At 43.8% G+C, this 130,109-nt stretch overlaps 2 protein-coding genes across 4 annotated transcripts in view; one reads left to right on the top strand and one right to left on the bottom strand.

Annotated features, from left to right (window-relative positions):
• The window catches only part of WDR91 (WD repeat domain 91), an 86,212-nt gene extending 58,301 nt beyond the window's left edge, over positions 1-27,911 (bottom strand). The window contains exons 1-4 of the mRNA XM_077469188.1: positions 27,729-27,911; positions 12,048-12,199; positions 4,069-4,248; positions 2,456-2,663 (exon numbers count right to left, since the gene is read on the bottom strand). Of these exons, the coding sequence (XP_077325314.1) occupies positions 2,456-2,663; positions 4,069-4,248; positions 12,048-12,170 (511 nt within the window). The 5' untranslated portion in view covers positions 12,171-12,199; positions 27,729-27,911. The remainder of the gene's footprint in view (positions 1-2,455; positions 2,664-4,068; positions 4,249-12,047; positions 12,200-27,728) is intronic.
• An 18,470-nt stretch (positions 27,912-46,381) lies between these two features.
• STRA8 (stimulated by retinoic acid 8) lies at positions 46,382-112,619 on the top strand. 3 transcript variants are annotated; one of them, XM_077469189.1, is made up of 8 exons: positions 46,382-46,519; positions 72,206-72,281; positions 82,908-82,995; positions 87,971-88,135; positions 90,563-90,851; positions 95,816-95,895; positions 98,908-99,010; positions 111,125-112,619. In XM_077469189.1, exons 2-8 carry the CDS (start codon positions 72,275-72,277, stop codon positions 111,200-111,202), a joined length of 810 nt encoding a protein of 269 aa, XP_077325315.1. In that variant the 5' UTR covers positions 46,382-46,519; positions 72,206-72,274; the 3' UTR covers positions 111,203-112,619. The 3 variants fall into 3 exon arrangements, with proteins under 3 accessions (XP_077325315.1, XP_077325316.1, XP_077325317.1); XM_077469190.1 differs by having other exon boundaries at positions 95,819-95,895; XM_077469191.1 differs by lacking the exon at positions 46,382-46,519 and adding an exon at positions 49,973-50,156 and having other exon boundaries at positions 95,819-95,895.
• Positions 112,620-130,109: the final 17,490 nt, after the last annotated feature.

Here is a 130,109-nt window from a genome sequence, read left to right on the forward strand (position 1 = left end):
ATTGGACACGCCGATCACGCTGTAAACGGCCGCTGTGATTGGCCGTTTACAGCGATCTGTGTTTGCCTGTCCCCGGGGGACACGGCAAACACAGAACTTCCGCGATGCGCGCCCGCGGCGGCGCGCATTGCGGAAGTAAACACCAGGCCGTCCAGGGACGGCCAGGCACGGGAAGCCGCCCGCCCTAAGGCCGGCATTCGGCTATAGGGCGGGCAGGAAGCGGTTAATTAGAAACAGCAGCAGATAACCTTGAACTCAATTGAAGTTCTTATCTATTACACAAAGCAGCATCTTGAAGCCATCCAAAAAGATCTTGGCCTCCCCCAGCACAGCATCATTCAGCATGTTCCCACCTGCTGGAACTCCACATTATATATGTTGCAGAGGATGCTGGAGCAGAATCTTGAATATCTATGTAGCAGAACATGGCAAGTTTACCACACCTCCAGCAGAAAAATGGGATATCATCTCAAATTTGATAGATACACTGGGCCCTATTGAGGAAGAAATTTGGATATCAGCAAGGCAGAGGCCTCCATCTCCTGCATCATCCCATGCATTGCTGTGCTGAAGATGGTGCTTCAGGCAGAGGGTCACACCACAACGGGGATCAAACCATGAGGCAATGCTTGGAGAGACGATTTGCAAAGATGGAGGATACATAATGTTTGGTGCCGGCAACACTGCTTGATCCCCAGTACAAGGGTAATGTTTTTGAAGGGGACACACTGAACAAAGCAAAAAAACTTTGCTGCAAGAAGAGCACGCTATTGTGTTCGAGCAACAAAAAAAGAGCCACCAATGGAGACGAAGGGCCAAAATGAACAAGGACTGGGGTAGAAGGGGGGGGGGGGGGGGGGGAGAGGAGGAGAAATCTAGTCTCTCTGGTCTTCTTGAGAAAATGTATGCAAACATTTTGGGGGCTCATGGAACTCCTGCTGAAGAGAGTGATGAGCACTCCATCTGAGCAGTTGGAAAAGTATCTTCATGAGCCACTGATAGACAGACGGACTGGTCTGCCACTGGAATGGTGGAAACAGAATGTATCCCACCTGTGCCACCTGGCACAACAATTACTCTGTCCACCTGCCTCTTCTGTTCCCAGTGAAAGTATTCAGTGAGATTGGGGTCATCTATGACAAGAAGAGGAGCAGACTCACATGAGAAAATGCAGAGAGACAGTTTCCTGAAGAGAATTTAAGTGATGGATGCGGGTGAAGAAGAGAATCAGGCAATGGAAATGAAGCGAAAAGCCTAAAACCAAAAGATAATATGCAATTGTTTATTGTTTACAAATTTACCTCAGTAACGGCCATTATCTATTATGTGGATTTCTTTCAAAAGTTGATTACCTCACCTGTTTTTGTGTATTTTTAAGTTTTTTTTTTATCTAAAAATGACATACAAGTGCACTGATTGGAGGCTTGTTGTGTACTTCTGTTTAATAAATGCTTAAAGTGGTTGTAAACCCTTACAAACCACTTTGACCTACAGGTAAGCCTAGATTAAGGCTTACCTGTAGGTCCAAGCAATATCTCCTAAACCTATATGGTTTAGGAGATATTTGCCCGAAAACGGGCACCGCTGTCTACGGCGCATGCACCGTAGACAGCGCCGCGCAGGCGCACTGAGCGCGGCAGTTCCAAGAATGGAGCTGCCGCATTTGTCGACTCCCACGCACGGGAGTGACGTCATCGCGGCTTCGCCGAATGACAGCGGCGGAGCTGCGAGACGCCACCAGCAAGATGGATGCGGCGGACTACAGGGGACAGCGGCGACTTCGCTGGCTCCTGTGTCAGGTAAGTGACACATAATGGGCTACTATGCGATGCATAGTAGTCCATTATGCTTTACCTTTGCAGGGAAAAAAAGAGGAAGTAAACTCATCAGGGTTTACTTCCTCTTTAAATTTAAGCAATTTTCTGTATCCCTTCTTTATTATTTAACTTAACTGTTAGATTTTATGGAGATCGGGGGGGGCCTAAAATATCAGCGTCATATAATCAGACGCCCCCATTTCTAACTATTGCATCGGCCAGAGAAAAACACATATTAGTCGACCTCTAGTTAAAACCCAAGTTAGGTTTTTATCACGGTCTGCGTGCTTATTTAAAAGCTTGTCATTTTCTGTACCATTAACAATACAGTAACAGAGGTACAATGTGATGGAAAATCTCCCCAAAAATTCCCTCTCACTTCCATTTAGACAGATCAGATGGCAGACGCTGTCCATTTACAAATGACCGCCCATAGAGCAGAGAGAGCTCTGTCCATTTCTGCTCTGCAGAAACTTGTTGGACACGGATACATTATCCGCCCCCTCTGCTTAGCAGGGGATCAGCTTAGATACCTATTGGAAAACCTGGATTATATTAAAAATAAATAAATAAAAAAAGAGGAGTTGTGAGCAGCACTCATGACTCATCTTGCTTGTCAATTTCCTGACAAAGGATATGCATGCACTGGAAGAGGACGCTCAGAAAATTGTGCAGCGATACAGTGAAGGTGTCCGCCCACTGCCGGGAAAAGTAAGTGGAGAAGGTTGGATTGGCATCCGGTGCTGGAAGGAAAGGGAGAGCGAACCATTCTTTCCACTCAGCCTGGTTCTGCAGCTCTGGTGCTTGTTTTTGGAAGAAGTCTTGGGCCTTGTCTGTCCGACTGCTCTGCAATGCAACCATAGCACAGAGATACAGTTATAGTGGGGTTTTATAAGATAAACCTATCACTATTACCATCTGTTACTATAACAAAAGTGTGCCTATTCCAGAACATACAAGATGCAAGGTTAGAGATATTACAAACAATGCTAAACAGCGTCTTTACCTGCTTGTACCAAGTTGAAATCTAGAATTGTGGTCTCTGATGCACATATGTAAAAAAGACTGCAAGAATATATGAAATGCGGCTTTTGGCATATAAATGGAATAAATGAAATGCAACAACCCTGGCAGGGTCATCTGGCTCCTCAGTTCCTAAGGCAGCAAAAGCTTGGCTCTGGCCCAAAGCTGAACGCAACCCTTCCCTTCAGTCTTGCACGGGTATACAGGCTCTGCTCCTGTACTAGTATTTCAATTTCACTGCACAATGTCACCTTCTCACAGTGTGCATTAGAAGATGCCTCAAAATTAGATAGTGCCCATCACTTTTCTGGGCTTGCAGGACATCCAGCATAATTTCCTCTCCATCCTGGCCCACCCCTTTTATTCACTGTATTTCAGTCATTAGCTCAGCATCAGATGTGGGTGTTAGTTGAGGCAGCCTGCCTATGAAATGCCTGCTCACCCAGATGGATTTCCTCCCATTGCAGCATATTTGCACAACTCATCCCAAGAACCAGCCAACTGCTTGTATCAGAGGGCTCTGGGGAGAGGTACTGAGACAGGATGCTGTGAGGTTTTCTGGGAGCCCTGCCAGACCCTCCCACCGGTCATGATCTGCCTGTAATGCATAGAGAAGCACAGAGACTCAGTGGTGACATTGGTGGGTATGTACTGAAAGGCTTCATTTTAGATTTGTATTACTATATTGATAAGCAGTGAAAGGAGGAACCAGGGAAGGCAAAATACTTAGCTTTAGACTCTCTAGCTTTAACTAAAAATAAGTTGCTGACAGTCTTATAAAGCAGGCACCTAGAGCTACTCGCGCATCCCTGCAACAGCTTTCAGTGTCTCACTCACTTCACTCAAAACTTAAGCTGTTCTGACTTAGACAAAGCTAAAAGTTTTTTTTTTTTAGTCTAATGCATGCTCTGCATTAGGGTAAATAAAAAAAAAAAAAACACAAATCGTGTCAGCAACCCCCAGCACTGGTGCCAGCGGACGCACTATTAACCCCCAGCACTGGTGCCAGCGGACGCACTATTAACCCCCAGCACTGGTGTCAGCGGACGCACTATTAACCCCCAGCACTGGTGTCAGCGGACGCACTATTAACCCCCAGCACTAGTAAATCAGGGAGACTGTTGCACAATGTCACAAATTAGAATGTGCAATCTTGTCCAATGGCTAGTTACCTTATCACAACAATCATAAATGTAATTTTTCTGTGCAGAAAATAAAAAATGGCTACCTGTACTGTGCAGACAAGGTAATAGCGGAATAGGCTAGTCTTCAGCTTGTTGACAGTTGGCCGATACACATCCTCCAATCTGCTGAAAAGGCGTCGCTCCAGATATCCCCAGTATTCCAGAAGTCCATTAAGGTCATAACTCTGGATAAACTGCAGCAGCTGCTCCACAATCCTGTCCACCTACAGCGAGAAAACAGCAGACATTGGGCACACAAAAATGTTTGAATTTTTTTTAATTTTTAATTTTTTTGCATTAAAAATAAAAAACATTAAACACAGTAGAAATTAAAGAAGAACTGCAGTTTGCTCACATAATTTGTAATAAAAACATCTTTGCCATTCTGTAGCATACCTCCAACCACTTTGCATATTTTATATGTACGGTGTTTCTTTACTTGCCAAATATGCTGCAGAAATCTCCCAGAGTCTGGCTGAATCCATTTTTAACTGTGGGCAGCTGCTGCCTGTTCACTTGGATTTACACAGAGGCACACCTCCAGCTCTGCAGCTCTCATTGGCCCCCTTATGACTCATCTCCCCTCCATTCCAGGCAAACAGAGAGCTGTGCATGATGGCATAATCCTAGGCTCATTACCAGACAAGAAACAGGAAGTGGGCTGTATAAGGCATTTACTGGCAGAAAAATAGTTTTACTGTCCAAAGTTAAATACAAAGGGCAGAAGATTTAATAGATGGAAAGATGAAAAAAAAATGACTGAAGTTCTGCATTAAAGTAGATGTAAACCCTAAAATGCTTATGTTTATTTCAGACTGGCTGCTATGGGTTACTAACCTATTATATTAGCCACACGTTTTAATGCTACAGCTTGGTTTACTATAAAAATCAATTATACAGTAAAACCTTGGACTGTGAGCATAATTCGTTCATGTAAGTACTGAGCATCAATTTCAAAAGGTTTTATTTTACAGGTTATCTTCTACATCTAAATTACTAAAAGGACAGCGCTGTCCTAAGTGTGAACTTAGGTCGTGTGTAATCCCAATATAAAAATCAAATATTATCACAATGCCACAAATCGTAAAAGAAAAAAGTGCCAGTGAGTACTACTACAAAAAATGAAAACAAAAAATCTAGTAATAGAAAGAAGAAATGATACATATATGTATAGTAACGTCTGTAACCACAACTCAATAGGTGCAAATGAATACCTTATAAATTTAGCTAACAGACGGTAATGAACAAAATCTTAATTCAAGTGAAAAGACATATTAGATTATTGACAAATTTAATAATGTAATCACATAAAATTGCCCAATTGATTAAAATCAGTCCATAAAGGTAAAAGTAAAACACCACGTGTCAAAATGTAATATTAGCGTATTTCCAAGATCTTGTTCAAAAAAAATTCCAGCAGCTCAGCGACTGTAAACGTGCACCACCACCATAAGTGAGAATTGGCTCCTTACCAGATGCTCTAATATTGTATGCTCTAAAAGTCAGACCAGGCTGTATGCACTCCTCAAGCGTCCATAGGCTCCACCCATAAGTCAAATCGTTGAACAGTCAGATTCCAATATTTGACAATAACCGGTCAGCCATAAAGAGGAGGAAAAAAACTCCAAATGGTGTAAAAACGTTTTATTAAAATAATAAAAAACAGAAAATGCACTTACAAAAAGTCAAGCACAATGGGGCATGTCACAGTAGGTAGCGCCGGCCGGACGCAGATCCTCTACTCCAGTACCCTTTCACCAGTTATTCGTTTAGAGGCAATAATTAGCGTGTCACACGCTATTTATTGCCTCTAAACGAATAACTGGTGAAAGGGTACTGGAGTAGAGGATCTGCGTCCGGCCGGCGCTACCTACTGTGACATGCCCCATTGTGCTTGACTTTTTGTAAGTGCATTTTCTGTTTTTTATTATTTTAATAAAACGTTTTTACACCATTTGGAGTTTTTTTCCTCCTCTTTATGGCTGACCGGTTATTGTCAAATATTGGAATCTGACTGTTCAACGATTTGACTTATGGGTGGAGCCTATGGACGCTTGAGGAGTGCATACAGCCTGGTCTGACTTTTAGAGCATACAATCTTAGAGCATCTGGTAAGGAGCCAATTCTCACTTATGGTGGTGGTGCACGTTTACAGTCGCTGAGCTGCTGGAATTTTTTTGAACAAGATCTTGGAAATACGCTAATATTACATTTTGACACGTGGTGTTTTACTTTTACCTTTATGGACTGATTTTAATCAATTGGGCAATTTTATGTGATTACATTATTAATTTGTCAATAATCTAATATGTCTTTTCACTTGAATTAAGATTTTGTTCATTACCGTCTGTTAGCTAAATTTATAAGGTATTCATTTGCACCTATTGAGTTGTGGTTACAGACGTTACTATACATATATGTATCATTTCTTCTATTACTAGATTTTTTGTTTTCATTTTTTGTAGTAGTACTCACTGGCACTTTTTTCTTTTACGATTTGTGGCATTGTGATAATATTTGATTTTTATATTGGGATTACACACGACCTAAGTTCACACTTAGGACAGCGCTGTCCTTTTTAGTAATTTATGTGAGCAGATATATTTTTTGGGTATATAGCAGGACGGCAGCAGTATTGATGTGTGCACAAAGACACGTTCTTTTCGTTTCTTTTTTCTGAATAGTAGATGGTAGCGCGATTTTTTCACTTATTTTCCTCTTTATCTTCTACATCTCCATACTACTTATCTCCTTCGGCCTCTTTCAGTCATTTTTTGCTTTAGCGTCGGCTGCACATCAGCTTCAGACTGACTGCTAGGGGTTTGTGACCCTTGCGCTGGCCTATTTTATAAGCCTCGTGTTTTAATTCTACAGCTTGGTTTATTATAAACCAGTACACATGATGGTTTAACTAGAAGAAAATATTTGGTATAAAGCGATTACCTTTTGTACCACCACCCCCTCCCTTCAGAATGTAAGCGCTACGAGCAGGGCCCTCCCGTACCTTTTGTATTAAATTGTACTGCAATTGTGTTGTTCCCCCCATACATTGTAAAGCACCACGTAAACTGCTGGGACTATATGAATTGCGTATAATAACAATAAATAATAATTTGGTATAGTCATTATCACGTCTAGTTATAGTTATAAGTCTGGAATGGAAGGTGCCACCCACAAATTTACCAGCTACTTGCAGAGTATTGATTTTAGGGCCAAAACAACTAGAGGTCTACCGATATATCGGCCGATATTTGCCGTTTTTTAAATAATCGGCATCGGCCGATAAAAAGCCGATTTAGAACTACAGCGGGACTTTGAAATGACTTCTGTAAGAAGTCAGTGTGAGTTGCCCGAGTCTTCATAGCAACACTTTCCTCCTCTCTGGGCAGACTGCCAAGAAAAGAACTAAATGATACAATGTTTACACTGAATGAATGAAATCATCTCAGTGTGTACAAGTTCTCAGTTTAACCATTTAAAGACTAAATCTTTTCTGACACTTGTTGCTTACAAGTAAAAATCCTGTATTTTCTGCCAGAAAATCACTTAGACCCCCCCAAAAATTATATATATTTTTTTAGCAGAGATCCTAGGGAATAAAATAGCGGTTGTTGCAATATTTTATGTCACACGGCATTTGCACAGAGGTCTTTCAAATGCATTTTTTTGGGAAAAAAATACACTATTTAAAAATAAAATAAAAACAGTAAAAGGTAGCCCATTTTTTTTTTCGTCCAAAAGTTTTGACTACCTGTTTTTATTTAATACATAGGTTTTTTTTTTTTTTTTTTTTTATCTAAATCATACATACAAGTAAACTGATTGGAGGTTTGTTTTGTTTAATAAATGTTTAAATGTAAGAAATTTTCTGTATCACTTATGAAGACTGCTTTCACACTGGAGCGGGCAGGCGTTGATGGTAAAACGCAAGTTTTAGCGGCTCTTTACTATCATTTTAGCGGTGCTATTTGGCTGCTAGTGGGGCACATATAACCCAGCTAGCGGCCAAGGAAGAGGTTAAATGCGCCCATGAAGCACTGCTGCCAAATCGCATTGCATGCGCTTCGGCAGTGGTGCCCATTCATATCAATGGGTAGGAGTGGTGGAGGAGCGGTATACACCACTCCAAACGTGCTGCTTGCAGGACTTTTTTTTTTAAGATCCTGCCAGCGCATCGCCTCAGTGTGAAAGCACTCAGTCTTTCACACAGACTGCAGGGGAGCCATTTTGCAGGCACTTTACAGGCGCTATTTTAGCCCAAAAGCGCCTGAAAAACACCCCAGTGGGAAAGGTGTGTTAGATCAAGGGGGATTAAAAAAATAAAAATAAAAAAGGAAAAAAATAAATAAATAAAATAAAATCGGCCTAACAAATCGGCCCAAAAAAAATAAATAAAAAAAAAAAAAATAAAATCGGCATCATATATCGGCTATCGGCCGCCATGATTTCTAAATATCGGCATCGGCCAGAGAAAAACCCATATCGGTCGACCTCTAAAAACAACTAATCGCTTCGAAGTTGTCGACTATTTTCATAATCAATTAAATCGGTCAGCTGATTAGTTGTTTTGTTTACATATCAGGAAATACAGTGCAGCACACATACAGCTCAGTACACCATCCATACATGAAAGTGTCTGAGAAAATGTGAATGTGTGAGTAGCTATGCATCATGGGACATGTAGTCCTGGGCAGGAAGTGAGGGGTTATAAAGCAGAAGTTTTTTTTATCTTGCTATTGGGGCACTCTGAAAGCAGGAGGACCACCTGAGAGGAGGGGGGAATCAAGGCTGCTCTGTGCAAAACCATTATATAGAGCAGGTAAGTATAACACTTTTTTTTTTTTTTAAACAAACACTTTAAAGACTGTGTGCAGGAAGATCAGCATCTGAACCCAGAGAAGGTGGAGGCTGATAGACAGGGGGTAGTATAAAGGCATTACAATTACATTTAAAGTAAACTTTTACCAGTATTGTAAATTACATTTAAAATGATCATATCCATGAAAAAAAAAAAAAAAAAATGCAAATCGCAGCAAAATTGCAAATGAAAGAATGTAGTTTGAAAATTTCACTTGTTAACATTCAGTTTTAGAATGAATGTAATTTCTGAAGGAAAACCACATACACTGCCTGAAAATTCCTTTGACCAAGAAATTCTCTATTCTGCTCCTTTGAATTTTCCCATCACTGTGGTCAAAAACGACCATCGATTTGACTCCACCAACAATTAGAAAATTGAACGGACGTTCTTAAAAATAAAAATAAATAATATTAACCACTTGCCGACCAAGCCATAGCCAAAAGACGGCTACAGCGTGGTCGTGTTTTTCTGAGAGGGCGTCCATGGACGTCCTCCCAGAATCTTGCAAGCCCCCTGGGGCGTGCTCCCGCAAAGATCTGTGACCGTCGGGTCCAGAAGAACCGGTACATCACGGATAGCGGTAAACGGCCGCTGGTAGCCGCCGTTTACCACGTGATCACTCCGTCAAATGATGGAGCAATCGCTTGTAAACAAGCCGGCGTCATGTCATGATACCAGTTTCTCCATCCCTCCCCTCTCTGTACTGATTGATACAGTACGGGGGGAGAGGGGGAGAGATTGCAGCAGCGCTGTGAGCTGGATTTGTAGTGCCCACAGCCCAACACTCTGCAATACATTTTAACAGAAACAAAGATTTTTTTTTTATCAAATTTTCAGTCTTTGATTTATAGCGCAAAAAATTTAAAACCCAGCGGTGATTAAATACCACCAAAAGAATGCTCTATTTGTGTGAAAAAAAGGACAAACATTTCCTATGGGTACAGTGTTGCATGACTGAGTAATTGTCATTCAAAATGTGAGAGCACCGAAAGCTGAAAATGTGTCTGGTTAGGAAGGGCGCCCAGTGGTCAAAAAGAAGACATTGTTTTTGTATGGCCAGCACACATGACAACACCTGCCTATGACAAGGTAGTCTGTCATACATAAGATTCTGTCTGAAAATTGGCAAAAGTCTTTTTTTTCCCCCCCTTCAATAAAAAATTTGCTCCGAGTCTGATATTTATCAGATTCACCCTCTAATAGTATATACAGTATATCTCTTCTATCTGTTATTCTCAGAGTGGATTAGAGATGTTGCTCCCTAACCATATATTAGTCGATTATGTATATTTTACCACTGCATATAGGATATTTAAGAATTGCCTTTTTTTGTTAAATTTACATATTTGTTAAAATTATATGCCACACTTTTAAGGTAATCCTCCGATTAATTGAAATAATAAATTGGCCAACTAATCGATTGTGAAAATAATCGTTAGTCGCAGCCATAATTGATTCAATATTTTAGTTGGTATTGCAGTGCATGGTTACTGTGGAAAGCATCGATCTAGCTAAAGTATCTAAACCCGAGAACAAAGCCTGATTTTTTTTTGATTTTTTTACAGAACAAGCTGTCCTGCAGATGTACCAGTTAGAAGGTTAAAGCATTTGTTACCCCAACACTTCATGTGGCTGCTGTACCATGTACTTGTATGAGAAGGTCTCCTGTTCTCTTTGTATTGCTTCCTTTGTGTAAAATCACGGTTTTACCAATCACTCTGCTTCCCCATTAAAATTGACCACACCAAGCAGGAGAGCACACCATGGTCAGCTCTCTAGCTCTACTGGGAACTCAGCCTGCTCTCCTCCAATGATCAGACTTATCCCAACACACCCCCAAAACTGCACAGCCATTCACTGGCAAGCTCAGTGTGCTGCTGCTTTTCCTCCTCCAGCTCTTATGCAGCTGAGAACAGAGGGAATGTGATCACGTATAAAAAAAAAAAAAATGTAAAGGGTATTTTTATATATATATATATATATATATATATATATATATATATATATATATATATATATATATATATATATATATATTTTTTTTTTTTTTTTTATAGCTATACAAAAATGTTTTGCCTTTAATTTCTATTTTAAACTGAATCGGTTGTTTTACACAGCGATAGTTTACAATCACTTTAGGACAAACCATTTACATACTGACAGGGGTGCTTACAATGATTCGTTTTTATTTCGCTTCCTGTAACTGCTGATAAAAGTTTTAGCTGCAGTTGACCTGAAAATGTGTTTAGTGTATTTAAAATCTGTCTGTTTCTCCTTCATCTAGAATGGTGACACTAATACAGGAAGTGTGTTACTGGCCAGATCACAAGGTGAAAACAGATGAAAAGGCCTAAAAAAGGAAAACTAAAGCAGCCAACATATCTAAGAATTGGTAAACAGCAATAGATCACATTTTTGGTTTTGGGCTTAAAAGGGGTTGTAAAGCTTTGTTTATTATTTTCTAAATAGGTTCCTTTAAGCTAGTGCATTGTTGGTTCACTTACCTTTTCCTTAGAATTCCCTTCTAAATGTTTTTTTTTCTTTGCCTGAATTTCTCACTTCCTGTTTCTCCTCAGTAAACTTCACACCATCATCCGAGCGGTGTTTAGTCAGCCAGAACAGTTTACTGAGGAACAGGAAGTAAGAAATTCAGACAAAGAAAAAAAAAAAAAAAAAAGACATTTACAATGGAAATTGAAGGAAAAAGGTAAGCGAACCAACAATGCACTAGATTAAAAGGAACCTATTTAGAAAATAAAAAACACTTTAATCCCACCATTACTGTAAACACGAAGTCGGCACTACACAGTCATGTGACTAGCCTGCAGAAGGATAGTGCTGCAGAAACTTCAATAAGGATACCCTATACTTTTATTTCAGCCTGTCATGTCCAACATTTATAAAATGTAGCCAAATCAGCACATAGAAAGAATTTTTTTTTATTGGATATAGTGACACTACTGACAATGGGCATGGAAGGATTAAGCAGTCATCACAGCAACACGACCTACATTATGCAACAAAACAAACCCGCTTGCCCTGAGCTGCTACTATAATTTTTTGATGGATATCAATGCATGGCTAAAAAAAAAAAAATCTGGAAGGGAACTGAGGTGTAACGGAAAAACAAAACCAAACAAGGAGTGCCACATTCTTACTTACCCGGAAACCTTTCTCCTTGTCAGTTTTAATATCTGCTTCAAAGTGTTTCAAGGTGCTGGTAAACCCTCGGAAAGTGAGGTACTCTCTCACCAGGTCATCCGTACGCTCCACGGCCGACGTCATCCCAGGGGCTGTGCAGGTTATTCTGGAGACTACAACAGAAAAAAAAAAAAAGTTTTAACTAAAAAAAATAAAAAACCCACACAAACACAGTTATGTACCTGTTAACTGATTTTCCAGGAATCTGGAAGAAAAAATTAAATAAAAGGGGGGGGGGTATCTGCACCCCTTCTGTCTCCTCAGTACTGGAATATAACAGAAGGTCTAAAAAAAATAAAAATAAAAAAAAAAAAAAATAAATACAAAAATAAAACATCATACAATAAGACAGTAGCAAGCAACATAATCAACAAAGGTGACCGTAAAATATCCCAAAAATACATAATTATCAGGGAAACTGTGCTGTCCTGTAAGATTCCTGGAAATTCAGTTAACCACTTGCCGACCGCCGCACGCCGATGTACGTCGGCAGAATGGCACGGGCAGGCATAAGCACATACATGTACGTGATTTGCCTCCCGCGGGTCGGGGGCCCGATCGGGCCCCCGCCCGGTGCCTGCGGCGGTCGGTTTTCGTTCGGGAGCGATCCCGGACGAGGGGACGGCCATTCATTCATGGCCACCCCCTCGCGATCGCTCCCGACGAATGGAAATCCCCGGTGACATCACTTCCTCTCCTGTAATGTAAACACAGGAGAGGAAGTGATGTATTCTCTCCTCCGTGTCGGTATTTTTCGTTCCGACACGGAGGAGAGCGGATCAGTGAGTTGCACCAACACATCCCACACACAGTAGAACATGCCAGGCACACTCACACCCCCCCTTTACCCCCCGATCACCCCCCCAATTACCCCTGCCCCCCAGTCACAGTGACACCAATGTCATTTTTTTTTTATTTTTATTTTTTTTTGCATTGGTGTCATTTGTGACTGTAATAACTGTTAGGGCAGTTAGGGTTAGCCCCCTTTAGTTCTAATGTACCCCCCTAACCCCCCCAATAAAGGTTTAACCCCGTGATCACCCCCCGTCGCCAGTGTCACTAAGGCTGGGTTCACATTGCAGCGGTTTATGAGAACGAATGTGATTCGCACCGCACTGCAGTGCAAATCACATCCGATCTCTGTGCGATTCGAGTTCAGCCATTCGCCGCACCCGCCGCACCCGCCACACCCGCCGCACCCGCCGCAAATTCGCACGGGACCCTTTTTTTGGCCCGCAGCAGAATCGGATCGCATGGGTGTTCACACCATGCGATCCGAGTTTGCAGATCGCACTGCGATATGCGAACTGATCTGGGGGTGTCAGTAACATTTCACTGACACTCCCAGCAGTTCGCATAGGGCAGTGTGAACTGCCGCCGGGAGGCATGCGATGCGGGAACCCGCCGCGGATTCGCGGCGTTTCCGCATCGCTCCAGTGTGAACCCAGCCTAATAAGCGATCATTTTTCTGATCGCCGTATTAGTGTCACAGGTGACGCTAGTTAGGCAGGTAGGTATTTAGGTTCGCCGCAGCTTTTTATAGCGCTAGGGACCCCCATATACTACCGCATAAAGCCCCCTGATTGCCCCCTAGTTAACCCTTTCACCAGTGATCACCATATAACTGTTACAGGTGACGCTGGTTGGTTAGTTATTTTTTTATAGTTTCAGGGCACCCGCCATTTATTACCTAATAAAGGTTTAACCCCCTGATCACCCGGCAGGTGTCATTTGTGACTAATAACTGTTAGGGCAGTTAGGGTTAGCCCCCTTTAGTTCTAAGGTACCCCCCTAACCCCCCCAATAAAGGTTTAACCCCGTGATCACCCCCCGTCGCCAGTGTCACTAAGGCTGGGTTCACATTGCAGCGGTTTATGAGAACGGATGTGATTCGCACCGCACTGCAGTGCAAATCACATCCGATCTCTGTGCGATTCGAGTTCAGCTATACAGATAGTATGGCTGAATTCGTGTCGCACCCGCCGCAAACTCGCACGGGACCCTTTTTTTGGTCCGCAGCAGAATCGGATCGCATGGGTGTTCACACCATGCGATCCAAGTTTGCAGATCGCACTGCGATATGCGAACTGATCTGGGGGTGTCATTAACATTTCACTGACACTCCCAGCAGTTCGCATAGGGCAGTGTGAACTGCCGCCGGGAGGCATGCGATGCGGGAACCCGCCGCGCATTCGTGGCGTTCCCGCATCGCTCCAGTGTGAACCCAGCCTAATAAGCGATCGTTTTTCTGATCGCTGTATTAGTGTCACAGGTGACGCTAGTTAGGCAGGTAGGTATTTAGGTTCGCCGCAGCTTTTTATAGCGCCAGGGACCCCCATATACTACCGCATAAAGCCCCCTGATTGCCCCCTAGTTAACCCTTTCACCAGTGATCACCATATAACTGTTACAGGTGACGCTGGTTGGTTAGTTATTTTTTTATAGTTTCAGGGCACCCGCCATTTATTACCTAGTCTCACTAGTGTACCCCTAAATTTAGGGGTGTCTACTTTCTAAAATGGGGTCATTTGGGGGGGGGGGGTTTGTGCCATCTTGGCATTTTATGGCCTTCAAAACTGTAACGCCCTTAGAAAGCCTGAAGGCGGTGCTTGGTTTTTGGGGCCCCGTACGCGGCTAGGCTCCCAAAAAGTCCCACATATGTGGTATCCCCGTACTCAGGAGAAGCAGCAGAATTTATTTTGGGGTGTCATTTCACATATGCCCATGGCATGTGTGAGCAATATATCATTTAGTGACAACTTTGTGAAAAAAAAAAAAAGTTTGTAATTTTCCCGCAACTTGTGGCAAAATATAAAATATTCCATGGACTCAACATGCCTCTCAGCAAATAGCTTGGGGTGTCTACTTTCTAAAATGGGGTCATTTGTGGGGGTTTTGTGCCATCTTGGCATTTTATGGCCTTCAAAACTGTAATAGGTAGTGAGAAGTGAACTCAAAAAATTACGCCCTTAGAAAGCCTGAAGGCGGTGCTTGGTTTTCGGGGCCCCGTACGCGGCTAGGCTCCCAAAAAGTCCCACATATGTGGTATCCCCGTACTCAGGAGAAGCAGCAGAATTTATTTTGGGGTGTCATTTCACATATGCCCATGGCATGCATGAGCAATATATCATTTAGTGACAACTTTGTGAAAAAAAAAAAAAAAAAAAAAAAGTTTGTAATTTTCCCGCAACTTGTGGCAAAATATAAAATATTCCATGGACTCAACATGCCTCTCAGCAAATAGCTTGGGGTGTCTACTTTCTAAAATGGGGTCATTTGTGGGGGTTTTGTGCCATCTTGGCATTTTATGGCCTTCAAAACTGTAATAGGTAGTGAGGCGTGAAATCAAAAATTTACGCCCTTAGAAAGCCTGAAGGCGGTGCTTGGTTTTCGGGGCCCTGTACGCGGCTAGGCTCCCAAAAAGTCCCACATATGTGGTATCCCCGTACTCAGGAGAAGCAGCAGAATTTATTTTGGGGTGTCATTTCACATACGCCCATAGCATGTGTGAGCAATATATCATTTAGTGACAACTTTGTGTAAAAAAAAAAAAAAAATTTTTTTTTTGTCATTATTCAATCGCTTGAGGCAAAAAAATAAAATATTCAATGGGCTCAACATGCCTCTTATCAATTTCCTTAGGGGGTCTACTTTCCAAAATGGGGTCATTTGGGGGGGTTTTGTACTGCCCTGTCATTTTAGCACCTCAAGAAATGAGATAGGCAGTCGTAAACTAAAAGCTGCGTAAATTCCAGAAAACGTACCTTAGTTTGTAGATGTGACAACTTTTGCGCAAACCAATAAATATACAATTATTGACTTTTTTTTTACCAAAGACATGTGGCTGAATACATTTTGGCCTAAATGTATGACTAAAATTGAGTTTATTGGATTTTTCTAATAACAAAAAGTAGAAAATATCATTTTTTTTCAAAATTTGCGGTCTTTTTACGTTTATATCGCAAAAAATAAAAATCGCAGAGGCAATCAAATACCATCAAAAGAAAGCTCTATTTGTGGGAAGAAAAGGACGCAAATTTTGTTTGGGTACAACATTGCATGACCGCGCAATTACCAGTTAAAGCAGCGCAGTGCCAAAGTGTAAAAAGACCTCTGGTCATTTACCAGCAAAATGGTCCGGTCTGAAAGTGGTTAATAGGTACATAACTGTTTTCCCCAAGTTATCTTCCAGGACTTAACATGAGAGAATTGAATAGAAATACCTACATTGGTGTGGTACTGCTGCTTGCAAGACCTTCCTGCGAAACACCTGATCATTAATGGAGGCTAGGTCTAACCAGTAGCGTTTGGTGAAAGTACTAGGCTCCATTCACACTTGTGCAACTTTTCATGCAACTTTGGACATCAAAGTTGCATGACAAGTCGTTCCCAGCATTTTCCAATGATAACCATTCATATACGCGTGACTTAAAAGTTGCAGCAACATCAAAAGTAGTTCATGCACTACTTTGGTCTGACTTTCATGCAACTTAAAGGGTTATTAAACCTTTTTTTTTTTTTTTTTTTTTTTAAAACACAAGCTTATACTTATAATAAATATACAGTGATCAAGGAAGATCAAAAAAAGAAGAAGAGTCCACTTGTGCAGTGTGTCTTCAATCAGTATATCCAGTGACGATGTGATCCCTTCACCAATGAGCTAGTTGGACTCTCACCTCATCATATGGACCCCTGATAAATCAGATAGGTCAAAAACGCATGTTCCCATCAAGGGTGAAGTGTAGGGCTACAGCAGACCAAACGGAAGCGTTTCCAGATACAATTTCCTCAATGTCATCGAATCAACGTGATATCATGTATGAAAAAGAACAGGCAAATCTAGTGCTCTCCGTTTATGCCAATTTATTAAAACAGACGAATAAAAAACAAATTTCCACTCACATTTTCAAGCACTGATCTCCAGTGCTGAGTGTAAAGCAGGAAGTAACATGCATGGATCAGTGTGTCAGCTGGCGGATGACGTCACGACGCGAGTCACGTGGTCCGTACGCGTTGCGTCCCAGGGAGTAGGCGGGACTTCATCAGCGGTGACGGAATAACGTCGGACGGCCGCTTTATACCAACACACTAAATTTAAACCAATAAAAAACGGAGTTGTGCGCAAGACAAGTACCGCTAACAGCACGTAACGAACGTGACACCGGAACATACATCTGCGCTCACTCCAGACACAGAGAAAAGAGAGAGAATATATAAAATATATTATATGCGCTACAAAGAGCTAAAAAAAGGATAAAAATCAAACCAGGGGGAAGTATACATTAAGTCTGCTAATTGGCAAAGAAATAAATCCCGGTAATTTTCGCATAAAATATGCAAAGAAAGAACGGGATATTGCCTATGAGAGCAGTACATAATAATGAAACTAAATGAATCTCCCGGTAAGTCAAATATGACCAACATTAAAAACTAACAAATATACCCGCAAATGCCGCTGACGTCATCAGAAAGCTAAACTGATCCACACATGAAATAATAATAATAAACAAACAAAAATAAGTACATACAAATAAAAAATAGAGGCTTAAAATTCGCCCCGGTTAGGAATTTGAGTAAATTCCATACATATGTTAATATCCAAAAGTTTATTAGGAATCTGAACATGAAAAAGTATTTTTTATCTAACCCTGTTAGACAGGTGAAAACATTTGAAGATCAACACTCAAATCTCCGCAATAAATCTACGTTTAACCCTTTAAACACCGATAATAAGTTTTTGGAGGTTTTTAAGAATGTTGTTATAAATGATCTGGATAATCTTAAAGTACGTAAAGTAAAGGACCCTCAGTTTATTAAATTGGGAATGGAATCCCTTAGGAGCAGGGATGACATTGTCATACGCCCCGCAGATAAAGGGGGGGGATTGGTGATTTTAAATAAAATTAATTATATGTCTGAAATGAACAAACTTGTCAGTGATACTGACACTTACCATATTTTGAATAAAGACCCTATGTTACAGTATAAGGATGAATTACATTGGCTAATAGAAGAAGGGAAAAATAAAAATATTCTAAATAAAAAAGAGGGATCTTACCTTGACCCATTTTTCTGCCGAACCCCTATTATATATAGCCTGCCAAAAATCCACAAGGATTGTGTGAATCCACCTGGCAGGCCTATTGTCAATGGTATTGACTCTATCTCCTCGAGAGTGGGTCAGTACATTGACACTTTTCTACAATCCCTGGTATTTAAAACCAAAGCATTTCTTAAAGATACTAAACACATTATTCAAATTCTTGAGTCATTGGAAATTACGGCTTCCTGTTTTCTTGTGACAGCCGATGTCGGCTCACTGTATACTATCATAGGACACAGTGATGCGCGAGCTTCAGTACAGTGGGCTATGTCCACTTACTCCGATTTATCGGAGTGCCACAAAAAATATATCCTCAAATGTTTAGATTTCTGTTTATCTAGGAACTATTTTTGGTTTAATCATCAGTTTTATCTACAAGTAAGGGGGGTTGCTATGGGGGCTAAGTTTGCTCCCAGTGTGGCCAATTTATTTATGGCCCACTGGGAGGAGGATGTTGTCTTTCGGAATCGCCCCAGGGAATTAATTTGCTACAATAGATTCATTGATGACCTCATCTTTATATGGGATGGTGACCGACGAGGATTGGATGAATTTGTCAGCACTATGAACACTAATGACAAAAACATCCAGCTATCATGGAATATTAGCCAAGAACGGATGGTGTTTCTTGACCTAGAGATCATTAAAGCAAATAATGGGCTAGTATTGAAAAACCATTTCAAGCCAACTGATCGGAATTCGTACATTCCCCTGGGGAGTTGCCACCATAAGTCTTGGTTATGCAACATCCCCAGGGGACAGTATGTCAGATTGAGGCGGAACTGTTCCCATATGGATGACTTTGTGCATCAAGCCCATACTTTGTCTTCTAAGTTCCAAGAAAAGGGATATGATCCATCTGCTCTTGAACATGAAATATCTATGGTCCAGCAGATGGATAGGTCCCTTTTGATTAGAGATAAGGTAAAAGAATCAGGAGTGGAAGGGGTTAATTTTCGAATGGTCCTTGACTATAACGTACAATATAAAAAATTTGAAAAAGTTGTGGCCAAAAATTGGTTTATACTGAAACAAGACCGAGTGTTGGGTCCATTATTACCTGCTCGGCCCTCTTTCATATATAAGAAGGCTCCATCATTACGTGACCAATTAGCACCGAGTGTCATAGATCCCCCTGTACAAATTGAAAGCAGACTTTTTTCTTTCCTATCCGGCTTTTATGCATGTGGTAGGTGTACAGCATGTAGACACTCCAGATGCAATATGAAAAGAAGAAAATCTTTTACAGCCACTAGTAACAATAAGGAATATAAGATCGATAAACTCATTACCTGTTCTACCACAGGGGTGGTTTATATGTTACAATGTGGATGTGGTCTTCAGTATATTGGCAGAACCTCCAGACCCCTACATGTGAGGTTGGGTGAACACGTAAACAATATTAAAAAGGGTCTGAAGACACATAATGTGTCTCGCCATTTTAAATTGGTGCATTCTCAGAATCCCGGGAGTTTGAGCTTCTGGGGGATTGAGAAGGTCACCAAGCATTGGCGTGGAGGTAACTTCATACGCCAACTTAGCAAACGCGAATCATATTGGATCCATGAAACACGGGTTCTTGTCCCGGGAGGTTTAAACGTGGATTTTGATTTAAATTGTTTCATTTCGGACAGATAATTATTATTTTATAGCATTTGATTTTTGTTCTTCTTGTAATTTATTTATTATTATTTTCATTATTATTATTTTTATTTTCATATATATTTTTTATATTTTATATTTTTTATTTGTATGTACTTATTTTTGTTTGTTTATTATTATTATTTCATGTGTGGATCAGTTTAGCTTTCTGATGACGTCAGCGGCATTTGCGGGTATATTTGTTAGTTTTTAATGTTGGTCATATTTGACTTACCGGGAGATTCATTTAGTTTCATTATTATGTACTGCTCTCATAGGCAATATCCCGTTCTTTCTTTGCATATTTTATGCGAAAATTACCGGGATTTATTTCTTTGCCAATTAGCAGACTTAATGTATACTTCCCCCTGGTTTGATTTTTATCCTTTTTTTAGCTCTTTGTAGCGCATATAATATATTTTATATATTCTCTCTCTTTTCTCTGTGTCTGGAGTGAGCGCAGATGTATGTTCCGGTGTCACGTTCGTTACGTGCTGTTAGCGGTACTTGTCTTGCGCACAACTCCGTTTTTTATTGGTTTAAATTTAGTGTGTTGGTATAAAGCGGCCGTCCGACGTTATTCCGTCACCGCTGATGAAGTCCCGCCTACTCCCTGGGACGCAACGCGTACGGACCACGTGACTCGCGTCGTGACGTCATCCGCCAGCTGACACACTGATCCATGCATGTTACTTCCTGCTTTACACTCAGCACTGGAGATCAGTGCTTGAAAATGTGAGTGGAAATTTGTTTTTTATTCGTCTGTTTTAATAAATTGGCATAAACGGAGAGCACTAGATTTGCCTGTTCTTTTTCATACATGATATCACGTTGATTCGATGACATTGAGGAAATTGTATCTGGAAACGCTTCCGTTTGGTCTGCTGTAGCCCTACACTTCACCCTTGATGGGAACATGCGTTTTTGACCTATCTGATTTATCAGGGGTCCATATGATGAGGTGAGAGTCCAACTAGCTCATTGGTGAAGGGATCACATCGTCACTGGATATACTGATTGAAGACACACTGCACAAGTGGACTCTTCTTCTTTTTTTGATCTTCCTTGATCACTGTATATTCTATTATTTAATATTTGGACTTTCCATTTATTTATTTATTTAGTATTGCACAAGCTTATACTTGCCTCCACTGTGCAGTTCGTTTTGCACAGAGTGGCCCCGAACCTCGTCTTCCGGGTCCCCCAGCGGCGCTCGCAGCTCCTCCTGGCATCTGGAAGCCCCCTAGGAGAAGTGCTTACCGTGCGGGCACACTCCTGAGTCCAGCATTTGCATCCACAGACACAGAATACCGGACTCAGCCCAGCGTCATTGGATTTGATTGACAGTAACGGGAGCCAAATGGCTGTGCTACTATCAGTCTATCCAATCAAGAGGCGAGAACCCGGCCAGAGAGAAAAAGTGTATAGGATGCAGTAAAGGTGAAAAAAATAAATAAATAAATAAAAAGCGAGGGTTTACAACCCCTTAAAAAAAAAAAGACCGTCGATTTCAACGTTAACCCTCAGAAGTTGCATGAAAGTCATAACTTAATGTTACACAATGCAACTTGTGCGCAACAGTTGTCCATTATCACCGATCAAAGTTGTATCCAAGTTACACACCAAAGTCATTGTAAAAGTCGTAAAAGTGTGAATGGAGCCTTAAAGCTGAACCATGTTGCGGATCTTTAGTTCAGGGAGGTAAAAGCTTTCTCTGCCTAGGAGGTTGCAGTAGCTAGTTGACAGAGCTTTGAAAGCTTTTGAAATGGCTTCTTTTAATCATCTTGCAATTGTGCTCTTAGAAACTATAGAGCCTTTCCTGTAACCTTTGAACAAAATGAAAAGGCTAGAGGAATTCCTCCCCTCCTTCATACAGTCAATATAGGAGATAAGATATTGCCTTACATCAATCTTATTATAATATTTTTGCCCTGTTGTTCCTAGTTTTTCAGAAATGGAAGGGATAATCATTTTTTCGGATCTGCAGAAGTCCGATGTGACCTTTAGTAAAAATGCTGCGTCTAATGCGAGTATAGTTTGGTCTCTGCAAGCTGAAACCAAGGCTACTAGAAGTGCAGACTTGAGTGTTATAAATCTCACTGAACATTCATCTAGAGGTTCAAAGGGTTCTTGTTGAAAACGTCTTAGGACTGTACCTAAATCACAACCAGGAAACTTGGGTCTGCACAGGGATTTGCTCCTCGCGACTTCCTTAAGAAACCTGCAAACTTTATCGCCAAGAAATTAGATAGGGCAGCTATCTGTACTATCTGTTTTAGATCTGCCCCGCCAGTAAAAAAATTATAGGACAGGCAGTAAGGGTTGGCGCTCTGAAGCAATACGTTTTCTACCTTCCGGTGGGAGAACCTCTTCCAATTTTTATTGTAAATGCTGTCTGTGAGTTTTTACGGCCAATTAAGATGGTGGAGACAACATTAGCCAACAAGCCTATCCCACTCAGAAGCCACGCTGCCAAGGAGAGCCTTTCTGGATGAGGACGATGTATCCTCCTTTGGGACAAAAGGTCCAAGTAGGTAGCAGAATCCAGGGGACTGTTCCCTCAGGACAGAGAAACATATCTTTAGCTAAAGTGGCACAATCAGAATGATTTTGGCCTGTGACGTCTGTAGCTTTGGCAGTAACCGCAGGATCAGCTGAAAGGGCGGAAAGGCATAGAGGAGATCTCCCCACGGTTGTGCAACAGCATCGGTGCCTGCTCTTTGGGGATCTTTTTGCAGTTACAAATATTTCCTCAGTTTCGCATTCTGTTGGTAAACTTTGCTTCTGCCCAGCCAAAAAAATGCTCTGGCTACTACCATTAACCTTGCTGATTTGGTACCCCCTTGCCTGTTTAAACTGTGGTTACGTTGTCTGACAGAACTTGTACCTCTTTCCCTTTGATCCTTTGTTGAAAGGCCAAGAGGGCTTTGGACACTGCCATTCGCTCCATCAGATTTGAGGAGTTCCTCGCCGTTGCCAGATCCTATTATCCCTGGGCTAGGGGGTTTTCCCAAATGGCCGACCATCCCTAAGCACTTGAATCTGGGGTAATTTTGGTTGGACTGAGTTGTTCCACTTCAGCCCATGCACCAGAGTCTGCTTGTTGGTCCACTAGCTGAGGGATTACTTCACTTCACAGGTGAGGGGGATTCTCGCATCCAGCGAACTTTGATGACCATGGAGTGCAACTGAACACATTGGACCAACTGGCGTCATGCGTCCAACGAGTTTCACGGCTGAACTTTGATGCTGCTAGATGATTTGCTATGCCTTGTTGGAGATTGTGCACCTTCTCTGGGTTAAGTACAGACAGGTGTTTGCTGAATCTATAGTGTACCCCAAGTATAGCTTGTTGAAAGGAGTTAGTTGCAACTTTTCTAGATCAACCAGCTCAACTTCCTCAAGAAAGATATCGTATCTGCCACGTTTAACAATATTTTTTCTGAGTACGCAAAGGGCAGTAGGTAGTTTTTTATTTCCCTTAATCTCAGGGCTTGCAGAGTTTCTGCCAGTACATTCATAAAGGTTCTGGGGGCCGATGAAAGACAAAGGGAAGGGCGTTAAATTTAAAATTTCTTTTTTTCCCCAGGTCCCGAATCTCAGAAATTTTTTTGATGCTCCTCTGACCATAATGTGACAGGCATGCATCTTTCAAGTCTATTGAAGCCATGAACACTCCTGGGGATAGGAATTCCTTTATCGTGTAGAGTGATTCCATGCAAAAACTTTAAACTTCAAACTCTTTCACCTTTTTCAAGTTCAGGATCATCAAGCCGGCAGGCTTTTTTCTTAGGAAGAAATGAGAGTAAAAAATCTCTCTCTCTCCTTCCAACAGAAGACTGAGCACATTATGTTGAAGCATATCTTCTAAAAGAGCTAGGAGTGTACCTGCCTTCTGATCTCTGGGCAGAAGGGTGGCAAAAAAATTCTTTGCATTCTTGATGCAAATATTCTATCCTGTAACCATTTTTAACAATATTTAGGATGAAAGGATTTTGCATAGTCTCCAGCCACTGTGGGCGGATATCCTTTAGTCTTCCTAACATCCATACGATTCACAAAGCCGGATTTGTCTTAGGTTGAAGAGTAAACCATTTTTTTTCTTTACTTTTTTGGTGAACCAACCTTTCTTTTGACCCTGAAACTCAGTTTCTTTGGCTGTCTGTTCAGACTGCAAAATTTTCTTCCCGACTGCTTATTTGGAGTAGGAAAACCTCATTTTGTCAGCAGATCTTTCGCTTAATTCTGAACCGAACAAAAGCTTACCCCTTGAATGGCCGCCCATATAATTTGGATGTTGTGTCCCCTTGCAAAATCATTCTTAAGAAAAAAGTCTAAACAATCGATCATTTGCACAAAAAAAATTAAAAAAGGACAGTTGGTTTGCTGCAGCTTTAAATGGTATACAACACATGTACCATCAAAGTGTAAAACGTTATTAAACCTGCGCTACCCTTTCCATGTGCCAATGAAAATCCTAGATCATATATACAATACAGATAATGTGCAATAGTGCTATATAATCGATCAAAAATAAAATGCATGAAAGTCCATCCAGAAACTAAAGTGCATAAAAATCCATTCAAAAAAAAAAAATGATGGTCTCAATAATATCTGTGCAACTACAAGGTAATCTTCAAATACATGATCCATGCATACACTAACGCTCCACTGCAATACACCTTCTGTGCACGCACCAGCGTATGTACTCACCCACCAGTATGGACCCCCTAAGTGTACACCAAGGAAAAATGGTGAAAGCCCACTTCGTCCCAGCCATGGCGCCTGGAAGTGACGCAAGACTGCTTTGCAGCACTCCATATGGGTGGGATCAGCCATGCACCGAGCAAAACTTGCAAATGAAAGCATAAAAGAAAAGGCAAACCAAGCTCTTAATGAATCCAGCAAAGGCCCTGCCTTGCTGTAAAGGGTGGCCGAATTCAGGCAGCCTCTGTACCCACCCCCCCCCCCCCATTGGCCTGAAATAAAACAACAAATGGGGAATGTGTCACTGGCCAGAGGAAATACAAAAACTGAGGACCTGAAGGGATGCAGAGACCTTTATGCGTTTCCTGATGGGAGAAGCCCATCTCATGTTAAGCTGTCCTGGAAGATAACTTGGGGAAAAAACTTGCTCGGATTTTTTTTTCTGTACAAGATTAACTGCAATTATGTTCACTTGCCAATCATTATAGTGGCTTTGTCATATATAAATTGATAATATTGCTATAGAACTTTTGAAAAAATTCAGGTACTTTTTATTATTATATTCAGTGTCAGTTCAGACAATGCATGCATTTTTTGTGCCTTGGGACAGTCCATACAGATGAAACATGCTGGCAATGCACCTCAATGCATGAGAACGATTTGTTCCCTGTACTGTGCACAGATAGTTCAAACAATCATTGTGATGTTCTGTCTGGATGTATTAAATGCAGAGAAATGGCACTGCAATGCACTTTGTTCCATGTGTAAAAACAAGCATTTTTGTGTTTGTTTATAGCAAAACGCAAACATTTAAAATAGGCCACTATTAAAAGCAAAGTAAATTCATAATTATCTGGGTAGATGCAGCATCGGTCCTCCGGCGCCTCTACACTGAGAGCCGAGTGATCGAACTCTGCCGATCACTCGGTTTTCAGAGCTCCGTGAGCAGAGAGCTGCAGACTTGTCAGTCACAGCTCTCTACTCTGCCCCCTCTTGGCTCATGCTGGGCTGTGGAGGGGGCGCCCCGACTGACTCAGACTCTCAGCAGCTCGCTGAGAGCCTGAGCCAGATGTCAGTCCAGGCACCTGGCAGATCCAGACTTTATTGTTGCAATGACGCACTGCCTGGACTGACATCAGCAGAGAGTGGACTTCAGTCCATCTCAATGTAGATCTTAAAGAGGAGGGCCAGTTAAAAAAAAAAAAAAAAAAAAAATTTAAAAAGTCAGCAGCTGCAAACACTGCAGCTGCTGACTTAATAAGCCGACTTACCTGTCCAGGGCGCCCGCGATGTCGGACGCCCGAGGCCGACCAGTCCCTCGGCTCTCGGGTCCCAGCGCCGCCATTCTTTCTAAGGGAAACAGGCAGTGGAGCCTTGCGGCTTCACTGCCCGTTTCCTAATGCGCATGCGCGAGTCGCGCAGCGCTTTGTGAATGGGACGTGCTGTGTTCTGGGACACACAGTTCCCAGAACACAGCACGACCCATTACCCAGAAGACAAGCTCATGTTAAACAGACCTTAGGCTGGGTTCACACTGAAGCGATGCGGGAACGCCGCGAATCCGTGGCGGGTTCCCGCATCGCATGCCTCCTGGCGGCAGTTCACACTGCCATATCCGAACTGCTGGGAGTGTCAGTGAAACGTTAATGACACCCCCAGATCAGTTCGCATATCGCAGTGCGATCTGCAAACTCGGACAGGAATCGGATCGCATGGTGTGAACACCCATGCGATCAGATTCTGCTGCGGACCAAAAAAAAGGGTCCTGTGCGAGTTTGTGGCGGGTGCGATGCGAATTCAGCCATACTATCTGTATGGCTGAACTCGCATCGCACAGAGATCGGATGTGATTTGCACTGCAGTGCGAATCACATCCGGGTCTCCTAGCCGCAGCAGTGTGAACCCAGCCTTAAAGCTGTAGGAAAGAAAAAAAAAATTAACCCCTGCCCCCCTGCAAGTTAACAGCCTAATGTGCTAGTATGCATTGCATACTAGCATAGTATGAAAGACTTACTTTTAAAACAAAGACCTCCAGCAGTGCTCTGTCACCGCTGACAGGGCTTCCAGCTTCACCTAATCTTTCTTCTGGGATCGTGGGCTCCAGCCGTTTGAATGGCCGAGCAGCGATTACATCGCTCCCCCACACAGGAGCCGCAACCATGGCACAGCATACTCCATATGCAGTCGCTTCAAAGCGAAGTGTGCATAAGCCAGTAACATCACCCGCTGCAGAGACAGTGAAAAATTTACTAAAGTGTGCATGTTTAGGGGATACTCCTTGTTCCTATAGGTAAGCTTTACTAGAAGCTTACCCATAGGTACAAGTCACCAATCGGTGTTTACTACAACTTTAAAGTGTACGCATAGCCAAAGTTATTATTTAGTGTTAGCTGGAGCATGATGATAAAAGGATTAGAAACCTTGTCAGGTATTCCCCCCCCCCCCCCCCCAAATCTGTGTCCCCGTTGGAGTATATTCACCCTCTCTATATGTCCTGGTGTCAGAGACAGAAAGTGTCTGGAAAATCTCAAACTAGAGTTGTCACCAGAACAGGAGGGGGGGGACATCCTATGGGGACACTTGTTCCAACAACAACTAAGAGGGGTTCTCCCTTCACTTTGGAAAGATGACCTCTCGCTTCCTGTGGAGTCTCCTGGACAGGAAGTGAGGCATAATCACTGCACAATGGGACACAGACAGCAAAAAATAAAAAAAATAAGCCCACCCTATCCAAGAACACACAAAGAAAGTTTTGCCTGTGGATAAAAATTAAATAATGAGCCAATGGCTGCATGAAGAAGTATGCTGGTATACTGCTTCCCCCCCACCCCCAAAAAAATAAAACACCTTCAATATCAAGATTTCTAGCTGTATACCAGCGTACATGAGAATGTACACACTGAAGGGCCAAGACCTCATCTAGATCACATTCCTACTAGATTACATTATAATATACACACATATATAGATAGCAACGGACCTGCACAGTCATTTATATTTATGATCTCCATACACTACAGCACACTTCCCACTTTCACTTTCCACTAATCTACATAGGAAATCAGCATTCTGGACCAGGGGGACACACTGTCATCATAGAACCCCATTATCCAGTCCTGCAAAGCTGCTATGTTTCCCCTCTGACATCCCCCTCTCCTCCTCGTACCCCCCACAACCCCCATCCCCGGTACCTGATCCGTGCACTGTCCCCCCAACTCTCCGCACACACTCCCCAGGGTGCTGTCAGTGTGCAGTGCGGGCGGCTGAGGTCACATGACACACGGAGGACGCGCCGGTCACGAGGGGATGTGAAAATCCCCTATTAGACAGCGGTTGCGCGAAGCAAATAGAGCCTTTTCATATCCGCCATCTTCATCCTAAAGCGAGGCTGCCAGCCAGAGTCGCGCGTGTTGCCCAGTTTCTTTCTTCCTAGAGCCGAACAGTGCAGTGCTGTTTGTTTACAACACCCGGCTCAGTGCTACCATTGATGTTATATGAATATGTTTTTCTCTTTTTTTTATTAGCAGTCATTTTAATTTTTCGGGGAAACTTTTTTTTTATTGTTGAAGCTAAATGTACTACTGCTGAAGGTGAAAAAATGAAAACATGTTCATTTTGCAGCAGCCACACACAAAGCTAAAATTTGAATATAGCTGATGGGTGTAGCTGAAAAGCAGAAACAATCATTAGAAAAAAATAAAGACCTTGTAGGATGCAGATAATGATTCATACATGACATGGTCTGATTTCTGATAGTGGTCTGGAAAATCATCTAGGTGTCCCCACACTAAACCATCGCCCCATTTTGCCTCCACCTTACTGTACACCCAAACGTTCTGCTGGACCTCCCTCTACTGTACACAGCCCTTCCCCAGCCTCCTACTGTACACTCCCCTCCCCCGGCTTCGTACTGTACACCCCCTCCCCCAGCCTCATACTGTACACTCCCTTCCCTCAGCCTCCTACTGTACACTCCCTTCCCCATGCCTCCTACTGTACACCCCCTCCCCCAGCCTCCTACTGTACACTCCCTTCCCCATGCCTCCTACTGTACACTCCCCTCCCCCAGCCTCCTACTGTACACTCCCTTCCGCACGCCTCCTACTGTACATCCCCTCCCCCAGCCTCCTACTGTACACTCCCTTCCCCCAGCCTCCTACTGTACACCCCCTCCCCCAGCCTCCTACTGTACACCCCCTCCCCCAGCCTCCTACTGTACACTCCCTTCCCCCAGCCTCCTACTGTACACTCCCCTTCCCCACGCCTCCTACTGTAACCCCCTCCCCCAGCCTCCTACTGTACACTCCCTTCCCCATGCCTCCTACTGTACACTCCCCTCCCCCAGCCTCCTAGTGTACACTCCCTTCCGCACGCCTCCTACTGTACATCCCCTCCCCCAGCCTCCTACTGTACACTCCCTTCCCCCAGCCTCCTACTGTACACTCCCCTTCCCCAGCCTCCTACTGTACACCCCCTCCCCCAGCCTCCTACTGTACACTCCCTTCCCCCAGCCTCCTACTGTACACTCCCCTTCCCCACGCCTCCTACTGTACACCCCCTCCCCCAGCCTCCTACTGTACACTCCCTTCCCCCAGCCTCCTACTGTACACTCCCTCCCTGGCCTCCTACTGTACACTCCTCTCCCCCGACCTCCTAATGTACACTCCCCTCCCCCGGCCTCCTACTGTACACCCCCTCCCCCAGCCTCCTACTGTACACCCCCTCCCCCAGCCTCCTACTGTACACTCCCTTCCCCCAGCCTCCTACTGTACACCCCCTCCCTGGCCTCCTACTGTACATTCCCCTCCCCCGACCTCCTAATGTACACTCCCCTCCCCCGGCCTCCTACTGTACACCCCCTCCCCCGGCCTCCTACTGTACACTCCCCTCCCCCAGCCTCCTACTGTACACCCCCTCCCCGGCCTCCTACTGTACACTCCCCTCCCCCGGCTTCGTACTGTACACTCCCTTCCCCACGCCTCCTACTGTACATCCCCTCCCCCAGCCTCCTACTGTACACTCCCTTCCCCCAGCCTCCTACTGTACACTCCCCTTCCCCAGCCCCCTACTGTACATCCCCTCCCTGGCCTCCTACTGTACACTCCCCTCCCCCGACCTCCTAATGTACACTCCCCTCCCCCGGCCTCCTACTGTACACCCCCTCCCCCAGCCTCCTACTGTACACCCCCTCCCCCAGCCTCCTACTGTACACTCCCTTCCCCCAGCCTCCTACTGTACACCCCCTCCCTGGCCTCCTACTGTACACTCCCCTCCACTGACCTCCTAATGTACACTCCCCTCCCCCAGTCTCCTACTGTATACCCCCTCCCCCGGCCTCCTACTGTACACTCCCCTCCCCCAGCCTCCTACTGTACACCCCCTCCCCGGCCTCCTACTGTACACCCCCTCCCCCAGCCTCCTACTGTACACTCCCCTCCCCCGGCCTCCTACTGTACACTCCCCTCCCCCAGTCTCCTACTGTACACCCCCTCCCTGGCCTCCTACTGTACACTCCCCTCCCCGGCCTCCTACCGTACACCCCCTTCCCCTGACCTCCTACTGTACACTCCCCTCCCCTGGCCTCCTACTGTACAACCCCTCCCCCGGCCTACTGTACACCCCCCCTGACCTCCCTCTACTGTACACCCCTCTCCCCCGGCCTCCTACTGTACACCCCCTCCCCTGGCCTCCCTCTACTGTACACCCCCCTCCCCTGGCCTCCCTCTACTGTACACCCCCCTCCCCTGGCCTCCTACTGTACACCCCCACCTGTTGCATCCCTCTACTGTAACCCCCTCCCCCTTCTACTGTACACCCCTTTCCCTTGCCTCCCTCTACTGCACACCCCCTGACCTCCATCCACTGTACACTCCCTTGACCACCCTTTGCTGTTCACCCCCACCCCTGGCTTCCCTCTACTGTTCATCCTACGCCACTGAGTCTTCCCTTACTGTACATCCTTCTTCACTGGTCCTGCATCTACTGTACATCCTTCTTCAATGGGCCTACACCCCACTGGCCTCCCTCACTATACACCCCCTCCAGTAGGCCTCCATATACTGTATACCCATCTCCAAAGGGCCTCTCTCTACTGTACACCCTCTTCCACAGAGCCTTCCTCTACTAATTGGGCTTCCATCTACTGTACACCTCCCTCTGCTGGGCCTTCCTTTACTGTACACTCGTCTCAACTTAGTTTTCCTTTACTGCACACTCTTCTCCACTGGGTCTTCCTTTACTGTACAACCCCCTCCACTGGGCCTTCTTTTACTGCACACTCTTATCCACTGGGCCTTCCTTTACTGTACACTCTTCTCCACTGGGCCTTCCTTTACTGTACACTCTTCTCCACTGGGCCTTCCTTTACTGTACACTCTTCTCCACTGGGCCTTCCTTTACTGTACATTCTTCTCCACTGGGCTTTCCTTTACTGTACACTCTTCTCCACTCGGCTTTCCTTTACTGTACACTGTCTTTGAATAAGCCTCCATCAACTGTACACGCCCATCAGCTAGGCCTTCCTTTGCTGTACACTCTTCTCCAATGGGCCTTCATTTACTGCACACTCTTCTCCACTGGGCCTTTCTTTACTGCACACTCTTCTCTACTGGGCCTTCCTTTACTGCACACTCTTCTCCACTGTGTCATCCTTTATGGTACTCTTCTCCACTGGGCTTTCCTTACTGTACACTCTCATTCACTGGGCCAGTACAGTACATCCTACTTCACTGCTCATCAATCTATTGTACACCCCTCCTTCAAAGTGCACCCTCTTCTGCTGGCCTCCCTTTACTGAACACCAAAATATTTTATTGGACCCCTCTACTGTACACCCCCTTCCTCTGGGCCTTTATTTACTGAATGAACTCCCTCCTTCACTGGGCCTTCGTCTATTTTACACCCCCCTCCTCTGGGCCTTCCTTTATCATAAACTCTCCTTCACTGGCCACCCTGTATTGTAAACCCCCCTACCTATAGTATATACCCCCCTTCCCTAGCTTCTTTCTATTGTACATCCCCTCTCCTGGCTTCCCTCTACTATACACCTCCTTCTGCTGGACCTCCCTTTATTGTACACTTACACCCCGCTGGCCTCCCTCACTATACACCCCTTCCAGTGGGCCTCCATATACCTTAAACCCATCTCTACTGGGCCTCTCTCTACTGTACACCCTCCTTCACTGAGCCTCCATCTTTTGTACACCGTCCTCCCATCTATTGTACACCCCTCCCCCTCCATTGGGCCTCCCTTTACACCCTCAGTTTACTTTTCACCTTCCTCTATGGGTCCCCCTCTATTGTACACTCCTTTCCGCTAGGCCCATGCTTTACTTTCCACCCGGCATCTTCTCTGCTCTTCAATTTTTCTCATTTCCAAATTTTTTGTAAATATCTTCATTCAGCAGAGCTTCCATGTCTGCTGGGAGAATGCATGTCCTGTTTAATAGAACCTGCCTATTTCCCTCAAGGAACAGGGACCCCCACTGCACACGTGACTGCTGCAACCCCACTTTCTACACCCCAAGCAGGACACAGCATCCCAACCAGAGAAAATAAATGATGACAAGTATGGACATGTATACTGGTCATAACTATCATTTCCCCTGTACTGGATGTATAATATATTGTGCCATATATTCCTCCACACTGCAACCCCACATACTATCCCCCGCACCCCGATATTCTCCCGCCATTTCTTTCATCAGAATCTCCAGAGTTCCACAAGGATACAGTGTGATCATTTTCCTCTCTTCCTATTGGCTGTGCTGCGCGCTCTGCCCCATCACCTATCGGCCACCGCGGGGATTCCATTGGCCGGTCTGTTGCTCCCTGGAGCCGGAGATTGCTGTGATTGGCAGTTGCGTGAGACGTCACCGCAGGGAGAAGTTCTGCGGGAAAAGTAGTGAGAGGGCTTTATACAGTGCGTGCCGGAGGAGTAGGGGCAGGTAAGTGCTCCTAGTATTGTATTTGTATTTAATATAGGCTAGGAATGGAATAAATGTATTTATTTATACCTGTTTATATGTGTGCATGTGTTCTCTATGGATGAGTTTTACCTAGTGTGGTCTGGCTGGCTTCTGAATATGTAAAAATAACATAATATATTACATGTAAAAAATGATATATATGCATTATTATATATATATATATATATATATATATATTATAGTATATTTACTATATACATTTACCTTGGCTTCATATATACTGTATATAAATATACAGATATATATTTTATGCATGATAGATGCATATATAGATCTACCTGTATATACCAGTGGTGGTCAACCTGTTTGATTTAGGAGAGCTTGAGTGTGCCTCCTGACATGACCAAACACCTGCACATAATGTACAAGGTATGTACAGCAGTGGTCTCCTCTTTGCTTGCCTCTTGGGACACTATTTCTTTCACTGACACCAACAAAGGCGCGTTGTTATCCCCCCTGAGAGCAACAATGGGGCAGTATTTCTCCCACTGACACCAATGATGGAGCACTATTCTTACCACTGACACCAATGATGAGGCACAATTCCTCCCAAGGACACCTATGATGGGGCACTATTCTTACCACTGACATCAATGATGAGGCACAATTCCTCCCAATGACACAGATGATGGGGCACTATTCTTACCACTGACATCAATGGTGGAGCGCTATTCCTGCAACTAACACCAATGATGGGGTACTATTCTTACCACTGACACCAATGATTGGGTACTATTCTTACCACTGACATCAATGATGGGGTACTATTCTTACCACTGGCACCAGTGGTGGGGTACTATTCTTACCACTGACACCAATGATGGGGTACTATTCTTACCTCTGACACAAATGATGGGGTACTATTCTTACCACTGACACCAATGATGGGGTGCTATTCTTACCACTGACACCAATGAATGGGTTTTTATTTGTGCCAAAACCGATACCGAAAAGGAAAAATACACTATGCCGAAAACCGAAACAAATACCGAAAATGACCTCTACCAAAACTTATTTAAAAAAATATTTTTATACAGGAGATGGTCAGAGACTGGGACAAGGTACAAGAGATGGTCAGAGACAGGGGACGTGGTAGAGGACATGGTCAGAGACTAGGGACATGGTACAGGAGATGGTCAGAGACTGGGAACATGGTACAGGAGGTGTTCAAAGACTGGGGACATGGTAGAGGAGATGGTCAGAGACTGCGGACATGATAAAAGAGATAAATGCACTGTGTCCCCAGTGCAGCCAGTGTGTCCCCAGCCTGTGAAGGGAAGAGAGAGGAGAGCCGCCTCCGCCACCTGGTTGAATAGAGCGCCGGGAACATCACAGCTTTAATTTCAATAGCTGTGGGTTCCCCGTCGCGCGCTGTCACATACAGCCACTCCTCTTTGGCCGGGTACTTTGATAGACAGATCACCTGTCCAATCCTGGGATGGGTGATCTGTCTATCAAAGTTCCCCGGACAAGGGGGAGGGGCTGTATGTGACGGCACGTGGCAGGGAACACACAGCTATTGAAATTAAAGCTGTGATGTTCCCAGCGTTCTAATCAACCAGGTGGCGGAGGGGGCTCTCCTGCGCTATACACCTCCCATGATGGGCGGCACAAGGGACGGGGGAGTGCTCCACCCCCACCCAGGCCCCGCCCCATTTTCGGTTACATTAACGGACGATTTTTTCTTTTGGCAAATTGCTGAAAAGGCCATTTTCAGTCGATATGTTTCGGCGGCCGAAATTTCGGTGCATCCCTAATTCTTACCACAGACACCAATGATAGGGCACAATTCCTCCCAATGACACCTACGATGGGGTACTATTCTTACCACTGACACCAATGATAGAGCACAGTTCCTCCCAATGACACCAACAATGGGGTACTATTCTTCGCACTGACACCAATGATGGGGAACCATTCCTCCCACTGCCACCAATAATGGAACACTATTCCCGCCCAGGGTGGATTTCATTTAAAAGAGAAGTATGTTATTTATTTTTTATTTTTTTGCAATACATTTTTTATTGAAAGTTATTAATTAACCATACAGATTGTCATTTACTTTAGTCATATGTAGCCAACATAGTTACATTGATTCATAAAAGTTTTTGTGTAAGTATATAATAATTGATAACCTGTATCTCTCTACCCCGAATGGATTCAAATAAACGGTGGACATGGACAGGCCACCAAGTTAACTAGATAGTTGAGTTCATAAAATGAGAACGAAAACAAATGCAAATCAGATTAAGAATGTAGGTCCGAGATGATAGACTACATCAAAGATATGCACATATATGACTTAGGGCCGGTTCACACTAGTGCGATGGAAGACATTGCATGTAATTCGCAGGGCACTGCTGTTCACATGTCTGTGCGGGTGCAATGTCAGCTATACAGATAGTAAGGCTGATATTGCACCGCATTCGGTGCAAACACGCACAGGATCCTTTTTCTGTTCGGACCAGAATCAGATCACATGTGTGTTCACACATATACAATCAGATTCATGTCAGAACTGTCAGTTCGCAGTGCGATATGCGAGCTGAAATGGAGGTGTCATTAATATATAATGACACTCCCCAGCAGTTTGCATATGGCAGTGTGTACTGCCGCGCATGTCGGGTGCGACAGGGTGAACCGGTCCTTAAAGTGACACTAAAGCTCAGTTTATTTTTATTTTTTTAAATAGCAAACATATCATACTTACCTCCACTGTGCAGCTCGTTTTGCACAGAGTGGCTCCGAACCTGCTCTTCTGGGGTCCCTCGGCGGCTCTCATGGCTCCTCCCCGCATTAGATAACCCCCTCTGAGAAGCGCTCTCCCCAGGGGCTTACCTTGCGGGCGTACTCCTGAGTCATTCATTCGGCGTCCATAGAAGACGAATGTATGACTCAGCCCTGCCCCCCGGCACCCAGGTCATTGGATTTGATTGACAGCAGCGGGAGCCAATGGCTTCACTGCTATCAATCCATCTAATCAGGACCCAGGACCTTTTGCTGGTGTGCTCGTCCCTGTGATGAGATAGAGGGGGTACAGGTAAGTAAAACGGTGGGGTCGGGGGGGACTGCAGCATTATAGGAGGTTTTCACCTCAATACATTGAGGTGAAAAACCGTGAAGGTTTACAAGCCCTTTAAGGGTACTTCAAACTTAGGGATAAGTTACAAATTACCGTATTTATTGGCGTATAACACGTGCCGGTGTATAACACGCACCCCAAGTTTAGGAGGGAATTTTAAAGAAAAAAACTTTAAAGGGAGGGAAGGAGGGAAGTTTAAGGAAAAAAACTTACATTTAAATGCCCATCAATGCAGCCTTATCAGTGTCATTTGCAGCCTTGCATTGCAGCCTTGTCAATCATTTGCAGCCTTCCATGTCATTAGCAGCCTTCCATTGCAGCCTTACATGTCATTTGCAGCCTTCCATTACAGCCTTGTCAGCAATTTGCAGCCTTGTCAGTTTCTTTTGCAGGCTTTCCATTTAAAAATGGCGCCGCCGAGATACAGAGCGGATGTCCTGTGTATCTTGGCCGCACTCGGTCATTCTTGGCTATTTTCGGCTGTTCTCAGTGGCTTTTGGCCATTCTCGGCGGCTTCCGAAAGCCACCGAAAATAGCCGAGAGCGGCCAAAATTAGCCGAAAAAAGCCAAAAGCTGCCGAGACCGTCAGAAAAGGCAGAAGAGCTCGCAATCGGCGGGGGATCGGCGTATAACATGCACCCACGATTTTCCCCTCATTTTAAGGGGAATAAAGTGCGTGTTATACGCCAATAAATACGGTACACTCTTTTAAGTAGTTGAATGCTCTAGGATGAGATAGCCAGGTATTCCATTTCTTTTTGAATGTGATGGTGGAGTTGTTTTTATAGGCAAACATAAGTTCGTAGTGAGCTTGAATATTTAGTCTGGCTATAGCAGTCGATAAATTGGGTGCGTCCCTGGATTTTCAGAGGCTGGTTATAATGAGCCTTGCTGCTATTAGTGTGTGGATTAGGCCCCTTTCACACATGCGGACAGTATGTCCATATTTCATCCATCCGTTTGCGGATGAAATACGGACATACATGCATCCCTATCCCTGCACAGTGTGTGGATACCGCCCTGTCCGCCGCCGGCTTAGCGCGGACAACGGAGCGATCCCCGCTGAGTGAGCGGATCATCACGGGGCGGATCATTACTGATCTGTCCCGTGTGAAAGGGGCCTTACTATTGCTCTAATGTTGTAGGGTATATGTCCAAATTGAGGCCGAGTAAGGCTGTGGCCGGAGTAAGTTTGGTCAGATTTCCCATAAGATCTGCTATCAAAGAAGCTATTGAGTTCTAGAAGCTTTGCAAGTTTTTACAGCTCCATAATGTGCAGAAGGTTACCTGTCTGTTCGTTACAACAGATGTCAGATGTAGAGGAATACATCTTTGATCATTTATATGGGGTCAAATACCATCTATTCAATATTTTTTGTGTATTATCCCAGTGTTCAATACACGTGGAAGATTTACTGGGTATATGAATGGCTTTTTTTCCATTGGTCCCAAGCGAATTCTTGAGTTAAGTCTTTCTCCCATTTAGTCATGTGTGTGTTTTTAATATTATTTGGGTAATTATTTAGTAGTTCATAGAAAAAGGAAATTCCTTTTATTGTTGAGTGAGAAATTGCCACAGTATTGGGAGTGGGACGTACTAAACTGCTTGAGGGGATTTCTATAGGATTATTGGGATTGAACTCTTTTAAATGGGTGTACTTTCCTAGTTTGCTTAAAATGATTGTTTTATACTGCAAGGGTAGATTTATATAAAGATGGTATCCTTCCTTAACCCATTCATCAACATTCAGGCATATTCTGCGATAATTAATTGTTCCTGTCGGTATAGATAGTATGGATTTATTTTTGATGACTTTATTTTTGGAAAGTATTTGCTTCCAGGCTATTATTAGTGTAAATCTGATACTGAGTAAATTAGGTAGGTTAATATTTGGAAGTATAGAGTAAGCTATTGCCAGGACATATAAGTCGTGTCTTTTGGTGGCTTCTTTTTCTTTGTTTAACCAAAGTTTGTCTTCTGTGGCAGAGAACCAAAATTTCTTCTGATCCAATAGGGTTGCATAATAATAATTCTTGATGTCGGGTAGATTCATTCCTCCTAGAGATTTTCTGGTAGTTTAAAATGGAGAATGCCACCCTGTTTTTTTTCCATTAGATATATCATTTTTTAGTTTTTGCCACATTTATACTTACCTAGGTGTCTGCAGCATTGGTCAAATGCTGTATCTGTCCCCTGCCGCCTCTGCACTGAGAACTAAGCAATTGAACACCACCAATGGCTCGGTTCTCACAGCTCCTGTCAATCAGCAGCTCTCTCCGCTCTGCCCCCCCACGGGCTCACTGGAGCGCTGAGCTGTGGAGGGGCAGAGAGCGGCCTTTTCAGGCTCTCAGCGGCTCGCTGAGATGGGTGTCAGTCCTGGCGGATCCAGACTTTATTGTCGTAATGATGCGGTAGCTGGACTGACTTCAGTCACGTCAGCAGAGAGTGAATTTCAGACCCCTCTCTGCTGAAAACGGGTCACAGGAGTGCAAAGGGGATTGCACTCCTGTGATCCATAAGAGAAGCCCAGCCAAACTAGCTCAGGCTGGACTTCTCCTTTAAATCATAATTTTTAACCACTTGCCGCCCGCCCTATAACAAAATGACAGTGGTTTCAAAATCCTGACCGGGCATCATATGACGTGATCAGGATTTTGAGCCGCTGCGCGCCCCCGGGGGGCACGCATCGTGGCGATCGTTGTTGCGGGGTGTCAATCTGACACCCTGCAACTAAGAGCTCAGTAAAGAGTCTCCGACAGAGACTCTTTACCATGTGATCAGCCGTGTCCAATCATGGCTGATCACAGTGTAAATAGGTAAAATGAATAAATAAATAAATAAATGTAAAGAGCCGGTGATCGGTTTTCCTCACTCGCGTCTGTCAGACGCGAGTAGAGGAGAGCCGTTCGGCTGCTCCTCTGACGGGGGGGGGGGGTCTGTGCTGATCGATTATCAGTGCGCCCCCCCCCAGGATGCCCACACTGGACCACCAGGGACGCCACCAGACCATCAGGGATGCCCAGGACAAGGTATGCCACCCTAGACCACCAGGGATTCCAGTCAGTGCCACAATGGATGCCAATCAGTGCCCATAATGGATGCCAATCAGTGCCCACAATCGGCATCACTGATTGGCATGCATTATTGTTTGGCACTGATTGGCATCCATTAGTACAGTATATTATAATACTGTACAATGCCGCCTATCAGTTCCCATCTGTGCCGTCTATCAGTGCCCATCCGTGCCACCTATCAGTGCCCATCCATGCCCATCTGTGCCACCTACCCATGCCCATCTGTGCCACCTACCCATGCCCACCTGTGCCGCCTATCCATGCCCATCCGTGCCGCCCATCCATGCCAATCCGTGCTATCAGTGCCAGTTTGTGCCAGCTATCAGTGCCCATCCCTGTCGCCCATCAGTGCCACCCATCAGTGCCGCTTATCAGTGCCCATCAGTGCCGCCTATCAGTGCCACATATCAGTGTCCATCAATGCCACCTCATCAGTGCCACTTCATCAGTGCTGCCTTATCATTGCCCATCAGTGTAAACCCATCAGTGCCCATCAGTGAAGGAGAAAACTTACTTATTTACAAAGTTTTGAAACTGAAACAAAAAAAACATTTTTTTTCAAAATTTTCGGTATTTTTTTATTTGTTTAGCAAAAAATAAAACCGCAGAGGTGATCAAATACCATCAAAAGAAAGCTCTATTTGTGAGAAAAAATGATAAAAATTTAATTTGGGTACAGTGTAGCATGACCGCGCAATTGTCACTCAAAGTGCGACAGCGCTGAAAGCTCAAAATTGGTCTGGGCAGGAAGGTGTTTAAGTGCCCGGTATTGAAGTGGTTAAGAGCATCTGTCATCTCTGTCCTGCATCAGCTCCTCCTCTGACCCGCTGATGACTTACCAACAGTCCTATTCACTTTAATGGGACGGCTGGTGATGCGGCAGTGACACAACAAGGTGAGGGACGTGGCGGCAGCAGGTGAGTGGATGTCCACTAACAGGCGCTGCCATGATGGATCTGAAATGACAGGTGCTCTTTAAGTGTAAGGACTTATTCTTGCTGGTAGTTAGAATCTTTAATATTTGCAAACAAAATTAAGGTTTCCTATTTAGAATAATAAACTGTCAGATTAGTAAAACAGCGATATCAGAACCGATTTAATCTTACAGTTTATAGTGTACATAGAGTTACAAAACAATGGGATAAAGGAATATTCCTGAACTTTGTTTTATCTCATGATTACTGTGAAATTGTATGAATGCATCAATGCAATGCATGTTATCTTAGCTTGCCAAGCTTGGATTCATTGAATGAGTTTACCAAAAATGTAAATATTAGAATATACATAAATATACAGCCTCATGTTACATAACCAAACTCAGATTTTTTTGATTTTTTTTTTTCTTAAATCCTTGATTTTTATCCACCCTGTTCCTGCCACTGACACCAATCCTATTCCTCCCCTAATATATGGAGGCATGTTGTCAGAACATTTTCTACTTCCGCTGGCCACATTATTGTACACTGGGGGACCATTGTTATGTAAGAACTTATATGTATTGTTGAAGGTTTAGGTTTGTTAGGTGCTTTAATGTGTTGGATACAAATGATAGGGCCATTTAATGACAGCATAGTGTGTTCATTTGAGATAGGAACAAGATGAGATGTGATAGAATCCTAAATTAGGGTCCAGGTCTAAAATCAGTAGCAATAGATGCTCCTCTTTGATTGATTATTAAAGCGGTTGTATACCCGTTCAGACAATTTTTCTGCATGTGAACAATTGCAGGTTATGAAATGTATTGCGCTCTATGAATATCTCCTTACCCGCTTTCCTTGCGAGTAATCTATATTTTTCTTTCTTATGACGTCACTCACACATGCGTCGTGTGTCCTAATTCTTTGGCAAGCATAGACCCTGCCGGAAAAATGCAGGGTCTATGCCGGGGCTGCGTCATTTCCTATTGACAACGACAGCCCCGACATCCCGCGATACAGCCTTATACTAGCTCCGCATTGAGAAGAGGATCGTGGACAGCTTGCTATTACTGCGCATGCGCGGGATTATGGACTGGAAAAGCTACTGCGGGCAGAACTAGCTTACTGGACAGACACGGAAAACCATAGTTGGGATGGCACTGGCGAGCAGCAGCTTTTCAAATAGATTTATGACCATAAGAAATATTTTTGGGCATACTCTTATTACCAATTTCATTGTAAATAAATAGTTATATTAGAATATTGTTTAAATCCAGTAAGTATCATTAGGAGAGTTTACTACTGCTTTAACTTTGTCAGGATTGTGAGTTCCTTGCTGTGGAGATCTATGTTGGGTGAAACCAGGCTGGTGGAAGTGAATATGACTTGTGAATATGGCCAATAGTGATTACATGTAGGAGACACCCAGCAAGGGTTCCTGGCGATTAGCTGCAGGCAAGAGCCCCATTGAAAGCACTGAAAAGCAATAGGAGGCTGACAGCTTTGGCAGCTAACCTTGACTGCTCACATTTAATTGCTTATGGAGCGAATACCTCTAGTGATCAGACCTGGATGGAGAGGCAGACCGTGAGCTGTCAGCCTCCTCTTGCTTTCAATGGGGCTGCCGCCTGCAGCTAATCTATGGGAACACCCACTGGGTCTCTCCGTTACTCCCCCATTTGCTAGGGTAAAATCTGCATTCATATGGGTTTAGGGGGCACTGTTAATTGCATATAAATGTAGGTAATGATTTTACCTGCCTATAAGTGTAGTCATTTTTTTTGAATTTTGAGAAAATAGAATTCTGTGTCCAGGATCCAATTAGACCCTCTAAATGCATGTAAATAAATCTCAACACTGCTAAACGCACTTCAATGCAAGAACTTCTAAACACAGGATCTGTACAGCATAAAATTTGTTTGTAATTTACAGAGAGCTTCTCCTGCTTCTAGAAAAGAAAAAAAAGTAGGAGAGTCAGTTTCTATATATAGCCTTAGGATGCATGTCGATGGGTGTTCCAGTCAAAACTCTGCGTTTTGAATTCAAACAAACCTTAGTGCCGGTTCACACTACCGCGACTTGTCAGGCGACTTAGCCGCCTGACAAGTCGCGCTCCGTTCTGTACTACGGAACCGTTCTAATAGGAGCGACTCAAGTCGCTCCGACTTAGAAAAAGGTTCCTGTAGTATTTTCGGGGCGACTTCAGGCGACTTGCATTGACTTCTATACAGAAGTCATTTTGCAAGTCGCCGCTGAAATCGTGTGCAGGTCGCGTCTGTGAGACACGCTGCAAGTCACGTCGCCCCTGTGTGAACGGGGGCTTAATAGGACATGATGCGTCTACAGAAACACAGTACAACACAGTACAGGTCAATTGCGGTCTCTGAGGCTCCAGTCACACCTGAGCGTATCGATTTACTGGCGTTTTTCAGGCGTTTTTTTACACTTTTTTTGCTGCTTTTTAGAAAACGTTTTAATACAAGTGTTTTACAGCTTTAGGCGTTTTTGTTTAGCCAATATAAAGCACTAGGGGGAGGAGAGGGAGAGGAAATTAGAAGTGGAGAGCTGCTGTTTGAGCAGAAAATGCGTGTAAAACGCTGGTAAAACGCTTACGTCAGGCATTTCTGTTGAAGTCTGGGGCCAAAAACACTTGTAATCTGCCAAAAAGAAACTCATGTACTTTTGTGAGCTTCAGGTGACAGAACGCTCAGGTGTGAACAGGGGCCATTGAAATGAATGGGATTTGGCTTGTTGAGCATTTTAGAGCTATAAGCTTCAAGCAGAAAATCGCTCTGGTGTGAATGGGGCCTAAGTTACCATGTGTCCTGTTCAAAGAAAGTCAATGGGACTTTGCTAACCTAAATTTGACATGGCTTCCAAATGAAGGAAAACAACGCCTATCAACACGAGCCCTAACAGTAGTGGAAGGCAGTATGAGAGGCAGGCAGGCAGGCTATACAAGTGTGTACAAACCTTAAAACAGTAAATGTAATATATTAAAGTGTTTGTAAAGTCTGAAGGTGTTTTTACTTTCATGTATTCTATGCATGAAGGTAAAAAGATTCTGTGTGCTGCTCCCCCCACAGCCCCCTATAATACTCACCTGAGCCCCCTCTCGATCCAGCTATGTGCACGAGAGCCTCAGCTGTCACAGGACTCCCTCCCCTCATTGGCTGAGACAGCAGCCGGTGGGCCAATGAGAGAGTGGGGCCAAGCTGTAGCGATATGTGGACACATAGAGCAGGGCTTGGGAACGAGCACGCACCAATGCCTCCATAGCGAGCAACTTGCACTGGTCAAGGGGGAGGAGCTGGATTGCTGTGGTGGAACTCGAGAAGAGGCTGTGCAAAATCAGTGCACACAGCAGATAAGTATAACATGTTAGTTATTTAAAGAAAAAAGAAAGCAGAAACTTAAATACCACTTTAGAGCTTGCTGGACCTCGAATTTTGTTGCTGCATTTGATTTCTTTTTTACCTTAGTTTCACCTGGTGTTTCCAAGAATGGTGCACATCCTGTCCTAGGGTGGTTACATTGACTTTACTGTATTTATAGAGGCAGCCATGGTTGTCACACAAGATTGATTTTAAAGTGGACCTTCACTGGAAAAAAAAATCTTTGCCCGCTGCAGTTCTCTCCTTCCTAAAGGAACTTTTTTTTTTCTATCAAGCCTCTTCCCTTCTCTCCATTCACACCTAGGCGAGAAAGACGTGTCCTGCTTCTGAAGCTTCCTGAGATATACATATCACATGTCCCAGGAGGCCTTGGCTTCCACATTGTGGCTGGTGGAGGGCATAGTTGGTGCGTGTCCACAGGTGGGCAGCTGCCTGAACCCAGACGAGACGGCTCCTGATGATGTCAGAAAAGATGGGGGTGCCGGACCTGCTATTTGGCAGCCTAGTGGCAGATCACAGCAGGACAACACTGAATTCATTGGATGGATGAGTATGTGAATTGAGGGTAAAGTGTATGAAGAAACTACAGGTCCTTATTCAGATCATTCTTCAGAATGCACTTGACAGGAGATGAGGCATTGCATCGCCTACTCACTGTTTGCTTTAACCCTTTGAATCCCACACCAGTGCGTAGCAGCCATGGGCATTGCACTCTGCACTTGCAGAGAAGCTCCATTCACTTGAATTGGTCACGCTGGGTGGATGTTATGCCCCCCGAAAGCATCCACAACCACTAGTGTGAATCAGCCCTAAAACAAACTAACATGGTCTGCCTTTCTTTATTTATTTTTTTGGGTCAATCAATGGCACTAGTAGTTTATAAAATAAAGATAAGGATGTTTGTGCTTTATTTTCAGCTCACAGGAAGTGACAAGGACTCTGCATTTCTGGCAGGGTCAACAAGTATTTGCCCAAAAATTTCTTAGCATAAAAATTGAAAACTAATGCAGCCACAATATCTAAGGACTTGTAAGATGCAGTTAATTACATTTTTGTTTGGGAGTTTGGATACACACTACAAGTCAGTTATTCGTAATCATTCTGGGTATCTAGTTTTGGAGATCAGCAAATGTGACTTTTAACAGCCCCTCCCAGGTTTTGAAACAGACCAAACTAATTCTAGAGGTCTTTAGTCTGAACTATCCATGGCCACCAATTAGAATTAATCTGTCTTTTTTTAAAGTGTTCATGTTTTCTAATAATAGCTATGATGCCTCGCTATGATGTCCTCACAGTTGTCTGAGCTTTCAGTCCACTGATGTGCAGATGTGTTCCTTGAAATAACCAATGTTCATTACAAAGATGAACAGAGGTCCATACATACTTGCTGACGGCTTTGAAAGTCCATGTTAGAATTAAGATTTAAAGACTAGTCGACTTTTATGACCATGGTACACCTATATTTAGTGCCAAGTAGATCCCCAAAAAGACCCACCTACTGACAGCTTGTAGGGGTTCCTCTCCCCTGCAGCAGCCATCAGATTTGAAATCAGCCATCTGTGTAGGGCTCTGTCTGCACATCCACATCATTCATGGAGATCTTTGAATGTACAAACTATTAGTCCCATTTGCTACCTTTAGTAGACAGACTTATAGTTCTCAATGGAACACAAGCGTGGTGACTACCACACTCGTAGTCTATTGATGCTTCCTCCAGCTCTCTAAGCCCCTGTACACACGGTCGGAGAATCCGTCGGAATGTGTCCTATCGGACTGTGTCGTCGGATAATCCGAATGTGTGTGGTATGCATCGGACTGATTCCGTCGGAATATCCGTCCGACCCAATTTTCCAACATGTTGGAAATATTTCCCGACCAACTGGGTCGGTCGGACATACTCCGATCATGTGTACCGAATTTTAATCGGACCAAGTGCCACGCATGCTCAGATCAAATTCCTACATCAAAGCTATTGGCTACTAGCCTGAATATAGTCCCATCGTAACGAAATTACGTCATCACGTTCTGAAAGATCGGATTTTTCAACAACTTAGTCCGACCGTGTGTATGCAACAGTTTCGGAGAAAATCCGACGGATTTGGTTGTCGAAATCTCCAACCGTGTGTACAGGGGCTTAGGCTGGATTCATCCTAGAGATCGCAGCAGCTCACAGCAGGGGTCCGGTGCATCTCCATTCACCATTTCAGGTCCGATTTCAGCTTGAATTTTGGGCTGAAATCTGACCTGAAGCAGACCAAAGATGGACAGGGCTCCTGGGCAATTTGCACTGGAGCCTCTGCAGAGATGAGTGAAGCTCCATAGAGAGCCGGTCACAATATCCTGCTATGCAAATTGGATGACACATCCAATTCGCCATAGTGTGCACCTAGCCTAATTGGAAGTCCATACTTTGCAAAGTCTCTTGCAGGCTCATGTGCAAAAAATAAATAAATGTACTTTTTTTTTCTGTAGATATACAGTATGTGCATTTATTTTTTTTCTTGCAAAACTCAGACTTAGCGTTTAAGGGCCCTTTTACACCTATGCAGTCCGATGCGGTTGTGAATATATGCATGTTAGGCTACGTTCACATGGGCACTTTTCTGCAGATAGCTGCATTTAGACGCACTCCGTGCTATGGCCACATAAAAATTAGCTAATTAGCTGCATCCACAATTCTGCAGAAATGCCAACCCTGGATATACACTGTCTGCGTCCAGGGTCAGTCGGAAGTGCTATTTACATGAGCCACTGACAGCTGCTGCTGGTGGTACACAGCGTGTACAGGCAGTGTTGGCAAGAATATACTGATTCCTGCCAGTGGCCACCCCTGGATGCTGCTGTTCAGCCGTGTGAATGTAGCCGTATGACGTGTGTTGTGTTAAGGCAGCCCATTAATTTGATCTACAATGGAACATGCACGTTTTTTTTTTTTTTGTCAGCACAACTCTGACCAATGACATGCAGCCATCGCTGGACTGCATATAGACATGAACTGGCTGTTTACAGGCTGCATGCGATCAACGGTGCTGAAATGTTAAGGATGAAAAAAGCAAAAAATTAGTTTTGGTGTTTTTTTGGCAATTCTTTATGATGGAGAGTACTAAAGCAAATTAAATGTAATTGAGTTTGGGTTTACATCTGCTTTAATTCCATCTGATCCAAAAAAATATCAGTTTTGGGTGGACTGACCTTTCAAAATGATTAAAGAATACCCAATGGATTTACCAGATTCTCAGACAAGTAAAATAATTTTTTTAAATCTAAAGAACATTCTTCTTCATTTAATGGGTTCTCAATTTTACATTAAATATTGCATCCTCCTTTTTCTCTTCTTTTTCTTTATTGCAATTGAACAGTGTATTTAATTCTCAGTTTTGAATATGCAGATTTCGCTGACAGCAGTAATTGGTGATAACTGGGGCTTGTTAAACACCATTCACCTAATGACCTGTATAAGGCAGCATTGAGCCTACATCCCTGGAACGTCTTGGCTGCAAGGCTTGAGTAGACTACTGACAACAGGTAATATGTTCTTCATGTGATGTGATATACATAGATGTCCATAGAAAAATAGAAGTGTATGAAAAGATATTTGAATTTCACACTGGAGCGGTGCGCTAGCAGGACGGTGAAAAAAGTCCTGCTAGCCGTATCTTTGGAGCGGTGAAGGAGCAGTGTATTCATCGCTCCTACCCATTGAAATCAATGGGGCAGCGTGGCTATACCACTGGGAAAGCGCCGCTGCGGCAGCGCTTTGCGGGCAATTTTAACCCTTTTTCGGCCATTAGCGGGGGTTAAAACCGCACCGCTAGCGCCCACATACCGCCAGGAAAGCGGCGCTAAAAATAGCGCCGCTTTACCGCCGACGCCGCTCCCGCCCCAGTGTGAAAGGGGCCTTAAGCAACACTGTTGATGTTGTTTATCTAAGATTATTCTTACTGTATCTAATCAATATGTGTGGTGGATGTTGGTAGAACCTTATATTGCAGATGCACCAGAAATCAGGCTGTTAGGCTGCTGCTGGATGAACAGTTTGATGTTGGTCCAGTACTACAGACCATATAGTTTTGGAGAAGTTTGTCAACCATCACCATGTATGTTCCTGCATTGCCCAAAAGAAGTGCACATATATTATTTGAATGAAGAAGTGTTAATTGGTCCTAAATGTGTAGAGCGTCTCAGTTTCAACATTCAGGAATTCTTTATTTATTGTGAGTAAATCAAACGTATATATCCAAGCCACAGTTGTGTACTGAGCTGACGGTAAAAGAAACCCCAAACACTGAAGGGATTAAAGCTTTAGTAGTCACTGAGGGGAATTCAGCAAAGCTGCTGCATCATATTTGTTGTTATTTGGTGTTAATCCATCTTGTTAATGTATTGCGCCAAATTCATAAAGCCTTTCCGACCCTTTTGATTTTGACAGTGACTCATGCACCAAATTCAGTCAGTTGTAAAATGCGCTTCTTTACACTGTCACAAAATGTGCCAAATATAAAAAATAAAATACAGACACTTTGAATCTTACAAAAGTAGAGCTTTATAAGACCATTTAGACTGCATAGGGTGCACTATAAAACATATAAATGCCCTATGCACTCTTGCTTTAAAAACACACAACCCTTTTTTTCTAACACAACCCTGTAACATATGTCGTGGTGCGCTACAACACAGTTGCGTTGCCTTAGTGCTTATGGGTAAGATTCAGAATGAATGGCACAGCAATGCAGCAACAAATGTTAGTTGCATTACTTCTAGCTGTTGTACTGCAAGGTCCCACTGTGTGCACCATGTTTCTGACACAGTGCACCACAACATGCTGTAGTGTGTTTACATGCATTGTGGTATGCTGCAACTCATATGCGTCAGATGTGCTTTGGGTTAATGCACTGGGATGCCACTAACAATAAATGTCACCACAACAAACCAACACGTGTAACATGCCTAAGTCAGAAGCAGACCAGAAGACGCACGGGACTGGTGCAATTCGCACCGGAGCCACTCGGGAGATGTGTGTACCGGCTCCATAGAGAGCCAATCCGTCTCCTGTCATGCAAATTGGATGTGGGAAAGCCCTCTTCCAATTCGCAACAGTGTGAGCCCAGTCTTAAGGTGAAATACTGTAATGTGCGCATTCCCTCAACGCTTCACACTGCAAAGTTATGAATGGTCACAAATGGGTAAGAAACTAGCCCTATGACTCCCACTTTAGGGATTTTGGTTACATTTTTGCAAAAACTCAGACAGCAAGAAAACACAGAGGAAATTGCACCAGTTTGTGTTAGTGGGACAACATTCAATCAAGATGCTAAATGCATTTTTTTTCTTCCTTTTTATAAGCAACAGTGGAAATGAGAATTTCTTCAAATCATGGACTTAACCAGGACTGGACTGCACGCAAGCGCAGTCTGAATTCATGTTTGTCCTCATTATAATAGACCTTACCAACACAGCTCAATACAATTGGTAGAAAGCTGAGTGTAATATGGTCAGTGCGTATTAGTTGAGTTAAACCCACTTTCTAATATGAATCCAAGTGATTGAGAGAACAAAGGCAACCCACCAGTAATGATCATGCATGACAGACAAATTTTCAGTCATTTTTATTAATTGAATTTTTTTTTAATTATTTGATTGAAAGTACTTAAATGTTTATTTAAACTTATGGAAAAGTGAATTTAAATTGAGATCGATCCGATTTGCTTGTGATTCCAGCAGCAATATAGGTAGCCATTGGTGCCTGAGTTTTGGGTGTTCCCACCCAGCTGGGGAGTTTGTGCTTTTTCCTGTTAAAGTGGTTGTAAACCCTTACAAACCACTTTGACCTACAGATAAGCCTAGATTAAGGCTTACCTGTAGGTCCAAGAAATATCTCCTAAACCTATATGGTTTAGGAGATATTTGCCCGAAAACAGGCACCGCTGTCTACGGCGCATGCGCCGTAGACAGCGGCGCGCAGGCGCACTGAGCGCGGCATTCTCAACGATGAAGCTGCCGCGCGTGTCAGCTCCCGTGCGCATCGCGGGAGTGACGTCATCGCGGCTTCGCCGAATGACAGCGGCGGGGCTGCGAGACCCCACCAAGAAGATGGCTGCGGCAGACTACAGGGGACAGCGGCGACTTCGCTGGCTCCTGTGTCAGGTAAGTGACACATAATGGACTACTATGCGATGCATAGTAGTCCATTATGCTTTGACTTTGCAGGGAATGAAAGAGGAAGTAAACTCATCAGGGTTTACTTCCTCTTTAATATCTTTATAACATGAAATAAATACCAAATCCAGCAGGGATGGTGAGAGCCCTTATAATAGACACAGCCAGTGCGTAGACCTAAGAATTCAGTACAGGAATAGTGGAAACCCTTATAATGGGCACAGTAGGATTGCAGCTCTTGGAACTCAGCCAAGAGATGGTGGGAACCCCTCATAATAGACACAATGGGGGTTATTTACTAAAGGAAAATCCACTTTGCATTTGAAAGTGCACTTGGAAGTAAAGTCCCTGTAGATCTGAGGGGGACATGCAAGGAAAATAAAAAACAGCATTTTAGCTTGCACATGATTGGATGATAAACTCAGCAGAGCTTCCACTCATTTCAGATCTACCCCTTAGATTTAGAACGACTGCACTTGCAGTGCAAAGTGGATTTGCCTTTCGCAGATAACCCCCAATGGGTGTACAGACCTGGGAACTCAGATCAGGGATGGTGGGAATCCCTCAAAATTGGCACAGCAGGTGTGTGAACCTGATAACTCAATGAAGGTATAATGGGAGCCTATCATATTTGGCACAGCAGGTGTGCAGACATGTGAACTCATCTCGGGGATGGTGGGAGCTCTTCGTAATGGCACAGAGGTCTTGCAATGAGAGTCCCTGAGAGTTAAAAAAAACTGTTTGGTGGATTAACTCTCCAATTTTGGTGGACTTACCATTTAATTGTGAGCATATGCGTTCTTTGAACAGGTATACCTGCAGCATGCTTGTTTGAATGGATACGACTGGTGAGGGCAGCACCAAGAAGGGAAAGCGTAGGAAAGATAAAGGGAAAGCTCCAGCCAGGAAACGTCCAGCACGGACTCGAAAACCCACTTCTGTCACTCACCTCGTCCAACAGCTGCATCAGACTGTGTTTCCTAGTACTAATACACACGCCACGAGGGTAGGTAGAGTCTAGGTAGTGTCTGGTCAAAGAAAGTTAACATATCCTTAAAGACTAACTTTACATTCAATCCCTCCCTGGGCAAAGTTTTAAATGTAAAGCATACATACCTTAATTGCATGTGTCCTCTACATGGTCATGTGGTGTGCCCACCTTAATGCTCCTTAGAAAGGTGTTCAAGTTGTGACATCAGTACTGTATAATGCAGCAGTGCACTATTTGCCTAGGCTGTGTGATGACACTAGCCAGGTGGGTGTGTCTGTCCATGACAACCTGGGCTCCCAAGAAGTGGTTGGATGAAGCTGAACGTTGCTGAGCCCAGAAAACTGGACATCAAAAAGTGAAAAGTACTTGCTGTTGGGGGCAGCGGCAGAGAGATGGTGAGTATTGTAGCAAGGTCTTTTTTTTTTTTTTTTTTTTTTGTTTACTGGTGTTGCTGGGATCTGGTTGAATATTTGTTTATTGTTACAAATCAGGTAACAGTTTAATACAATAAGTATGAGTTGAGGGGGGAAGGGGGGTATAGAATGAAGAAGGTTGGGGAAGGGGGGAAGGGTAAGGAGTGCATTGCTTACATAACAACTTACAGGCATCTGCAGAGTTTGCTCATCAAGTTATACAGTAAAACCCACACAAGAAGGAAATTATCATTAATCCTCCTCTACGGTTATGTCCATACAAGGACCCTGTTCGGGGGGTCTATGTAGTCCGGGAGCCTGTGAGCCTAAAATGGTAGCTGACGTGGCATGAGGCAGATTCGCCGCTTGTGTGACCTCTTGGTCCACCTAGGTAAGGGGGACAGGGTGTCAATAAGAGGGATTCAACAAGAACGGTCCCAGATAGTCCACCTGGGGGTCTGCGTTAAGCTCTTTGATCCGTGAGACTACGCCGATCAGTCTGCCCGTGCCCCATGTTGGGATCTACTTTTAAACAAACCAAAGAAAACCCTGGAGTTGGGCTTTAAAGCTTAACTCTGAGAATAAGTAAGTCCACCAAAATCTACCCTTGTTTAGTATGAGGTGCAGGGATAAAGTGTATTACTTACCCTATGCCTAGGTCTGGTGGTTCCAACACTTTCAAGTCCCACGTGGTGGGTGGTACTAGGGCATCTTCACACAGTGCAGGGGAAGCATGCAACTGCTGCCCAAAGCTGCATAGAGAGAACATTACAGGGGACCACCACATAGATTGAGGAAGCCTGCCAAATCCCTAGAAGCACCACTAGAAGCCCCACTGCAGGGGTAGATTTTCAGCTATAAAGTGAATCTGTGTTTTTTAAATGTAGTAAAACAGGATCAGGGTCACTTTAACCAGTTGAGATCCGCGCTATTGCCAAATGACAGCTACAGCGCGGACCTCCTTTGCCGGGACGACGTCTATTGACGTTGTCCCGTGCACGAGCGGCCTGTGCGCCCCCTGAGGGGCGCGCTCTGTGATCGGCGAGTCTCACGGATCCGAGCAAGGGGTCGATCCCGATCCCTTACCACATGATCAGCTGTCAGCCAATGACAGCTGATCATGTGATACAACGGAGCCGGTAATCGGCTATTATTCCTCCTCACGCTGACAGCGCAAGGAGAAAAAAAAAAGAGCCGATCACCGGCGGCCGTGATCGGGACATCAGTCCCGATCACGGCCAGCCCTGCCAGTGCCCACCTGCCCCCTGCCAGTGCCACCCATCAATAAATAAGTGCCCCCCGTCAGTGCCACCCAGCAGTGCCACCCATCAGTGCCCGCAATCTTCCTCAACAAAGGTGCTGCACTCCAGTGCCACATATCCGTGCCCATCAGTGTCATCTACCAGTGCCCATCAGTGCCGCCCAGCAGAGCCACCTATCAGTGCCACCTATCAGTGCCCATCAGTCCCATCTATCAGTGGTACCTATCAGTGCCCCTTAGTGCCACCCATCCGTGCCATCTTATCTGTGCCCATCAGTGCCGCCTTATCTGTGCCCATCAGTACTACCTTATCTGTGCCTATCAGTGCCACCTTAACTATGCCTATTGGTGCCACCTTAGCTATGCCTATCAGTGCCGCCTCATCAGCGACTTCAATGAAGGAGAAAAATGACCTGTTTGCAAAATTTTATAACAAACTATTAAACATGATTTTTTTATTTTGCATCTTTTTTTGTTTAGCAAAAAATAAAACTCCCAGCTGTAATTAAATACCACCAAAAGAAAGCTCTATTTGTGGGAAAAAAATGATAAAAATTTCATTTGGGTACAGTGTTGTATGCCCGCGCAATTGTCATTCAAAGTGCATCAGCGCTGAAAGCTGAAAATTGCTCTGGGCAGGAGGGGGGTTTAAGTGCCCAGTAAGCAAGTGGTTAAAGGTGGCCCCACTAATAGCATTTACATGACTTTCCTTTGTTTGCTTACTGCCTCTGTATTTTTAGGTATGGGGTGCATGTGACTTTAAATATATGTGGACTCTTGCCTTGTGATCACATAATCTCTCTCTCAGTTGCATCAGAGGCTTTGAAAGCTAGGGGTGAAGAAACAGTAGTACACTAATCTTTTCAGTGAATTAATGTTTGCATTTCTATGTGAGCACAAGTCCTGGCTATTAGGGAACAGAAAAGTTTACATATAATCTCTTTTATTTACAACTAACAGTTTACTAGGGACAGCTATCACTACACTCTGACGCTGCTTTCTCATAAAGCAGCACCTACAGTATTTCTGCCTTTCCCCTGCTGTCTAATTACAGAAGACTTTGTATTATGTGAACCCAATCACAAAATACAATGCTCTCTATGATTAAGCAGGAGGAGAAGGGCAGGCAGTGCGGCTGCATACAACTCTGCAGCTTAAGAGCTAAGACCAGAAGGTCAGAATGTTGGAGTGTCGAAAGTATAACAATAACTACTAGCACTAAGTAAAAATTGTAAATTAAAGAGATAAATTCACAATGTGACATGCAGTTCATTGGACCCAACCCTTACCAATCAAGAACATTTTAGAACGTTTCTGGATTCCTGGAGTTCAGCATTAAGCCTCTTTGTTTTGTGTCACAGTGTTTTTTATTAATGAGCAGTCAGGCACTTGGTGGTTTCACATATATTGCTATATAGACTATGTTGTTATTATTATTGATTTATATAGCGCCACCAGTTTACGCATTGCTTTACAATGTATAGGGCAGACAACACAATTACAGTACAATACAAGAGGTACAGGAGGGCCCTGCTCATAGAGCTTACATTCTAAAGGGAGGGGGTGGTGGTACAAAAGGTAATAGCTGCAGAGAATGATTTGATGGGGGTGGCAACAGTGGGCTTACAGGGGCAGTTTTTAGTGTACCTATGGGTATAAGATTCTCAGCTGGCAGATGCCCGAGGAGCTAGTGGCTGGTGTTAGTCAGTTTTAGCTGATCTTATTTACCTTGCAGAGATGGTCAGTACCGCAGGTTTCTACTCACTCTCCTTCTTTTCTCAATAGGAATAAACATACATGCTTGAGTGATTCAGTTGTGGATGTTTATGCCAGAATCTGAAACTGTGAAGGGGGAAAAAAAAGCTTACCATGCTCCCTACTGATTAGAGCGCTGTAGCTTTGACCCTGGCATGACAGACCTTTGCAGAGAAACCACTGCTTCCATGCCGAGAGCAACGGTCTGTGTCTGCAGAATGCTTGCAGGGGACAGACTTTTCTACTCCAGGCTATGGCTGCTTTCTAAAGAAAACAAACCGTAAGACATTGCAACCTCTCGTTTTTATGCACCTACAATGTATTTAGCTGATTTAAACTGAAAGTATACAGTTGTGCTCATAATGCCGCGTACACACGATCGGACTATCCGACGGACTTCGCAGCGGAGGTCCGCCGGACTTTCCGAACGAGCGGACCTGCCCACACACGACCGGACTTTTCCGGCGGACAATCCGCCGGATTATGGTGGGAGTACCCCGGACTTTTGAAATGAACGGACTTGCACACACACGGAGAAAAGTCCGTTCATTTTGAACGCGGCTCCAGGCAGACAGGACTAGCGAAGAAATTCAATGTCGCCACCTTCATCGGCGATATTGACACATCGCTAGCCCCATCACCTGGTATGGACTTAAAGGGGAAGCCCTGCGCCGTTTCGGCGTGGTGGGTCCTCCCAAAGTCCATATCAGACCCTTATCCGAGCACGCAGCCTGGCCGGTCAGGAAAAGGGGCCCCCTGAGCCGTACAAGGCCGCATGCCCTCAACATGGGGTGGTGCTTTGGGGAAGGGGGGTCCTGCGGCCCCCCCACCCCAAAGCACCTTGTCCCCAAGTTGATGAGAACAAGGGCCTCTTTCCGACAACCCTGGCCGTTGGTTGCTGGGGTCTGCAGGCGGGGGGGCTTATCGGAATCCGGGAGCCCCCTTTATTACCAGCCCCCCACCCTATGTGAATGAGTATGGGGTACCATGTACCCCTACCCATTCACCTGGGGAAAAAAAAATGTAAATAAGAAAACACAACACAAGTTTTTAAAATAATTTATTAGACAGCTCCGGTGGTCTTCCGTCGGAAGAAGACCCCTGGACGGCGGCAGTGACGAAGAAGAAAGCCGGGCTCCTCCGCTCGTAAAAGAGCAGAAGATAGCGGAGGAGTCCAACAAGAAGACCCCCCCAAGACAGAAGACCACTGGAGCTGGGTAATAAATTATTTAAAAAAATTGTGTTATGTTTGTTTTATTTACACTTTTTTTTTCCCCCAGGTGAATGGGTAGGGGTACATGGTACCCCATACTTATTCACATAGGATGGGGAGCCGGTATCTGGGGGTCCCTTAACCACTTTAGCCCCGGACCAATTTTCAGCCTAAGGACCAGAGGTCTTTTTACAATTTCGCACTGCACTGCTTTAACTGGTAATTGTGCGGTCATGCAATGTTGTACCCAAACGAAATTTGCGTCCTTTTCTTCCCACAAATAGAGCTTTCTTTTGATGGTATTTGATTGCCTCTGCGATTTTTATTTTTTGCAATATAAATGGAAAAAGACAGAAAATTTTGAGAAAAAAATATATTTTCTACTTTTTGTTATAAGAAAAATCTAATAAACTCAATTTTAGTCATACATTTAGAGCAAAATTTATTCAGCCACATGTCTTTAGTAAAAAAAATGTCAATAAGCGTATATTTATTGGTTTGCGCAAAAGTTATAGCGTCTACAAACTAGAGTACATTTTCTGGAATTTACACAGCTTTTAATTTATAACTGCCTATCTCATTTCTTGAGGTGCTAAAATGGCAGGGCAGTACAAACCCCCCCCCCCAAATGACCCCATTTTGGAAAGTAGACACCCCAAGGAAATTGCTGAGGGACATTTTGAGCCCATTGAATATTTTTTTTTTGTCCCAAGTGATTGAATAATGACACAAAAAAAAAAAAAGTTTACAAAAAGTTGTCACTAAATGTGATATATTGCTCACACATGCCATAGTTATATGTGGAATTGCACCCCAAAATATATTCTGCTGATTCTCCTGAGTACGGGGATACCACATATGTGGGACTTTTTGGGAGTCTAGCTGCGTACGGCACCCCGAAAACCAATCACTGCCTTCAGGATTTCTAAGGGTGCAAATTTTTGATTTCACTCCTCACTACCTATCACAGTTTCGAAGGCCATAAAATGCCAAACCCCCCCCCCCAAATGACCCCATTTTGGAAAGTAGACACCCCAAGCTATTTACTGAGAGGCATGTTGAGTCCATGAAATATTTTATATTAAGTTGCAGGAATATTACAATTTTTTATTTTTTTTTGCACAAAGTTGTCACTAAATGATATATTGCTCACACATGCTATGGGCATAAGTCAAATTACACCCCAAAATAAATTCTGCTGCTTTTTCCGAGTACGGGGATACCACATGTGGGGGACTTTTTGGGAGCCTAGCCACGTACGTGACCCCGAAAACCAAGCACTGCCTTCCGGATTTAAATATAAAACGCTACCAAAAAAAAACTGTTAGCGATCGCAGGGATCAGGCCTGACTCTGCGATCGCTGCAGTTATGTGTTTAGTGTTTTGTAAGTGACAGTGATCGATCGATACTGCACTTGGGTGGGTTGGGCGGAGGGGCAAAACGCAGGTGCTAGCAGGTATCTGGGCTGATCCCGCTAACAATGCGTTTTTTTGGAACCCTAAACTGCTGGGGACGCTAGTATAGATCTGATCAGATATTGATCTGTTCAGATTCTATACCACTACGGGAGGTGTATGCTTTGCGCGTGGGTGTTAGCGGTACTGGCACTAACCTAGCGCTGCCTGGGGCGAAGCAGACCCTGACCCTAAAACCTAATTGATATCACCCGCCGGGTGATCAGGGGGTTAAACCTTTATTGGGTAATAAATGGTGGGTGCCCTGATGCTATAAAAAGCAAACTAACTAACCAGAGTCACCCGTAACACTTATACGGTGATCACTGGTGAAAGGGTTAACTAGGGGCAATCAGGGGGTTAAAATTTTTATTAGGTAGTATATGGGGGTCCCTGGCGCTATATAAAAACCTGACGAGGAACCTAAATAACTAACTGGCTAACCAGCGTCACCAGTGACACTTATACGGTGATCGCTGGTGAAAGGGTTAACTAGGGGCAATCAGGGGGTTAAAACCATTATTGGGTAGTATATGGGGGTACCTAGCGCTATAAAAACCTGGCGGTGAACCTAAAAAAATAACTAGCTACCTAGCGACACTAATGCAGCGATCAGAAAAATGATCGCTTAGTGACACTGGCAAAAGGGGGTGAAAGGGTTAACTAGGGGCAATCAGGGGGTTAAACCCATTATTGGGTAGTATATGGAAGTACCTAGCGCTATAAAAAACCTGGCGGTGAACCTAAAAAAATAACTAGCTACCTAGCGACACTAATGCAGCGATCAGAAAAACGATCGCTTAGTGACACTGGCAAAAGGGGGTGAAAGGGTTAAAGCGGAGGTCCACCCTAAAGTGGACCTTCTGCTCATTGGAATCCTCCCCCCCCCCCCTCTGGCGCCACAATTGGCACCTTTCAGGGGGGAGGGGGGTGCAGGTACCTGTACAGTACAGGTATCTGCACCCACTTCCGGGATAGCTCTCTGCAGAAAGGGGCGTAGATTATGCCCCTTTCCGAAAGTCCCCCGCTGCCTGCTGGGAAACACACAGATCCCAGAGGCAGCGGGTCCATCCTTATTGCGCAGCGCGACTCGCGCATTCGCAGTAGGGAACCGGGAAATGAAGCCGAAAGGCTCCACTTCCTGATTCCCATACCCAAGATGGCGGCGGCAGCACCTGAGAGACGATCGAGAGATCGGCGTCGGGTGCCGACATGGCGGGCGCGCTGGACAGGTAAGTGTCACTATTTTAAAAGTCAGCAGCTGCAGTATTTGTAGCTGCTGGCTTTAAAAAAAAAAAAAAAAACGCGGACTCCCGCTTTAACTCTAAGGGCAATCAGGGGGTTAAACCTTTATTGGGGGGTGGTAGGGGGCTACCCTGGACCTAACACTAACTGCCCTGACACTTTTTACTTTTACAACTGACACTGAATGCAGTGATCAGTAAATAAATGATCACTGCTATCAGTGACACTATGACTGGGAGGGGGAGCGGGGAGGGGGGGGGGGGTTTGTGTGCCTATGTGTGCCTACATGTCAGTGTAGTGTTGGTGCACACTTACTTTTAGTCTTCTCCTCGTAGTCCGGTCAAAAATACCGCCCCGAGGAGAATGACATCACTTCCTCCCTGCCTGTGTATACAATACACAGTGGGAGGAAGCTTCTCATTCGCCAGGAGCGATCGAGAGGGGATGGCCAGAAACCAACGGCCATCCCCTTATCCCGGATCGCTCCTGAAGCAAAACGGACTGCCGCATCCAGCGGGAGGAGGTCCGATCGGACCCCCCACCCGCTGGAAGGCAAGCACGTACATGTACGTGCTTGTGCCTGTACATGCCATTGTGATGACGTACAATGGCATGCGGCGGTCGTTAAGTGGTTAATTAAAGGGGGCTCCCAGATTCCGATAAGCCCCCTGCCCGCAGACCCCGACAACCAATGGCCAGGGTTGTCGGGAAGAGGCCCTTGTCCTCATCAACATGGGGACAAGATGCCCCATGTTGAGGGCACGCACCCTTGTATGGCTCGGGGGGGGGGGCGCTAGCTCGTCCCCACCCCCTTTCCTGACCGGCCGGGCTGCGTGCTCGGATAAGGGTCTGATATGGACTTTGGGGGGACCCCACCCAGAAACGGCGTAGGGCTTCCCCTTTAAGTCCATACCAGGTGACGAGGCTAGCGACGTGTCAAACTAGCTGATGAAGGCAGCGACATTGACTTCCTTCGCTAGTCCCGTCTACCTGGAGCCACGTTCAAAATGAACAGACTTTTCTCCGTGTGGGCAGGTCCGTTCATTTCAAAAGTCCGGCGGACTAGCGCACAGACGGGCGGATTGTCCGCTGGAGTCCGGCGGACAATTTTGAGTCAAAACTCCTTTCTAAGTCCCCCGGAGCCCACACACAGGCGGATAGTCCGATCGTGTGTACGGGGCATACGTTTACGTACCCTTGCAGAATTTATGATTTCTTTGACATTTTTCTGAGAATATGAATGATAATGCATAAACATTTCTTTCACTCATGGTTAGTTTTTGGCTGAAACCATTTATTATCAATCAACTGTGTTTACTCTTTTTAAATCCTAATGGCAACAGAAACTACCCAAATGACCCTGTTCAAAAGTTTACACAGCCTGGTGATTTTAGCTTGATAACATGCACACAAGTTGACACAAAGGGGTTTGAATGGCTATTAAAGGTAACCATTCTCACCTGTGATCTGTTTGCTTGTAATTAGTGTGTGTGTGTGTGTGTGTGTGTGTGTGTGTGTGTGTGTGTGTGTGTGTGTATAAAAGGTCAATGAGTTTCTGGACTCCTGACAGACCCTTGCATCTTTCATCCAGTGCTCCACTGACATTTCTGGATTCTGAGTCATGGAGAAAACAAAAAAATTGTCAGGATCTGCGGAAAAAGGTAATTGAACTGTATAAAACAGGAAAGGGATATAAAAAGATATCCAAGGAATTGAGAATGCCAATCAGAAGTGTTCAAACTCTAATCAAGAAGTGGAAAATAAGGGGTTCTGTTGAAACAAAACCACGGTCAGGTAGACCAATTGAAATTTCAGCCACAACTGCCTGGAAAATGCAAAGAAAAACCCACAAATAACTTCAGGTGAAATACAGGACTCTGAAAACAAGTGGTATGGTTGTTTCAAGATGCACAATAAGGAGGCACTTGAAGAAAGATGGGCTGCATGGTCGAGTCACCAGAAAGCCATTACTGCGCAAATGCCAAAAAGTATCCCGCTTACAATACGCCAAACAGCACGAGACAAGCCTCAAACCTTCTGGCACAAAGTCATTGTGAATGATGAGACCAAAATGTAGCTTTTTAGCCACAATCATAAATGCTACATTTGGAGAGGAGTCAACAAGGCCTATGGTGAAAGGTACACCATTCCTACTGTGAAACACGGAGGTGGATCGCTGCTGTTTTAGGGATGTGTGAGCTACGAAGGCACAGGAAATTTGGTCAAAATTGATGGCAAGATGAATGCAGTATGTTATTAAAAAATACTGGAGGAACATTTGCCAGGAAGCTGCGCATGGGACTTACTTGGACATTCCAACATGACAATGATCTAAAACAAGGCCAAGTCGACCTGTCATTGGCTACAGCACAATAAAGTGAAGGTTCTGGAGTGGCCATCTCAGTCTCCTGACCTCAATATCATTGAGCCACTCTGCGGAGGTCTCAAACATGCAGTTCATGTAAGACAGCCCAAGAATTTACAGGAACTGGAGGCTTTTTGCCAAGAGGAATGGGCAGCTTTACCATCTGAGAAGATAAAGAGCCTCATCCACAAATACCACAAAAGACTTCAAATTGTCATTGATTTTAAGAATTGGGGTATGTAAACTTCTGATCAAGGTCATTTGGGTAGTTTCTGTTGCCATTATGATTTTAAAAAGAGTAAACACAGTTGATTGATTATAAATGGCTTCAGCCAACAATAACCATGAGTGAAAGAAAAGTTTTTGTGTTATCATTCATATTCTCTGAAAAATTTCCAAGAAATCATAAATTCTGCCAGTGTATGTAAACTTATGAGCACAATTGTAACTAAACATGAAACTTTTTAAATTTGGGATAGAGTGGAAATGGACTAGAACACCTATTAGCCCTTGTACACACAGTCGGAAATTCCGTCGGAAAATGTCCGATCGGAAATTGTTGTCGGATAAGCCGACCGCGTGTGGGCTTCATCGGACGGTTTCCGTCGGAATATTCGACCAAGAAAGTTTGAGAGCTGGATATAAAATTTTCCGACAACATGATCTGATGCGCGTCTGTTCCGATCATGTGTAGCCTAGTCCGACGGACAAAGTGCCACGCATGCTCAGAATAAATTCTGAGACAGGAGTGCTCGGTCAGGTGAAATTACCGTTCTTAATCGATATAGCACATTCGTCACGCTGCAATGTTAAAAATTCTTTAATACAGCGCAATCTCTCTTTCTTTATAATGCTACAAGAATGAAGTTGTTTTGCTGCTCATGTTCACATACACTTCTCCCAAACTTATTTCTTTATTCTTTTTCCTCATTTCATGAATACAATATTTTAATTCGTCACCTCTCCCCAATCTTTTTTTTTTATTTCATTATTATCTTTTTATTTTATGGTTATATTTTTTAATATCTAGGAGGTTGTTTGGTGTTGGTGCCCCTTGTTATTAATTTGACTTTGTATGTTTGAAGTGTACCTGCCTACTCACAAATAAACTGTCCTTTTTGAAGTAAAACACAAAGGCAAGTATTTCTTGAAGCAAAAAACCTTTATTTAGGTGTCAAACAAATAAACAGGAAGGCAGCGCTGGAGAAACTGGTCAATTTGGCGAAGCCTTTGGCCCCCAGGGCAGACATCAATTATTTTTTAAATTCTAAATTGGTGGCCTGAGGAGTACATATCTAAAGGGAGAACAGTGTGATCCAGAAATCTAAGAGATCAGGAAGAGCAGATGACATCTATGTCCCCAGGCTGTGGTCATACAAGAGCCTGCATCTTTTGTCAGACCAGACTGAACCCAGGCCATCACTCTCTGGTCTTCCTTAGGCACTTCCCTCCAGGCTTCCTTCTAGGCTGTGGCTCTGCTCTTGTAGTTGTGGCAGGAGGGGGCGATAGTTGACCACTTGCCACAGCCTCCTCCCGGCTGAGGTCTTCCTGTGTATGAAAATGGGACATAGTTTTAGTTTCTCTTATATTCACTGACCGACACAGCTCCTCTCTGTAACAAAATGGGTTGTCAGCCCTATCACTGGAGATTACTAGGCAAAGTTGTAACACAACACCCCACAGCCTGCCCTAGCAGACTCAGTTTTATTTTGCCTAGTGAAGGAGATGCACCTAGGAACCCTGCGGTCCCATAGATCCGTGTTTTTTTGATGCAGATGCTTGGCTTTTTCCGCAAGATGAATGATCCTGTGATCTTCTATCAACATCCGGCTGGGTGACAGGCTGGTTCACTTATCCTTGTAGTCTCCCCAGTCCGGCCATCAAGCGTGTGCAGGTCGCAGCTATGGCTCGGCAGGCCACGACATACCTCAGCTCCAGAGGTGGTCGGTGAGCTTTATGCTCCGGGGCATACATATGACCAGGCTACTGATGTCTGCGTCACAGTATGCCAGGCCAGTAGTCTTCCCTGTACTGATCAGGACTACCATGGAATGTCTCCCAGCTCTTCAGGACTGGTAAGTACAGCTCTCCCTGTCTCGGCAGGGTGGAGCAGCTGGGCATTCCCTGGGAGGTTGATTCGGGGGCCCCCCTCTCTTCTCTCCCTGGTCCCTTACTCCCCTCACGGGGAGGGCCATGATGCTGAGCGGTGCGTGCGTGTGCCCTGGACTCTCACCTGGGGGTTTAGCTGTACTGGGGTGCCTGGGTCCTGCAGCTTAGTCCCGCTGGATGCCTGTGTGGTCTGCCCCTGTGTTGGTGCAGCGCTGTGTCTGCCACATGCTCTCTCTATGCCTCTCATGGCGCTGATTGGCGGCCATTTTAAGTGTGGCCAAGGGTGAGACATGCTTCTGGCTTCAAGCTGGCATTTTCCTAGTGATTCTCTATTAGAACACTGGCGGCCATTTTCTTGTAGTCGGACCGCATTTTTTGTGCTCTAGCAGCAGCCCCTGTGCCCTCAACTTCCTGCTTGGTCAACACAGAGCGCTGGGAGGTTTATCCTGTGATTCTGGACACGTGTGTCAGATCACTCACCGATCGTTCACCGATTTGCGGCCGGCCGGCCACCGACACAATTTTGCTATCCCTGCATCTGGGAGCGCTGGGGATCGACAGGCACTGCTGTAATACAGCGCGGAACTGCTTAGGGTGGTGAGTCCAGCGGGTTAGAGCCCCTCAGTCAGCGGCAGCAGGAGGGTGGGACTGTCACTGTCCTAAGTCCCCTTCGGGTGGCAGACAGGGTAGGGTCAGCATGGCTTCAGAAACTGGTGTTTCTTCCCCCGAAATGCAGGCAATTGCAACCGGGTCACCTGCGGACTGCGCGGTCCCTATGGACACCCTTATGGCGGTCCTCAATTCCTTCGTTGCCAAGATAGAGGCGTATGTGGGAAGAAAGGTGCTAAAAAGCGGCCCCTAACCCCCCCCCCCCCCCCCCCGTCCTCTGGGGAGAGCGCTGAGGCCGGTGACCCCTGCTCTGTCTTGTCAGATAATGCTGACCAGGACCGTTCGGACAGTGAGGATGAGTCCCCGTCCGGGTCGGTGCGTGACAAAGCACTAGTTGGAGCACTTATCACAGCTGTGCGTGATACCCTGAAGATTCAGGAGCCAGCGGATCCCTCTGCTGATGTACCGGTCTCTTTTGGGTCCCGCAAGCCAGCACATTCACCTAAGGTGTTCCCGTATCTGACTTATTTTGATAAGTTCATTTACAAGGAATGGGGTCGCCCGCAATGGACCTTTGCGGTCCCCAAATACATGGCGTTGCGTTACCCCTTTGAGGAAAGCCTTCTCAAGAAATGGCCGGCTCCTCCGGTCGTGGACCCCCCCAGTATCTAGGTTGAATAAAGTAACCACGATCCTGGTTGAGGGGACTACTGCATTCAAGGATCCCACGGACAGGAAGGCCGAGGCGGTTGCTCGTTCCTTGTTTACGGTTGTGGGGTCAGCCGTGCGACCGGTACTGGCATCCGCACTGGTGTCGCTGGCAGACACTGACTGAGTGGGCAAAACTTTTGCACTGCGAATTGGGAGAGCAGCAGGCCTCCCCTGTCTGCGTGGAACTAGCAGACCAACTAGCGCAATGCCTTAAGTACATCTGTGACGCGTCCCTGGATACTCTCCCTCTGTTATCCAGGGCTTCAGTGTCAACTGTGGTGCTGAGGTGCCTGATTTAGCTAAAATGCTGGTCTGCTGACCAGGCATCCAAGAAAGCCATGACTGATCTTCCTTGCCTTGGCAACCGGCTCTTTGGAGCCTCGTTAGATGACATTATTAGAAATGCCACTGGTGGTAAGAGTACTTACTCCCACAGGCCAGGAAGGCTAAGGAGCCACACTGCAGGCAAGAGCCCTCTTTTTCCACTCACAAGCGGCTTTTTTGTCCGCCCGGTGCTTCGACAAAACGTCCCCTGACCAACAGGACGTCCACGGACGGTCAAAAACTTCACTGAAACCGCATGAAGGTTTGCCTCACCCATATCTCGGGTGGGGGGGGGTCGCCTTCGGGAGTTTGCAGCCCGGTGGTCCTCCCGGTTATCCAACCAATGGGTCTGCAATCTGAATTACACAGACTACAAGATAGAGTTCCTCTCTTGGCCGCCAAACATATTCTTCCCCTCCAGCATACCCGTATCCCCAGTCCGGGAGGACCTGTTGGGGGCTGTAAGGGACTTGCTGAATCATGGGGTGATTGTACCTGTTCCGGAGCCGGAACGCTTCCAGGGATTCCACTCAAATCTGTTTGTGGGTTCCCAAGAAGGAAGGGGTACGTCCGATATTGGACTTGAAAGTCCTCAATCACTTTGTAAAAGTGAAGAGGTTCAGGATGGAATCGGTTTGTTCAGTAGTCGATCAAGGGGACTCCCTGGCATCCTTGTACTCCATCAAGGGGACTCCCTGGCATCCTTGGACATCCAGGATGCTTACCTGCACATACCCATATGCCTTCAGCATCAAAAGATTCTGCGTTTTGCAGTCGGGGAAGTCCATTACCAATTTGTGGCTCTTCCTTTTGGTCTGGCATCAGCCCCCTGAGTCTTTACCAAGGTATTGGCTCCAGTATTGGCCTTGCTGAGACAACATGGGATCGCGATCGTGGGCTACCTGGACAATCTCCTCCTGAGAGCATCTTCCGCCTCAGAATTAGAGGAGGATATAGCGATCACCATGCAGACCCTGTAGGAATTTGGGTGGCTGTTGAACCTAAAGAAGTCGGTGATTGTGCCGACCCAGCATCTGGAGTACCTAGGTTTGCTGTTGGACTCCAGGGAAGCAAGAGTTTTTCTCCCTTCAGACAAATTGCAGACTCTCTCTCAGGTCCGCGGTGAAACTACTGATGAACCGCAAGTGGTCGTAGCTCCGGTTTTGCATGCGAGTACTGGGACTCATGGTAGCCTCCTTCGTGGCAGTACCTTACGCCCAGTTCCACATCAGAGTACTGCAGAAGGAGATTTTATTAAAATGGGACAAGTCTCAGTTGTCCCTGGATCGACAGATCCAGGTGAGCCAACCAGTCAAGGACTCTCTGATCTGGTGGTTGAGGTCCCCGGTGATTGAGTCCGGAAAATCGTTCCTTCCTCTGATTTTTTTTTTTTCATCCTGCTTTACCATCTCTGGCTTTAACGGCATGGCTGCTGAGAGCCAGGTGTTGAGGAACTGGGGTCTGTCGGAATCGGTGATTCCAACAATGTTGAGGGCATGGAAATCTTCTTCTAGGAAGATATACCATCGTACCTGGTCTTGTCTTGCAAGTCGCCCTATCTGGTCATCCACAGGGATAAGGTGGTGTTGCGTCCGCAACCATATTTTCTACCGAAGGTGGTCTCGGCTTTTCATATCAATGAGGACATTGTATTACCATCGTTGTGTCCTAAGCTGAAGCACCCCAAAGAGGTGGCCCTTCACGCTCTCGACGTGGTTAGGGCTCTGAAGGTGTATTTGTCTGCCACGGCTCACTTTTGGAAGTCAGACTCCCTATTTGTTTCGGTGGCTGGTCCAAAGAAGGGTATGGCGGTCTCGTCGGCCACCATTTCCAGGTGGATCAGACAGATTGTAGTACAAGCCTACGCCTTGAAGGGGCAGGTGCCCCCCTTTCCGGTCACGGCCCACTCTACAAGGGCAATCGGAACGTCTTGGGCCTTCCGACACCAAGCGTCGGTCGCTCAGGTGTGTAAGGTGGCGACCTGGTCATCTGTCCATACGTTTACCAAGTTCTACAAGGTAGACGTCAGTGCATCGGCTGATGCCTGTTTTGGTCGCAAAGTTTTGCAGGAGGCCATGTAGTTGCAATTGGATATGCAAGCTCGTTTTTCCTGTTTTTTTTATAAAAACACAGTACTGTTGTGTTAATGCACTGTTGCATTCCGCAATGTTGTGGTCTTGGGGATCACTCCTGTTGAGGATACCCGATTATATGATGGTGTTTTTCCACACACTGCTGTTTTTTTTTTGTGGGTTTAGTTTCACTAGTTCCCACTTGCCATGGTGGATGAAGTTTTTATGCTGTTTTTCCCACCCCTCATTTGGCACTGCTTGGGGACGTCCCATTTTGTTACGGAGAGGAGCTGTGTCGGTCGGTGAATATAAGAGAAAATAGGATCCTTTTCTCTGTCATTCACCGACCGACACAGCACCCGCCCCTCCTTTTTCTCTTTACGTTATACTGCTTGTTGACGTACTGAGGCTGCTAGGGCAGGCTGTGGTGGTTGTAGCCTAGGGACCGCCCCCTGGGCAGAACTAAAAGTTCTGAAGTGTTGTGTTACAACTTTGCCTAGTAATCTCCAGTGATAGGGCTGACAACCAATTTTGTTACAGAGAGGAGCTGTGTCGGTCGGTGAATTACAGAGAAAAGGATTTTACGGTGAGTACAAAAAATCCTATTTTTTTGGTCACCAATCACACAATTTGTGCTCATGACTGTTGCAAATTGAATGTTACCAAATAGAACAGACTATCATTCTGAGCCCAGCATTTTTCATTCTTGTCCCAATCATTTTTGGTCACTACTGTCTATTGATATGTAAACCACTTTGTTAAATCACAACTTACTGATCAATAATAACATCTAGTTAACATCCTTAAATGTACGACAAGAAATATGTTGAACAATGCTATACCTGTCTCAAGCTGGGCCCCTCCACATGTTGCTGCCTGGAAGGCACAGGTTGGACATTGGAAGCCTCAACTGGGGGTGAAGGAAGATGGTAGAGTGGTGGCCTGGGTTCCCTCTGGTCTGCCAGAAAATGCAGCCTCTCGTAGTACAACATCCTGGGGACATAAATGTCTGCATCTCCTGATCTCAGGGAATCCTGGAATTTCTTGCGCTCCCTCAGATATTTACTCCTCAGGGCACCAATTTTGGCCATCACATAGGTCATGTCTATCATGGGGAGCATGATCTTCACTAAACCAAGCAGTTTCTCCAGCGCTGCCTTCCTGTTTCTTATTAGGTCCTTAGAAAGGAGGTTGTTCATCTGCTACAGGCAGAACAGCTCCCTGAGCATATCAATAATTAGTGCCAGAAAATGTGGTTCCTTGAAGGGATCCATCTTCTCTGCAAGACACAACACAAGACAAACCCTAATAATGTCAGGCTAAACTCTCCTTATCTTGTCCCAATATAGGCCTCAATCTAGAAGCAGTATAGGCTAGTGATGTACCAAGTTAAAATTGTACCTTCGTTTGAATGATCGGCACGTCAGCTTCTCCCTCTGCTCACAGTTAGTACGTACGACACACGTGTGTTGCGTTTTATATACAGTGTGAATGCGTGAAACTCCGCCCGCCCCTGACACACCAGGGGCATGATAATTCTACTAATGAGGAGGAGGAAGAGGAAAGCCCGAAGCCTGAAACTTCCCGATCCCGGAGGAGAATATTTAAGGCCTCAAATATGTATTTTGGAGATGGTGGACATATTGAAGAGGAACGACTATGATGGGAAGTATGGACCTTACCCAAACCAAAATATTAGAAAGGCCAAGATCATGACTAAAGTTGTGAAGAGTCTTCAGAAGAATTTTGGGGTATGACGATCCAAGGATCAGCTGAGAAAACGCTGGTCAGACCTGAAACTGAGGGAGCACGATCAGTACAGAAGGATCAAGTGAGTTCTTCAAAAAAGTAAGTAGTTGTCATGTGTTCATATTATTATGATTATTATTATTATTGCTTGCATACTGCTCCATATGCTTTGATTTAATGTTGTACAGTTTAAAATGGCCACTTTCATGTTTATGGGTTCAAGCATTAGTAATAAACATCGTTTGTTAGCCCACTCCAAAGACGATGTTTTGCCAAGTTGCACTTGACTACATTTGTTCACACAAGAGGTAAGTATTCCAGCTTTAGAAAGTGTCAAAAATAATATTTTCAGCTTTGAACTCGCCAAAAAACACAATTGTACGACACTTCCAAACAATGTTACAGATGTCAATGTTTCATATTCCTATTTCTGCCCTCAAATATCTGTGTGCTAAGTATTCCTTTTTTACATTCTCATAGGGGAGAGAAGACTGAGGACACCAGGGACCCCACACCTCCCAAAGAAGGGGAAATACCAACACCAGAAGCAGAGGGGGGAGAGATTGGCGAAATTGGCACCACAACAGGTGAGTGTCTGAGACAACAGCTTCTGATAAGCTAATCAATATATGCCTGCATATTTATAATACACAGTGTTTTTTTTTTTTTGGTTTATTTTTAGGTGATGTGGATGTTGTGGAAGAATCGCATTTTACCAGTGAAAGTGCCCAGATCCTCATTGGGGAGATAACGGGGTGCAATCGCGATTTAGAGAATATCCAGAAAAACATCAATGATGTTCAGCAAAAAATGAAGAACATCATTAATGTTTTAGGGAGAGTCTGAAACACCCAAAACTAGCTAGCATCCATTTTAATTTTTCTAAAACACTTTTATATTTTTAGAAAAGCCAAATTTGGAAGATGCACACAGGGTGTCAACATGTACTATCTCCCATCATGGGGGATCGGTGTACGCATTTTGTGGGTGCAATCCCTTCCTTGCTACTAAAGTGGCTGAGATGAAGGGGTTGCACCCCTAAAACACGTACATTGATACCCCATGATGGGAGATAGCACATGTTGACATTAGGCATGGGATCAGGAGGAAAATGGCCACTTTTTGATTCACAATTTGTGTGCAGCTTCCAAATTTGGCTTTTCCAGGGGTGACACCCCATCTGATGAAGGCAATATCCACACAGTTTGTACATACTCATGTCTGATATTGTCTTCACTTTTCAAAGTTGAACTTTGTAAGTTCCTGTGTTCTATATGTTATGCTTTGATAAATGCATGTTTACACAAAAACGCCAAGTTAGATAAATGTTACCAAAAATAATGTTTTATATACACTAAATATGTTGGTTTGTTGTAAAAACCCTTTTCTAAACGCACATGTGAATGTGACTTGAGTAAAAAGTTCAATTATCAACAATGTGTGGCTTCCCTTTTCAATGCGCAAAAGCAGCATTTGTAGTAAAGTTTTTGTTTTCTGTGACAATTGGTGTTATTTACCAAAGGCAAATCCACTTTGCCCTCCATGTGCAGTTTCAGGTGCACTTTTGCAGTGCACTTGTAGTGCATAGTGGATTTGCCTTTAGTAAATAACACCCACAGTGATGTTTAAATTTCCCCAATCACGCCATTTTCATGACCCCACATATTTCTGCCATGGTGCTGAAAATGAGCAATATTTTTGTCACTAATGCACTACATACATTTAACAACAAAAACAAGGTGTGTGTGTGTGTGTGTGTGTGTGTGTGTGTGTGTGTGGCAGACCCACAACATAATTAGATTATCTGAAGAAGAGACTGTCATCTGATCTCGCTCTGAAATTGGGTTTGCACTGTTGTAGAAAAAACAAAACAAATAAAACCTAGGAGACACCTAAAACAAAGCCAAGCAGTAAATGAAAACAAAAATTATTGGAGTTTGAAAGAAAAATGTATTAAAAAAATGCCTCTCAGACATTGTCTGGCATATCACTGGCCCCCCTACCCACAAAGTACTCCACATATCTTGATCTGACCTCGCGGGCGCTTTGGGGGGGCAAGCCAGGACGACCAGCTTCAAGGGCCGTCAGGTTGACATTTTCTGGTAAGTCTGTATAAGGCCCAACTGAGGCCACATAGTTTGAGTGTTTTTTCCAAAAAATTGTGCAGAATGCAGCACGAAAGCACAATATGATTGAGTTTATATTCCGCCATGTGGATTGGAGTCAAAAATAGGCAGAACCGGCTGGCCATTATCCCGAAAGTGTTCTCCACTACTCTTCTGGCTCTGGCCAGCCCCAAATTAAAGATCTTCTGGTCCGGGGTAAGGGTCCTCATCGGGAAAGCATCAGATGGTTTGCCAGAGCAAACACCTCATCCACGATGAAAACAAAGGAGAATCCTTCCACATTCTCCTCTGGAGATGGCAAGCCCAGACTGCCACTCTAGAGACGCCAGTAGAACTCCGTCCACGCGAACACTCCACCATCTGACATACGGCCATTTTTCCCCACGACCACATACAGGAAGCCATATGTCGCTGACGCCACCGCCAACATCACAATACTATTATACCCCTTGTAATTATAATAGCAGGACCCCGAGTTGGGGTGGGACGATGCGGACGTGTTTCCAATCAATTGCACCTCCACAATTGGGAAAGTCCCAACGGCTGGCAAAGTGGGAGGCCACAGTCTGCCATTCCTGTGGCGTTGAAGGAAACTGTGGAGTCAAACAAGAATTTTTTTTTTTTTCATTTTGTACATCAACATTGCAAGCAGATTAGACACAAACATTTTTGGCCAAGATCAGTATAACGTTTTTGGAAATGAGTATTTAAAGCCAAAAGTATAAGCATGCATGAGGACAAAGAGGCACAGCATATCAATTACAGCATATTGCAATCATGGTAATTTGGGAATGAGGAAAGAAATACAATACATTAGCAAACATTAAATACATAGAATGTGATGTTAAAGCAGAAAACTTTCCTTAATATAGTCCTACTGCAGGACCTGTATGATGGCAGAACAGGTCTCTGGAATAATGATTCCCAGAGCCTGGGGGGAGATGCCTGTCGAGAACTTCAGGTTCTGAAGACTTCTCCCTGTCGCCAAGTACCGCAACGTGGCGATGAGCCTCTGCTCCGGAGTGATGGCTTGCTGTATGCAGGTATCCTGCCTGCTGATATAAGGGGACAGGACAGCAAAGCCAGCAGAAGGTGAAAAACAGGGTCCGTCATCCTGAGATAATTCCTGAAATCATCAGGATTATTCTCCCAGATCTCACAAAGCAAAGGCATGTGCGAGAACTGGTCATGCTGGAGTAACCAATTCTTGGTCTACTAACTCCTCCTCGCCCTGTTTATGGACTGGGCTTGTGTCAAAGCTAAAAGCCCAACACCAAGCCCCAGCACATGACTAACTCTACAACGAATACGTACACAAAACATGGCTTAAAACGGTTGGCTGGTCAGAACGGACAACAGAAAGCACCGATAAACAGCAAGGCCTGAAAGAACGATCTGAAAACCAGAAACGAGCGGAATAAGCACTGCAAATCAAAGCGTTCAATACCAAGATACAGTCCGCAATGACCAACAAATGCGAACTGACTACACGCACTGATAATCAGATACGCACAAACTGAAGAGCAGTAACGATCTGAAGCACAAATCTGAAAAGCGCGAATCGTCTCTTACCAAACTTCTAACTTGTGATAAACACGAGATCAGCAGAAGGAGCCCAAAAGGTGCCGCACGTGGTGCTGAAGTTCCCTTTTCTAGTCCCGTCATGCGCAGTTTACGTCACCGCGTTCTTGTCGACCGGAAATTCCGACAACTTTGTCCGACCGTGTGTATGCAACACCACTTCCGGACTAAATCCTTCGGAATTCTGTGGTTGGAATGTCCGACCATGTGTACAAGGGCTTCAAGGTTTTTATTGCAGTCTGCCCCGATTAGGGAGATTCACCCTCTCTATTTGTCCTGATTATCATTATTAATGAAAGCGAAAGTAAAAGAAAATCACAAATTTTGGATTGTCCTCAGAAAAGTAGTAGTGGGGAAATCTTCCAGTGGAGACACTAGTTAAGATGACCTGGGGGTCCCCGAAGGATTCCTGTAATTTGCAGGGATTTCCTCACTTTCTGTTCTGGCTATGGGACAGGGAGTGAGGAAGATCTCCCCAGTGGGACACAGATGGCAAATAAACTGACAGAGGTTTTAACCGTCCTTACTCTATCCAAAATGAGGGGGAGGGGGGAAGGTTTAAGGCTGAATTTACACTGCTGCAAGGAGCTGCTCACAGCAGAGGTCCAGTGCATCCCCTGTTCACCATTTCAGGTCCAAATTTTTGGCTGAATTCGGACCCGAAACAGACCAAAAGATGCATGGGACTCCTGTTCGCGCCGGAGCCACTCTGCAGATGTGTGAATCGGCTCCATAGAGAGCCGTCTCACAGTCCCCTGACATGCTAATTGGATGCAGGGAAACTCGCATGATATTTGCAATAGTGTGAACCCAGCCTTACCTGTATTTCTTCTTGGAGGTTCATTTGGACTTTAGGCTGGGTTCACACCTGTATGCTGTCCTGCTGCTGTGTGGGCTTCCTAATTTACCAAAAAGTGCAATCACTATATATTGTAACACAAGCGTGCTATAATGCATGGTAGTGAATTGCTGTGTGTTGTGGTGTGCTGCAAAGACTTTTCATTAGCCTCTACCTGACTGATAACACAAAACTGTAGACATCCTGGCTTGTAAATGATCTGTCTCTTGTATTTTAGCATCAGGTTCTGCATCGGACCAGAATCTACATCCTGGAACTGGAAAAAACATTGGATTCCCTGCTGAAGATGAGAGGTGGGACGTTATCTTAACCTATAAATCAAGTGACATGGCTAAAGTCATGACCTTTCCATCTAGAGTTTACAAGAAAATCTCCAGACTAAACACAACAATAAAGCATTGTGGCCAGCATCACCTTCTGCTGGCTTTGCTGTCCTGTCCCCTTATATCAGTGTTTGCTTTTTGTATTTGGGTCTGGGTGGAGAAAAAAAGCCATGTCCTGTTTCTGTATGTTGTGGCTAGCTAATACACTTTTTGAGGCACCATCAGAGTTTATAAGCCTGGTATCAGCACAGAGCTAGTGTTTTTTTTGGATCCTCCTGGTGCTAGGCTGGGCATACTGGCATTTTGTGGGGCGCCTGCTCCTCTATGGTTCTCCCTTATGGGAATAACGGCATGTAAGCTTAGTATGCTGGACTGGTATTGAGAAGAAAAATGCATTATTCCTAAAGTATATGTAAACTCCATTTTGGTTTGTTAAATCATTGAAAATGTTTTATTATATCTGTTTAATACAGTTGTGCTCATAAGTTTACATACCCTGGCAGAATTTATGATTTCTTGGCCATTTTTCAGAGACTATGAATGATAACACAAAAGCATGTCTTTCACTCATGGATAGTGTTTGGCTGAAGCCATTTATTATCAATCAAGTGTGTTTACTCTAGAGGTCGACCGATATGGGTTTTTCTCTGGCCGATGCCGATATTTAGAAATCATGGCGGCCGATAGCCGATATATGATGCCGATTTTTTTTTTTTTTTGGGCCGATATGTTAGGCCGATTTTATTTTATTTCTTTATTTTTTTCCTTTTTTTATATATTATTATTATTATTTTTTTTAATCCCCCTTGATCTAACACACCTTTCCCACTGGGGCGTTTTTCAGGCGCTTTTGGGCTAAAAATAGCACCTGTAAAGTGCCTGCAAAATGGCTCCCCTGCAGTCTGTGTGAAAGACAGAGTGCTTTCACACTGAGGCGATGCGCTGGCAGGATCTTAAAAAAAAAAGAAGTCCTGCAAGCAGCACGTTTGGAGTGGTGTATACCGCTCCTCCACCACTCCTGCCCATTGATATGAATGGGCACCACTGCCGAAGCGCATGCAATGCGATTTGGCAGCAGTGCTTCATGGGCGCATTTAACCTCTTCCTTGGCCGCTAGCTGGGTTATATGTGCCCCACTAGCAGCCAAATAGCACCGCTAAAATGATGGTAAAGAGCCGCTAAAACTTGCGTTTTACCATCAACGCCTGCCCGCTCCAGTGTGAAAGCAGCCTTCATAAGTGATACAGAAAATTTCTTACATCTAAACATTTATTAAACAAAACAAACCTCCAATCAGTTTACTTGTATGTATGATTTAGATAAAAAAAAAAAAAAAAAACTATGTATTAAATAAAAACAGGTAGTCAAAACTTTTGGACAAAAAAAAAAAAAAATGGGCTAACTTTACTGTTTTTATTTTATTTTTATTTTTTAAATAGTGTATTTTTTCCCCAAAAAAATGCATTTGAAAGACCTCTGTGCAAATGCCGTGTGACATAAAATATTGCAACAACCGCTATTTTATTCCCTAGGATCTCTGCTAAAAAAATATATATAATTTTTGGGGGGTCTAAGTGATTTTCTGGCAGAAAATACAGGATATTTACTTGTAAGCAACAAGTGTCAGAAAAGATTTAGTCTTTAAATGGTTAAACTGGGAACTTCTACACACAGAGATGACTTCATTCATTCAAGTGTAAACATTGTATCATTTTGTTCTTTTCTTGGCAGCCTGCCCAGAGAGGAGGAAGACGTTTCTATGGCAACTTACACTGGCTTCTATACAGAAGTCATTTCAAAGTCCCGCTGCAGTTCTATATCGGCTTTTTACCAGCACAATCGGCCGATGCCGATTAATTAAAAAACGGCAAATATCGGCCGATATATCGGTCGACCTCTAGTTTACTCTTTTTAAATCATGACAACAGAAACTACTCAAATTACCCTGATCAAAAGTTTATATACCCTGGTGATTTTGGCCTGATAACATGCATGCACACATGTTGACACACAGGGGTTTGAATGGCTATTAAAGGTAACATCCTCCCCTGTGATCTGCTGGCTTGTAATTAGTGTGTGTGTATGAAAGATCAATGAGTTTCTGGACTCCTGACAGACCCTTGCATCTTTCATCCAGTGCTGCACTGACGTTTCTGGATTCTGAGTCATGGAGAAAGAATTGTCAAAGGATCTGTGGGAAAAGGTAGTTGAACTGTGTAACACAGGAAAGGGATATACAAAGATATCCAAGGAATTGAGACTGCCAATCAGCAGTGTTCAAACTCTAATCAAGAAGTGGAAAATGAGGGTTTCTGTTAAAACCAAACCACGGTCAGGTAGACAAACTGAAATTTCAGCCATAACTGCCAGGAAAAGTGTTCGGGATGCAAAGAAAAACCCACAAATAACTTCAGGTGAAATACAGGACGCTCTGAAAACATGAGTGTAGCTGTTTTAAGATGTACAATAAGGAGGCACTTGAAGAAAGATGGGCTGCATGGTCCAGTTGCCAGAAGAAAGCCATTACTACACAAATGCCACAAAGTATCCTGCTTACAATACGCCAAACAGCACAGAGACAAGCCTTAAAGTGGTTGTAAAGCCTAACAAACCACTTTGACCTACAGGTAAGCCTAGATTAAGGCTTACCTGTAGGTCCAAGAAATATCTCCTAAACCTATACGGTTTAGGAGATACTTACCCGAATACAGCCACCGCTGTCTACGGCGCATGCGCCGTAGACAGCGGCGTGCAGGCGCACTGGGCAGGCCGCGGCGCTATGCCACGAGTGTCGGCTCCCGTGCGCATGCACGGGAGTGACGTCATTGTGGCTCCGGCTAATCACAGCGCCGGAGCAGCAAGACCCAGAAGTCGCTCTGGGATACATGGCAGCGGCAAAGAGGAAGACAGAGGACCGCTTTGGGGGCTTCGTTCTCAGGTAAGTTATTCATAATGAGCTAGTATGCTATGCATACTAGCTCATTATGCCTTTGCCTTACAGTGTGTTTTTTTTTTTGCCTTTTTACTTCCTCTTTAAACCTTCTGCCATACAGTCATTTGGAGTGATGATTACAAAGCTGAGCTTTTTGGCCACAACCATAAACGCTACATTATAAAGGGTACACCATTCCTACTGTGAAACACGGTGCTTAATCGCTGATGATTTGGGGATGTGTGATCTACAAAGGCACAAGGAAATGTGGGCAAAATTGATGACAAGATGAATGCAGTATGTTATCAAAAAATACTGGAGGAACATTTGCATTCATCAGCCAGGAAGCTGCGCATGGGACGTACTTGGACATTCAAACATGACAATGATCCAAAACACAAGGCCAAGTCGACCTGTCATTTGCTACAGCACAATAAAGTGAAGGTTCTGGAGTGGTCATCTGTCTCCCTACCTCAATATCATTGATCCACTCTGGGAGATCTCAAACGTGCCGTTCATGCAAGATAGTCCAAGAATTTACAGGAACTGGAGGCTTTTTGCCAAGAGGAATGGGCAGCTTTACCATCTGAGAAGATAAAGAGCCTCATCCACAAATACCACAAAAGACTGCAAGTTGTCATTGATGTTTAAGGGGGCAATTATTATATATTTTTTATTATTATACACAATTTATGTAGCGCCAACTGTTTTTTATGCATCGCTTTACAATGTATTGGGGGGGGGTGGGGACAACACAATTACAGTACAGTTCAATACAAAAGGTACAGGAGGGCCCTGCTCGCAGAGCTTATATTCTAAAGGGAGCAGGTGGTGGTGGTACAAAAGGTAATATTTGCAGAGAATGATTTGATGCGGGGATGGCTTGGGGACAGTTGTTAGGTGGGTGCGGGATAGGCTTCCCTGAATAAATGAGTTTTCAGGGATATACATAGTAATAAGAACTGGGGTATGTAAACTTTTGACATTAACCTGTAATTCAGCTGTCCTGAGGTTGGAATTGGAATGCAGCATCGAGTATGTGGGCAAAAAACAATCATGTCAACCGGATAGCAAGGATGCTGAATAAAATCAGATGAAATGCTATAGCAAGACCCAGAAAAAAACTGTGCTTATAGCACAGCGGTGCAATTTGGGGAGGAAATTTTAACTTAGTTTTCACAGCTATCGGTGTTTATCTTCACCAAAATGGGTTTGGTACAGCGGGCTTGCCTTTTGCCAATTGCTACATGTAGTTTTTACCATGCACGTAAAGCATTACGACCACAGCATGTAAACATCCCTGTCTGCTGCCTATTGCAGGGTCGTAAAAACGTGGCTCATCTGATCATTTTTACAGCCCCCGAACCACACAGCTACATGAGACCTTACAGTGTCACAATATTTTAGTTTGTTTAGAAAATTGCATGTTGCTGTCTTTACTACATGGCAAGGCTCTTATGCAGAACATGGCAGTGGCATGTGCCCCTCCGCTCAAGTCAAAATTGAAGTCAGAAATATTCACTTCTTGCTTAAAGCCTTCCCTCTGTTATTTTTAATTAACCTCTTCAGCCCCGGAAGATTTTACCCCCTTCCTGACCAGGGCACTTTTTGCGATTCAGCACTGCATCGCTTTAACTGACAATTGCACGGCCGTGCAACGTTACACCAAAACAAAATCGATGTCCTTTTTTTCCCCCACAAATGGAGCTTTCTTTTGGTGGCTTTTTATTTTTTGCGCTATAAACAAGAAAGGAGCGTCAATTTTGAAAAAAAAAATATTTTTTTACTTTTTGCTATAATAATGATCCCCCAAAAATATATATACCGTATTTATCGGCATATAACACGCACTTTTTTCCCCTTAAAAGCAGGGGAAAATCGTGGGTGCGTGTTATACGCCGATTCCCCCGAAATTCTGAGCCTCTGGGCGGCTTTTAGCCGCCTTCGGCTCTTCAAGGCGACTTTGGCCGCCTTCTGCTCTTCTTGGCAGCTTTCGGCCGTTCTTGGCAGCTTTTCGGCCGTTCTCGGAAGCTTTCAGCTGCCTTCGGCTCTTCTCGGCGGCCGAAAGCTTCAGAGAACGGCCGAAGGCAGCCGAAAGCTGCCCGAGAAGAGCCGAAGGCGGCCGGAGGCCCGCCGAGAACTACCGCACGCCGCCGAGATACACATCCGGCTCTGTATCTCGGCGGTGGCATTTTAAAAAAATAAAATAGGCACGGCTGCAATGGGGGACAAGACTGCAATGGGGGACAAGACTGCAATGGGGGACAAGACTGCACTGGTGGACAAGGCTGCATAAGGCTGCAATGGTGGACAAGGCTGCAGATGCAACTGATGGGCATATAAATGTAAGTTTTTTTTTTTGTTTTTTTTTCCTTAAAATTCCCTCCTAAACTTGGGGTGCGTGTTATACACCGGCACGTGTTATACGCCGATAAATACGGTATATAAAAAAAAAAAAATATATATATATATATATATATATATTTTCCTCAGTTTAGGCCAATTATGTATTCTTCTACATATTTTTGGTAAAAAAAATCACAATAAGTGTATATCATCTACAAAATAGGGAACAGATTTATGGATTTTTTTTGTGGGACCATTGTCATTTATACAGCGATCAGTGCTATAAAAATGCACTGATTACTGTGTAACTGACACTGGCAGGGAAGGGGTTAAACACTAGGGGGTGATCAAGGGGTTAAGTGTGTCCTAGGGAGTGATTCTAACTGTGGGGGGGTGGGCTACCACTGACAAGACAGCGATCACTGCTCCCGATGACAGGGAGCAGTAGATCCCTGTCATGTCACTAGACAGACTGGGGAAATGCCTTGTTTACATCTCCCCGTTCTGCAGCTCCGTGACATGATCGCAGGACACCAGCGGACATTGAGTTTGCAGCGAGCACGCACAGCCCCGCCAATTAAAGGGGACGTAAAGGTACACCCGTTTGCACACCGCTGCCATTGTGCCGAAGTATATTGGCATGCAGAGGTCGGCAAGTGGTTAAACTGATTCTAAAGGCAATTTTTTTATTTTAAAAGTATCAAATATGTTATACTTACCTGCCCTATTAGTTTAGCACAGAATAGCCCTGATCCTCCTCTTATTGGGTCCCCCGCTGACGCTATCTCCCCCCCCACGAGTGCTGCCAAAGCAAACCACTTGTTATGGGGGCACTTGTTCATGCTCTCGGCTTTCCTGAGGCGGCTTGGCCCGGCCCCGCTCCCTCCTCACTGGCTGTGGTTGACAGCCAATGGCTTCCACTGCTGTGTCTGAGCCACTGAATAGAGAGTGGGGGAGTGCCAGGAGCATACTTCTGCCTTTTAGAATCACTTTAAGGTTCACCTTTAGTAACAAGTTACACCCATATATAGGGTGTAATATATGTTACAAATGCAGCATTTCCCACACACTCACCCCAATGGCAAAGTTCAACTTTTTAAGCTTTAAGCTTATGATCTACCAGAACACCCAGATCCTTCTCCACCATTGTCTCCCCCAGTTGTACTCCCCCTAGTATGTATGATGCATGCAAAATTTTTAGCCCCCGAGTGTATAACTTTACATTTATCAACATTGAACCTCATTTGCCACACAGTCGCCCTTTTAAACAGTGCATTGAGGTTGACTTAAACATTTAAGTCATCCTGTAAGGACATTATTCCACTGCCTAGCTTAGTGTCATCTGCAAAGATTGAAATGGTACTTTTAACACTGAACCTTGGGGTACACCACTAATAGCCTTAGATCATTCAGAGTATGTATTAACCACTACTCTCTAAATTTGATCTTTTAGCAAGTTTTCTATCCATTTTTACAAACTTATCTTTCCAAGCCTGTAGACTTTACCTTACACATGAGCCGTGTGCGTGGGACGGTGTGAAACCCTTATACAAAGGTATACCACGTCTACAGCCACTGCTCTGCCAAAGGTTTTGCTTACCTTCTCATGAGAAGTCAGATTTGACAATTTCTGTCTTTCATGAATCCATGCTGTCTGCTTCTTAACCACTTGCTTACAGGGCACTTAAACACCTTCCTGCCCAGACCAATTTTCAGCTTTCGGTGCTCTCACAATTTGAATGACAATTACTCAGTCATGCAACACTGTACCCAAATGAATTTTTTGTCCTTTTTTTCCCACAAATAGAGCTTTCTTTTGGTGGTATTTGATCACCTCTGGGGTTTTTATTTTTTGCGCTATAAATGAAAAAAGACCGAAAATTTTGAAAAAAAACGCATATTTCTTTGTTTCTGTGACAGAATTATGCAAATTATTAATTTTTCTTCATAAATTTTGGTCACAATTTATACTGCTACATGTCTTTGGTAAAAATAACCCAAATTAGTGGATATTATTTGGTCTTTGTGAAAGTTAGAGAGTCTACAAGCTGTGGTGCGAATCGCACAAAATTGATCACATCTGATGTACTGGTGGCCTATCTCGCTTCTTGTGACCCGAACAAGTCAGGAAAGTACAAATACCCCCCAAATGACCCCTTTTTGGAAAGTAGACATTCCAAGGTATTTAGTAAGAGGGATGGTGAGCTTTTTGATGTTGTCATTTTTTTCCCACAATTCTTTGCAAAATTAAGATTTTTCATTTTTTTTTTTTCTCCACAAAATTGTCATTGTAATAGGTTATTTCTCTCACGTGGCATGTGTATACCACAAATGACACCCCCCAAAAAATTCTGCTACTCCTCCTGAGTATTACAATACCACATGTGTGGGACTTTTTCACAGCCTGGCCACATAGAGAGGCCCAACATGCAGGTAGCGCCATCATGTGTTCTAGGAACATAAGTTACACATCTAACTTGTTGACTATTTATTACACTTTTGAAGCACCAGGACAATGACACGTGACACTGATGACAGATGGCACTGATACGTGGCAATGATGACAGGTGGCACTGATGACAGATGGCACTAATATGTGGCACTGATGACAGATGGCACTAATATGTGGCACTGATGACGCGTGGCACTTATACGTGGCACTGATGACACGTGGCACTAATACGTGGCACTGATGACACGTGGCACTGAAACGTGGCACCGATGACAGATGGCACTAATACGTGGCACTAATATGTGCCACCGATGACAGATGGCACTAATACATGGCACCGATGACGCGTGACACTGATGACAGATGGCACTGATAAGTGGCATTGATGACACGTGACACTGACAACAGATGGCACGTGACACTGACAGGTGGCACTGATGACAAATGGCACTGATACGTGGCACTGATGACAGATGGCACTATGTGGCACTGATGACACGTGGCACTGACGGCAGGTGGCACTGACGGCAGGTGGCACTGGGGGCAGGTGGCACTGGGGGCAGGTGGCACTGGGGGCAGGTGGCACTGGGGTGGATGGCACTGGGGGCAGGTAGCACTGGGGTGGATGGCACTGGGGGCAGGTAGCACTGGGGTGGATGGCACTGGGGGCAGGTAGCACTGGGGTGGATGGCACTAGGGGCAGGTAGCACTGGGGTGGATGGCACTGGGGGCAGGTAGCACTGGGGGCAGGTAGCACTGGGGTGGATGGCACTGGGGCAGATAGCACTGCTGGGGGCGGATGGCACTGCTGGGGGCGGATGGCACTGCTGGGGGCGGATGGCACTTTTTATTTCATTTTTTTAATTTTTTTTTTTCCAGAATCAGAACGGCTGCCGCTGCAGCCGTTCATCTCTCCCCTCTCGCACTGTCTGTGCGAGGAAGGAGAGCGGCGCTGCGAGATGATCTCATATGTTTACATATGAGATCATCTCCCATTGGACACGCCGATCACGCTGTAAACGGCCGCTGTGATTGGCCGTTTACAGCGATCTGTGTTTGCCTGTCCCCGGGGGACACGGCGAACACAGAACTTCCGCGATGCGCGCCCGCGGCGGCGCGCATTGCGGAAGTAAACATCAGGCCGTCCAGGGACGACCGCCCGAACGAACGCGCCTGCTCTACGGCCGTAATTCGGCTATTGGGCGGGCGCGAGGAGGTTAAAATATTAATATGGCGTCATGTTTACACTTTGTATGTCTGATTTCTTGTTCCAGTATAATAACAAATTCACTCTAAAGGCCCCTACACACGATCGGACTTTTTGAAAACAAACATGCAAATTAGCTGTTTTAAGGCAACATCCGACCGTGTGTACGCTCCATTGGACAAACTTTTTTGTTTTCATCGGACAAATGTTGGCTGTGCGAAAAGACAAACTTTTTGACAACATAAGTCCGATCGCTTATACAGAAAACCATCGGACTTTACAAACATGCATACTCAGAACCAATGCAAAAGATTAGACAACAATACAGAAGTTGACCAAAGGTGGCGGTGAAGAGCAGAAAATCATGTGATTTGGTGAAAGTTGGCTGAAAAAGTCCGATCGTGTGTATGCTTACACCACTTACAGACTGGACCATTTTGCTGGTCAAAGACCAGACCACTTTTTGCGATTCAACACTGCGTCCCTTTAACTGACAATTGCGCGGTCGTGCGACATGGCTCCCAAACAAAATTGACGTCCTTTTTTACCCACAAATAGAGCTTTCTTTTGGTGGTATTTGATCACCCCTGCGTTTTTTTGTTTTTTTTTACGCTGTAAACAAAAATAGAGCGACAATTTTGAAAAAAAACGCATTATTTTTTACTTTTTGTTATAATAAATATCCCCCAAAAATATATAAAAAAAACATTTTTTTCCCTCAGTTTAGGCCGATACGTATTCTTCTACATATTTTTGGTTAAAAAAATCGCAATAAGCGATTATTGATTGGTTTGCACAAAAAGCGTTTACAAAATAGGGATAGTTTTATGGCATTTTTATTAATAATTTTTTTTTTTTTTTTCATTGTGACTGCGACATTGCGGCAGTCACATCGGACATTTTTGACACATTTTTGGGACCATTGTCATTTATACAGTAATCACTGCTATATAAATGCAGTGATTGCTGTGTAAATGACACTAGCAGTGAAGGTGTTAACCAGTGGGTGGCAGTGTAGGGGTTAAGTGTTCCTAGGGGTGTGTTACTAACTGTGGGGGGTTGGGCTTTCATTTAGTGAACACTGATCTCTGCTCCAATCACATGGAGCAGAGATCAGCGTCACTAGTTGCTAGGCAGAATGGGGAAATGCGGTTTACACAGCATTTCCTCCATTCAGCCGTCCCGTGAGACGATCGCGGGTATGCCCACGGCGATCGAGTCCACGGGACCCGCGACCGGACCCACGGGGGTCCCGACCGGCACACCGCCGCGCTCGCGATGGCAGGGCGGCATTGAAGATTGGACGTACCTGTACGCCAATATGCCTGCCCGTGCCATTCTGCTGACGTACATCGGCGTGCGCTGGTCGGGAAACGGTTAACAAGTTCACGGGCGACGCCCTTTGTACAGAAATCCACGGGAAAGTCCGATCTTGTGTTTGAGGCTTTAGTATGGCCATTTTTAAATGATTATTTATAGCATCCATAGCTTCGGACTGTATCCAGATTATTGTGACTGGATCAGAAAATTTAATAGATAAGCCAACAGTGTCAGTGTTTTAGTACAATTGTTTGTGGAATAATTGTTCCTTTTGTACATTGGTTAAAATAAGAAAAATATGTAAACTCTAATTATTTCAATTCTTTTTTTGCCTGGAAGGTCACTTTAAGGCTGAAGATAGTGGCTCTAGCAGTCTGAAGGATGTCAAGGAAGAATACATGCAGATGACTTTTTGTCAAGAGCAAGGGTATGAAAGCATGCATTCTTAGTGGAACTTAAGTCTTCTTGGTTACAAGTTTCCTTAAAGTGATTATAAAGTCAAATTTTTCTTTTTTTCTATAAAAACAACAAACATGTTATACTTGCCTGCTTTGTGAAATGGTTTTGCACAGAGCAGCCAGATTCTCCTCTTATCGAGTCCCTCTTCAGTGCCTCGGGCCCCTCCCTCCTGTTGAGTGCCCCCACAGCAAGCAGCTTGCTATGGGGGCACCCAAGCTGAGCCGCAGCTCTGTGTATCCATTCAGACACGGAGCCACGGTTCGGCCACATCCCCGCTCTCCCTTAATTGGCTAACTTTGACAGCAGTGGAAGCCAATAGTGCATCTTCTGTGTCCCTGCCAATCAGGAGGGGGCTCAGGTAAGTATTATGGGGGGCTGCTGCACACAGAAGGCTTTTTATATTGATGCATAGAATGCATTAAATAAAAACACTTTTTGACTTTAAAAACACTTTAAGCTGGGTATACCCAGAAACTTTTTTTTTTTTTTTCATTCAACCAGCGGATTCTGGAGCCTCACCTGCCGTGCTATTTTATTCTGACAGTGGGGACTTCTCCTCATCGGAAAACACAGATCAGCTATTGGCTGCATGCATTGATTGAATGCTGGTTTGGGATACACACACACGCGCACACACACACACATTGAAATTTTGGCTAGTTCCTGCTGAACGGTCTGAATTTTAATAAGTGTATACTCCAACTGAGTTGTCTCCAGAAACTGCAAATAACCATTAGATTTATTTTGCCTGCTGCAGTGGACAGAGGCCCTCTCTTCTTTTGTACATGCCTATCTGACATTCCCAGAACCGTTCGTGGATTATGTATTGTACATTTTACCAAGCAAACTGCTGTGTCAAGGGATAACCACTTGTAGCTGTTTCAAGGGAGAACTTGAAGGAAAATACCTTTTTAACATAAAGTTGGCTAACCAGACAAAGTTTTTTTTTTTTATTCAGTGTTATTCTTTTATATTAAGCTAGGGGTCTCCAAACGTTTTACTTCGAGGACCACATTGTATATTTTACAGATCTTCATGGGCCGAAAAAAAGTTATTTTTTAAATGAATCCTCAGCCATAGAATTTCAAAAAAGGCTGCCATCAGTGGGGCTGAATAGTGCACCTTTATCCTCTGCCCGCACCTAAATGCCAGAGCCTGGTACACCAGGGCTAAACATTTAGAGGCTTTACATCTGTGTTCCTGTCAGAGCCACCCTGGCCATTTGTGACCCAAGCAGAAACTCCACACAATTGTGTCCCCAGCAGAATCTTCCCACACAATTACGTCCTCATCAGACTCTCCCTACATGCCTGTGTCCCCATTAACCCCCCCCCTTGCACTTTTCTGTTTCCATCAAAGCCACCCCCCCCAACATGTCCCTCCCCTACACACTTGTGCCCCACACACGCACACAGTTTGTGTCCCCAGCAGAGCCCCCCCCTCCACACTTGTGTCCCCATCAGAGCCCCCTCCACACTTGTGTCCCCCCCATCAGAGCGCACACACACACACACACCTTCTTGTGTCCCATCAGCCCCCCCCCCCCCAAGCCTCTGCATCCATATCAGAGCCACCCCACACAGTTTTGTCCCCATCAGAGCCCCCCTAAAACACACGTTTGTGTCCTTCACAGCCCCCACACACAGAGTTCTGTCCCCCATCAGAGTCCCCCTCTATAGCTAGTGTCAGCTCGGGGCTAGCTGACGGTCAGTATCCGAAAAAGGGAAGGGGGAGAAAAGCAAAGATGGTAGGTGAAGCTAGAAATAAGAAAAGCCGAAGCTCTAGGATACGATGGAAGAGAGGAGGGGGGGGGGGGGAAGGAGAAGTGGGAAAGAGGCAGGACATAGAGAATTCCCGATTACCACGTGGGCTCTTGATGGGCAGGCAAGTGTTATCCCAAAAGAGCTGGATGGTGATATGTAATCCATGTATCTCAGATCTTGGAGAATTTGGCTTGGTTATTTGTAAGAATGCTGGTCAAATGTTGTTTTAAGAAGAAACTGTCTAGTCTGGTTTCATCTTCGAAAAAACAAGTAACTTGTTTCTTCCAAGCTATAGTGATTGTCAGTTTGGAGACAAAAAGGACACAATGTGTTATTCTAAATGGTTGCTTGGTAATACCTGGTGGTTTTAAAATGTAGAAAGACAAGCCAGGGATCTCTAGGGAGGCAAATCCCAAATAACCCATTCAGAAGTGCAAACTTTTTAGTCCAAAAACAACTAAGCATTAGGCAAGTCCACCAAGTATGGAGAACATCACCCACCACCTGGCAACCTCTAAAACAGAATCCCAATTGTCGAGGAAACGTCTAGAAGGCACCAAGTAACATCTAAGTAAAACCTTAAGTGCTGATTTAAGAGTAGTAAAATTAATAGTACTATTGGCAGTGGTGGACTGTATATCACACCAATTATTTTGAGGTTTATTGGCTTTTAAAGCTCCTTCCTATTTGGTAACATAGGTGTGCATATTAGGAGAAGGCAGTTGTTGAGTTGAGAACAGACTGTAGACATCTATTTAAACGGCAGAGGGGTATGGTGACATGTATGTTCGAAAATGGTCAGAAAGGAGGAGAGGTCTTTGTCACAGATAAGTGAAGTAAGCTAGTTTCAAAGTTGGGTATAGCAAAATAGTTTGGAGAACGGTGCCCTTAAACTGTTCCCTGAGGGTTGGCCATGATATCACTGAGGACTTCTCCAAAGGTAAGAAGCCTGAGGTGAATTTGTGTGTAGTTCACCAAACAAAGGTGGAAGGTGGAGTCCTGGTTGGAAAAGAGGATTGCTTTAAAAGAAGCAGAGAAGGTGGGCAGAGAGCAAATTATTGGAATATTTCATGCTATACTATATCAAATCTTTTTAGTGGCCCAAGTAAATTTAAAGCATGATTTAAGCAAATTGAGTGTGGAATTGGGTAGGGAAATTTTGAGGGCCAGAGAAATTTGGATGAGTAAACAGTAAGTTGGGCAAAGTAATTTGAGGTTGGATCAAAGTTAACAAGAAATCGTCTGCCACACTGCTGGCTTTGTAGAGTATAGAGTTAAAACATGAATTCCTCAGATTCGGACTTGAAACTGGGCCACAAACAGTTTGATGGTAAAATATCCACAATTTATTACACATTGATAGTATATAACAACATGAACATGGGGCTATACACAACAAATACAAATATTGGGGTGCATAAATGGAAACCAGCAGCAAGGAAAAGCCCAGAGCTTTGTCAGACAGACAGAACATCCAACGCATTTCGAAAAACAAAATGCAGATCTTCATGGACAGAGAGTTTGTGGATTCCAGATCTGTAGCTTATATCCCAAATGTTGATGCTCCACCCATAAAGACAAAACATAACTCAAAATTTAAAAAAAGCTATGTCCGTCAGAGCAGCACACAAGCAACAGAGAACTTGAATGACATCAACCAGGGTTCCGTATGCTGTGGGATGGTCTTATTGTATAACTTAGTGGTATAACTTTACATAGACCGTAGCTATAGAGGAGAGGTAGAATAGTACTTTCCCTTTTTGATGGGGGTCCGGTTGATAGTGTGTATCAAGGGTTAAAGATGGTTGTATCCATCAGCCAGATATCTGGATGTTCCTTTATGGATCTTAAAGTTAGAGTCAAAATGACGAAGATCTACGTTTTGTTTTTCGATATGCGTTGGACGTTCTGTCTGTCTGACAAAGCTCTGGGCTTTTCCTTGTAGCTGATTTCCATTTTTGCTCTCAATATTTGTATTTGTTGTGCATATCAACATGTTCCTGTTATATACTATCAATGTGTAATACATTTTGAATATTTTTTTTTTCCATCAAACTGTTGGTGGCCCGGTTTAAGGTTGCATTCACACCTGAGCGTAGCGTTTTCAAGCAGAAAATTGCAGCGTTTTTTTACCGCGATTTGCCGCGATTTTGTGCAGGGCAAAAGGTCACCAATGTTAAAAGAAGAAAAACGCCCAAATCTGCTCAATTCAAGTGACAAAAAAGGGTCCGGAACTTGTTTGAGCTTCAGGCGTTCAGCATCAGGCGACATGAAATGGAGATGTGAACCATCTCCATTGAGAATAATAGATTTTTTCCCCTCTAGCATTTTGTAGCTTCAGGCTTCAAGCTACAAAACGCTCAGGTGTGAATGGGGTCTAAGGTCCCAACATGAGGAATTCATGTTTTGACTCTATGTATCAGGGATGTGATCCACAATCAGTTTAAGTAATTAGTTGCAGTAGAGGGTCTCTTTAAGCTTTGCAGTGTATAAGCCATGTATATTAGGCTGTATTTTAATATTTTGTTCCAGGGCAAGGACAAATATGAGGGATAGGGGGCAGCCCTGACGAGTTCCTCGACCCTATAGCCATGACTAAGGCTACATGCTGAAACACATAAGCCCTGTAATATTTTGTATCACACCTGGATTAATAAACGTATTGATTGTGGAAGATCGAGCTACTGGCTTTCTTTCATCTACATGTTTGCTTGGTTGCTAGGAGGACACTACAAGCCAGTGCACTGACTGCTCACCCCCTCAGGGAATTACTACAGGTGCTTTCTACTATATTTTATTGGTACACTATTTTATTAAAAACTTTGTTCTGTATTTTATTATTATATATTAAAAATAAGCAAAAAAAGTTTCCTTTTTAATGTAAGTCATTTTTAATACTGTAATTGTATATAAATCTTATAGTATTAAACATATGAATTTCTTCTTCAGTCTGCAGTGCCATCTGCAAGATGATGGCTTAGTTTGATCACATGCAGGTTGGAAGGTTTCACTGATGTTTTGTCATAGCTTTCATAATGATTGTTTGATGGCAAACCAATCTGAGTGCATTAAAGATGTCAGTAATCCAGAGCCACCAGTGCGCAAAGTTTTGGCTCAGAAAGGGATTTAAAAAACGGAGTCTCTCAGTCTTGTCTGTAACACGTGCTGTTTAACTGTTAGGGGCGCTCTTGCCAACTCTGCGGTGACATCTGAAAGCGAGAGAATGTTCTGGCACCTTCAGTCAGATTTTGAAGTGGAGCTGGAAGAAGCAGTGGAAGAATTGCTGACTGACAAATCGCAGACCCCAGAGCCCCTTACCTCTCCAGATCTTATTGAATTTGAAAGGTAAAATCTTTCCCTTTTTTTTTTTTTTTCTTTATTTAGCCCAGGGTTATTTTTGCTGAACAGTTGTTAGAAGATACACACAGGTAATTATAATTACATTTTTTATTTTTTATTTACTGAACTTGAGTAAATGAAACAACATTTCTGTAAACCCACTGAAGCAACCGGTATTAAACATGGTTTAAATAAATGTCTCCTGATTCTTTGAACTGATCTTTGGTAAAATCTTTGGTGATATAGTCAGGGAGCTAGTATACAGGCAAAACCATAAGTAGGTCTGCCTGACCTGTCTCCTGACTTTACTTCCAAAATCATCATCTTTATTTAACAGCATCAGCTGATAAACTTGACAGTAAATGTAGGACTAATATGGATTCCCAAGTAATTTTTATATATATATATATATATATATATATATATATATATATATATTTTTTTTTTTTTTAGGGTGTAAAAGGCTTTGGTAGGTTAGTTACTCCTGACTAAATTTCCTTTAGTATTTGAGTGTAGATCTACTGCTGTGCTGCTTAGTCAGTGCTGGGAGGGGAAACCAAGTGGGCTGACTTGCTGGGAGAGAGGAACAGGGTAAACTGAGCTACTGAGTCACTGCTGGGAGAGAGGAGCAGGGTAAGCTGAGTTACTGCTGGGAGAGAGGAGCAGGGTAATCTGAGCTGCTGAGTTACTGCTGGGAGAGAGGAGCAGGGTAAGCTGAGCTGCTGAGTTACTTCTGGGAGAGAAGAGTAGAATGAACTGAGCTGCCAAGTCAGTGCTTGCAGGGCGAGCTGAGCTGCTGATTCTCTGCTGCATGGAGGGAACAGAGGAAACAGCTGTTAAGTCAATGTTTGAACAGGGAGCTGAGCTGCTAAGCCACTGCTGGGAAGAGGGAGTGCCAGAGAGAGCACTCTTAATGACTTCTGTGCTTCTACTATGAAATTTGAGGATTAATTGCTCCATGGTGCCAACAACTAAAGGGGACAGTGAAGGCTTTTCCAAAGGAACATTTACCACTTGGTTAAATACTCAGATGTCCATAGTAGAGCTGCACGATTTTGGCTAACATGAGAATAGCAATTTTTTTGCTTAGAATAAAGATCACGATTCTCGCAGTGTAACATCTTTCACATTATACAAAAAAATTGGGCTAACTTTACTGTTTATTTTTTTTTATTCGTTAGTGTCTTTTAAAAAAAAAAAATTGTGTTTGAAAGACTGCTGTGCAAATACGGTGTAACATAAAATATTGAAACAACCACCATTTTATTCTTGTTCCAAGTAATTTTCTAGCAGAAAATAATGATTTTTTACTTGTAATCAACATGTCAGAAAAGGTTTGGTCTTTAAATGGTTAAACGCCCTTCATTTACTCGCTGGAGTTTCTTACCTTTTGATAAAAGAACGAAAAGATACTTTGTTTCTACTTATTTGTGTGTTGTGATTAAACTTGGCAGGCTGGCCAGATTTTATTTTTATTTTTTCCCAGCTGTGAGAACTCTCTGCACTTGTTAAAGAATCATGACAGGAAGAGAAAAAGATTGTGATTTTGATTCTTAACGATTAATCATACAGCTCTAGTCCATAGCCTAGCCACAAATTCACTTTAAGCTCAATGCAAACTTTTGGGGTAGGCAGAAAGCCAGAGCGTGAGGATTCTGGAAAGTGTTAGGATCAGGTTAATTACTATGTTGACCATACATGGGGAAGATTTATTGCAACCAGCTTTATAAACCCAAAACACATCCATGTCTACTTACCTTCAGGTTATACGATAGGGATGGCTATAAGTTGCCTTGATGTGATTGTTTTTGCAATGGAAAGCTGATAAAAGTAGTTCAAATCCCTATAGAAATTTGCTGTTTGTCTGTCATCCAGCATTAAAGTGGTTGTAAACCATTTTAAAAAATTTCCAAAAAAAAAAAACCTGGAAGACATGCATAGCATACTAGCTCTTTATGAATTACTTACCTGAGATCGAAGCCCCCACAGTGGTCCTTGTTCACTGCTCCGGCGGCCGACATCTCCCCAGGAGGTTGCTCCTGGGTATCGCGGCTCCAGAGCTGTTATTGGCCAGAGCCGCATGGGTGTGAGAGCCGTAAGTAACGGCACAGTACAACTGAAGCAACGGCACGTACATGGCGTTGCTTCAGTTTGCCTAAATGCGCATGTGCCGATTTAGGTTTAGGCAATAGCCAGTGTATCTACTGGTAAGCCTAATTATAGGCTTGCCTGTAGTATAAAGTGGTTGTAAAGTGTTTACAGCCACTTTAAGGAGTGAGGGATATAGCTGCACAAGTTAATTGTTTTGGCCCCCAAAAACCCTCCAAATGCAATTGTTGTGCCGTGCTCCAAAGCCAAAATCTATGGCTAGGCTCTGCTTTTCTTTTCTGTTCTGTTGATCATCTGATGAGGCTAATTCTGCTTTCATCACAGGTACCTGCATTTTTATAAGCATATGATGGATATGCTGGCAGAGAGCCATATGGTTTCCCCAGAACAGTTTGCACAACCTGTGGTGTCCAAAGTCGTTGCTAACCTGTGGCAAGATCTTAAGCGGGAGGGGGATTCCAGCATCTACCAGTATGGTATCCCCCAGGCTCAAAGTACTCCCTGCTTCTTCACGTTTCTGTCTGACTTAGGCTGCACCGACGGGGGTGCAAAAGAAAGCTCGACAGGGAGCCAGGAGGCCACAAGCTCATTCCTTTCCTCCACCCCAGAAGAAGTGAGAAACTTATATTGTCCTATACTGTCTGTATAATTTTGCAGTGATGTGTAACGCTCTCTGTTGTAGTGACTTATTTTGTAAGGGGTTAAAGGGGATTACATGTATTTTATATGGGTGAATCAGCCTAAAGTGAATGTAAAGTTAATTTACTTTTATTTAAAAAAACAAAAACAAAAAAAAAAAAACAGTTTTAAACCCAAAAGGAAACATTTTATTATATTACTCCCTAGCTGCATTGGTTAGCTTTTTAAGGCTTCATGTACACAGGACATTTCTCAACCTCTCCTGAACGCTGCAACATCGCGGCTAGTAATCCACGTTTAAAAACTTTGTGTTTAGCGTTTACAAGCCGCGTTTAGCTGCATTTGCGTTCAGGAGCGTTTACTAAAGATAACCTCAGGAGACCCTCCCAAATGATTAGAAAGCATTAAAAATAAGTATTTATTAACTATTTCAGCCATTCTGTGAGAGAACAGTGTATCAGCTGGGAAAGCAGTGTGCTTGTAGATAGATGTTGTTTTTTGGTTGGTTTGTTAATATGGATCCCATGATGAGCATGTGTGAGGAAATGCTCCTGATGTTGCTTTTGCTGAGGCTCCAAAAACGTAGAAAATTGCGTGAGAGGACAAGAGTTTGTCACTACTGGACACATCCATTGATGGCTCAACTCATGTCCACAGGATACTTTCTAATATGTATGTTCAGCGGTGTAAATTTTTTAAATTTTACACACGTCATTTGCCACCTTTGACGTTCTCTTGGAAAAGGTAAGACCCCGTCTAGTTCGCATGGACACCAACATGAGGAAAAGCGTGCCACCAGAGGAACATCTGTTGGTGACTCTCAGGTACCGTATATACTCGAGTATAGGTCGATCCGAATATAAGCCGAGGCCCCTAATTTACCCCCAAAAAAATGGGAAAACTTATTGACTCGTGTATAAGCCGAGGGTGAGACATGCCTGTCCATCCCTGTGTGTCCGTCCATCCCTGTGTGTCCGTCCATCCCTGTGTGTCCGTCCATCCCTGTGTGTCCGTCCATCCCTGTGTGTCCAGCCCTGTGTGTCCATCCCTGTGTGTCCGTCCATCCCTGTGTGTCCAGCCCTGTATCCCTGTGCAGCCTTGTGTGTCCAGCCTACCTGTGTCCCGAGCCTGTGTGCTTCTGCACATACGGCGGCCATGCCAGGATCGCCGCACCTCTTCTCGTCTGACAGACGGCGGCCATTCCACTGTTCAAAAGCCGCGCCTCCGTCTGTGATAGGCGGAACACTCAATTTCCCAGCAGTCTGTGTTCCGCCTATCACGGACATCCTCTCGTCCGTAGTATGAGGATGAGCGGATGTCCGTGATAGGCGGACCACTGACTGCTGGGAAATTGAGTGTTCCGCCTATCACAGACAGGGAGGCGCGGCTTTTGAATAGTTGAATGGCCGCCGTCTGTCTGCTCGACACGCTGATCGGGTAGACAGACGGCGGTGACTCGAGTATAAGCCGAGGGGGGCACTTTCAGCCTAAAAAAAGAGGCTGAAAATCTCGGCTTATACTCGAGTATATACGGTGTGTGTATATATTTATCAATCTCTTGCCCTACATCTCTCTCCATATATTTCTCTCCTCTCTCTATAATCCTTTTTTCTATCTCCATCTCTATCTCTCTGTCTCTCGATCCCAAAAAAAGCTTCTAAACGCAACTGCCTAGAAACTACTATAAACAACCCTGTATGCATGTACTGATAAGATAACATAGAGGAGAGTTCAGGAACAGTTGAAAAAAATGCCCAACTGCTCCTAAACGTCCAGCAGCAGTTTACATGAGGCCTTAGGCTTTATTTTATTTTCACCTTATTTCACCTGGTAAACCAACAGTGAGGCCTCATGTACACTGCTGCTGGTAAACGAACGTTCAGAGGCAGTTGGCTGCTTTTTTCAGCTGGCCCTGAACTCATCCAATGTTATCTTATGTGTACGTGTACACAGGTGCTTTTAATGTCGTTTTTAGGTAGTTGCCTTTTTAGATGTTTTTTTTTCTTTTGAAGGCAAAAAAAAGAGTTCAGACGCCGAAGCTTCAGACACCAAACACAGCTAAACGTGGTACCGGTGTTTAGCCTCATTTAGTTTACAGGCATTTTTCATTTTTGGCTATTTAAAAAATATATATTTTTCTTCTTTTTCAAACGCGGCATGTAAACATGGTAAAATGGACGTTTTTAAATGTGGGTTTTTATCTGTCAAGTTAAATAGTTCAGGAGAGGTTGTAAAAACGTCCCGTGTACATTAAGCCCTAGCCTGTGTTTTTTCAACAAAACAAGCTCTCCTGCAAGTGTATCAGTTAAGATGATCAGCTTTTATTTATTCATGTAAAATGAAGGGTGTTACTTGCCAGATCAACAGATGAAAACAAGCCTAAAAATAGAAAACTAATGCAACCAGCACATCTAATGATTGGTAAGCCATAATATATAAAATTTTTGAGTTTAATAGCATTTTAAATGTTTTAAATCTTTTTTCACCCTTCAGTTACATCTCAGTGCTGTTGATATCCTGTCAGTTCATGGCTATATGCACTGCAGCAATGTCTGCATTACATTTCTCAGGGTGGATTATTGATGGTGACAACAATGAACCATGTCTGTGTAAAGATGTGGAAATGGTTGCCAACAGAAACCCAGGTGACAACACAGGAGCACAGCTGGGAGATGGGGTCAGAGCGTTATCACCCTATAGCCGGAAGTGCCTGAACAAGGACCTTCGTAACAATTTTGGGCTATGAGGCAGCTCAGACTGGTTTAAATCTCAGCAATTGTTTAATAGGTTTGTTGACTATGGAGAGGGAATATACATATCTGTGTGTACTTTCGAAACGTTCTTGTAAAAATTTACTGTTCTGTAATTGTTACATTAATGACAGAAAACTACAGTACATTTTAGTTTACCTTTTTGTATTGTGTAATTTCACCCAAATCTGATTTCGTAATTGTACATCACAGGGCACAGAGGAGTTAATTAGTAATCGTGAATATTTGGGTTATCCTTCTGCCTTTAGGTGAATGGACACTGGCCAAAAAAATGCCTCTGCTTTTCAGTAGTGTCTGAAGGCGATGGATGCTTTGTTGTCTGCCTCTGAAAATCTATTTTTTGTTCAGACTTGTTCCCACATCTCCTGGCCTGTTCCTTACACATCTATTGGGGCAGATGTGGGCTCTTTTCAGATTTATCGCTACAGCCAGCAGAGAGGGACGGAATCCGTATCCCGCTTGCAAGAGCAGGGACAACCTGTACTGTCTGCTGTTCAGCACTGAACCCTGCAGACAGCGACCTCTGGTCTACACCATGCCCAGGTGGCAACACTGACAGGGTGTTCTTCAAGTTTTGGGCAATGGTCCTCTTGGAGGTGAGTCAAGTCACTATAGCCCCTGCAGGTTACCCCTACCATGATGGGTGAAATCTGGGCCTAGTATGTATGTGGAGTAGTGACATTCTCCCCTTGTGAAGAAGTGGCAGAGCCCCCTTGACCATGTCCTGAGTTTAGAGGCTTTGGGCAGCTGTGGCCAGGTGCAGTTTTATAGGGTACCATATTACAGTGACTGTCTGTGAAGGGGGGGGGGGAATCGGGTACAGTGCACCTGCAATGACCTCAGTGCATATCTGTCATTTTGTTCAGGTTCCAGACCCCACACTGACATCACGCAGAATCCAGACTGAATCTTTGGCCAGATTAAACCTCAGCAGGCCATGGCCTTGCACAGGCAGAGAGGGGTGAGGAGAAGGACAGTGGGATGGGCTTCCAAATTGCTTTTTCAGGTAGGGAGGTCCTCCTACAATTTCATCGGGAGGTTCTCCTGCAAAGCTGTTTTCAACACCAAATCACTTTACGCACCAGTACTCCATGAGAAAAAATTGAGTTCTTCGGCTTGTGATCAAACCATTTCTTATCAACAAGACCCTGACAGTTGCAGCGGATGTGGTCCTGGTCTTTAAGGACACCACAGATAGGATGTAAATGTTCCTCTTTAGGGCATCCTTCTCTCTGACAAGAGTGGCTCTGCAGCCTGCAGTGGTAGTTTGCCAAGCCCTTAAAATCTGGGCGAAGTGGGTGTCATTCCAGGAAATTAGATCAGGAAGACCCTGTTCAGCAGCGACTGTAAGACTTTCCAAAAGCCCTGAGTTTACTGTTGAAGGCCTTGGAAGACTATGCCAAGGATCCTGTGGCTCAAGTGTTGGTGAGTAGACATTCTCCGCAAAAAGCAGATTGAGAGATTGACTGACTATTTTTGAATGCCTGTATCCAAAAAGTGACTGTAGGAAAAAGCACACTCTTACTAATTAAGAAGACTATTAGGGGGATAGGCAAGAAACAAGTGATGCATTCACAGTCCAAGAAGGATTCCATTCATAAACAACCAGCACCAGAGAATCCTGCCTTTTTTTTTTTTTTGGCCAGTGTCCATTCACTGAAGGTGAATAACCCAAGTGATCAAGATTAATTCCTTTGTGTCCTGTAATGTACTTCCAAGAAAAGGATTTTACAGGTAAACCAAAAATCTTGATATTTCAGTTTTAGATGTTTGTGAGCTGATTTGATTCATTGGCTTCTTACAGGACTGAATTCCCAACTCCAACCATATGCTGCAACCATTCACTCACCCTTGCAGGGCGAGTGAAACGTATCCAGCTGCTGCAGATGTGAAACACTAAAATGGGGGCTGAATCTGGACTGCAGATAGAGTACATTTAGGAATCTCTAATGATGGAAGAGCATAATTTGTAGCTCAATCCAACAGCTTCTAACAGAAATTTTAGATTTTAATGGACTGACAATCCACTCTGAAACTTTGACCTTTGAAGTGCTCATGGAATGTCCTTCCATCCCTTGCACAATGTACGGTATATTCCTGCAAATCTATATAACTGTGCAGAGGAGGTAGAACCATCTTGAATTTCATTTTTTCTATATTCTGGCAGCAGATTCTGTTTGAAGATGCTTTCGATGTGGCTTCAGATTTTCTAAACCATGGTGCTATTCAGACCACCTCCAGCCCCAGGTATAGTCCCAATATAGTTTCTTTTATGTTTGTATGTTATGTGTAATTTAGTTAGCGGTGACAGTTTTTGTGTTGGTAGCCCCTCTATTGGAGCCATTGCAGTGGCGGGAGGCTATTTTTCTTTTTTGTTGGAGTAAAAATTATAATTGTGATTTTGTTTATGTAGTTATTTTAAAAAATTTAGTTACCGTTTTACAGTCCATTCACACAGGGGCAACACGACTTCCAGTGAGACTTTGGGAGGCAACTTGGACACGACTTGAGTATGAATCACTGCCCGACTTGAGGCAACTTACAAGGCAACTTGAAATTACCTCCAGGACAGAGGACTTGGCCAGTGGCCAATCACATAATAATCAGCTCTGTGGGAGGGAGGGGTTTGCCTAGAAAACTATTTTTTACTTCCTGAAAAGTTGCTTCAGTTAAGACAGGGGATCCGACTTGGAGGCAACTTCAATTAAAATCAATGGGTACAAGTTGCCTAGAAGTCGGATTGAAGTAGTACAGGAACCTTTTCTGAAGTCGGAGCGACTTCATTAGTGTGCATTAAGACGGATCCATTCACTTACATTGATTTTATCATGTTGCGCGACTTGAGGTAACTTGGGACAACTTCAAGTCGGATCCAAAGTTGCCCCTGTGTGAATGGACTCTTAGGCTGCATCCCCTTTTGCTAAAAAACTGTTGATTAAATAAATATGTCATGTTTACGGATCCCTTCTTTTTCCAAATGAACCGGTACTGATCACTCCTGTGTTTTATTCATAAATGAAGAATAGTAAAGGAATCCTCTGTACAAAGAGCAATTACTTGCATGCTGTAGTATATAGGTTGTGCACAATCGCTGCAATGCATTGTTACAAGCATCGCAGTGCTTGATTTTGTGTTTTTTGTTTCTGGTTTACTTTTTATTTTTTAATTCATTCAACTCTTATGTGTGGCAGCATGTTGAAGTGCATTGAAATGTATCAAGTTGAAATAAAATGGTATGCCTACATCATTTTATCACAATGCAGGGCATTAGCACAATGTATACCATAGTTCTATAACCAACCACCAGATTGATTGCTTATAGTTTTGCATACATTTGAATATCACCATTTCCACGAAAAGGCACAATTTTTAAAATGTTTGTTATTAACTCTATACAATTTTAACTTTTAAGTTTTAGTAGGATTTTTTTAAAGTGATACTAAAGTCTCATGTTATTTTTAAACAAAAAAAAGTTATATTTACCTGCCCTGTGCAGTGATTTTGCACAGAGCAGCCCAGATCCTCCTTTTCTTGTGGCAGCTTGCTATGGGCGCACCTGAGCCTAGCCGCAGCTTTGTGTGTCCATTCAGACATGGAGCCAAAACTCAGCCCTGCCCCCTCTCTCCTCATTGGTCTCCCTGACTTTGACAGCAGCGGGAGACACTCGTGCAACATCGCTGGATCTAGATGGGGCTCAGGTACGTATTAGGGAGGTCAAGGGGGACTGCTGCACACAGAAGGTTTTTATATTAATGCACGGAATGCATTATGATTAAAGAACCTTCTGACTTTAGAACCACTTTAAGTTAAGTTGTCTATGTGAGTGTAATAATGATTTTAGTGTATTTTTTTGTTTTTGTTTGTTTTTTTAAACAAAAAAATCTCTTTAATAAACATTTGCACACCCATTAAAGGACATACACAATCAATAGTGCCATTTACAAACTCTGAAAGCTGTAAGTTGAAAATAGCTCAGGTCCATACAGAGATAAGGACCTTCTGTTATGGAGCTGCAGGAAGGGCTACAAACTGGTGTGATTTAATTTTGCTACTGCTCCAACCTACCAACCTCTTTCATGCTAGATTCACGGCTGTTATTCTTCTGTGAAAATGCAATCAAGGATAATTGACTAGAATTCCCACCTTACTGCCAGACTACAGCTACCACACATGAATGAGCAGCATCCATTCAGTCTCTTATGAGTCGAGTCCACCGGACAATCCGCCCGTGTGTGGGCTCCGGCAGCATTTTTTTTACCCAAAAGACCGGCGAACTTGGAAAGTAGTTTTGCACCAAAATTTGTCCGCCGGACTTGCCCTCAACATGGGGACAAGGGCCTCTTCCCGACAACCCTGGCCGTTAAAGGGGGCTCCCGGATTCCGATAAGCCCCCCGCCCGCAGACCCCGACAACCAACGGCCAGGGTTGTCCGGAAAAGGCCCTTGTCCTCATCAACATGGGGACAAGGTGATTTGGGGTGGGGGGGGGGCCTGCGCGGCCCTCCCTTCCCCAAAACACCCCCCCATGTTGAGGGCGCGCGGCCTGATACGGCTCGGGGGGGGGGGGGCGCTCGCTCGTCCCCACCCCCTTTCCTGACCGGCCGGGTAGCGTGCTCGGATAAGGGTCTGATATCGACCTGGAGGGGACCCCCATGCCGTTTTTTTTTCGGCGTAGGGCTTCCCCTTTAAGTCCATACCAGGTGACGGGGCCAGCGATGCTTCCTTCCGCCAGACTAAGTCCGCCTTATAGTCTGATCGTGTGTACGTGGCATTAGTGTGCTGCTTGTTTATTTTGTGACATCACTTCATTGAAGGAGGAACTTGACACAGAGATGGAGCCACCAAATGTACATCTGCAGAGTTCCTTCTGCCATGGTGGCAGATGGGACTTGTAGTCATTAAATGTTATAAATATCAAATCTGGATCATGATGCTGTGTGGGCAAAGCCACGCACAGCCAGGCTGAAATAAGAAAAACATTTATAATTAGGGATCAAGAGGGTAAAGGGGGTGGAGATTTGTAAAGTGTCATGCAAGGCTTAACAGGAGCGACATCACAATTCAGTGCACTTCTACAGATTTAGTGTTTCTGCCCTGCTAGTGCTGACATGAGTGTCTTTTTCCAGTATGTTTGGCAATGTATACAGTTTCAGTAAATTAGTTATTTGTTAATGTGTTGCATTTTCTTACCTAAAGATCATGTTGCTCTTTGCTCCCCAGTATCACACATGCCTATATAACATTTTTGCTTTTCCTGAAGTGGTTTACATGAACTTTCCCCTTGGGAGAGCCCTGAAGGAAACCTCTATCTGTACCAGCAAATCTATGACTTCCTGAGGTCCAGTCTTTCCTCTTACACCAAGGTACAAAACTGATACTAGTTTTTATAAGCCTTTACAGGTAAAGTGGGATGGTTTTTGGTCACTTATTCTTACATTTTTTTTTTTTTTTCAAATCTTTAAAAGTGCATAGGGGTATGTTTTATTCAATTTGTTTTAAGTATTTGTATGTAGTCTTTAGATTACAAGTCAACATTTGTTTCAGGGTGCATCAATGATTAGTTTGCAATCCATACTTGCCAGTACTGCCCTCCAATTTTATTATAAACTACTGTTTCTCGCTCAATAAGCATTAAAAAAAAACCCTGTAAGACAAAGGCATAATGAGCTAGTATGCACTAGCTCATTATGAAATACCTTAGATTGAAGCTGTTGCAGCGGCCCCGCATACTGCTGTGACCAGCGACATGTCTCCCGGAGTTCTTGTAGGGTTTGCAGGCTCTGGCGCTGTGATTGGTCGGAGCCATAATGATGTCACTCCCACACGTGCCGCCGGTCACGGCACAGCTGCTGAAGAAACGGTGCGAGCGGGCCGTTTCTTCAGTGTGCATGGGCTGATGAGGTGGCGCAAGCTTATATGGTAAATATCTCCTAAACTGTGCAAGTTTAGGAGATAGTTACAGTACCTATAGGTAAGCCTTATTATAGGCTTACCTGGAGGTACAAGTGGTGTAACTAGGTTTACAACCATTTTAAAGTGATTGTTAATTTTTATTTTTTTCCTATAAAAATAATAAAAAAACGTTATACTTACCTGCTTTGTTGCAGAGGATTTGCACAGAGCAGCCTGGATTCTCGTCTTCTCGGGTCCTTCTGTGACCCTGGTCCCTCCTGTTCAGTGCCCCCACAGCAAGCAGCCTGAGTCACAGCTCCCTGTGGCCATTCAGACACAGAGCCCCAACCCGGCCCTGCCCCCTCTCTCCCCTGATTGGCTAGCTGACTTCGAGAGCAGCAGTATCCAATGGTGCCACTGCTGTGTCTCGGTCAATAAGGAAGGAGAATCTTGGACGGCTGAGACATGTGGACAACACTGGACAGAGGAACCTCAGATAAGTGTTAGGGGGCTGAGGAGGGCTGCAGCACACAAAAGGCATTTTATCTTAATGCATAAAGATTAAAAACCTTCTGCCTTTACAACCCTTTAAGGGACACAGGAAGTCAAAACCCTTTGGATTATACTGCTGCCTACAGTAGGCCTGAACATTGGCAAACAAAAAATAAATAAAACTGCAGGTCAGCCCATATTCTCTCCTTCACAGCAGCCCTTTTGTTTCTCCACTTACTCAAGTTTAACATTCAATCCTCGCTCCCAATTCACCTGCAAAGGATAACACTCCAAGCCTGACAATTCTTCCTTGGTATGAAGGTGCACCTCCAGAGTGGGAGTATGCCTTTTTGACCTTTCCAAATGCTTGCAGTCCAAATGCTTGTGAGCAGAAGGGGTGTCATAGCGTTAGAAACTCAAGTTTTGTCCCCTGCCCCCTCCTCGTTTTCTGACTTCAACTTTCCTGTGTCTCTGCACAGATTAACAGATCTTATCGGGCCCTCTCAAATCTTCTGGATCAGAGGGTCCTTTTCCTAGTTCCTGTGGTAGAATGCTTACAGGGGTTTTACTCTTACCTGTTCACTGTTCCCAAAGCCAAAGAGCTAATTCACAGCATTTTTTATCTTAAGGCTTGGTTCCCTACTCCATGGGATCTAAATCTGGTTCTCTTTGCACTTCAGAAACCACTGTTTGACTGTTTAAACCATTAAAGACATTGCTTTCTCTCTTCTTTTACCCACAATGTTTTTTTTTTTTTGTTTGTTTGTTTTTTGAGCGGGAGGAGTTTCTGAATTGGATACCTTATCTTTCAAAGAGCATTTGTTGGGCACAAGGTGATGTTTAGGCCCAGGACCTGTGGATGTGTTTCAAGCTGTGGAAGTCTCTTTCTAGCCATTGCGTCTTTCAGAAGACTGAATCACATTTTGTCATCCCAGATGGACCACAGAAGGGTGCCCATCATCTTGTTCCATCATGTCTAAGTGGCTAAAACAGACATCATTTAAGCTAATGGTCTTAAGAATTGGCTTCCTGTTGAGGCTTACTGTACATTAATACTCTGGTGCCCACCCTGCAGTCTTTTTGGCAATTTTTGTTGAGGCCTCTGGGCCCCTACAGACACTAACCTGTGTTTTCCTATTGCCCCATTATAGCAGTGATTTTTATCAGTCTCATGTATTATGTCTCCAATTAATGACAGTCCCCTGAAGCATGTCCCCTGTCTCTGGCCATCTCTTTCTTGTATCATGTTGGCAGTCTGATCATCTCTTGTACCATGTCTGCAGACTCTTATCCTCTTGTGTTTTTAATGTCAGCCATCTCTGAATGTCTTTTGTATCATGTCTGTAGTTTCTGACTATAACGTGTACTATGTCTACAGTCACTGAGCATCTCTTGTATCCTTTCCACAGTCTCTGATCACCTTCTGTTTTATGTCCAGTCTCTGACCATTTCCTGTATCATGCCATTAGTCTTTGACTAAATCCTCTTGTGTGCCTGCTGTCCACTGACACTGAATACTCATTGAATATTGAATGTGTGGCCGTTTTGTGATGTCGAGGCCCTTCATATCATGAAAGTTGACCACTACTGCTCTACTAGATCTGCAAGAGCTTTTTGGCAACAAAAAAATGGTTCCCAGATTTGTAAGGCTGCTACCTTGTCTTCTGTTTTTATATTCTCTAAGTTCAACAAGAGCTGTTTTTGGATGTCTTCTGTCCCTCAATGGAGTCCAGTAAGCGACACAGACCTAACCCGTCTGTTTATGATCATGCTCTTGGCACTAGTTTTCTACAAAACTGAGGCATGTTGGTAATAGCAGGTATTATACTTCTACAGTACCTGACCGCGAGAATGTGTTTCCATCCCAATCTCATTGCGCTGGTTCTCGGCGACAGGGCACTGTACATCTCGCGTTGGCTGCAATAGGAAAATGTCTGCGGCCCCCCCACCCCAAAGCACCTTGTCCCCATGTTGATGAGGACAAGGGCCTCTTTCCGATAACCCTGGCTGTTGGTTGTGGGGGTCTGATCAGAATCTGGGAGCCCCCTTTAATAAGGGGGCCCCCTGATCCTGGCCTCCCACCCTATATGAATGAGTATCGTACCCCTACCCATTCACCTGGGGGGAAAAGTGTCAATTAAAAAAAATACACTATACAGGTTTAAATGTATTTATTAGGCAGTTCCGGGGGTCTTCTTCCGACTCCTTCGTGTTCTCCGGCATCTTCTCCCACTCTCCGGTTCTTCTCCGCTTTCTCCGGTTCTTCTCCGCTCTCTCCGGTTCTTCTCTGCGTTCTCCAGACTCTTCTCCCGGTCTCTGGTTCTTCTCCCGCTCTCCGGTTCTTTTACCGGGCTACTCCGCTGTCTTCTTCCAGCTCTTTTACTAGCGGTCACCGGGTGATGTCACACGGTGACCCCTACCCCTTATGACGGTGACCCCACCCCAAGCCTATATAACTCGTCGCGCACCTCGCACACGGTATTACAGCGGGAGAGAGCATTGTGTCAACATAGGAAGAAAAGAGGGAAAAAGGTCACAGAACACCGGGCCACCACTAGTAAAAGAGCTAGAAGAAGATAGCTGATGAGCCCAGAAGAAGAACAAGAGAGCGGAGAAGAACCGCAGAGCGGGAGAAGAGGCCCGAGGGCACGAGATATTGAGACTTTATTGAGACTTTTCCCCAGGTGAATGGGTAGGGGTACGATACCCCATACTCATTCACATAGGGTGGGGGGCCAGGATCTGGGGCCCCCTTATTAAAGGGGGCTCCTGGATTTTGATAAGCCCCCTGCTCGCAGACCCTGACAACCAACAGCCAAGATTGTCGGGAAGAGGCCCTTGTCCTCATCAACATGGGGACAAAGTGCTTTGGGGTGGGGGGGCCGCAGGGTGCCCCCCTTCTCCGAAGCACCCACCCCCCATGTTGAGGGCATGCGGCCTGGTATGGTTCGGGGGGGGGCACTAGCTCGTCCCCACACCCTTTCCTGACTGGCCGGGCTGCATGCTCGCATAAGGGTCTGGTATGGACTGTGGGGGGACCCCCATGCCATTTTATAAAATCCATACCAGACCTAAGGGCCTGGTATGCTCCTGGAGGGGAACCCATGCCGGTTTTATTAGAGAGGCGACATTGTCACTTCTTTCTCATGCTCGCGGCAATAGGAAAATGTGACATTTTCCTATTGCAGCCAGCGCGAGATGTACAGTGCCCTGTCGCCGAGAACCAGCGCAATGGGATTGAGGACATGTGGTCTGGTACGGTTTGGGGGGGAGGCGCTCGCTCGTTTCCTGACTGGCCGGGCTGCATGCTCGGATAAGGGTCTGGTATGGATTTTGGGAGGACCCCTACGCCATTTTACCGACGTAGGGGGTTCCCCTTAAAATCCATTCCAGACCTGAGGGCCTGGTATGCTCATGGAGGGAGAACCCATGCCGATTTTTTTATTGGCGTGGAGTTCTCCCTCAAGATTCATACCAAACACAGTGCCTGGTATTGGCGGGGATCCAAGTCCGATCCCCGAACCAGTATGAACCCGGGCCTCAATGTCAGCAATGCTTGTTGCTCATTGGGAAAGGAAAAAACACATTTTTCCTTTACCGATGCGAGCCAGCTCGGCGCTGGCTCCCACGACGGGGCTTGCAGGGTGTCAGTCTCGCTGATAAAAGCTGCGAGATTGACACAATATCGCGGTCACCTACTGTAGTTTGCTACTACTGTTTTTTTGTTTGCCGGTGTACAATCTTCTTGTAGGTGACAGTATAACTCAAAGACCTCCCTCCTCCTGTGATCTTCAATGGACTCCAAGAAAAGTATTTTACAGTAAGTACAAAAATCTCAAATTTCACTTTTTTCATCATCGCTTTTTTTTTTTTTTTTGCATCTTAGCATCACTGCTCTCCTCTACTCTCTGAAAGCCACTTCCTGTCGCCGTGAACTAGTTCCAGCATTGGCTTTACATTGATGCTTTGGACCGGTTTTCTGATAGTGAAAATGGTGGACCATACCTGAACAATGTGCGTCGATACTGTCACTTGTACTCTGCATTAGGAGTGCACTTGACAGGGTGACAAAACTAGTGCACAGTTGACTGGAACTGAGAGTTGTCACCCTATAACAGGAAGTGCATGAACAAAGACTTTCATGGCAGGATCACCATGCATTTTTTAATGAAAGCTGCAGATTTAAAAACATTGAAAATAACCTTTGAAATTACAGTAATGCCTTGTACACGCGGCCAGACTTTTTGACAGCAAAGGTCCGATGGGTTCATACGTGTGTGGGCTTCATTGGACCTTTGCTGTCAAAATCAGACGGACTTTAGATTTAGAACATGTTTCAAATCTTTCCGACAGACTCGAGTCCAGTCAAAAAATCAGTTCATCTGTATGCTAGTCCGATGGACGAAAACCGATGATAGGGCAGCTATTGGCTACTGGCTATGAACTTCCTTATTCTCGTCCGGTCGTACATCATCAGGGTCTAATCCGTTGGACTTTGGTGTGATTGTGTGTGGCCAAGTCCGTTCGTTCGGAAAGTCAGTCGGAACACCTCTGAAAGTCCGTTGGAAAGACCGTCGTACCTAGTCTGCCGGAAATTCAGGTCGTGTGTATACGCCATTAAGTTTTAGGGCCCTTTCACACCAGAAACTGCGTTTACTACATGTAGCTTGAAAGTTTAGTAATTGTGTTTTAGATCTTCTTTAACTCTTCCTCACTCTATCCAAAACTAAACTAAAAAAAAGTCTCCTTTAAGTCCGGCCTGTTAGACTGTCACGCTGTAAGGATGACCTGCTGCCTCAACTTGTACAATGAGACATTATAGTTTAACATCCCTAAGTCAGGAAGTTAATCAGCTGACTTGGAAGTTATCCACATTTGTTGCACAAGACCATACAGGAAGAAATTCTTATCTTATATGAGGGACTTCTGATTCATGAATTAAGGGTTCTCTTGACTACTCAGCAGAAGTACATCCTGCAAAGTATAAGCAAAGCCTCTCTAAAAGGAGAGAAGACTTCTGGGTAAATGACAGTATTCCTAATGCCGCGTACACACTATCAAACAATCCGGTGGAAAAGTCCGGCAAACTCAAGTCCGCCGGACAATCCTCCCGTGTGTAGCCTCCGGCTGACTTTTTTTATCCAAAAGTACGGCGGACTTAGAAAGTAGTTTTGCACTCCAATCTTGCCGCCGGACTTGAATTTCGGCGGACAATCCGGCCGTGTGTATGCCAGTCCGCCATACTTTTGAAATGAACAGACTTTTCCCACCCGGAGAAAAGTCCGCTCATTTTGAGCACGTCTCCAGGTAGGTGGGGCCCGCGAAGGATGCGTCGCTGGCCCCGCCACCTGGTATGGAATTAAAGGGGAACCCCAACGCCGAAAAAATCGTCGTGGGGGTCCCCCCAGGTCCACATCAGACCCTTGTCCGTGCACGCTATCCGGCCGGCCAGGAAGGGGGGGGAAGCGAGCGCGCCCCCCCCCCCCCTCCTGAGCTGTACCAGGCCGCGTGCCCTCAACATGGGGGGGTGCCTTGGGGAAGGGGGGGCCACGCGGCCTGGTACGGCACCCCAAAGCACCTTGTCCCCATGTTGATGAGGACAAGGGCTTCTTCCCGACAACCCTGGCCGTTGGTTGTCGGGGTCTGCGGGCAAGGGGCTTATCGGAATCCGGGAGCCCCCTTTCATAAGGGAGCCCCCGGATATCGACCCCCCCACCCTATGTGAATGAGTATGGAGTACAGTCTACCCATTCACCTGTAAAAAAAAAAACACAACACACAAGGGTTAAAATAGTTTATTGCACATCTCCAGGGGTCTTCCGTCTTCGGGGGTCTTCTCGCCGGACTCCTCCGCTATCTTCTTCTAGCTCTTTTGCTAGCGGAGGAGCCCGGCTTTCTTCCTCGCTGCCGCCCTCTTCTTCCGACTTCGGGGGTCTTGTCCCCCTCTTCGGTTCTTCTTTCCGGGCCACCGCGCCTTCTTCTAGCTCTTTCTGTCGCCGCTTTCGCCGTCTTCTGTTCAGATGTTGCCTCGTCGCATCCTCCGCTCACAATGACTGGGACACGGGGCGCGGCGACTTATATAGGGACATCACCGGATGATGTCCCCGCCTATTATGATGTCACAGCCTGGACCTGCTGATCGGTTCTGGCGAATGAAAATGCTTCCCCTGTCTGTAAGTTTAAACACAGACAGGGGAAGTGATGTCATCTCCCTCTCTGGTGTTCTTTTCTATTCCAGAGAGAGGAGAGAGAACATCTTACCGAGAGTTGCACAAGACTAACACCAACAAACGTAGGTACACTTGTCACCCCCTGATCGCACCCCAGTTAACCCCTCCACTCCCTGTCACCGATTGCAGTTTTCAGATTTTTCACTGATCACTGCATTGGTGTCACTTGGGACGCTAATTAGTGTTAAGGCAATTAGTAGTAGGCCCCATTAGGTCTAGGATACCCCCCTAATAAATGTTTAACCCCTTGATTGCCTCCCCCCAGTTAACCCTTTCACCCTTTGTCTCAGTGTCACTAATAGATCTTTTTTCTGATCGCCGTATTAGTGTCACAAGTAACGCTATTTAGCCAGTTAATTGATTAGTTTCACCATCAGGTTTTTATAGTGTCAGGTACCCCCATATATTAATAAAGGTTTTAACCCCCCTGATTGCCCCCTAGTTAACCCTTTCACCAGTGATCACCATATTAGTGTCACAGGAGATGCTGGTTAGTTTGTTTTTTTTATAGCGTCAGGGCACCTGCCATATATTACCTAATAATAAAGGTTTGTACTGTGCACAAGAGCCCTGTTGTCACACTTGAATCTCCCATTTTCCCATGACTATTTGGGTACAAAAAGACCTGCTAATAAAAATACATTTCCTATTTGTTAACAAATAGAATAGGCAATTTATTATGATTAGATCAATCCAGAAAACACTTTCACCACTCTGAAAATCATTTCTGAGCTCTATCCAGTGTTCACAAAAACACAAAAACAGTGGTGTGCTGTGGTAGTAGACTGTCATCTCAGTCTTAAATATCTCACTGAAGATGTTGCTTCATTCCAAAATTCTGCAGCTAGGAAGTTTGAGATGCTCTTAAGCCACATACACGTGACCGGATTTTTCGACAGACAACTGGACCGGACTTTGCAGCTGAGGTCCACCGGACTTTCAAACGAACGGACTTGGCCACACACGATCACTCCAAACGTCCGACGGATTCGAACGTGATGGCGTAGAAAAAGCTAGCTCATAGCCAATAGCTGGCTAGCGTCAGTTTTAGTCCGTCGGACTAGCACACAGACGACTGGATTTTTCGACCGGACTCAAGTCCATTGGAAAGATTTGAAGCAAGTTTTATTTCTAGGTCCGCCGGACTTTTGGGAAGAAAAAATCCACTGGAGCCCACACACGATCGAATTGTCTGACGGATTTCAGTCCGCCGGACCAAGTCCTTCGAAAAGTCTGGTCGCGTGTACGCAGCATTAAAGGCTCTCTTTGCTCTAATGCCCCATACACACTATTAGATTTTCTGCTGAGTTTTTCCTTCAGGTTAACCAAAACCATGTAGTACAAGGGCCTGCCTTATTGCATACACATTGAAATGCCTAAGGTTTGTCCTCCATATTATATGGTTTTGGTAAATCTGAGCAGAAAAACTGATATTGTGTGTGGGGCTTTACAGGCCAAGCTCTGCAACTAACTATTGCTGCAATTTTTGTCTATCAAACTGCAGCTAACTGGACTAGGGCAATGGACAATCAACACGATCTGATATTCCAGGACTGTACTTTACATGCGGAATTACCTTCTGCCCTGCCCTTTTGTGTGGATTCCTTTAGAACAAGTTATGACACAAATCTGCAGAATGGCTTTTAATTTCAATTCATATGTGTAGAACCTTGTGGCTCAAACCCTGGTCAGCTGAAGCTGCTTGTAAAACTCTTTTGAAGAAGAATGCCTCTTTGGTGAAGCACTCGAGAATGTAATCAAAGATCTCACCGGAGAAAAGATTCTTCTTTCACAGCGGAATGTTCTAACATCCCTTTCCTTCTAAGCCTAAGTTCAGCCTTTTCTTACAGTGCAGGACTTGGCCCACCAAGTCTTCCCAATGAAGCAACCCTCATTTTGAAAACTGGGAGAATGTCTATTACAGTTTGCCATCTCTAGGTCACAGATTTCCCTGATCTAGGGGTTCAGTCAGTTTCAAAGGGGTGCCATATAGAGTTCAAATCTGTACCCCCTCTCATTGCTTTCTTCTCTCAAATCAATAAAAATCTACCCAAGGAGTCAAATTTTCAGAATGCCCTGAACCCTCTTGTCCAGGAGAGTACCTGTGCCAATACCTGTAGAGGAACCAAAACCAAACAGGCATTCATCCTATCGTGGACTTAAAATCCATAAACAAATGTCTTCAAATTCAAAAATTTTACATGAAATCCCCAAGGTCAGTCATTGCCTGTCTGAGACAGGAGGAATAATTGGCATCTGCAGCCATCCAAGATGCCTACCTGCATATTCCCATTTATCCATGGGTAATAAATAAATCCAAAAATCTGCTCTCCAGCCCTCTATGTCTCAAATCTCATGCTCGGGACTAAGAGACTCCCCTCTGTAAGATTCTCCATGGGAGTTCTGGGTCTCATGGTGACCTCCTCTGAGGCTGTTCCGTTCACCCTATTTCATTTGAGATCCCTCCAACACATCATCTTGTTGCCATATAACAGCTTGCTTGGTGCTTGGTGCCCAGCCCTAACAATGGGGAAGTTCTTTCTGCCACATCACTGAAAACTAAGCTTCCCATCAACATCCTATATCTGAGTTACAACGGGGCAGCAGAAGTCATGCAGCCTTGAAGGAAACAAACCAGATAATTTCATGGATGGATAAACACTGTCCAGTGATAACAGTTCTTAATATCCCAGGGGACAACTGTCCCTGCCTGGACAAAGGGGAATGGACCATTCACTCCGACATCTCCAACCTGATATGTCAGAGATGAAGGACCCCAGGCGTGCATATTATAGCCTCCAGATTCAACAAGTTACCGCTGTTTGTGGCCTGGACTAAGGATTATCTGGAACTTGCATGGGGTGCTTTGATAATCTACCCCATCCTGCTTCTCCATCACTGGTTTTAAGGACATGACCGTTTTAGCTCAGATGTAAAGGAGCAGAGGGGTCTCTGAGTCTGGCATTGATAGTTTACTAAAAGCAAGAAAAGCTACTTCCAGAAAAATGTACTGTCACTGTCAGGATGCACCCGCCAGCAGACAGTTTTGTCTCCTCAGAAGACCCCTGAGGCGCAGAAATATGTGCATTCCTGTTGCACATAGAAACTGGGCTATGGCGCATAGAAGTGCACGTGCGCAAACTGGAGTGCAAACAGAAGCCGTTACGCAACCCGCGTGTGCTTCGGCTCTTGCGCGCGCGCGCTGGCGCCAAGTGAATCTTTGAGTTCAGCCAGTATCCAGCCCGGTGCTGCTTTGTCGTCAGCTTCTGTGTATCCTGTCTCTTGAGAACCTGTATCCTGATCCCTGTTATCCATCCGGCTAGTTTTGACTACACCTTGAACTCGGCCTGTACCGACCTCGGCTTGTCCTGTGACCAATCTCCTGTCTTCTCCCTGGCACCTGCACCGTTTATCCAGCTTGACCTGGCTTGCTTCCTGACTGCGATCCTGCCTGAACCCAGTATCCGATTCTGCCAGCCTTGTACGTCCCTGCCTGCCTGACCTTGCTACTTGTCGCTGTCATCTGCACCTGCTGCCCACCTGTTGGTCTTTTGCTGTAGCTTTCCTGTGTCTTCACCAGTACTACTGGGACTAGCTGCCCTGCTGCCACCAAAGACTCCTTAGCGCTTGTGCTACTCTGCACTTCGGCGCTTCTGTTTACTCTATTGGGGCCCTGAGTCAGAGTGGTAAGGGAGGCCTTGCTCGTCCATACAGGCTCTTCTATCAGGTACGTCATAGTCACATCTGGAAATATTTTTTGCCTAGTGACACAGGCACTTCAATCCCAGAAATTGCTCTGTGCCTCGTATCTTACGCAATCAATCAGGACTTGGCCCTAAATACTCAAAGGACAGGTTTTAGCCTTGTCTATTCTCTTTTTTAAAAACCTTCAGTCTAATTTTCCCTTGTCAAAGCCTTTATTCAAGGTGTATCTTGGATCTAGTTCGCCTCTTACAGCACCTGGTGCCTATTGACGTGCACCTAAAAGTGGCATCAGACAGGACAAGCCAGATTTGCAGCTGTGAGAAACAGCTAGGTCACTATGTGTTATATGTGAGTACATATTTGCACTATCCTGAGTGCACCAAACTTGTGGGTGTGTGTTTTTTTTTTTTTTTAAATAAAGCTTTCAGAACAGTTTTACACTAAGTGCTGTTTATGCTTCCTTCTATGCATTGAATAATTGATGGGAGTGTGTTTGTTTCTATACGACCCCAGCTGAATACAAATGCACACCAAGCTTTTCAGATATTTGTAAAAAAAAAAGTTGAAAACCATTTTACTTTCCTTCCACTTCACAAATATGTGCTACTTTGTGTTGGTCTATCACAAAAAAATCCCCAATACAATACATTTACTTTTTGGTTGCAAAATGACAAAATGTGAAAATTTTCACTGTATGAGTATCACGTAATGATGGTTGTTATTGTATATGTATGGGAGACAATGTTGAAGCACTCTGTGGTTTACATGTGACATGTAAACGCAAAGGGATCTCGATCTTAGACAAAGCAACAGCTTCTGTCAGGAAGACGAACTTCCTCTTTGTTCTACACTCAGGACCTTGCAAGGGACATCCTGCTTCCAAGTCCGCCATGGTTAAATGGATAAGACAACTTATTACCAGAGTTTCTGTGTTACTCTGCTTGTAGGGTTATAGGGGGATGCACAGGTGGTCCTCAAAAGCTTGCCAGTGTCTAATCGCCTGTAAGTACAAGGCTAAAATCCAGGGTCTATGAATATTCAGCCGGTGTCCTGTACTGAATTTCAATATTTGAAATGTACAGGTAAGTCAAAGTGCTTTTTTGCTTTTTTTTTCTTCTTCTAAGGTTTATATATATGGTGTGCGTTTTCCTCTTCCAGATGTCTGCCCCACAGTTCGATTATGAGACAATGTTCTTGAGATGTACCGAGTCCTTTGACGATGAAGATGACCTGTGAACACATTGAAATCCATCTTTTCAGCACTTACACCGACAGAAACAAGAATAGTCAAAATGGCCACCATCTTCCCGGTTTAATTAAAGTCTGCAGGCCATTTTTTGTGCCAAAGCCATGTCACAGATTTCCAACAAAAATGTTTTCCATCTGGCTAACTCTTAGAGCAGACAGATATTAAGTTATTCTGTGTGCAGAATGGCTGTCTGTTGAACACAGCTAACAATCGATATTTAATTTTAAACTTGATGGGTTACAGTGTAAAGCCTGCTAAATTTTATATATTTTTAGCTGTAGCCATGTTAGAGCGTTTTTAGCTGGTTTAATCTTTATTCTCAGATATCACAGGGAAACCAGATTTAAGGCATTTCATGTCCTTAAGGAGTTTCTTCAGCCCACAAAAGTCTAAGTGCCTTAACAATGTCACATGATCCATGTAAATTGCCTGCTGCTGCCAACAACCAAAATGCTTTTCTCCACTTTTCTCTAGACTGGTTTCCTGGGGTTTGGCATCCTCTTCAGTGCAGGGGACAAAATTAAACCCAGTTTTTTTTTTTTTTTCAATTTAAAGTGTACATATAACAAAAACTTTTTTTTTTAGGTTTGAATAGAATAGAGAAGGGCTTAACACTCCAGTTAATTTATTTTTTGTGCTGTCTGTCTCTTTAACTTCCTGTCCCGGAGACGCAGCAGGAAGTAAAGGGAAATATTATTGGAGCAGGGAAATGATCCCCTCGTACACATTTTTGTCCCTATGTGAAGATTCATCGTCTATTCCTGTTCTGGTGACTGCTCCATCACCAGGACAAACTGAGAGGGTGAATATTCCCAACAGGGACACAGTAATAAAAACATGACAGGAGGTCTAACTCTTCCAAACGCCATCCAAAATCCAAGTTTTGGGTCTGCATACACCTTTTGAGGCCCTTAACTATCTTTTGGAGCAGAAATTATATTTCTGAGAAGCTCAAACCAACTTTACTGTTTCAGCAAAATAAGGGACACTCCACCCAGCACCTGACATCTGTCGCCCCCTGCTGGAATAAAGTTGGTTTTAGCTTTTTGGAAGTAGCAGAGTGCGACTTTGTTACATTGAGCTTGCTTTGTGTGGGAGGAAATGGATCCTGACCAGAATTGTTCTTGTCTTAAGTTATGTATATCTATTTATATTAGAAATGTAGAGGAAAGTTTTAATACATTTTGTTTGACAAAAGAAAAAAAAGTATTTATAAGACTATAAAAAACAGATGTTTTAATTTATTTATTAAGACATGCGGCGTATTTAAAATATTAAAAAAGTCCTTCTTCATTAGTGCTTTTACTATGAGGAAAGAAAGGCATTTCTAAACTGCTGTGCAGAACTGTTTCCTTGAAGTTCAATTAAAGTGTTCACCTTCTGGATATAAGGTGTGTTTTGTGTATAACGACTAATGCTCTATTTTTTTGTAATGTGGAGTTTTTTCTGCAAGACCTGTTACAGTGCATTTCCCAAAGAAAGCCATACAAAATAAGGTCCTTTCTATTAAAAGCCCAAAAGGTTGGCTTTCTTGATGTGATCATTGGATGGCATTTATGAAAGAGGGGAACTTTTACAAACCTTGAAAGTATGCAGTAAATTCCTAACATTGCACAGCATGGATTCATCCACTTGGTTGTAAAAAACACTGTGTTTATATCAGTACAGAGTCTTATGGATCTGAATGCAGCAGTCGTGTGTGTGTATATATGTGTGTGTATATATATATATATATATATATATATATATATATATATATATATATATATATATATATATATATGATGGGCCCATGCCCACAGCTGCATTGTGCTTAGTAAGTAATATTATTATTTAAGGTACTTATATAACGCTGTCACTTTATGCAGCACTTTACATATACATTGAACATTCACATCAGTCCCTACCCTCAAGGAGCTTACAATCTAATGTCCTTAACTCACATTCATATACTAGGGCCAATTTAGACAGAAGCCAATTAACCTACCAGCATGTCTTTGGAGTGTGGGAGGAAAGCGGAGTACCCAGAGGAAACTCACACAGGGAGAACATGCAAACTCCAGGCAGGTAGTGTCATGGTTGGGATTCAACCTTTTTTACTGCAAAAGTGCTAATACCACTGTGCCGCCCAATCTTGTCCTGTGCGAAAGCGTCACTAAATCAACATAATAAAAAACTATCAATAAATGGTGTATTACAAGCTGTTCATACTCTCTCAGTCACTATGAGATCCGGTTTGTGTATTTTGCAAAAAAACTGGTTGATCCTACTGCTCTCAGTCTCCCCCTTCTGTTCATGTGCCCAATTTAGCTAGGGATTTTGCAGATGTGGTGGCAACTCTGCACATGCTCAGTTTTCAGTGAGTTTCTATGCTGTGAATTTCCTCCCTATCATATCTGAGCAGACCATGTGACTATAGAGTCACACATGTGGGTGTATACACAGTGGTAAATGACAGCCCACTAGCCACTATGTTATTTCCGCAAAATAATAAAGGCTTGGTTTCAAATATATATATATATGTATTTGGATGACAGTTTATTGATATTATTTATTTTTACTATGTAAAGGCTGTTTTTTTTATTTATTTTGAACATGTAGAGGATTAGAAGCTCCTCCTGCTTATGTTTCCTTCAGACAGGCTGGGAAAGAGCTGGGTCATGTGACAGCTGTATATCGTTTAGGAAAAAGGTACTTAGATTTTTTTTTAAATTAAAATAATTACAGTGGCATCATCAAAATACAGAAATAAAAGGGACAATGGAAGTTAAACAGTGTATGTTTAGTATAACTTTAAACTTTATAACTGCACAAAATCAAAGTAAAAAATTCTGTATCCCTGTGTAAATTACACACGGAAACACAGGTTGAATTGAAAACTGTGCTAGAGAAATGGAAATAGTATTTTAACCAGTTGCCGACCAGGCCATTGCCAAACTACGGTTACAGCGGAGAGCTGCACAATTAATCCTTAAAAAATCGTGATCTCGATTCAACCCCCCTGACGATCTCTATTGCAGAGTTTGCTGATTTTTTCATATAACAAGTGGAGAGACTTATCTGCTCACTCAGCTGTCAAAAGAAAACATCCGGGCAGTCTGCCAAGTTTTTAACATGACACATTGTAACTAACTCTTACTTCTTAGATCAAAGGGATGCACTTCTGTAAAGAAAAAATCCAGGCAGTCTGCCAAGTTTTTTTACTGTAAATGCAGGAAGTTTTACCACTTAAAGTCTAAATCTTTTTCTGACACTTGTTTCTTAAGTTAAAATCAAAATTTTTTGCTAGAAAATTACTTGGAACCTCCAAACATATATATTTTAGCAGAAACCCTAGGAAATAAAATATCAATTGCTGCAATATTTTATGTCACACTGCATTTGCCCAGCGGTCTTTCAAATGCATTTTTTTGGGGGGAAAAAAAATACACTTCGAAAAAAAACAATGAAAAGAAATTAAAGTTAGCCCAATTTTTTTTTTTTTTTTTATGTGAAAGATGATGTTACGCTGCGAGAATCGTGATCTGTCTTCTAAGCCAAGAAATTGTGATTCTCATTTTAGCCAGAATCATGCAGCTCTACTACAGCATGGTTAGATAACTCTGTGAGGTGGTCAAATGACATCCTCCCAGAATCGCGATCTGGGGCATGCACCCAGCAATGTCCGTCACCATCAGGTCCTCAGGACATGTCACAAAACGGGGTAACGGCCAATGACAGCGGCTGTTTACCACGTTATCGCCCCGTCTAATAATGGAGCAGTCAGTTGTCAACAGATGGCAACATGTCCAGTTCAGCTCCTCCCTTTGTCACGCCGATCGGTACAGTGTGCGAGGAGAGGAAGGAGCCGGATGCAGTAGCGCTGTGGGCTGGATCTGAAGTGCCCACAGCGCTGATCTCTGCCCATCTATTCTCCATCCATGGCTCATTCATGGCTTATCCATGCTACATGTGTGCTCATCTGTGCCTCATCCATGCCACATCAGTGATCATCCATGCTGAATCATTAATCATCCATGCCACATCAGTGCTCATCCTTGCCACATCAGTGCTCATTCGTGCCACATTCATGCCACATCAGTTCTCACCCATGCCATGTCAGTGCCCATCAGTGTCTCACAAAAGTGAAATAGGTAGTCAAATTAGATGTGTAATGTATGCTCCTAGAACACCTGATGGTGCTCCCTGCATGTTGGACATTTGTATGTGGCCTGGCTGTGTAAAAGTCTCACATGTGGTATCGCCATACTCAGGAGGAGAAGCAGAAAATATTTTGGGGTGTCATTTTCGGTATGTACATGCTATTTGTTAGAAATATCTTAGACATGGACAACTTTGTGTAAAAAAAAAGAAAAGCTTATTTTCTTTCCACGTTTTCCAAAATGTGGAAAGAAATGACATGTTCAAAATGCTCATTATGCCTCAGAATATACGTTGGGGTGTTTGCTTTACAAAATGGAGTCATTTTTGGGCATTTCCATTGTCATGGTGCTCAAGGACCTTTAGAAGTGTAAGATGTAGTCAATAAAATAAATGTGTAGTTTAAGCCCCTAGAACACCTGGAGGTGCTTCCTGCATGTTGGGCCTCTGTATGTGGCCAGGCTGTGTAGAAGTATCTCACATGTGGTATCGCCATACTCAGGAGGAGGAGCATATTGTAATTTGTGGCATGCATATGTGTATGAGAAATAACTTGTTATTAAGACAATTTTGGGAAGAAAACATCTTCATTTTGCAAAGAATTGTGGGAAAAACTCACCATGCCTTATACTAAATACTTGGAATGTCTACTTTCCAAAAAGGGGTATTTGTAGTTTCCTAAATTTCAGTACATCAGGTGTGATCAGTTTTCAGAGATTGGCACCATAGTTTGTAGACTTTATAACTTTCACAATAACCAAATTATAAACACTGATTTTGTTTTTTGTTTTTTTACCAAAGATATGTAGCAGTATAAATTTTGGCCAAAAAAATTACTAGTTTGCAAAATTTTACAACCGAAATTAAGAAAAATATTTTTTGTTACAAAATTTTTGGTCTGTTTTCATTTATAGAGCAAAAAATAAAAAACCCACTGGTGATTAAATACCACCACAAGAAAGCTATTTGTGTGGGAAAAAAAGGACCAAAAATGTATATGGGTATAGTGTTGCATGACTGAGTAATTGTCATTTAAAATTTGAGAGCACTGAAAGCTTAAAATTGGCCTGGTTAGGAAAGGGGTTTAAGTGGCCAGTGGGCAAGTGGTTAAAAATGTGAATGCTTTATGGACAGTTACACATGTAAAAAGCAGCAGTTTATGGACCATTATTTTTTATTTATTTTTTTAAGCTGGACCTTTCTGCCATTGAGTGGATTTAGTATTGTATTATGCCCATATGTGTGTGCAAGAGCCTAAAAAAAAAATCAAGTAGACATCCTTGAGTTCCAATCTAGTGACTTTTCCTCGTCTGCTGCAGGCAAGAAGAAACATTTCCTCCATCTCCTCTTAGTGATCAATCTGCAATGTAGCTGTGTAACAAGTTACAAGGTGAGAGGCTGCAGCAGGGGCTGATCTGTGCTAGATATTTATTAATAAAGCTACTAAAGAACTATGCAGGCACCAACATCCACATGATTATGTTATCCCTGAGCCATCACCTTAGCCCAGGAAGTAACACGGTGACCCTGGATGATGTCTACATTCTTCTGGAGTGAAAAGCAGATGAAGGAATTGTCTGGTGGAGTACTGTGATCTGTAACGTGCACACTGTATGCACATTACATGAAAAATATCTCTGACAGATTTGCTTTAGGCATTTTGCGGCTTTTTTTGAAGCTTGCCGAGCACGTTTCAGCTCCATTTTGCCAGTATTAAACATATCTTAAAGGACACTTGCACTAAGGAAATACGTTGTCTCGTCATGGCCAAGTTCTCATTTTAATCAAAAGGAGAACTTGGCCATGAGTCACGCATCCAATATACGTATGTTTATACCAAGAATCTGGAATTTCCAGCAGCAGTTAAATTGAACAGGTTTCCTTTAATGGGAACGATGGCTGTAGCAGTGGATAGCCATTTAAGCAAATTCTAGCAAATCTCGTATTAGCCCTCCCTTACTCTTTCCACAATGGAAAAAAAAACACATTTTGCCTCTAGTTCTACTTTAAGATGCTGGTGTGTCATTAAAAATGAATGAGGCCGCAAGGCAATAAGACACATAACATGGCATTGGTGTCTGCTGCAGTAACACATGCCTTACCACAACTCACTATAGCAGAAAAGTCTGAACCCAAGATAAAGGATACCAAGAGTGAGAGAGGCTGCAATTGCTGAACATTTCTAAAAAATGTCCTCTGTCAGGACAGTATTTTTTCTCCTTTCCTATTTAATCAAAAAAAGTTTTGGTAGGACATGCATATTAAAACTAAAGTCTGGCCAAATGGCTCAATAAGGTACCTATCTTGTAAGATATATGTACATTGTTATCCTTGCTCAAAAAAGATTACTTCTGCTCACAGTGTTAGGCAGCTCATACATGGTGCAAATTTTTATTTCCTGCATCCACGGTTAATAATTCAGCAGGGGGCAGACGAATTTTGATCCATCCATGGCTATTCCCTTTTGAAAGAGGTGATCTAATGATTGGGACTGTTGATATATTTTCATTCAATCAGTGCTTGTAGCCAGTTGGCTGCAGTGCTGATCGGTGAATTCTGGCAGCGGGAGGATTCCTCCTACTTCGCTTGTGTAGATTGGGACATCTCCATTTTTTTTTCATCAGCCATATATGGCCAGCTTTAGCACTAGTTTACACTAGTGTTAGACCTCTGAATAAAAAAAGGGGGAGCACATAACAGTACAATGAATCTTTTTTTATTAACATGTAGATATAAAAAAGGTAAATGCACTCACGTGTTCAGAAAGGTCAGTGTGTCCTTAAGTAATCCACAGTAAAAATTAAGATGGTCTGGTCAGAACTCCTCGTCTCAGCACTGGATAAAAAATGCCTTCCATGTCTATCACTAATGCTGGAAAGCTGGAGAAAGGAAGATACAAGCGTCCACAGTGGTAATAAGATGGCACAGGAGGATTGCTGCGCTGATCATAGAGTACTACTGGAAAAAAGCGTGGCAGGTTGCCATGGATAGGACACATTTCGGGAGCGTGCTCCCCTTTCTCAAGCTTATGGCACACTTCACATTTGTGTTTTAAAGGGACCGGATGCATACACCTTAACCTCTTATGTGATCTTCCTGTTCACTGTACGATAAGACTATTTTTCTTTTAATAATGTGTGCATCCTTCCTGCTTAAGGTGCTGACGTCATCAAACTATGCCCCGCAACATGTTTTGCCACGCCCACTGTGGCTTCCTCATGGGAATGTTGCATTTGCAGATTAAAGCCTATTAGTAGTGTGTTTCTTTTGATTATATTGTGATTGTGCTGCACTTTTTCAAGGTATAATATTACCATTGGTGCAGGAACGCATGATTTGCACTATCACTGGGTAGCATAGACACAAATATTCCCACTTATAGTGCTAGTCCTCTAAAGAGTAATCCATGGTGGATCGCTCTTCAGAAGCATTATGTCACCTCCTCCTTGCCTGTTTTAACCCCCCAAAAACCTGCAACGTGTGAACGTGCAGCTTTCATTGGGCATTACTACCAACAAAGCGTGCTTTGTGAACATTTTTGCCACTCTGTCCACTGCCTTTGCAGCTAAAGGGTGGGCAGTATAAAAAAAAAAGCCTCAACCACAGCACAAATGATCCCCCCTGCTGTGTTTGGCAGACAGTATAGCCTCTGAACGTGACCCATTCAAGCATATACACAAGGTTGCGTTGCAGCATTTACAGGGCTGCCTCCTCACCACCTGTCAAACACTTCAGCAAAGCAAACTGCCTGCAGACTGCTTCTCAAAGGCACGGTAATCTTACCACATGTCTAAATCGAGCCTAACAGTACTATATATTGCCAAATAGTTCACGGTATTGCCCCTCCCCCACAGCACTACCCTCCCCTCCCACCAAATCTGAGTTCTGTATATTGAAAAATGATATGCTGTCAAATACCTTGGATATATTCAAGGTGGTATAAAAAAGTGTGTAACACGCCAACAGATGGCAGCACAAAACTGCAAGCACAGTAACCGGTAGCACAGACCTTTATAAGTCAGTGTGCCAAAGGACATCGTTTTGTGTATATTGGGAGCTGTGCAACTGGTGCTATTCTGACCATGTACGTTACCACGTCTGCTATTTCATCATGGACATCAAGTTAGAACAAAGTACAATTGTGATATTCTTCGTAAAAAAGAGGGCACATTTGCCACAGAGACAATTGACATGATTCAGCAAGTTTACGGCAATGCTACACTGAGCCATTCAAGGTGTTTTGAGTGGCACACGTGCTTGAAGAGCGAAAGAACATCGCTGGAAGATGGCGAGAGATCAGGAAGACCTTCAATGAGCTCAACCCTGAAAATGTCAAACCCATTTGGCAACTTGTGCATGATGATCGTTGGAGAACAATCACGCGTGCCACTCAAAACATCTCGAACGGCTCATTGCAGCAGCGCCGTAAACTTGCCAAATCATGTCAAATGTCTGGTAGACTTGCCCAGTTTCACGCACAATTTCATGTTTGCTCTAACTTGTTGTCCATGATGAAATAGCAGACGTGGTAACACGTGGTCAGAATAGCACCAGTTGCACAGCTCCGGATGTACACATGACAATGTCTTTTGGCACACTGACTTATGAGGGTTGGTGCTCCCTGTGACTGTGCCATGCTGCCATCTGTTGGTGTGTTGCAAAACTAGGCTCGAAGTCTAAACTTTCTGATACCACCTCGTATAGTCCATTACAAGCACCAAGCTTTCAGCACCTCCCCCTATGAGCACCCACAGGTCTGAGGGGCATTTTTCTGTAGTTCACCCTGGAGGTAAAAGGGATGAAGGACAAGAAAAAACATTTTCAAAATAAGGTATATGAAAAGCCAATAAAATTATTTCAGATACTGACTATACTAACATTTAAAAAGGTACACAAGTTTTTTTTCCAATGAATACATAACTACATTTTAGATATATTTATATTTGCCTGGAGTTCAGCTTCAGATCCATACAGATATTCTCACTAAATCAGCCAGCTAATAATGATAAAATAATTTGTCAAAATACTTCTGAAATTTCAGATGCACAGTTTTTTGAGATAATAGCGCTGACGAGAGATGTGTGCCCCCCCTCCCCCGAATCATTTACAGCCAAAATACAATAACAAGTCCAGTTCTAACATTGGGGAAATAAATGTTTTCAATACATTATAAAGAATACTGCTTGTCTCTCGGGGCACTCATTCCTTTTTTCTGCAAGGACCTCCGTACTGGTAGATTTTCCTTAAAGGGGTTCTAAAATCTCAAGGTTTTTTATCTTAACCACTTCAGCCCCAGAAGATTTTAACCTCTTCCTGACCAGAGCACTTTTTGAGATTCTGTCCTACATTAATTTAACTGACAATTGCGCGGTCGTGCGACGTTGCATCCAAACAAAATTGACGTCCTTTTTTTCCCCACAAATAGAGCTTTCTTTTGGTGGCATTTGATCACCTCTGCGGTTCTTATTTTTTGCGCTATAAACAAAAAAAGAGCAACAATTTTGAAAAAAACACTTTTTTATTTTTTTTAAATAAATATCCCCCAAAAATATATAAAAAAAACAATTTTCCCCCCTCAGTTTAGGCCAATATGTATTCTTCTACATATTTTTGGTTAAAAAAAATTGCAATAAGCGTATATTGATTGGTTTGCGCAAATGTTATAGCGTCTACAAAATAGGGGATAGTTTTATGGCATTTTTTAATTTTTTTTTACTAGTGGCAGCGATCTGTGATATTTATCGGGACTGACATTATGGCGGCCACTTTTGACACATTTTTGGGATCATTGGCATTTATATAGCGATCAGTGCTATAAAAATGCACCGATTACTGTAAAAAATGTCACTGGCAGGGAAGGAGTTAACACTAGGGGGCGATCAAGGGGTTAATTGTGTTTCCTATGTGTGTTTCTAACTGAAGGGGGGGGGACTGTAGGGAAGATAACAGATCGCTGTTCATACTCTGTATGAACAGAAGATCAGTCTCTTCTCCCCTCAGAGAATCAGAAACTGTGTTTACACACACAGATCCTGATTCTCAGCGTGTCAGCAGCGATCTCGGTGATCATGACCGCCGGGCACTCGCATTGGCTACATGGCGAGCAGCGGGCGCGCTTGCCCCTAGTGGCCACAGGGCGAAGCGACTTAACATAACGTCATTTTGCCCAGCTGTGCTATTGTGCCGCAGTAAGACTGCAGTGGCTTGATGGCAAGTGGTTAATGCATTCTATGCATTAGGATAAAAAAAAAAACTGTGCTGCAGGATTCCCCCAGACCCTCTTATTCTTAAGGCTGATCCAATCCAGCAACGTGCGCAAGAGCAGCAGCTCTCACCACTGTCTCCCACCTCATCTGCAGATTTATAGCAGCAGCAGTCATTGGTTCCTGCTGCTAGCAATCAAATACTATGACACAGGGGCAGGGTGGAATTTTACTGGTCTGTCAACAGACTCAGACTGGGTGGCTCAGGAGTAAGCATGCACCAGTGCCACCAAGGAATGTGGCTTTCCCAGGGGGCACCCGCCAAAGAGAAAGTGGCAGCAGGGATCACAGAAAAGGGGGATTGGAGCTGCTCTGTGCCAAACCATTGCACAAAACAAGTAAGTATAACGTTTGTTATTTATAGTTAAAAAAAAGGTTTGATATCACATTAATGCATTTTTTCACATTTTTTGAGTTTACAATTACTTCTTTATGGCCAGTGTCCTAACACATGGCTGAATTCTATAAGTCAAAGCACTTTTTCCACCTCCCTATCTCCCTTTCACCTTCAAGTTGAACTCCAGCCTTCCCTTCCTTGTACAGTTGTGCAGGCTCCTCTCCTGTACTGAAATTGTTTGCTTTGATTTTACTGCACACTGTGAGCTTCTCACAATCTGCATTAGAAGCTGAAGAAAGTCAACCAGAGCCCATCTCATTTCCTGGCTAGAGGACTTTCAGCGTCCTCTAACCCTTTCCTCCCCAGCTTGACTATCTCTGTCCCCTTTCATTCATTGCATGAGGTTAAAAAGTTTTAGTTAAAAAATTAGAATTGGCATGTTGATGAGGAGGGAGGAACCAGGAAAGGCTAAATATAAACAGAATAGACATAAAGTGGAGTTCCACCCCAAAAAACAAAATGTATTAATGTGCTTAAAAAAAAAAATTGGAGAATACTTACCTCTAAATGCCTGTTGCTAGGGGGTCCCTCGTAGTTTGCCTCCTTCAGTGCCTGGGCTCCTGATGTCACTTCCCTCGGCACAGGAGGGGAGATCAACTCTCCCCCTCCCTCTTGTCAATCATCTGGGACACATGATTGGTCCCAGATGATTGCGCAGCCAGTGACGGCGTGTGGCTCGTGCATGCGCAGTGGGTGCCCGGCTGTGTCTTAACTGTGCCGCCCACAGTTAAAATGCTGGTGCCGCCGAGCAAAGGGGGGCGACGAGCGGGGCTTTGATCCCCTCATCGCTGGACCCTGGGACAGGTAAGTGTCCAATTATTAATAGTCGGCAGCTGCAGTATTTGTAGCTGCTGACTTTTAATTTTTTTTTCAGTGGGAACCCCTCTTTAAATTTTAATAGTCACATTACCACTGTAAATTAAACATTAGTTAATCCTTTAAGAGCTCACTAAAGACATTGTAAACCTACTTGCATAAGCTGTGCATTGATCATTGTGTCATTTGTTGCTCTGTATACACACCCTATAGTAGAGTAAATCTTCACATTCCGGTGTCAGGAGTTTCGTTATGTCATCAAGCAAGGGGCAGGGTCGGATCCAAGAGGGGGGGGGGGGGGCAAGTGCCACGTTGAATGAGAAATTGCGGGCGGGTGAAAGAGTGGCCAGCCCACTGTTGTGTTCCCCAACAAAATCTGTTTCCCTTGGCTCTCGGCTGAGATCAGAACTCCGCCCCTCCAGGCCTCTGCACTGCTGCTCCTACTCTGCACCGAATGCTAATCATCCTTCTTGCCCCCGTACATTCTGTGGAGAGTAGGGGAAAACCAACATCATCTCACTGCCCGCCCTCACTGCTGGCAGCAGGGAGATTACATCATCTCTCTGCTGCCTGATTGGGACACAGCAAAAGACAATCCCCACCTTAGCAGCAAGTGACAATCCGCAACATGTGGCAGGTGACGTGGCAATCTGCATCTGGTGGCAGGCAAGTGACAATTCGCAACAAGTGACAATCTGAAACATGGCAGGTGACATGGTAAGTGAGAATCTGCATCTGGCGGCGGGCAAGTGACAACCAGCAATGTGTGGCAGCCGACGTGGCAAGTGACAACCAGCAACGTGTGGCAGGTGACATGGTAAGTCACAATCCGCAACGTGTGGCAAGTGACAATCCGCAACATGTGGCAAGTGACAACCAGCAACGTGTGGCAAGTGCCAATCTGTATTTAGTGGCAGGCAAGTGACAACCAGCAACATGTGGCAAGTGACAATCCGCACCATGTGGCAAGTGACAATCTGCATCTGGTGGCAGGCAAGTGACGACCAGCAGCGTGTGACAGGTGACGTGGCACGTTACAATCTGCAACATGTGGCAGGTGACCTGGAAAGTGACAATCTGCATCTGGCAGCAGGCAAGTGACAACTAGCAACGCGTGGCAGGCGACGGTGGCAAGTGACACGCTCAGGGCTCCCATTGATTCTGCATTATGGTGAGTTGAACCATTTCATTTTATATAACGATGTAAGAATAAAATAATGTGCTTCAGTCATCCTGACACCATAACAACCATGGTGCCGAGATGATTGAAGCGCCAACACCAAACACTGCCCCGATAAATTTCCCACAAAAAACATATTTTTTGGCAGTGCCCCTCACGAGACTAAACTCCAGATCCACCCCTGGGCATGGGGGCTGGCACTGTACAGACTCCATGACCTCTGTCTGTAGTCTGAGAACTGACACTTCCTGCAAAGAAACTGCATATCCCACAATCCCTGGGTCTCTTTTTTGGTGCTCTTCTGGTGCAGTAATTAGATCTGACAGACACAAGCAGGTAGAACATTCAGCCACACATTTATTTTACATTAGCACTCTCACATTTGTGATGCCACATAGAGTGAAAAGCAATGCATACATTGGACGCTTTTACCTGGAACAGGAAGTTGCCCTGTCACTTTGGAGAATATGGACAAGCTGGCTGTAGAAAACCATGGACATAGGGGAATTGATCAACTAGGACACAACAAACTGCAGCCATATCATGTGAGCCCGTCATTAAAAGGTAAGCAGGGCTAGCGCCAGCATAAGGCTGCTTGGGCAGCCACTTTAGGGTGCCGGGGAGAAAAAAAATGCAAATCCCCAGCCATTTGCTGGGAAATTCTTCCCACCGCCTATACACACCAGTGCTTGGCCTGGGAGCATGCTCCCAGCACAGAGACTGGGCTCTTACCAAGAGCTCCAGGTTACATACCACTGATCAGGAACCAGGACTCCAGATTCCTGATTGCTGTGATAGCCTCTGATTTACTATCACTGATCACTCACTGTGCAGGCCGCCCATGTGTTTTCTTTATCCTCTGACTGGAGAGATGCATTACATCTTTCTCTCCTTGCCAGAGAAGAAAGATGTAAACATCAAAAGTGTGTAAAAAAAGTAAATTTCATTAAAAAAAAAAATAGCAAGATCAAGGCCTGATCTAGGTCAGGGTTAGTGATAGGGTCAAAGGTCAGGGTCAGTATATTTTGCGTAGGATTTTTTTTTAAGCATCTTTTAAATTGGTGTCAGTGTGTTTTAGGTGGGATAAAAAAAAGCAAAAATGCACACTATTGTTACCCCTTTTATGGGTACAAATAACACACATATGTGGTATCACTGCGATTCTGTGCTCAGTAGGAGAGAGTGCACAGCGTTAAGCCGCGTACACACAGGCGGATTGTATGGCCTACTTAGTCCGCCGAAACACATTTCAGCGGACAGTCCGCTCGTGTGTGGGCTTCAGCGGACTTTTTCAGCGTGCAGTCTGGCGTACTAAGTATTTCGGAATTTCCGTAATTCTGTCCGTCATACTTTGGTTTCAGCGGACAATCCGCTCGTGAGTAGGCTAGTTCGACGGACTAAGAATGGCGCATGCTCAGAAAGGATTTACACGGTGGAAGGGTGCATTGCTGTGTATTGGACTTCCTATTTCTAGTCCCGTCGTACGTGCTGTACATGTCATCGCGCAAGCTTTCAACGGACTGTTTGTGCATCCGTGTGTGGTCAAGTCCGTTCATTCGAAAGTATGACGGACTAAGTAGGCCATACAATCCGCCCGTGTGTACGCGGCTTTAGGGAATGGAAGAGAGGTCCCCTTTGTGGCGGACGGTAAAACAAATCCTAATGCCTAAGTGCAATATTGCAACTTTGACATGTGTTAGTAAAACCGTACCTATCATCACAACTACTTTGTGCATCCAGGTGAACCTTGTTTTTTTCACGACAAATTGGGCTTTCATTTGGGGGATAGTGGACATGCCCTGATTTTTTTTATCAAAGAAAAACGAGCCCAAAATAGTAAAAAAAAAAGAAAAAAATGTTTTTTATTTATGTATTTTTTGCTACTACCACAACCTTCCACCAAAGAACAACACAAAATAAATTTTCCTGCTCCTGACGATCACAGTGGTACCACATATGTAGGTTAGATGTTTTTTGTACCCATAGTACAGCCCAGAAACAATAGTGTGCAAAACAAAAAAAAAAGGTCAGTCTTGTGGGGCCTCCTATTTATGTGAGGTTGGCATCAAGGGGTTAAGCTCCATTGAGCTGTTCTAATATGTATTGCGGGGGGGGGCCATAATTTCAGCTTCCTGCTGTATCTGAACTGAGCGTATGAAGGCTGTGCCTCACTCTGTGGTGCACAGCACAGTGATGACGTTTGGCCTATGGTTTGTGATGGCACAGCAGAGTGAGGGGCATGCATGGGCAACACCAGAACTGGTGTCCTTCACAAACTCCGCTCCAGCGGGGTGCTGGAAGTGTGGCTCCCCACTGTACATAATTAAATAGCTCAACAAATCTTAGAGAGCTTGTAAAGTATAGAAAAAAGTATTATGCCGCTCACACATGATCAGAAATTCTGCCAGCAAAAGTCAGATGTGAGCATTTGGTCAGAATCTCCGACCATGTGTATGCTCCATCGGACTTTTGCTGGCAGAATTCCAGCCAGCAAAAGATTGAGAGCAGGTTCTCTATTTTTCGGTCGGAAAAAGTTCCTATCCAAAAATACGTTTGTCTGTATGCAATTCGGATGCACAAAAAGTCACGCATGCTCGGAAACAATTTGACGCATGCTCGGAAGCATTGAACTTAATTTTCTCGGCTCATCGTAGTGTTGTATGTCACTACGTTCTTGACGGTCGAAAGTTCAGAGAACTTTTGTGTGACCTTGTGTATGCAAGGCAAGCTTGAGCGGAATTTTATCAGAAAAAACATCCAAGTTTTTTCTGACGGAATTTCTGATAGTGTGTATGGGGCATTAGGGTGCCTATAAAAAAAAATGTTTTCTTAAATGACTCGTAAAAAGCTGCAAGACGCATCAGTGGAACACCTCGGTTGTATATCTGGACTATACTTAATATCCCCACAGCTTGTGACAAGCAGTGTTAATTCCGTTGACTAAAATAGAACTAAAACAAATCAGATGACTAAAATATGACTAAAACTCTATGGACTATTAATAATTATTAAAACCAATGCCATAAACATTCTTCCCAATTGGATCAGGGGTAATAATCTACCTAACACTGTCCTCTCTCCATCATATCACTAAATGTTATTTTATTTTACATTTTTATTATTATTATTTCTCAATTATCCAGTCTATTACTTCATCATTTATTACTATTATTCATTTTGTTTTAGTAATAGTCTTTTTGACTAAAATGCTATTTTAATTTTAGTCATTTTTTTTGCATTCTTTTATTTAAGAATTTTAAAGTATTGCAATGAAAAGCACCCACTATGAACATCAGTGATATATAAACAAATATTTGAATAATACAATTTTTAAAATAAATAATAATAGAAAATAATTAATAAATAAAAATGTAAAATGTTCCTCTCCTATATTTATAACGCTGCATTTACGATGAATTTTTGTTCAGGAGAGGAACATTTTTAATTTTTATTTATTATTTTCTATTATTATTTTATTTATTTTATTTATTATTACTATTTATTTAAAAAATTGTATTATTCAAATATTTGTTTATATATCATTGATGTTCATAGTGGGTGCTTTTCATATGTTTTCTTTGCATTGTAATACTTTAAAATTCTTAAATAAAAGAATGCAAAAAAAATGACTAAAACTAAAATGGCATTTTGGTCAAAAAGACTATGACTAAAACTAAATGTCAAAATTAACACTGCACTACCATAGAATAATAAGTAGGGGGTATCTACTAAGCTGCTGAAAGAAAGAAAAAATAAGAAAACAGCTTTTATTAAGATTTAATGTTGGTTGTAATATGTGCAATGGCATTACAGCCAATAGAGTTCACAGTTTTTTTTTTTTTTTTATATTTTAAAGTTGCACTTCTGTTTGTCAAAAAGCAATATTTTAGTTTGTTTATGAAACTTGGTTTTGTTTATAAAGATGTTCTATATCACAATGGCTAAATCTGTGTCTGTAGTGCATGTTCAAACCTTAATACCATAAATAATGTTATTCAATTTTTACTCCAGGAGCATATAATAAGTTTGACAATTCTAGAGAAATGCTTAAAAAATGCATTACAGTTTAAGCCCATTAGATTTTAGTTGACTAGAATGTACTGGAGATTTTAGTTAACTAAAATACACCTAAAACATTTCAGATGACTAAAATACGTCTAAAACTAAAATGGCATTTTAGTCAACAGACTATGACTAAAGCCAAATCGAAATTTGATGCCAGAATAATCACTGGTGACAGGACTCTTTGGAAACTAGTATTTCTGTTGCTTTTCCATGCAGATAATTGAATAACTCTCCTCCCTTGTTTGATCATACTGCATGTGGACATGTTTGTACTCCAGGTCATACAATGTTTCCTAGAGTTGATCTATCATTGTCCATTCTGGTTGATATCAGTTTGGGCAAACTTTGTATCCAGACCTATCTACACAAGACAATAGAGGCAAGCACAATGTCAGATCTTAAAATTGTCTCTGTATATCTTGAGACTGCACAGAAGTATTTGCAACATTTATAGTTATATAGATTTTGGCAGTGCATTTTGGCCTCCTAAGAAAGGCAACTCTTTTGCATATTAGACCATTTGCTTTGGATGGATATCCTACACTGTGTGCTTCCTTCCCCTTAGGAGTTTAAACAGTGCTCAGAAGTGGTGTCTTTCATTCAAGTTTGGATATTTACATATATACAGGGCCTTGAAAAAGTATTCACACCTCTTGAAATTTTCCACATTTTGTCATGTTACAACCAAAAAATGTAAATGTATATTATTGAGATTCTATTTGATAGACCAATACAAAGTGGCACATAATTGTGAAGTGGAAGGAAAATTATAAATGGTTTCCCAATTTTTTTACAAATAAATAACTGAAAAGTGTGGCATGCATTTGTACTCATTTCCCTTTACTCCGATACCCCTAACTAATATCTAGTGGAACAAATTTCCTTCAGAAGTCGCCTAATTAGTAAATATAATTTAATCTCAGTATAAATACAGTGGTTCTGTGAAGCCCTCAGAAGTTTGTTAGAGAACCTCAGTGAAGTTTAAGCAGGGTTAGGTTATTAAAAAATATCCCAAGCTTTGAACATCTCATGGAGCACTGTTCAATCCATCATCCGAAAATGTAAAGAGTATGGCACAACTACAAACATACTAGGACATAATCATCCACCTAAACTTGCCGGGCAAGGAGAGCATTAAATCAGCATTAAATCAGAATACAGCCAAGAGGCTCCACAGCTCAGGTGGGAGAATCTGTCCACAGGACAACTATTAGTCGTGCACGCCACAAATCTGGCCTTTATGGAAGAGTGGCAAGAAGAAAGCCATTGTTGATAGAAATCCATAAGAAGTCCCATTTGCAGTTTGCGAGAAGCCATGTGGGGGACACAGCAAACATGTGGAAGGTGAGAGGAGCCAAAAATTTAACTTTTTGCAAAACGCTATGCGTGGCAGAAAACTCACACTGCACATCACCCTGAACACACCATCCCCACCATGAATCATGGTGGTGGCAGCATCAAGTGGGGATGCTTTTCTTCAGCAGGGACAGGGAAGCTGGTCAGTTAATGGGAAGATGGATGGAGCCAAATGCAGGGCAATCTTAGATGAAAACCTGTTAAGCCTTGTACACACGATCGGAGAATCTGTCGGAATGTGTCCTATCGGACCGTGTCGTCGGATAATCCGACTATGTGTGGTATGCATCGAACTGATTCCGTCCGAATATCCGTCGGACCCAATTTTCCAACATGTTGGAAATATTTCCAACTGGTTCGATCGGACATACTCCGATCATGTGTAGCGAATTTTGATCGGACCAAGTGCCACGCATGCTCAGATCAAATTCCTACATCAAAGCTATTGGTTACTAGCCTGAATGTAGTCCCATCGTAACGAAATTACGTCATCACGTTCTGAAAGATCGGATTTTTCGTCAACTTAGTCCGACCGTGTGTATGCAACAGTTTCGGACACAAGCCGTCAGACTAAATCTGACGGACAAAATCCGACGGATTTGGTTGGCAGAATCTCCGACTGTGTGTACAGGGGCTTAGAGTCTGCAAAAGACTTGAGACTGGGGCCGAGTTTGACC

This window comes from Lithobates pipiens, unplaced genomic scaffold (genome assembly GCF_037356315.1).
Source record: "Lithobates pipiens isolate NorthernLeopardFrog02 unplaced genomic scaffold, aLitPip1_a1.2 Scaffold_8, whole genome shotgun sequence".
Classification (NCBI taxonomy): domain Eukaryota; kingdom Metazoa; phylum Chordata; class Amphibia; order Anura; family Ranidae; genus Lithobates; species Lithobates pipiens.

Excerpts from the sequence above, each read along its gene's own strand:
- STRA8 (XM_077469191.1), top strand. The coding sequence starts at position 49,986 with ATGGATACGACTGGTGAGGGCAGCACCAAGAAGGGAAAGCGTAGGAAA. Across the intron at positions 95,896-98,907 it reads CAGACCACCTCCAGCCCCAG|TGGTTTACATGAACTTTCCC; the intron begins GTATAGTCCCAA and ends CTTTTCCTGAAG. Across the intron at positions 99,011-111,124 it reads GTCTTTCCTCTTACACCAAG|ATGTCTGCCCCACAGTTCGA; the intron begins GTACAAAACTGA and ends TTCCTCTTCCAG.